General features: G+C 41.6%; 4 protein-coding genes and 1 non-coding gene across 5 annotated transcripts; 3 read left to right on the plus strand and 2 right to left on the minus strand.

The window, feature by feature from the left end:
• Nucleotides 1–1,865: 1,865 nt before the first annotated feature.
• Nucleotides 1,866–9,623, plus strand: LOC128487006 (alcohol dehydrogenase class-3). Its single transcript, XM_053461569.1, has 9 exons — nt 1,866–1,991; nt 3,001–3,102; nt 5,536–5,677; nt 6,745–6,832; nt 7,310–7,529; nt 7,807–8,067; nt 8,244–8,379; nt 8,714–8,852; nt 9,413–9,623. The coding sequence occupies exons 1-9, from the start codon at nt 1,974–1,976 to the stop codon at nt 9,435–9,437; spliced, it is 1,131 nt and encodes a 376-aa protein (XP_053317544.1). The 5' UTR covers nt 1,866–1,973; the 3' UTR covers nt 9,438–9,623.
• Nucleotides 9,624–10,780: 1,157 nt separating this feature from the next.
• On the minus strand, nt 10,781–83,733 carry LOC128487022 (complement C3-like). Its single transcript, XM_053461570.1, has 41 exons — nt 83,632–83,733; nt 83,043–83,235; nt 73,434–73,596; nt 70,887–70,957; nt 69,926–70,014; nt 69,573–69,655; nt 69,186–69,273; nt 67,880–67,979; nt 66,932–67,046; nt 64,861–64,976; nt 58,739–58,879; nt 57,970–58,173; nt 56,666–56,872; nt 55,192–55,347; nt 54,587–54,716; nt 49,306–49,380; nt 48,581–48,772; nt 46,392–46,503; nt 44,806–44,882; nt 42,886–43,025; nt 40,656–40,865; nt 40,033–40,087; nt 39,346–39,432; nt 38,975–39,178; nt 36,088–36,145; nt 35,133–35,289; nt 31,978–32,067; nt 31,574–31,727; nt 31,273–31,442; nt 30,167–30,325; nt 29,947–30,006; nt 27,156–27,231; nt 26,209–26,248; nt 24,848–24,935; nt 22,953–23,033; nt 22,770–22,875; nt 22,132–22,221; nt 20,891–20,977; nt 20,058–20,141; nt 12,084–12,222; nt 10,781–10,912 (listed from the first exon to the last, which is right to left on the minus strand). Exons 1-41 carry the CDS (start codon nt 83,703–83,705, stop codon nt 10,795–10,797), a joined length of 4,839 nt encoding a protein of 1,612 aa, XP_053317545.1. The 5' UTR covers nt 83,706–83,733; the 3' UTR covers nt 10,781–10,794.
• A 5,052-nt stretch (nt 83,734–88,785) lies between these two features.
• Nucleotides 88,786–101,422, minus strand: METAP1 (methionyl aminopeptidase 1). The gene is made up of 11 exons (XM_053461571.1): nt 101,275–101,422; nt 95,963–96,014; nt 95,324–95,436; nt 94,340–94,400; nt 94,170–94,261; nt 93,862–93,945; nt 92,787–92,925; nt 92,338–92,469; nt 91,777–91,920; nt 90,896–90,961; nt 88,786–89,272 (listed from the first exon to the last, which is right to left on the minus strand). Exons 1-11 carry the CDS (start codon nt 101,386–101,388, stop codon nt 89,112–89,114), a joined length of 1,158 nt encoding a protein of 385 aa, XP_053317546.1. The 5' UTR covers nt 101,389–101,422; the 3' UTR covers nt 88,786–89,111.
• Nucleotides 101,423–124,360: 22,938 nt separating this feature from the next.
• EIF4E (eukaryotic translation initiation factor 4E) lies at nt 124,361–135,585 on the plus strand. The gene is made up of 7 exons (XM_053461575.1): nt 124,361–124,469; nt 129,950–130,050; nt 130,576–130,671; nt 131,625–131,688; nt 131,767–131,880; nt 133,542–133,681; nt 133,893–135,585. Exons 1-7 carry the CDS (start codon nt 124,452–124,454, stop codon nt 134,005–134,007), a joined length of 648 nt encoding a protein of 215 aa, XP_053317550.1. The 5' UTR covers nt 124,361–124,451; the 3' UTR covers nt 134,008–135,585.
• LOC128468491 (small Cajal body-specific RNA 15) lies at nt 132,275–132,404 on the plus strand. Its single transcript, XR_008345847.1, has one exon. It is a non-coding gene; the product is annotated as a small Cajal body-specific RNA 15 (non-coding RNA).
• Nucleotides 135,586–144,179: the final 8,594 nt, after the last annotated feature.

Raw genomic sequence — 144,179 nt, forward strand, 5'->3', positions numbered from 1 at the left:
TTGAGAGTGTGCCTTGACGTGGCGGGTGAGCTTAATTATGCTTTGGCCAATTCATATAACCAAAACCTCTCATTTACATTATGTTTATATATTTGTTGCCAACTTTATTAGGGTAAGAAGCGCAGACAGTTTTTGTTTTTTGTATACATTGTACAGCCAATACACTGTTTCTTGCAGCATGCTTACACCTGTTTGGTAGGCCTCGTATTATACATTTGTATTATTTGAGCCTGTGACTAGCTTAGCGCACCGACATTTTTCTTTTCCCTGTTTGCACATATTTGAGGTTGTTGGCTCCTCATCAGTCTGGTTGCAGCTTGCTGTCCAGGGGTTAATAGGGAGGAGGTTTAATTGCACCTCCCCCACACATTAATAAGGTTTTGGTAGCAGTATAAACTGCTTTGTGTGCCCACTATGTAGGAAGTGAGAGTAGGTTCTCACCCTATTGAGAGTGTGCCTTGACGTGGCGGGTGAGCTTAATTATGCTTTGGCCAATTCATATAACCAAAACCTCTCATTTACATTATGTTTATATATTTGTTGCCAACTTTATTAGGGTAAGAAGCGCAGACAGTTTTTGTTTTTTGTATACATTGTACAGCCAATACACTGTTTCTTGCAGCATGCTTACACCTGTTTGGTAGGCCTCGTATTATACATTTGTATTATTTGAGCCTGTGACTAGCTTAGCGCACCGACATTTTTCTTTTCCCTGTTTGCACATATTTGAGGTTGTTGGCTCCTCATCAGTCTGGTTGCAGCTTGCTGTCCAGGGGTTAATAGGGAGGAGGTTTAATTGCACCTCCCCCACACATTAATAAGGTTTTGGTAGCAGTATAAACTGCTTTGTGTGCCCACTATGTAGGAAGTGAGAGTAGGTTCTCACCCTATTGAGAGTGTGCCTTGACGTGGCGGGTGAGCTTAATTATGCTTTGGCCAATTCATATAACCAAAACCTCTCATTTACATTATGTTTATATATTTGTTGCCAACTTTATTAGGGTAAGAAGCGCAGACAGTTTTTGTTTTTTGTATACATTGTACAGCCAATACACTGTTTCTTGCAGCATGCTTACACCTGTTTGGTAGGCCTCGTATTATACATTTGTATTATTTGAGCCTGTGACTAGCTTAGCGCACCGACATTTTTCTTTTCCCTGTTTGCACATATTTGAGGTTGTTGGCTCCTCATCAGTCTGGTTGCAGCTTGCTGTCCAGGGGTTAATAGGGAGGAGGTTTAATTGCACCTCCCCCACACATTAATAAGGTTTTGGTAGCAGTATAAACTGCTTTGTGTGCCCACTATGTAGGAAGTGAGAGTAGGTTCTCACCCTATTGAGAGTGTGCCTTGACGTGGCGGGTGAGCTTAATTATGCTTTGGCCAATTCATATAACCAAAACCTCTCATTTACATTATGTTTATATATTTGTTGCCAACTTTATTAGGGTAAGAAGCGCAGACAGTTTTTGTTTTTAGCATATAATAGAGTCAGCTCCAGGCTGTGTGACCCTGGGAATCTCCCCCTTCACCCTGAGACCCTGAAGTAGGAGAAAAACCCTGAGACCATGGGGCAAAGCTGGGTATGTTGAGTATAAAGTATAAGCTTTACGACGGTCTGTACAAAATGCTTTCCAAGAAAGAAATTATCACATTTTGCAAACCTACTGTCATTTTGTAAATGTAGTTTGCATATTTCCGTTAAGCTTATTTTAAAAGAAAAACAGTACTTTTCCCCATTGTTTAACGTTTGTGGGTTTATATTGTTATTATTGGGCTCTAAGAATAAAGCCCACTGGATCTCCTGGAGCTGCGGTTCCGAAGTGATAGCTGCTGATGGTCCTTCAGTCCACGAGGTGGCGCTCAAGCCTCCTCATGCCATTTCTGCAGCGTGCGGTGAAGGCGCCTTTTAGACAGCCGTGGGAGTGACATGCGTGGACGGTGTCTTTGCTGGTTGTAGTGGAAAGAGTGGATCATGGCCACGGAGGGGAAGGTGAGGGCCGGGGATAGCGCTGTTCTTTATGCGTGTCAGGCAGGGAAGTGCGTTGGCTGCAGGTGCTGTGTGAACTTGAGCTACTTTGCGCACTCAGCAGACAGTGGAGTTGACGCTGGATCGGCAGTAGTGCTTCTACTTTCAGGAAAGGGCACTCTGAAGTTTTTTTTTTTTTAAAATAACGTTTAAAGTTTATTATTGCGATATTGTATGGCTGTAACCTGCATGAATAAATGTCTTATTGTATTCTCTAGAATTAGTAATAATTCCTGAAAAAGGTTTTTGTATCTAAAATGGTGGTGGTGGTGAGGGAAGTGTTGTTATCGGTGTAGCAAATAATGAAATGGTCCAGTTTTCAAGAAGAGGACATTGTCTGCTCTGGTGATGATAATGCCTGGAAACCTTATATATGGCCCGGAGACTCTTAAGTCCCTATTTGAATAGCGTATCCTAGATTTTATGTAGTGACTAGTCAACTGTGTTAACCGAGTAGCTCTAATAGTCATTATTTAAAGTTACACTTAACTGAGTCACCTGCATGCAAGCAGGGATGTCAACCATGACATACACCAATTAGGATTCTTTTATACGATAACTGCCGTTGTGTGGCCTGACAATCTGCTTCACCTGCTTGAGCCGTCAGAGTTCCCAGGTATGGTGAGAAGAACACGTTTCAAACTTTGCACAAGAATCATTGAATTAGATACGTTATTAAGACTGAAATATCTAATAAACGCAGTGACTAAAATGACCAGCCGTCATACATACTTCGTATACCGCCACCTTCTATGTGGCGGTTTTGTTGCAGACAAGTGACAACTATTTGTATAGTTGATCTGTTGTTTTTTTTGGAGACGTCCTTGTCCTTAAGCCCTTTTTGCATCTAAGACACGTGTCTACTGTTAAAACCAGCATTTTATTTTAATAAAGTTAAAATTATGATTTTATTTTTTAAGTGGGTGTTATAGAGATGATGTCCTGATGAACACCACTATATTATTTTATATAGGTCATCAAATGCAAAGCAGCTGTAGCCTGGGAAGCAGGGAAACCTCTCTCCATTGAAGAGGTGGAGGTGGCACCTCCGAAAGCACATGAAGTCCGCATTAAGGTAGGTAACATGGTTTGCTGGGGGGGGGGGCTATTTGTGGAGCCTAGTTGTATTAACCCCTTAAGGACCGGGCTCATTTTTCGTTTTGTACCCTGTGGGACCGCAGCTGTTTTGACACTTTTGTGGTGCTTGTGTTCAGCTGTAATTTTCTCCTCACCCATTTAGTGTACCCACATAAGTTATATATTGTTTTTTTCAGGACAAGATGGGCTTTCTTCGGATACCATTATTTTGATCGTATCATCTTATTTACTATAAAAAAAATAAAAAAAACATGGTGAAAAATTGAAAAAAAACAAATTTTATGACTTTTATTTGAAAAATCTTTTACTCGCCTAAAAAAGCAAGTAAAAAAACTAGCTAAATAGAGTCTACTACTTGTCCTGAGTTTAGAAATACCCAATGTTTTTATGTTTTTTTGCTGTTTTTTGTAAGTTATAGGGCAATAAGTACAAGCAGCGTTTTATGATTTCCAAATCTTTTTTAACAAATCTGGTCATTCTGCCTCCATCTCCTCTTTGGAACATCTTTGAAGCCGGTTAACTCAATTTAACACCGTCAAACCATATATTTTTGAAAACTAGACACCCCAGGGTATTCCAAATGCTGTTATTTTAACCCTTTCCATGCACCAATTATAGAACTACACTTTGTCAAACTTTGTAATAGTCATTTTTTTTATTTTTTTTTCACACAAATTGTACTTTAGTTATAGATATACAGGTCCTGATATATGTCACTGTCAAACAACCCCCCAATATGTGTTCAGGAACATCTCCTGAGTACAGCGATACCCCACATGCATGGGTTTGTCAGATTGTTTGGCTGGTAAAAGGCTACTTTTGGGGCATGCGTAATCCAGGTGGTCATTTGGTCATTCTGCCTCCATCTCCTCTTTGGAATATCTTTGAAGCGGGTTAACTCTATTTAACCCATTCAAACCATATATTTTTGAAAACTAGACACCCCAGGGTATTCCAAATGCTGTTATTTTAACCCTTTCCATGCACCAATTATAGAACTACACTTTGTCAAACTTTGTAATAGTATTTTTTTTTTTATTTTTTTTTCACACAAATTGTACTTTAGTTATAGATATACAGGTTCTGGTATATGCCACTGTCAAACAACACCCCAATGTGTGTTCAGGAACATCTCCTGAGTGCAGCGATACCCCACATGCATGGGTTTGTCGGGTTGTTTGAGATTTAAAATGCCACATTTGGGAAGTGCGCTTTTTTTCTCCATTTTGGTCAGTCTGTACCTATGCCCTATCTTTGAGCTCGGCCACTCCAATTTACCCCATCAGCCATTTTTTTTATATATTAGACACCCCTTGGGTATTTGAAGTGCTTTTATTTTAACTCTTTGTTGAGATTTTTGAGAAATTTTAGCACTTGCTCAAAATAATAAACTTTATTTTTTTATTTTATTTTATTTTTTTAATACTTTTTTTAAATTTTTTTTTACACATTTTGCAATGTACTGGATGGTTCATCTAGTGACATCAGTGCATAATTATTTTTAAATGTTAGCACATTTTTTTTTTATTTTTTTTCCATTTTTTATTTTTTTTTATTTGTTTTTTGAATATTTTACTAATCACATAGTGATTAGAAAGCTGGGCTCCATTGACTTGCATGGTTGAATGCAGTACCTGTATTCAACCTGCAAGTGGAGCCAGAGTTCTCTAGAGGGTCTGGAGACCGTCTAGCTAACTCTATCATCTTTATTGTTTATTTTCCCGGGCCGCCGCCATCTTGCTTGATGGCGAAGATCACCGGCAGCTGCGGCTGTGACCGCTCTCCGGAGCGGTCACAGCCCATCCAAAGGTAAGTGTTTGGTGTCGCTGGATGCCTCCTGATCGAGGCATTCCAGCGACACCATTTAAGTTTAGGAGGCGATCGTCGATCGCCTCCTAAACGCTTTTAAAACGGGCGTCCGCCGCCATACAATGTATGGCGGCTGTTGACGCCCCGGGGAGGGGCCAGACATGGCCCCCGATGCCGATCTCGGCGTTACTGAATGCCTCGACATCGAGGCATTACAGTAACGCCATTTAAGCGAAGAAAGTGATCGTTGATCACTTTCTAAGCTTATTTTATTTTATGACGGTTCAGGACCGTCAAAGGTCATTTAGCGACCTTCATGTCATGACGGTCCTGAACCGGCAAAGGTCGCGAAGGGGTTAAAGTTGCTGTTCCACTTAGACGTAAATATTGTGCTATGTTTAGCAAATGTTCCTTGAGATATCGCTTGTTTTTTTTCTAGCAGTGGTTTTAGAAGAGGTGCTGGTACCCCACAGTTGGAAACACCACCTCTTGTAAAAAGCCCCAAATCAATTCAGGATAGTACTGAAGTTCTCTCCGATCTGGATGCCAGAATATTCTGTGATTGGTAATTACATGGATTGTTGTGTTTGAATGTTGGCAGATTGTGGCTACAGCTGTGTGTCATACGGATGCATACACTCTGAGTGGAGCAGACCCTGAAGGCTGCTTTCCTGTGATCCTGGGTCATGAAGGAGCTGGGATTGTGGAAAGTGTAGGAGAAGGTGTTACCAGAGTCAAAGCAGGTAAGGGTTAATAATTGTTTACATCTGTTCAGAGGTAAAGAGTCACTTTGGGATTAGTGGGTTTCATACTCTTGAGGACATCTTCACAGCAGCACCAAACCAATTAGCTGAAATATGTGATCTGTGTATTGGCTTCAATCTGCAAACATGAATGCTATGGCAGTGTTAATGCTTGCGGGTTTAAATATCCTTCATTTTTATGGCACCAACAAATTCCATGGTGCTGAAAATAAGGATAATATTATTGGTTTGTTTTGAGAGCCCATGAAAGCAGTTGTTGAGCTTTCTGGAACTTGTAGTTCCCTAGGAAGACGGTCCCTGCTGTCTTCCAGCATCTTGGCATAGCTGTGAATTGTGAGGTTGTTTTTAAGGGATGACACCTCACCACAACCTGTGACCTATTACATACAAGTGTATGTGACTGGACCGATCCTTTAAACCAGGTCTGTGTGTGGGTGTGTGTGGTATGTTGGCTTTTTATATTACAGCAGTAGTAAAAGATAGAATACAAGTTAAATCTGGAGCTCATATTGTTGAAAGAAAGCGGCACCTTTATTAGTACCGAGTGGATATCTTGCTAGTTTCTCTGTGTTGCTAATAACCATTTTTAAGAGCTGAGGAGGTTTGTGGAGATGTTTTATGATTCGGATTGTTCGTTTTTCTAAGTCAAGGATATCAAGTGCGTATTTAATTTCCGTTTGGGGTCTCTTGTTAGGATTTGTATATGGCCACATGTAACAGCTTGTGATCTATCACCTTCTTGAGTGCTTGCCATATTGGCTCTGTGCTTCTAACTGGGAGGGGGATGAGTCAAGGTTTCAAGTTCATATAAAAAAATACATTTGGCTATGACTGTTTAACAGTCGTACAGTCATATCAATGTCTTTACAGTCTGAGGATCTCATGCTAAACCAGTTTAGGGTGGTAGGGGGGAGTTGCAGTGGGTTGTGCAGATATATATTAAACAGGAGCAGTTCTGGTATAATTGACCTATTCTGTAGACAAATTAATTCAGTCACTTGTTTACTGACGGTAAAAAGCATGACACTGTGCTCTTTGTTTTCTAGGAGACAAAGTTATTCCTTTGTATATCCCACAATGTGGAGAATGCAAGTTTTGCGTGAATCCCAAAACTAACCTCTGCCAGAAGATAAGGTGAACCAATGCTGTTTGTGTATCTGCTGTGACTACAACATATACAAATTAAAAGATGCTGTTCCAATGCCTCTTAAAATAGGTTCCCCTAATCTGTCGCTAAAATGTTTGTATGTTTGCATAGAGCTTTACCGGTTACATTACAGAACCGGAGAGAGATGGCAAGTGCTTGTACAGTTATAACATTGGATGTTCCTTATGTATACAGTGTGAAGGAAGTAAAATAAAGACCAACTGTATTATCTGTGCTCATGAATGTTAGATGTTCACGAAGCATGTAGATAAGCATGGTTACCAGTAGATATTTTCTTAAACACACTGTGTTAATAGGATTCATCTCATCTTACTGTATCTGCACCTGTAATGGTCTCAGATGGCGCTTAGGAAACGGTTATTTAAATCATGCAAACAGTTTTCAAAGTCCATGTACAATCTGTTAATATTTGATCTTATTTTTTTCTGTTTTTGTCTCTTAAGAGTTACTCAAGGCCAGGGACTGATGCCTGATGGTACCAGTAGGTTTACCTGTAAAGGAAAGCCAGTTTTCCACTTCATGGGCACAAGTACCTTCTCCGAATACACTGTTGTAGCTGAAATCTCTGTCGCTAAAATAGAAGACTCGGCTCCGCTGGACAAAGTCTGTCTGCTTGGCTGTGGTGTCTCCACTGGATACGGGGCAGCTATCAACACCGCCAAGGTTCTGTACTTTTGTAGCAAATTCATGTTGCCAAAATATTTTTTTAAGAGATTCCCACTCCCCCACATCATTAAATGTTTTGAATTGGTCATTTTTCAAATAGCAGTCATGTTTAATTTTCTTTTTATTTGTTAAAATATTGAGCTTTTTGCTAAGCCCCTGACCTGACCCCAGTGTTCTAAATAGTTTAACAGGTTGCTATGTTGATGATACAGCCTATACTTTGGTTGCAGGTTGAATAGACTTATTATGCAGCCTTGTGTTGTCCTACATGTAGGTTGAGTCCGGCTCCACGTGTGCGGTGTTTGGCTTGGGAGGAGTTGGCCTTGCGGTCATCATGGGCTGTAAAGTCGCTGGAGCCACTCGAGTCATTGGGGTTGACCTCAATAAAGACAAGTTTGGGAAGGCAATAGAGTTTGGGGCAACTGAGTGTATTAACCCTCAGGACTACAACAAGCCCATTCAGGAAGTTCTGATTGAAATGACAGACGGTGGCGTGGACTATTCCTTTGAGTGCATCGGCAATGTTGGCGTTATGGTAATCTGTTTACGCGTGATATATTATATGATAAATTGATACTGTAAATATAAAATGTTGCTGAAATAGCCTTCGTTAAAGTACATCCAAATGACCTTACTGTTGTCTTTGGTAAAATATATTTAAGGCTTTATATTGCATTACAAAATGATATTTACTTGCTTTTGTATGATCAGAGAGCTGCTTTGGAAGCATGTCACAAAGGCTGGGGGACAAGTGTTGTGGTCGGAGTAGCTGCATCTGGCCAGGAAATCTCAACTCGTCCATTTCAACTTGTTACTGGGCGGACTTGGAAAGGAACAGCATTTGGAGGTGAAACGTCATTATTTTTATGTTTATAATTTTGAATTTTATATACAAGAAACACTGGCGCACTGGCATGTAGCTTGGGGGAGGGGAGACTAAACTGCGAGCATTGCACCTTGTTCAGGAAAAGGTTCTATAAATTAAATAATGATGCCTGAATTGTCTATAACAAATATTTGTAAAAAATATGAAGTGCAGTGACTCTGTTTACACTTCAAATATGTTTGGGGTAGATTTTGAGGTGTAGTGTGCAACCTGTTGCTTGTGTGCATGAGTCTGTTTTTATGTTAATTGTGTTGCCAGTAGTCTGCCAATAATAATGTACTTTTGTTTGGTATAGGTTGGAAAAGCGTGGAAAGCGTGCCAAAACTGGTCTCTGAATACATTGCTAAAAAAATAAAGGTTGATGAATTCATTACTCACGTCCTACCCTTCAGCTCTATTAATGAAGCCTTTGAGCTAATGCATACTGGCAAGAGGTAAGCCTCGCACGTCAAGGGCGCAGAACCTGACACACCGCTATAGATTATACCTGTATTGCTTATAATGCCATAAGTACGCGGGACCGTTATATACTAGATACTAAATACTGGAGCAACTTATTGCTCTCAAATAATCAGAGTACTTTAGAATACTTGTGAATATCCAGGCTGATAACTAAAATACTTAATAACTTCGCCAACTCTTGGATCTTGGCAAAATTAACATCTGCAATTTTTTGAGTGCCATTTTTGAAAAGTAAAATGGATATAGCCGTATTGTTCCCAGGGAAGATAGTGTTGAGTTTTAAAGTGAAGTAGCCCTCAGTAGAGTCCAATAACGTAAAGGATTAGTGAAGCAACCCTATTTGTCGTCCATTGATGCTTCAGAATAAATATAAACTAGACTGCCTGACCCTTTAATATCTTTAATGAAAAGAAAAACTTTGGTTAAGTAGATAAGAATTGTAACAAACACAACATTTAGACCTTTATTTGTTGGTGGTTTATTTTAATATATTAAGTAGACGGCACATAACTTTTTTTCTTTTCTTTCACAGTATTCGAACAGTTTTAAACTATTAAAAACGTTTGTGCAAGAGCCTTGTTCTCGGTAGACAGCGGTATGCACTCTCCAAGACATCTGCACCGGTGTACACACATTGAATACGACCTGCGTAAAATCTTTAAGCCCGGGAAAACTCAACTGAAGTAATTTCTGTATTTCCACCAGTTTAGTAGGTTCATTTCTAATTAAACAAATCAAACACATTGCTTGCTTTGTCCTGGTTATTGATTACAGAATAAGACTAGTTCCTCATCCTGAGATCCAAACCTTTCCTGTAGAGTAGTAAGTTGACAGCAAGACTGCCAGTTCAGTTTGTTAGAAACTAGATTGTAAACTCATTAGAGTAGGGCCCCCTCTCCTTCTGTGCCGGTCTGTTATTGCGCGTGACTTTATATTATAATATTTATTGTAAAAGTGCTACATACGGTAAGGAAATGTAACGTATGTAACTCCACCCCAACATAAACCCCTAACCAAGATCGCCGATTCAGATGTTTCTCTGTTGAATCCTGAGGTTGTATAGAGTAAAGGTAAGTTGGTGCTAGTGTTCTGATCAATTGAGTAGGTAGTTTAAATGTGTTTTTAAAAAGAATAAAAGGAAAAGAGGCAAAAGAAAAATGTGTGATTGAGCCATATACAGTGTTGTAACCAAATCTTCTACTATCCGACATCTGTGTCAAAAAGAAACTAACCAAAAGGTGAATAATCACACAATTTAAAAGTGGCATAGGCAGTGTTCAAAACTCTGATCATAGCTTTCCTGTGCTTTTTTGGAACATACAAGTGCAGAGGGGTCCAGGGGCAATTGCCTCTCCGCCCCCCTTTGTAAGCCCTCCCAGGAAACTTGCCTAAGGACGGGGCAGTCAGGAGGAGGAAAACTTAGGGTTTTTTTTTTTTAAGAATTTCTTTAGCTATTGAAGTAAGAAATCAAGACGTCTCATTGAACTCCTCTCCTGGCTGCTACTACTATGCGCATGAAGCATACCTCTTGTACATGCTCAGTTGTCTCATTGAAGTAAAAACATAAGTGTTCATCCGTGATGGGCTACTGCCACCCCCAATTACCGGAAGTGCTATGGCGCATGTTTCCTGCTTTAAGGAAAGGCAGCCTGGGGAAGAGTTAAATGATACAGAAGTTTATTTTTCTAAACTTAGCACCAAAAAATGCATGATTTAGTTTGCATACAATTTTACAAACAATAATTTGGGAGACGTAAACGGTTCCTTCACACTTCAACATCTGCTCTGTTTCCAGGTGTAATTGTGATTTCAAGTAGTGTGCAGTAATACTTTTTTACCTTGTTGCCTATGTAGGAATGGTTAAAAACAACTCATGGAACAGAAGTGTTTACAGAATAAGAAGTGTTTGACATTTTATGTTTTGCATCCTGCAGTCTTCATGTCATCTGAAAAACTGTTCAAGATTTGAGTGAAAGCGCCGTCTTCTGGCCAGAGAACGAAGAAGGTTTGGTTGCTAAACAAATAAACTCTCCTGTTAGGGAAAAAGATATTCTAGTTAGCATTTAAACATGTGCAAGCGCTCACTAGGTTTCCTCTCGCCATCTCTAAACTTGACATTAACCAGCAAAGCATGCAACAATTGGCTTTGTGCAGGGTAGATTATCTGCCAGGCACAAAAGGTAATTAGTTATGCTTTAGGGGGTGAAAAGATGTGAAACTCAACAATAGTCCCAAGCAATTTACATCTCCATATATCTCCCATTTTATGCTGCTCCTACAAAACCACCAATTGGACCAGTGGTCTTTGTGTTGAGTGTAAATCAAGAATGGCATTGTTGTATTAACATGTTTTAGCACACGGTGTGGCAGTTTTTGAAATATAAGTGAAACTCCCTATGCTTCCTGTGTTCCAACTTCCTACTACTGCACAGTTTAAAACATAATTTAAATTACTAACATTTAAACACACGTTAATATGGTATGTGTACAAGGCAGGTCATTATGTCCTTCACTATGCTGGTGCAGTCTGGTTGATAACTAATATACTAATATTAATATCTGCCAAAACCTAAAGACAACTATACATGAGGGACCTCCTCAGCAAAATTGCAAAACGTGTTATATATTTTTGTATTTTTTTAAGGGGTAGAATAACTTCTTTGAAAAATATATAACTTGTGTGTGTATACTAAACAGGTACAGATGAATGGGCCAAAAACAATTTGGATACATTTTTCAGTTTGTCCTTGGCCCATTTGATTTTGGGTGAAAATTTGGGGGCATTTTTATTTCGAGAACAAAATGAATTGCTTAGTGCCTACATTCACTAAATGTTTCACCGCATCTATAATGTCCGTCAACGTTTTTGCCCAGAATTCAAGTTAGGGCAAAACGATGGGGCTTTCAGTGACCTTCTCTCTTTCCAAATGGAGTATCGTGACAGGACGTCACTGGAAGCACCGCCATTTTGGCAGACGTTCCCGTGGACGATAGATGATAAAGTAGTAGCAGTGTAAGCAGAGAAGGTAGGGAAATGTTTAGAGAGTGTGAGGAAATTTGGGCGCACGTATTCTGGACACGAATTCTGAGCTTTTTGCTTTGTTTTCGTCCGATTTGTGGGGGGTCTGGCCTTGTGGTTTTTTTTATGACGAATCCAAATGCGCAAATCTAGTATGTACGCTAAATGAGAAACAAACACTTACTCTGATTCCCACAGATCAGAATAGTAATTCACGATAAGATACTGAGTGTTGGTCTTAATATGAAGTGAATCGGTACATGCCATGTGAGAAATGAATTGCCTTTTGTTATTTTGAGATCTGGGATCCAGTGCATCAGATCCTGCAAAGGAAGAACATGGATGACACCCTAAACAATTTACCGTATTTGCTCGATTATAAGACGACCCCCCCCAAATCTGAATATTAATTTATGAAAAAAGAAAGCCTGAATATAAGACGACCCTATAGGAAAAAAGTTTTACCAGTAAATGTTAATTCATGTAAACCATGTGAACAATTTTTTTTTTAATAAAAGCAACGATTGAGAAATATATATATTTTTTTTTAAACCTGCCCCCCAGTTATGCACATCTGCCCCCTGGCTTGCCACTCTGCCCCAGAAATGCCTTATACCTCCTATATGCCACTGTGCCCCATTATATGCCTTTTGACCCCCTATGTGCCACTCTGCCTCCAGAATTGCCTTATACCCCTATATGCCACTCTGTCATTTAGGGGGTTAAAAGGCATATTATGGGGCAGAGTGGCATATAGGGAGGAATAAGGCATTTCAGGAGGCAGAGTGGCGTATAGAGGGTTAAAAGGCATTTCACAGAGCACTCTGCCTCCAGAAATGCCTTATGCCCCCCATTTAACACTCCCTCCCCGTCCCTCCTCCAAACTTACCGGTGCTTCTGAGTCCGCGGTGCATAGTCCGGGCAGCGTGTAGAGCTCTACGCGATACGCGTAGACAACTTCCGCTGCAGCCGGGAGGAGGTGCGGTTAGCAGCGGGGGTTGTCTGTGTCCAATGCGCAGACCTTCAACGACTGTCAGAGATCACGGGGAACTCTGATCTCTGACAGCCAGGGAAGGTCTTGCCGATGGAAGCAGACAACCCCCGCTGCTAACCGCACCTCCTCCCGGCTGCAGCGGAAGTTGTCTACGCGAATCGCCAGCCTTCGCTACCCCCACACACACACACACACATGCATCAATGAGCCTTGACCGCCCATCACCCCTTTTCGTTCTTTGGACCACTTTTGATAGGTACTGACCACTGCAGACTGGGAACACCCCACAAGAGCTGCAGTTTGGAGATGCTCTGACTCGTCTAGCCATCACAACTTGGCCCTTGTCAACCGTGCTCAGATCCTCAACTTTGACGACGAAATGTTCACTTGCTGCCTAATATATCCCACCCACTTACAGGTGCCATAGAAACAAGATTAACAGTGTTATTCACCTCACCTGTCAGTTGTCATAGTGATATGGCTGATCTGTGAAAACCCCAAGAAGCATCTTGCCCAAGAGATGAGTTTTCCATTCAAAGCAAGTATCTTGGACCTGGGGGCGGAGCTAGCCGCGGGACAAGATGGTCGTGTAGTCTCCCTGCTCTCCCAACTAGCCCAACCTAAGCGACTGTTTAAGCGACACCATCTGCCTGTCTTCACCCCATCTCTCGGTCCAGTGCCGCAGTATGCCCGGGGGCACCCGCAATTCGGCTAAAAAGTCATCGGTGCCGGTCATTTTCCAGAGGAAACCAACCTCGTCTGCTCTTCCCGCTCTCTCGCCATCTGCGCATTCGGGCCTACTTGACGACATGGCTGCGGAGGCGGCGTGCTCCAAGCAGGATATTGCGGATATTAAAAACCTGGTTCTGACTGTAAAGCAGGACATTATCGATCAAATTCGGAGCGAACTTAAAGACCTGAGGAGGGACATTTCTGACATTGGTCATCGTACGGATACGCTTGAACGCACGCACACGTCCATTTTGCAGGAGCAACACACAATGAAGTCAGACATTACCTCCCTACAACAAGAGCTTCAACTCTTACACGACGCCCAGGAGGATCTCGAAAACAGATCGAGACGAGACAACATTCGGATCCGAGGTGTCCCGGAAACTTACCTGGACGTGGATGAGGTGCTGTCCATCCTCTTCAAGCAGCTTCTACCTGCCACACCGCTAGACCAGATCGTCGTTGAGCGTGCTCACAGAGCCCTACGCGCTAAACCCGCTTCTCAAGGTAAACCGAGGGACATTATTGTCAAATTCCGCGACTATCCCATCAAAGAGGCGCTCATGAAAGAGGCCCGTTCCACCACTCCGAACCTCGGTAATCTGGAGGTGCAGTTTTTTTCGGACTTATCTCCCAAGACCCTGCTTCGCCGTAGGGAATTCAAGCCTATCACCGACCACCTCAGAGCTCAGGGCGTACCGTACAGATGGCGGTTCCCTTTTGCCCTCCAGGCTACGTATCGTGACAGGAGCGTCACTATCAGATCGTTCTCTGCTGCTGCCACGCTGCTTCGTGAGCTGGACTTACCTCCTTTACCTGCCGACCGACGGAGACACCGTCTAGTGGAGACCCTTGCTGCTCCGGGAGCTTGGTCAGAGGTACCTGCTTCGCGCGCCGCTCGAGACGCCCCGAGCGTTGTTGCTGAGCCTGCGGACAACATGCCGTGACTTGCCTCGTCGATTCGGTTCCGGACCACTTCCCGTGCCAAGGTGCCCTGCGGTCTGACTTTTTGCGGCTCCGGCTGATTTGACCACCTATCCGGGGTGGACCACACCGCGGACTTCTCGGTGAGCCCTCACCTGCCGCCGTTGATGACCGTGGCTTGGGACAGCTAAGTTTCCTGCCGCACTATCCGCATCGGTTTCTTTTTTTGTTGCAGTCTGTTTTGCTTATTATTTCGTTGCGTTTCGCGTCGTTAGTGGGTTTACCCCGAGATTGTAGCCCAACAATGTTTCCCTTAACCGCCGTAGGGCACTTGTTCCCTGGTTGTGCTGCCCATTATTAGCTGGGGTAGACTGTGGTTCTCCCTTATCACTTGGGCTGTTGGGGGACCGTTGACTTCCCGTGACTGGTTAATTCCCCCTGTTGACCTGTGGGGTCGTTCTATTGCCTGACGGTTACTGTTCCCGACACTGTGTTGGAGATCAGTGACATTCGTTGTCAGGTGGTAGCCTCAATATACAAATGTTGTTTATTTTGTACCTCTTGTTTCTCTATTCTTTATTCTCTATTCTGGCTTTTTCTTTCTCTGCTATACCCTTTTCCTTTCCTTATGTTTTCTACTGGGAGATGATGCTCACACCCCCTGAGGTCGTGCTATTTGATTATTTGGCCCTTTTACCGGTGGCGTCCCTATATCTTCCTGATGCCTAGACAGATCAAGATTATCTCGCATAATGTCAGAGGTCTCAACACTCCACATAAGAGGAGGTTGGCGTTCCGATACTACCAGCACCATCATTGTGATATAGTTATGCTGCAGGAAACGCATCTCCGTAAATCCTTTATTCCGTCATATTGGCATAGGTCCTTCGGGTCACATTACCACGCTACACACCCAAGGCAAAAAAAGAATGGAGTTAGTATCTTCTTGCGCAGTTCTCTGGAATTTCAGCTCACCGAGACTCTCTCGGATAAGTGGGGCCGTTTTCTCTTATTGATCGGGACCCTCCATAATCACCCCACGGCGCTTTTGAATGTTTACGCACCCTCCACGAGTGATGCTGCATTTTATAACCGTCTATCTGACATCCTATTGCCCTATCGCTCCCACCGAATCATAGTGGGGGGCGATTTCAACTCCATATGGGACCCATTCCTGGATAGAAAGGGGACTCGTACCACGCAGACATCATCCCCTAACACAAAACATCTTAGAGACTTTGCTCGGACTTCGGCACTGGTTGATATTTGGAGACTGTTACACCCTCACACGCTGGACTTTTCCTTTTTCTCCAGTCCCCACAATTCATACTCTCGTATAGATTTTGTTTTCCTGAGTCAGAATGTGGTCACCACTGGCATATCGTCCTCGATACATCCCATTACGTGGTCTGACCACGGCGCGGTGGAATGTTCGATTGTACTTACCGACGCGGTTTCTTCTCGGGGCTCGTGGAGGTTGGATGAGTTTTTGTTGTCCGATCCATCGGTGGTGGAGGAGATTCAACGAGACCTTCGGGAATATTTTCGTTTTAATGAATCGCCTGAGGTGGACCCTACTCTGGTTTGGTCGGCCCATAAAGCTTTCATCCGCGGTTCTTTTCTCAAGATAGCGGCGCGCCGTAGACGTTTGAGACAACTCGAGATGAAGTCGCTCACAGACAGACTGTCCCACCTGGAAGCACAACATAAACGGACCCTGAGTGACTCGACGTTGCGAGACATCATACAGACACGAGGTGAACTGAATCTGTTACATAGTAGAGCAACGCTTCATTCCCTCAACCTCACTAAACAGAACTTTTTTGAGCATGCTAACAAACCGAGCAAGATGTTGGCGCGCCGCTTGCGGTCCCAGAGGAAATCCCAGAACATATCCAAAATTGTTGACAGACATCAGAAATCTTGGGTGAATCCAGTTGACATTGCGGAACAATTTGCAGCCTACTACAAGTCCTTATATGACGGTAACAAAGCTCCCATCAATGCGATTGATAACTCTCATATTGCTAACTTTCTTGATTCGATTCCGCTCCCACGTCTGGCCACGGATCATGCCTCTCTTCTAAGCAGCACTATCACGGAAGATGAGCTCAACCGCGCACTTTCTTCCACCAAAGCCTCTAAAGCTCCGGGTCCCGATGGTCTGCCAGGCATGTACTATAAGAAGTTTTCGGGGGAACTGAACCCCAGGCTGCTCACCCTTTTTAATGGCTTTCTGGACGGTCGGCCGATCCCACAGGAGATGCTCACTGCTAGGATCATAGTAATTCATAAGGAAGGGAAAGATCCAGCTAACTGTGGGAGTTATCGCCCCATCTCCCTCATCAACGCAGACACGAAACTGTTTGCGAAAATATTGGCGACGAGACTGAGCTCTATTATCTCGACCTTAATCCATCCAGACCAGGTCGGCTTTATTCCCCAAAGGGAGGCTCCAGATAACATCAGGAGAACACTGGATTTGATCGAGGTGGCGCTTTCGACTAACCAACCGACGATGCTCCTTGCGTTGGATGCCGAAAAGGCGTTCGATCGCATTGATTGGCATTATATGTGGGAGGTGCTGCAGTCGTTTGGATTTGGGGGTCGCTTTCTTAGGGGGATCCAGGCATTGTACAACTCTCCAATGGCAACGATTGCCCTCATGGGATGCGAGTCGCTACCGTTCCAGGTTCTTAATGGCACTAGACAGGGCTGTCCACTCTCGCCCCTTTTGTTTGCCATCTGCCTCGAGCCCCTGGCTATTGCAATACGGTCTAACCCTGATGTGCACGGTGTGGAGTTACATGGCCAGCAATACAAATTGAGCCTGTTCGCGGATGATATCCTCCTCACAGTGTCTGATCCGCTCGTTTCGTTACCTAATTTGTATTCTACATTACGCAAGTTCTCGGCGATCTCAGGCTACAAGATCAATGATGCTAAATGTGAGGCCTTAAATATCAACCTGGGGGACCGCGTCTTACACTCCATCACTGCTAACTTCAAGTTCACGTGGAGACCCACGTCGCTCACATACTTAGGGATCAAGCTCACCAGTTCCCCTGCGACGCTATACCAAGCAAATTACCCGCCTTTATTGACCTCGTTACGCACGGAGATTTCACAGTGGTCTGCATATCCAATCTCCTGGCTTGGGAAGATCTGTGCCATCAAAATGACCGTCTTGCCCAAGCTGCTCTATTTATTTCGCACCTTACCTATCCCCATCCGCAAATCTGAGTTGGACTCTTTCCAATCCTTCGTATTTCGGTTCATATGGAACTCTAAAAGGGCCAGGATTAATCGCCGTACGTTGTTTATGCCCAAGCGTAAGGGGGGACTTGGTGTACCCAATTTTTATCTTTATTATCTAGCGGCCAGGGTTTCACAACTGGAATCCTGGTCTCTTCCGGAAGGCACTCTCCCTTGGGTAGACATTGAACGGAGTTTTGTTCCGCATCGTCAACTTCAGCACATTCTGTGGATGGATGTCTCGGATCTCCCTACCGTTTCCTCGTTATCAGCGATGCGGTCTTCTCTCATTGTCTGGGGGAAGTGTCGCTCTGCCCTGCGCCTCTCGGATGCAGCATCCCCTTTGACTCCCTTATTTTACAATCCAGCTTTCCCGGCAGGACTGGATCCGCGGTCCTTCCAGTGGTGGACAGACAGGGGCATAGTGAGATTGGGCCAACTGGTTCATCAGCAGAAGGTCAAGTCGTTTGCGATGCTGCGCGAATCGCTGCAGATCCCGTCCTCCGAGATGTTTCGCTATCTCCAGATTAGACATTTCCTGCTTACATGTCTGTCCAAACGTCGTCTGGTAGCAGCTACTAAGTTTGAGAAACGCTTCCTCGAGGGCAAGCGTTTACGTCAAGCTGTTTCTACACACTACGAACACTTTCTCATGGCAACACACTGTGATCCACCTTCATACAGACACCGTTGGCACCTGGCCCTGAACAAGGACTACTCACCTGAAACATGGGACGCGGCGGCCTCCACTATCCATAAACTTACGGCTTGCACACTAATCAAGGAGAGACTTTTCAAGGTTATAGCGTATTGGTATCTTTCTCCGCTGCGCCTGTCCCATATCTTCCAGTCCGCTGACAACACCTGCTTTCGGGGATGTGGTGTCCCAGGTACATACTTACATGCGTGGTGGGAGTGTGCATCGATTTCTTCACTGTGGCTGACCTCTTTCCACCAACTCTCTCGAGCCCTAGATCTTACGCTTACCGGTACACCGGAGGTCGCCTTATTGGTGATGGACGCCGCGGAACCGGGACTATCGGTCCACAACCACAACCTTATCCATCGCATCTGCGCCACAGTGAAGCTTGCAATAGCGCGGAAATGGAAGGGGCCTCCACCGACTGCAGCTGACGTACAATCCGCTATATGGGATCTCATTGTTATGGAGCAACTTACGGCCAAATTGAGGAACGAGGTGCCCAAATTTAACGCTGTGTGGGGCCCGTGGCTCGCTGTACATACGGATATTACTACCCAGTCGTCCTTACTCCACCTCTAACTGACCACGTATCCTGCTGGAGTTGTCATCCCCTTCTCTCTGTCTCTCCTACCTCCCTTTTCTTGTCTCCCGCCTTTGGGTTCTTCTTCCCCTTTTCCTGTGATTTCCTCTTTTTCTCTTCTTTTCCTTTATATTATACAAAATGGAAAACCTCTGTTTGGCTTGATACTAGGTCTTCCAAGTTTGGGCTATTGTACACATGGATGCTTTGTTATTGTGTGACATTCATGATCCAGTAACATTGTAAAGGAATGCTATGCTCTTGTTCACATTTTTAAGACCGTTACTGTGACGCTTCTTTGTTGTATGGTTTTATGCCTTTATTTGTACTGCCCTTTTAACAGAGGCTAATAAAAACTGATTTAAAAAAAAAAAAAAAAAAAAAAGTATCTTGGACCTAATGTTCAACTCTCCTGCAGACTCAGGGGTTAGTGAAAACCTCCCCTTATTGAGCAGACATGTGTTCTCTTTTTATAACATGGACAACATTTTGACATCCAAATGGTTCCCAGCTACTGATTCAAACATTGAGATTCCACATGGTCTTCTCCCTCATAATTTGGGAGCCAAGACCCATCTGAAACATCAGGAGCAGACATTTTGTATTCATTAAAACACCCCAATATGTAGAATGGATGTTGAACTAGAACTGCTGGAGGCATCTCTGCAATAACGCTCATTTGTTTCATATCTTCCTGAGGTCATCGACATGGTCATATTTATAATTGCATAATTTAAAAAAAAAGATTTTGACTGCAGACTTGTTCTTTTTCAAAAATGCCACCAAATTGGCAGACTAGAACTTTGTTCTGTTGAAAATCAAAAATTAAAATGGACATAAAAATACAATACAATATGCAGCACCGATTTCACATTTTTCACTACAAAGCAAACAAATAAATGATCATATTCTAAAAAACAAAGGTTCACAACTGGAATAACAGAACTGAATGTGTTAATCGTGGGCCTACCTTCTTTGATGACGTCCAAGATGGTAGCATTATGGTAATCGTAACTGGCTTTCCTCTCTGAAGATGTGATAAGCACCTTAAAGACTAAAGGACAACAATAGGTCATTTTGCTGCTTGATTTTTTTTTTTAAGTAGAGTAAATCAGATTATATACTTATTGAACAGTACCAGTGACTTCTAGATGCAAAAACCATAATAAATAGTATATATATTAGTATGCATAAATGATAGCAATCACCACTTATTTATTCTAAATATCTATCATTAAGGAATACATCATTAGCTATAGTATTTCTCACTGAGTTTAATTGTCTCATTAAAGCAAAGGGCAGAGGAATGTTCAACACGGAAACATTCTTTAGTGTTTGTAAAATATTTGACATTACTCTTTCGTGTATGTAGGGTCCTATAACTTAAAGCATGTCTTTTGTAGTATAAAAATATTTCATAATTTAGTCCACCTCATTCAATTACCCTTCACTCTGCATGTATTGAAGAACGTAGATGGATCATCATTTAGACCGGAGCTAGTTAAAAAACAAGCTTTTTAATGTGGTGGGCATTTCCACTTTAAGGCTATTCCAAATTGTCTCTAAAACATAAGGTGCCAGAAGGTTTAATATTTTATCATAAGGAGTCATATGCAAGCTAAAACAAGAAAAGTTTGTGGACAATGGCCTTAAATACATTTGTCTTTAACTGTTATACTTTCTGGAGTTTACAAATCACAGGCACAATGTATCACACGTGTGGCATTATCCAATTTGCTTTCCTATTGTAAATCTAAAAAAATATCACTTAAGGTAAACATTAATAAAAAATAAGACGCATACCACTGTCCACTCCAATAGCACATGCATTCTCACTTAAACGATCAGTGGTAATATCACTGGTGATTTTTGTCAGGGCTCCACAATTCCCTAAGAGCAAAAGAGAAAGAGGACATGCTACAGTATATAGTAAATTTTAACAATGGATTGTTAGCTCTTCAAAGTGATCTGTTTCCCTTATATTAAGTGTATGGTAATATTTTGCCATTCTGTATTATTCTAGTTATAACTGCCATGATGTTTCTCTAAATACATTTTATCTGGCATTCAGGGGTTGCTCTATTAAGATAGATAAGAATAAAGCAGGTCAGAGACACTCAATTAACAATAGTCAATAATATTCATGAAGAAGAACAATTTAGACTTTGTAAAGTTGACTACTGGCCTTTTTCTAAAAGCAAAGAAACCCTATCTAGATAATCCTCACATCACCAAGTACAATGTCAGGCATCGAATCGAGTGGTGTAAAGCATGTCGCTACTTGAATTTTGAGCAGTGGAAATGTGTTCTGTGGAGTAATGAATCACACTTTTCTCTTTGGCAGTCTGATGAGCGAGTCTGAGTTGGGTGGATGCCAAGAGAACGTTACCTGCCTGATTGTGCTTTTGCCAACTGTAAAGCTTAGTGGAGGAATGATAATGGCTCGCTAAGCCCTTACTTCCAGTGAAGGGAAATCTTAATGCTTCAGCAAACCATTTTGGACAATGCTATGCTTCCAGCTTTGTGGGACAGTTTGGGAAATTAACTTTTCCATCCCAGCATGACTGTGCCCCAGTGCACTGCACAAAGCAAGGTCCATAAAGACATGGTTGGATGAGTTTGGTGTGGAAGAACTTGAATGTGGCTGTCACAGGAAGTGCCGTTATTTTGGTGACAGTTATGGCACCAGGTTATGTCTGCAGAGATACGGACACAGATAGAAGAAGATAAAACAGAGAATATAAAAGATGATGAACAAGAAGATGTGGAAGTGGTCAGCAGAGAAGGTGGGAAACGTTTAGAGAGAGTAAGAGAGTGTGAGAGAGAGAGCCTCGTTTTTGTGGTTAAATTTGCCGGAATTCTGTAAATCTGCAATTTGTACAAATCTGAATGCACAAGTCTAAGGTCTATTTATTTAGAATGGGATGTCATAAAAGTCCTTGTTGGTCTAATGGTCAGGTGTCCCATTACCTTTGCCCATATATTGTATATTACACTAATGTATACAAAGCTGCCTTTGCAATAGTTTTATACCTTATACTTACCTACGGCACATTTACATGCAGATCCTTTGCACAATTTCCTTAGCTGATCACTCTCATCAGGTATATTGTAGAAAGTGCTGCATCTTCTGGCTGTTCAAGAAAATTACATTGATTAGATTAGTTGAATGCGTATGGACAGAATAGAGCCCCAGGGAAACCTGCACCTCAGTGACACCTGGCAGGAGGTTGGTGACATAAACAGAATATACAGATATATATATCTTTAGGTAACCTAGATGCATGCAGTGGTGGGATATGATGGGCCTTTTAAAAAATAATAACTTCACAAATGTTTCATTTTAGCCTCAGATGTTATTTCTAAAAGTACAAGTACCTCTAATGTAATGCAAGCTTAAATTACAAGGTGTCCCACACACATTAGCTGTAAGACCATGAGTATGAGTGAGCTAATTTACTATCTGAAGTTCCCTTGTAATGGCCTAGGTTTAGTTTGAATGCACCCCAATGGTTCCCAAGTTATCCAATAGTAAGAAAACTCATAGAATCTGCAAACTGATTTCTATATGTCCCTATGTGACACCAAGGAAAAATGTTAAGAAATGCTGAAAAAAGGGTGTTCTAATCAATAAAATATGATTTATGTGAGATTTAATGCAAGAAACATAAGTATACATTACCAAGTTCATAATACTCATATATGGTGATGTCGGCCGGTTGAAGAAGACCAACGTTAAGTTCTTGCTGTATTAAAAACCCAATGACCACATCCTCTGTGTTGGAAACCTGTAAAATAAAAAAGTCTCAGATATGACATCAATGCGCTATTGCCATGCATCGTTTGAGAGTGAATGAGACCATACCTCCTTTAAGTAGATTATGATTGATCCATTGATTGTATTTGCCTGAAAGTCCATTATATAATTTTCAATGCTGCCTTTTAGCTGAAAAAAATATACAAAAATCAAAAAGGATGTCAATAAAATTAGAAAACCTGTCTATTCTAAATGTTTACCATTAGACAGCATGGGCCACCTCATTACTCCCTATTATCCATGATCATCATAAGGCTAGGTTTCCACTTGGTTTTTTTTTGCTAAAAACGCCCATAAAAACGCCAATAGCGCCACCTGGCGTTTTTTTTAGTGAAAAAACGCTGCAGCCAGATGTTAGTTGTTCTTCAATAGGAAATCGCAAAATGCCATTTCTACTTGGCGTTTTTCTGTTTGGCGTTTTTTCAGTCCTCTTTGGCGTTTTTCTGCTTTTTTGGGCTCTGTGGCAGTTTTTCAAAATCGCAGCATGTTGACACTCTGGCGTTTTTTGCAAGGAAATCTTGGCGTTTTTCTCCAATAGAAGTCTATGGGAGAGAAAAAACGCCATGAAAAAGCCATGTGGGTTTATTGCCTTGGCGTTTTTTATGGCGTTTTTTCCACAGTTACAATGCAGAGGATGGACCCAGTATCTGTGTGTCCTACGAGAAATAGGCTGAAAACAAACAGTTTCACACAAAACAAAGTCCTGGACTGGTTCATATTGAATTTTACACCATTTGGAACAAACATGCCATTACAAACAAACATACCCGACGCATCAACTGGATCCTGCGTGCCAAAAGCAACAGCAAACAATTTGCACCATCATTTGGGGCCAATCTTCCCAGAGGAGCAGACATTTGAAATAAAGCATGCCTTACAAACCACAGAAAAGAGACAAAAGGGTCTACCAAGTAAATGACATCAGGAGAGGGCAGATACTTGCCATTTATCCTAATCCCTTTTAGCTGGGTGAAACTTCTAACTTGTAAAGGCTGGAAAAACTGCCTGAGGTCAAAAAAAGCAATTTCCACAGAAAGGCTAAAACGCCAGAAAAAACTCCAGAAAAAACGCCAAAACGCAGGTAAATGCAGTGGCAGTTTTCTTGGCGTTTTTCCTGGCGTTTATCATCAAGAAAAAAACGCAGGACAAAAACCCAAGTGGAAACCTAGCCTAACACATATAATCAGTTTAACTCAAAGCCTTAAGGTCTAGGTAATCCTTTAGTTTTTTTGCGCACACTTTTTATGTTAAACATACCGATTTTAAAAAATGTCCTCGATTTTACACTTTGTGTATCCTTTTTAATTATCTTGGAGACCAAGGACCACAATATGAGCATACCCACTATAAATGACTCAAAGAACCAATCAATAATACATATATTCAGTTAGCATACAGTGTGTAAAAAATTCTGTAAACTACACGCATGCCAATATGGATATGTTCAAAAACAATCCAGTTCTGAGTCCAAAACTTGCACCGCAGTTTAAGACTTCTATGTAGACACATGCTGAGAAAGATATGGTTTGTCACCTTATCATTTCTTGCCCTCTGTAATATGCCCTTGTTTGCTTTTGTCTGGACTGAGCATACATAGAAAATAGGATCCCAGCGTACCAGGCATCTCACCCGCCAATACTCCCAGCAGAACAGGACCGGAGAGCCGAGTTCCCCTCCATCATATATTGAAGCAAATGTAAATTGAGCAGATAAGCAGTGCATTCACTTAAGTGCCATTTTAGAAATGAGTCCAAAAAATTGAAATTGAAAAAATCTTTATGCACCTTTATAGACACATAAGGAGCAGTGTCTCATGCCTTTCGTCCAAAACAATCCTGCATTAAATCCAAAACTTGTCCCACCAGTGCCCCACCATTAATTTGCTTAATACATATACCTATATATATATGAATATTAGAACTATTAAAAATATATACAAATACCTTATTTAAATCATCGATGTTTGCTTTAAAACCTGTCAGCATAGTTACTTCAATGATTGACATGGTAGCAGGCACAGAGCCAGTATACCTAAGATGAAAAAAATATGCCAAAATCAAGTTATTAGATGTCAATAAAGTGACATTTTCAGAAATATCAGTTCTATACCTGGAATCTTGTACTGGTTCCACAGCGCATTGCAATTTTGTCAATCTCCAGACAGGTGAGCCTAATCTTTGCCCAAGTTCCAGCCAAATGTCATAGTGTCATTATGGGGCCCCAAAATGTCATTTTCCCTTAATAAATATTCAAATATACAGGAATTTAAATGTCCATACAAGCAACTCTATTGGTCGCCGGCAGGGGCCTCCTCTGCCATCAACCAATGAAGTGCACCAAACAGTGGATGCCAGAGGAGGCCCCTGCAGGCGACCAAGTAAGTCGTTCGCGCGGCCCTGACGAACCTGCGGATTTCCGCTTCCTACAACTCCTGTGATGCTGCATAGATAAGGTAGGCTAGATGGGGAAGGGACCAGGGAGATTAGCAGACGAAGAGGAACACGAAGATTCTTCGTAAACATTTTGCTGCCGCCATGTTCGTATGTTCGTTATTCGGGCTGAACAACAAAAGCGCACCCTTTGCGTTCGTTTTCATGTTCACCCGAATATGAATGCACAAGTCTAATATATATATACACACACATAGTTTTAGGTAGATGTAAAAAAAAGCTGTGAAGTAAGAATGCTTTAAAAAATGTTGATAGTTTAGTTTTATCATTTAGTGTAATGTAAGAGAGAGCAGAAGAACTGCATCCATTCTTCTAGGTACACTTGCACACAGTCAGCAATTTTGCAGGCTTACACTTAGATCGTAACTTTATAATTAAACAATGTGAAGTTGCTGTAGACAGTTTAATAGCAAAAGTCATAGACCATGTTAAGACTGAGCACAGCAACAAAACACAAGGTTGTTATACTGCATCAGCAAGGTCTCTCCCAGGCTGAAATTTCAAGGCAGACAGATGTTCCAGATGTTCTGCCCAAGCTCTTTTAAAGAAGCACAATGCAGTAGTCGGCCAAGGAAACTTAGGGCAGCGGGTGAAAGACACGCTTAGTTCTCTTCACAATCGGAAGATGTGCAGCACTGCCATTTGCTCAGCATTGGCAGAAACCAGTGGGACCCTGGTATACCCATCTACTATCCAGAGAAGTTTGGTCAAAACTAGTATACATGGTATACAAAAAGCCATACCTCCAACATTTATTCTGCAGCATGACAGCGACTCAAAACATACAGCTAATGGTTTTAAAAACTATCTTCTGAATAAAGAAGAACAAGGTTAAAAGTGAAGGGCTACATTACCTTGCTCGTATAATAAGTCTATAGGTCCCCTCCTTTATTTCTATGGAAAAAAAGATAAAAATATATATAGGTAATCAGTTACTTTGGTTTATTGAAATGCATTATGTTGGTATACATATATATAGAACTTAAAATTCACCTTGAGTATAGGTTTCTGGTAAAATGTAATATGAATATGCACCAGTGTAAGCATACCTCCCAAGTGTCCTAGTTTCTATGAAACCCCAAGTAATGCAAGTAGTGGCAACCATGGGCCGGTTGGAAAGATCCTCTGAGATCTCATAAGAAGAGTCTTACCTCACCAGACTTTGCAGCTTAACGCCAGAAGGTGGGTCATTTGCGTATAGTGGGCAAGCGGTTTCTAATCACACTCCCCAACATGAGTCTCCCTATTAGGACATCTGAAATGTGGGGTATGCTTAAGTCAGTAGAGTGAAATTGGTGAGTTTACCATGCAGTATAATGACCCAGGGAAGTTTGCAAGGAAGTTTAGATCAGATTTGCCAGGATATCAGATGACAAGGGGTCCTAGTGTAGTTTGTCTCAGGTCTACCACATCTGGAATCTCCAAGTGAGTTAAACATGGTGTTGTATGCTAATGAGTATGATCAACTGTACCTGCCCCCAGGGCCAGAAAGTGCAAGCTCTTGCCTGTATAACACTATTTACTAATGACCTTTATCTGTAGAAAGCCTTCAGCTTGCCCTGCATAATGCATTTTAAATGTATGGAGACTTCATGAGAGTCAACGCAAACATTTTCTATACAGAATCAGCTTGCGAGAAAATGAATAGCTAATATAGTCAGATGATCACTGAGCTTGCCCCCATAATAAATTGTGCACAAAGGGACTTGAGAGTAAATAAACTTTGTTGGGTTCATCTGAAAGTGTTAACATTGGACTAAAGATAGTCCAGATTACCAGGATGAATATTCTCCTTGCTCACCTTCCACCTGTGCATGGAGATTAAAGCCATTGCATTGCTCTTCATCACTCAGAAAGGAATAATAAACAGTCATTACCTACAATACATGAGTTGTATATAATCAGGTACATAACAGCAATGTGCGGTAACAGACATAGAACACAATTTCATTTACAGATTTGGCATGCCAACTGGCAAACTTTTATTGGCTTTAAGGTTTATGACAAATCCACCTCGCTAAAATGTTTATTGCTAAACAGAAGAAAAGAAACTCTTTGATAGTATTAATGTTCAATTCGAAGAGTTAAAGATTGACTACTTACGTCTTTTTATATACCAACTGATGTGCCAGTTTTAGAATGACATTAAGAGCCCAAGCGAGATATCTACCGCTGTGCTGATAACTGCTCTGTGTCTCTGAGGCTGCGTCGTCAACTTTACAGACATATTATATTACCCCTTTTTAATTTAATGAAAGTGTAATGAAAAACAATTTGACCAATGTGTTGTCTATACACACAGTGGCCATTGTGTTTATTAACACCGCTGCATGATAGCCAAACTGTGAATCATACCATGTAGACGTGGGTCAGAAGCTTTAGTTCTTGTTTGGCCTAACCTTAGAGTGGGGAAGGTGTGTGATCAAATCGAATCTTTGGCAGTGTTATTACTGTTAGTGTTGATTCCAACTTATGAGCAGGTGATTTGCCACATAATAAGTTCTCTAGAGTAGAGAACTGTGCAATAAATAAAAACATCCAAAACTCACAGCAGATGGGCTACGGGAGTAGAAGATCACAGTCTGTAGGAGAAGGATTAACTCTCACCCTCCTGCTCCCGCCCCCTCAGTTTTGGACTCTCTACCTTTCCATCATCAGATGTCATAATGAATAACATCAGTCAAGCAGAACAACCACAATACTTAGACTGCATCTGATAAAGGGGCCAATGAATGTAGGTGTTAAAATTAGGATTGAGGATTATCTATAAAGTTTCACTTTAAAAGCAGGATGAGATGTGCCTCAATACTTCCATAAATAAACACCCATCAGCCATAACACTATGACCACCTGCCTGATATCGTGTATGTCACCCTTTTGCCACCAAAACCGCGTTGACCTGTCTGAAGGTGTCTTGTGGTATCTGGCATCAATATGTTAGCTTTGATCCACTAGGGGGCGCTCGTGTTTTTGGTCGTTTTTTTCAATTTGAAAAATAAACAGAGAAATAACTATGATAGTATAGTATGTCAAGCTTGGTCTTTAAATAAAAAATGGTGTATATGCACTCACAATCTGAATGAGATGATCAGGCCTTGTATATAAACCCACCACGATCCGTATGTGGAGTATATATGGAGAAAAACGACAACATAAAGAACACAATGGTGTGGTAACTCAAAAAAGTTCTGGCTCCCCAGAACAGATGTACACTTACAGTTATAACTGATGTGTCTGGCGCATAGAAGTTGGGTTTCCTCAGTCCTTCCCGGCCACGTGCTTGTAAGTGAAGGTTTGTATATGAACTGATCCACCAATGAACATATATAAATAAGTAAAATAGAAATTTATTCTGGGCACATGCCCAGCTCGGTAAGATACACTACGTATCAATCAAATGAAATATAATATATAAAAAATATAAAAAAAAGTCCAAAGTATGAGGACGGGAGCTCTATCCATCCTTCGCAACGCGTTTCGCCAAGATTCGGCTTCCTCAGGAGTCTTTTTCATTTAAAGACCAAGCTTGACATACTATACTATCATAGTTATTTCTCTGTTTATTTTTGAAATTGAAAAAAACGACCAAAAACACGAGCGCCCCCTAGTGGATCAAAATTACCTTTGTAACACCAGGAGAGTGTTATTACGGGTTTGCAGCTGTGTATCCAGTTTAAAAGAGAAAGGAAAGTATCTTTTTATTGTTTCTTCTTGTATACACTTTTTGACACTGGTTTTTTACATTCTTTAGTTCTTACACTTATCAATATGTTAGCAGCAGATCATTTAATTCCTGTAAATTGTGTGGTGGGGCTTCCATGGCTGCATCCTGGTGCCATGTGTTCTCCAGGTAAACAGCCCACACGCACACCTGGCCATCCACGTGATGTAAAAGAAAATGTGATTCTTTACACCAGGCCACCTTCTTCCATAACTCCATGGTCCACTTCCTATGCTCACATGCTTATTGTGGGCACTTTTGGTGGTGGACAGGGGTCAGCATGGGCACCATGACTGGTCTGCGGCTACACAGCCCCATACAGAACAAACTAGGGTGCACTGTGTGTTCTGACACCTTTCTATCAGAACCAGTATTAACTTTTTCAGCAATTTGAGCTACAGTAGCTCGCTGTTGGATTTGACCACATGAGCCAACCTTCACCCCCCCACACACGTGCATCAATGAGCCTTGACCACCCATGATCCTGTCATGGGTTCACTGCTTTTACTTCCTTGGACCACTTTTGATACTGACCACTGCAGACGGGGAACACCCCACAAGAGCTGCAGTTTTGGAGATTCTCTGACCCAGTCGTCTAGCCATCACAATTTGGCCCTTGTCAGAGTTGCTCAGATCCTTACACTTCCCCATTTCCCTGCTTTTAACACATCAACTTTGAGGATGAAATGTTCCCTTGCTGCCGAATATATCCCACCCATATATATATATCAGTGCCATGATAACAAGATTATCAGTGTTATTCACTTCACCTCTCAGTGGTCATAATGTTATGGCTGATCAGTATACATCTTTCGGGTATGTTGCCTTTAGACTGGTGTTTTATTTATTGTATAGACGAGTATTATCTTACTGTTATGGTTCCTTTGCCAGTTCCTGTTGAATTTATTTTCAGTTCTTTATTTGCTGATGCCTAAAATTAAATATTAGTATTAGTATGCTTCATTTTAACACCCATGTGACAAAAAACAATTCCATTTGGGGTATGTGTTTAAACATACAGAGGAAAGCATGTCTCATCATAATCAAAGTTATTCGTTTTATGTAAAGTTTCTATAGTACTTCCAACTCACCTTGACTGTCCTTTCCAAATACGCATTTTCGTTTGTAATAGTAAATGACACAGGATTTGACCTTCCCTCTATGAAAAGCTTAACATTTAAGTTGACATTTTCTTCGGTTTTGATATCAATTTTGTATTGTGCCAGTGCCTGCATGGCAACAACCGTGGCCTTGAACACAAAAGATAAAAAATGTAAGAGACTAAGGCTTTACAACTATTCTGCTAGTGTCACGTAAAAACCACAGAGTTAAAGCATTCTCAGAATAAACACACTATTGTATACAGCATTAGTAGAACTGATCGCCTCTCTCCTCAAAAACAATAATTCTGAAAACCTCACAGAATATGCTAAAAATTCAATTAGATGAGTGAACAGCTATGCCATATCACACAACATCTGAAATGGCCAAAGAGGGACACTTCTGTTTTAGGAGTTACGGTAAGAGATGTGGCTAAGGGCTGGGTTTTGTTACTTTGTGACCAAAAGGCATTTAGAAGAAAAAGAATCCATTTTATTTACACAGTGTAATTTATAAACCCATTATCTGCTATTTCTATACACATTATTGTGATGTATACGCTACACTGTGATGCATTCAGATACACTGCACATATTCTAAGCTTTTTTAAAAGATCGGTGGGAATTCATAGGGGTTTGGTGCCAAAAGAGGGTCTGTCCGTTCTAATGAGGGACACTTGACAGGGGCCATACATTCATTCATATATACATATATCCACTATGCACTAAAATTAATTCGAATTAATTAGAATTAATCCATAAAGTTAAAAAATGTTACCCATTATATTCAAAATCAATATGACATGATTTTTTATCTTGCTGGTCAACTAATACTAAAAAACTACTTCCCAAACTGTGTGCCAAAATCATTGATGAAGTCAACATTTCATATTGTTTCTAGCTTCCTCTGTGTCCTAACTAATGGTAGTGGACATTATTTTATTGGTCTTTCTCAGTGACTGGGGTGATCACGTTCTGTTGATTCCTATATAATAGGTACAATTTATGCCCAGATTACTCATTACATTAAAGAAAATTTATAGTTATCGAGTAACTTACATAAGTCACATTTATATTAGACAGTCACTGTCTATTACCTGGGTAGATTGATATCCTCCTCCAAAATGTCTTTGCTCCACTAGCCACTTAGCGATTTGATGACTTTCCTCATACTTCTTGAGTTTCAGCTTCTGAAGAAGAGCATAGCCAGTGGCTTCCACCGTATACAAAGAGGCAGGATCATTGTTAACTGGCCAAAAAGTTTTGTCTTAAATATAAAGAATCAAGTATTATAGGCATACGGGTGGTAGAATATCTATGTGACTATGACACACACCATTTGAGCATATCCATTTAAAAGAGAAAAATACAAAGGTGTACTTTTCGTTTAAAAACTACCTTTATCTGCAAACTGGTCAATCTTGTTGGAATCTTTTGTATTGCTGACTAAAGCAAGTGCATATGAAGATATGACAACACTGTATGTGTCTTTCAGGTTTGGTAACTGAACTTCCAAATATCTCTCAGCCTTTTTAATTGCTTTCATAATATCCTGGAAAATAAAGAAGATACATGTCCTTACGTAACACATGGCTAACACTGAAGATCTTGTTTTCATGCAGGCTCTTACAAGTAACTCAAGATGTTGTGATTGCACAAACATGCTTAAAGGGGGTATCAATGTGTTCTGTATTTGTTATGACAATTGTCCTAATGATCATAACTAGTTTTTGGCACCAAGAGGCCATTTTGGAGGTTAATTCAAGAAAAAAGTGAAAAAAGTGCGTACGTCTCTTACTTACCGAATTATTACATTTGCTTTCAACTTCAGAAAGGGCAATAAGAACAAATGCTGCGAGGGAGCTAGAAGCATCTGACTCAAAATAACCACCCTGAGGAGAAGAAAGGATCTTGAATAAAATGCTTTAATCTAGTATAACTTATTATCTCAGTAGCCAGTAATACAATCATATGAACAATATAAAGCAACTGCAAATAGGAGAAGCTCTAGGTTATGGTAAATTTGGTTGCAAAGCTGATTCAGGATAAAGAGAGGAAAATATACAAATCTATTAACCTCTTGGCATGATAATAATATGATATCGCAGAAGAAGGAATTACAAGTACATACAGTCACTGGCCACTGTATTAGGTACACCTTGCTAGTAACTGGTTGGACCCCCTTTTGCCTTCAGAACTGCCTTCATTCTTTGTGGCATGCTTTCTACAAGGTGCTGGAAACATTCCTCAGAGATTTTGGTCTATATGGACATGATGGCATCACGCAGTTGCTGCAGATTTTTCACCTGCACATCCATGATGTGAATTCATTGCCATGTTCAAGAAACCAGTTTGAGATTATATGAGCTTTGTGACATGGTGCATTATCCTGCTGGAAGTAGCCATCAGAAAATGGGTACACTTGCGCCATAATGGGATGGACATGGTCTACAACAATACTCAGGTAGGCTGTCATGTTCAAATGATGGTGTGCTTAAATAGAGTGTGAGAACCAGTACGGGGGAGAAGGATACGTAAGAAGAATATAATAATGAATTGGGACTTTCCTTTTATATGTGGAAGATACAGCTGCAGCCCTTAAAGAACACTCTCCAGGTGTTGAGGTATTTCAGTCAAGGTACACTAAGGGGCGCTCGTGTGTTCCATATGATGAAAATCCAGAGTTATATTGGGAAGAAGAAAAAAATATATAGTGTAGATGTATAATTAGGTATTGTCAGCCCTGCGTGTTGCAGATTTGCACTCACAGTGTTCCTTTGTGGTTCAATGCGTAGCAGGGGTCACATGAAGGTCTGCACAGAGAATATATATCCAAAGGAAGAAACACAAAAAGGATCCAATAGTGTGTTACTATATTTAAGTGTAGAAGACGCAAAGCGTGGAAATGTACTTACACTCAGGAGGATATAAATGAGCCTGTGGTTCCTGGTCACCAACTGGTCCAGTCTGTGTGATCCTCAATTCAGTGGGACTGATGCTTAAATGATCATGAGTGCACAGTATGTCAATACAGTGACTGTCCACAATATGGGTCTAATAAAAGATCTATTTATTGCTGAATGCTAATATAAAAAATGATATAAGATAAAAGAAATATTGTAATGAGATAAGATATCCTTATACTACTACATATATAGTATATATATATATATATATAGTAGTTTAAGGATATCTTTTCTCATTACAATATTTATTTTCTCCTCTCCAGTCACAGTCTAGTCCTTTGACCACTAGGACCACTTAAGCCTTCATTCTCCACATCTTCTCTAGTTCTTCTTTCAGGCCCTGGTACTTCTCCGGCCTCTGGTGTTGTTTCCGGTGCCCTTCTGAGCTGTGCTCATCTACTGGCCCGTATGATCCTGTAACATGGTGGCTATCATGCCTGATTTTACTTTGTTGTGGGGAGGTAGGTTATTGGCTGGTAGTTAGAGGGTGTTTAACCCTTACGAGGATCTTTCATGATCAGCACTGTCCTTCCTTGTGTTAGCCAGTCTGCGTGGGAGCCTGTTGCTAGCAGGTGGTTCATATGTGCTGCCAGGTGTTGATGTACTGCTGTCAGTTTCTTCAGTCAGTAGGTATGGCTCATGTCTGGACCAAGTGTTTTGGGAGATTGCTGTAGTCTGCTCTCAGGTCCTGCAGCCACTTTGCGTTGGTATTATGTGTTTTTTTCTTTCTCTCATATGTCCTTCCAGTACCACTCAGTTTCTGCTGGTGGTGGCTCTGATGTTACTGTGTTGTTGCACTGCAATTGGGAGTACACCTTGGATGGTTCTTTGGAAAACAGAGTGTTTATCTTTTTGGCCTCTGTTTCTCTAATGCATGGAGTAAGGCCCTTGTATTTTTCCCAGTAAGCGAGTCTTAATCTTCACACTCTACCAGCTGCTAACTAACTCTCCGGGTTGCCTTGATCTTGGCTTCATTTTCCATGGAGGGTATGTTATCTTGTCCTTCCTGATTGTGAAACCAAGCATTTCTATGATTAAAGCAGCTGTAGCATATATCAGTTAATTGGTCTGAGTTATGGTTGTAGTAGGGATGGTTGTGAGGCATCTATTGGCATATTTGTCGGTGGTGCTTCTCCAATTAGCTTGCTTATTCCTTTTGAGCGTTGACTGTAGCTAGTTTATCCATAATCTTATGTCTCATCTCAGGTGCCATGTTGAAGTGTTGGGTAACTAGCCTTTTCTCACTAATTGTGGATATAGGTCTTCTATCAATCTGCAGTTCTCTCATATGCTTCATATATACCCTCTTATATACCCTCTCATTAGATCTGCTGCCGCACTAGCAACACAGACCTTGTTAATTTGGGCGACGTCCAAGCTGGCATGACTCTCTTATTTCATGCTGTCATATTATTGAGGTAGGCATTATGCATTAAGGAGACTTGCTCAATGGCCCCTACTGGAAGTGTAAGGCAATGGATTCAAACCCCAGTCACCCACATCAGCTTTTATAGAAGTGGTCACACTTGCTAATGACCAATGAATCAAGGGCATTTGATTAGCAGCACCTGTCTGCTACTTAGCATCTTAATTGCTAAGGAAGGGTGTACTTAGTTTTTTACACATGGCTTCTCAATTTTGGCTTTATTTTTGTTGAATGACACTGTGTAATATGTCATGTGTTGTCCATCTAAGCTTGTACTTACCTGATTTTTAGACTTGCTAAGGAACAAATGATTGTTATTATGTCATGATATGTAAAACCATAAAATTCAAAGAGGGTGTACTTTCTTTTTCATACAACTGTATATTTATAGTAAATTATTTTGTTGTATATGGTTCCTACCCCTCATTGCTTATGGATGGAGTATGCAGTAATTACAGAAGTTGCATCATCTATAATGTGTTTTTGAAAATAATTTAGTCTAAAATCACACCACATATGAGAAAATTTTCAGTTCAGCCTTCTGTCCTGCAGGCCAACTTATTACCTGCAGTCTCCGTGAGAAAAGACTTTCCTTCTCTGGAAAGTCTCCATTTTTAGTTTGTTTGTCAATCAACCATTTAGCACTGTTACATATCAACATGTTGTTAATTGGTACTACATTGGAGGCCATTGCGAAAATTTTCATTACATACGCAGTCAACCTGTAGGAAAAACAAAATACTATGAAAGTATTGGACAATGTTTACCAGACTGCTTCAAGACAGAAAACCCATAACATACTGAAACTACATTTGTTTTGGAACAAGTATTTGTGCTGTAGTCGAAGTGTGTGTGTTTGGAAAATGAGGGAGGAAAATTCTGATGATGGCAATACAAAGATATCATGCTGTTAAGCAACTTTGTCTTAATTATATACAGTAACAATGATTAAAAATGATTAGATACCAATCAGTGTGCCTATAAAGAGTAGCAAAATGGATATCATCCCAAACTCCAAAATCACATGGGTAGGGACCATATCTGGAGTCTTTCTAAATGAGCTGATCCTGACACTCTTGAAATATTAACCCTTTAACAGCCCATTGTGAATATTCTATGTAGTGACTCTCCAAATATGTTAACCAAATGCCCCTTTAGAGGTCCTCATGGAAACCTTGACTTGCCATTATTTAAAGATACCACTAACTCATTTACCTGTATTTAAGCAGGGATGTCAATCATAACATACTGGGAGTTTAAGAAACAATAACAGTAGGGAAGGATTAGGAAGAAGTCAGTTCCAGACTATGTGACCCTGAGAAGCCTGCCCCTTCACCTTGAGACGCTGAGATTGGGGCAAAAACCCTGAGAATTCCCAGGCATAGTAATGCACTGAAAAATGTTTAATAAATAAAGTTTAATAAATGACAAGAGAACTTGTAACACAGTATTTTAGGAGCATTTAAAAATGTATAAGTCAAAAAGGTAGTAAGGGAGTAAGAAGTGCAACATAACCTTACCATGTATTTCCCAGGAAAGAACCATCAGGATTAAGGTACGTAATCTGTGTATTATACCCTGTTGCAAAAATAAAGTATGCATCAAATAATTATGAATGACATTGCTCATTTTGATGACTGAATTGAACATATATTAAAATTCTCAAAGTTTTATGGCAATATGGCACTGATGCCCAGGGAGTTTGCTGAGCCAGCGCTGGAGCTGACTGGCTGTAAGTATATCAAGGGCCCAGGAGATGCACCGAACACATCTCAGGCACAGCAAATAACTGTGGGGGGTAGGAAAAGGGGCAAATACATTTAGGGGATTCTACAAAATCCCTCCATGTATTCACACATTAAAATTGTCATGGCTGGTGTGACCCTTTAAGAATGGTTAGAACACATGATGCTTGCTTGGTATAGCCTTATGTTATTTAGAAATGTGATAGTTATTACAGATGTAGTATGTGTGGCTTAATCAGTCTTTGGTCCTAGATTCAGGATATCCATATGCCAATCCCATTATATTATATCATTCTATTTGCCTCTACCGTATCTCTCGGTAAAAAAAACGTAACATCAAAACCTCTCATCCACCAGTTTTAGATTATGGCCTCTTTCTCATCTTTAAGTATTTAAATGTTTCTATCTCAAATCCCTCTCTCTGCTCTCCCCCATACTACATATATATATAAAGATCCCTTGGTCTTCCCTAATCATTTTTTATTCTTCAAACAAATTACCAGTTTTGCACCCTCCTTTGAACGCTATACAATATTTCAATATCCTTCTGGAGAACTCACGCTCTCTCCTTCTAATGAGTCTAGACAGTGACCTATGCTGGCTTAGGCCAACTAGGAACAGAGGGACAAATCACCCTCCTTGTTCCCTGTTGTTCAATGGGTCAGTTACAGGAGAGATTGTTGATTTATGGACTTTTGACGCTATGGAACCAATGCCGGCTCAGCACAGCCTTCATTAAAAGATTGAAGGTCATATCTCACTGCCCCAGTCGCGCAGGGCCTTTTATTGTACCTTGGATGCGAAAACAGGAACAGGTGACTAGGTCGGACCTAGGGCGCCAAAGGTAAATACATCACTGCCTCTAGCTATAAAACCCAGAATCCTGCTTGCACTTCCCGATGCTTTTATTGCACTGCCTGCTTAACTTTAAGTCCTCAGAAATAATTATTCCCATGGATTTAGTTAAGCTTATGTTTAACTCAGCCTGAAACTGTAATGTGATCATCTAATTGCTATGTCTTTGCTGCTACTGTTTACACACAAAGAGATGATGAACATACCTAGGGACCGTTTCCGTGAGCTGACTTCAAGATTCTATATAGTGATTCATAAATTGCAGCAACCAAATAATAACCTAATAATGATCCTTACAACTTACATAGGATTCAAAGGATACAACACTTCTCCAGGGGCCCGCTGCCCTGGAGAGTACTATTCTTTAAAAAAAACTTAGAGGTAGCTCTACGGAGCTCATGAAAAGGGTGCAAAGCATTCTCGAATTATAGGGGGCTGAAGGAAGAGCCCTGACTGGCAGAGGCATCATGGGAAACTAGATGAAGTCTGCGCACTGGTACTCAATCCTCCTGACTTGAGCAGATGTGAACAGACATAAGCGTGGCAGCAAGGTGGTGTAAAAAGCTGCAGATAAGGTATAGTGCATTTTGAAAACTAATTTTTATAATTTGTGCCATCTTTGTCCCCAGATAGCTTGTATGTGTCATCTTTGTCCCTAAATAGCATCTGTGACATTTTTCTCCCCAGTTTGTCAGTACCTCCAAAGAGCTTGCCTGTGCCATATGTTTGCCCAAACCGCTTGCTTGTGACATCTTTGTCCCCAAACACTATGCATGTTGCCTGTGCCATTGTTGTCCCCAAACAGCATGCACTTGCCATCTTTGTCACCAAACAGCATGCCTGTGCCATCGTTGTCCCCAAACAGCTTGCCTGTGACATCTTTGTACTCAGTGTGTCAGTGCTCAAAAGAGCTTGCCTGCCATCTTTGCTCCCACACGTATGCTGTGTTGTCTATGCCTCCATATAGCTTGTGCTGTGTTGTCTATGCCACCATTGCCTCCAAACAGCTTGCCTGTGCCACATTTGCCTTCAAAACAGTGTATTGTGACATCTATGCCCCCAAACAGCTCAATGCCCCAAAGAGCTTACCAGTTAGTGCCCCCAAACAGCTTGTCAGTGCTACCAAACAGCTTTCCTGTGCTATAGCTGTGCCATCTTTGTCTGCACATAGCTTGTTCTGTGTTGTCTATGCCCCCAAACAGCTTGCCTGTGCCATATTTGCCCCAAACAGCTTGTGCTATGCCATCATTGCCTCCAAGCACCTTGCCTGTGCCACCGTTGCCCTTGAACAGTCTGTCGGAGCCAAAATGATGAATAGAAGAGAAAATCTGTGTATGTGGCAGTCATCTTGGGAGGGGCCCTGACCATTTGTTTTATAAGGGCCCTAAAATTCTGATTTAAGTCACTTGTTTCAAACAGGTGTTTAAACAATGATATACCAATAAGAAATGCACCAACTGGGATGCTCATTAAATCAAAGTAGAATATAAAGATCCGCTCCAGATTATACGAAACTACCCATTCATGAAAAAATCCAGACAACGTGGCAATTTATTCCCTATTTATGACAGACTTTACATTCTTTTAAGAATACATATAATTTTAATAATGCGTTCCCTTTTTTGAATTCACTGAAACATAAAGGATTAATTTCACCTAAAGCATTTCCATTATTTTAATAGGATTGTCCTCATTTTTAGTGGAGGGTGTTGCGACCCAAACATTTAATTTTAAATGAAAACTCTACCTCATACAAATAAGCAGTTATACGTAGCCAATATGAATGTTTTAAGGTGTATTGTCCTACCTTCAGTAATATGTCTAATAGCTTGCTTTCTTTTCTCCGCACCAACAGTCTCCCATTTCCCAAGAGTATCCAAGTATTGGGTCAGTATGACATTGGGAGATGTTCTAAACATATTCTGTTCTGGACAACCACTTGGAACGTAAATTAGTTTTCCCAGAAAAGTATCGTCTAAAGTGCCCAAAAAAGTCTCTGCCATGATGTCTCCTTAAAAGAACAAGATATTATAAAATATGAGCAGTTAAGAAATCTTTACACATACCAGAATAGTACATCATAAGGCCAAATTGAAAAGTTTAGTGTGACCATAATTTCACATATGACAGCACAATAATGAACATCATCTTATTATGCAAATGGACCCACTAACTAACCTTGTATGCTTATAAAGTTGCTGGCTTCACTGTCAGGCACCATTCTAGTTAACGGTGTCTTAGGAATATATATCAGCTTGCTGCCTCCTAAACAATAAAAGTACAGATATACAAACTTGTTATACAATGCAGAAATACAAGTAGTAATCAGTGTCATTAGTAATATATTTACCTTGAGTGCTTTCCTAGGCCGGACCCAGGAAAATGCACGCAGCAGCCCCCTCCAAGGCCATGAACATTGTGGGGCATCGGGACATAACATCATATGGCAGCATTCCATGACTTAAACACACACACAGCGCCTTTTAAAGTAGTCTACTGGGGCTGTGACGGCTTGCCACAACCTCCACAGTGTTAATGGGTTGCCAAACATGTGACTGCACAAGAGGGCGATCTCCCCCTGGTTTTGTGTCAGGACGACTGCTGTCCCCCAAGACCTAGTCAACATAGGTCCAAATACGTCACTGCAGTCACTTTTATGCAGTCACTTTTATCAATTTTAATAAAAAAAGATTTACATTGGATTTTATGTTTCCCCCTAAAAGATAGTTTATTCCCCCCCCCAAAAAAACTATTATGACCTTTTTACACCCATTCATTTATTGCTGCTTACATTTTCACGTATATATCCATATATGAGGGTTTTTACAGTGCTGTGTTGGGAATATGTTTGCACAAGAAACCCACCTTCAGGATTCAGTATTTCGCTGTGTCGTTTTATTCTGTTAATCTTCCCTTCAGGCTAAAAAGTTATGTATATATGGATTAGATTTGGATAATAATATTAGCTTGATGAGTACAAATGAATAATGAGTGCACATAATGGTTGGACACATTACAATGCTTAAACCTGCTCAAATCAACCTACTGTCCAAAGCTATAATAAATAGAAGTGATCTCTCCAACCATGCTACTTGAAGGGATAGGTGAGCCTCAGGTCTATTATTAATATATCTAAATCGTGGAATATATTTATGTACATGGAGAAGGAATGGTTAACTTGAACTGCAACATTCAGAGACCTTGAAATAGCTTGAGACAGAACTCCAACTTAAGGAGAAGTTCCAGCTCCAGAGCAGCAATACACTACCAACTCCCCCTCTGCCCTCCCACTGTCTTAATCAATCTAGGCTGCTTGAAGCAACTAATTATGGGCCAAAATTAAAATCAATTGGAGCATTTGATACACATGGGACTAGGGGTGGAAAACAGTTCAGAATCCAAATATCATATAGTTCTTAACCTCCGAGAAATGTTGGGGCTTAAATACTAACAACGATAAAGAATTCAAACCATGACTTGTTACGTACCTGCACTCTGAGTGTTTTCCTCACTCTGTCAGATATACCCCTGCTACGTTCTTGAACAATGACTTCAATATTTACGGTCTCTTTTAAAGGGATTACAACATATTTCACTGCTCTGGAAGATTTTGCAGGTATCATCACCGTTTCCTGATATGCAGAGGTTTTAGTGGCCAGACTACATGTATTCTCAACATAGGGAAATCTAACCCTCACCTGGAAAAAATAGACATAATTGTAAGAAGATTCTCACAAAGTTCCAGAAAGGTAAAAAGAAAACTTTTTTGTCAACTCCACCCTTTTTTGTTAGTCAATCAGCACAATTGTTTCAAAACAATTAAAAATGTTACATCATTGAACCTAGGGCCTGTGAATTTCCTCTCCTGGGGTTATCTCACTACTTCTCTTCCAGCCTTATAAAGGCTGCCTAAACCAATCAACATCAATAAGCATGTCTACAACAGTAGAGAGATAATGCAAATGAGAGGGAATTTACCAGTGGAATACTCATACTGTAAAGGGGTTTTGTAATACATCTATATCTCTAACTTTAATCTGTAAACACACCAATACAGAGATGTATGAAGAACTCAGAATTGCAGTATTGTTGAAAAGTGACAAATCCACTTTAAACAAGAAAACTATAATTTTTGATAAATTGACATCTGAGATCCTGGGAATTTTAACATTATTCTAGTTCAGTGTATATGTACTACATACAGGGGAGGGCCAGTTAACATGAGCCAGGTCCAAGTTGGACCGCCAGTTTGTAAAGAATTTTGTACTAGCCGGGGAAGACAGGAACATAGCTGGGTCATGTATCCTCACAAATGTTTCAAAATTGTTTACAAAGGACCAATCCGAACTGGACTAAGACAGTCCAGGTCAAGCTGGACCAACTCGCCAGAAAGAAAACTACAAGAGAGGTAAGGGATGACGGCAGGATTTAATATTTATGAATTAATGTATGTTATTCAGTTAGAGTGTATGTAAAAGTGTGTTTGTGTGTTATTATGTGTAATGGTTTGTGCGTAAGCATGTGTGTACAAGGGTTTGTGTGTGAGCATGAATGTGTAAGTGTGTATGTGAGCATGAATATACATATATGTGTGTGAGCATGAATGTGCATGTGTGTTTGCGTGTAAGCATGTGTACGTAAGCATTTGTGTGTGTGAACATGCATGTGCTTGTGTGTCTGTGTGTGAGCATGTGTATGTAAGCATTTGTGTGTGTGTGTAAGCATGAGTGCGTTAGTGTGCGTTTAACTTTGTAAGTGTCTATGCCAAGGGTGTCCAACCTGCGGCCCTCCAGCTGCTGCAGGACTACATCTCCCATACTCCTCTGCCAGCCACTTTGCTGAAAGAGCATTACGGGAGATGTAGTCCTGCAGCATATGTGGGAGGGGGGGACAAGGGGCCAAAGGGCTTGACTTGCCTCTCGGGCCAGAAGATCGCAGCCCTCTATGTACAACTGGTATAAGGCCTTCCAAGGAGCTTCACTGCCCCTACCCCTCTTTGTGTAGAGCCATGTTGGCAGCAGGAAGCATGAGGTAATGCTGGAGACATCACACTCATTACCTTGCACTTCTTGCTGCTGAGCCGTGGGAGTGGTGATGGGGATACAGAGGTATTGGCCCAGAGGGTATGAGCATAGGGTGGATTTGGCAGTGAGGGATGGACACTAAGTGGCAAATATGCATGGGCCATGGGGGAGTCAGAGGTGTACAGAGAGAGGAAAAATGCAGAGAGGTATGGGTACTGGTGGAGAGAGTGGCAAAGGCGGTGGGGACACAGGGAGGAGAGGCAGGGATACTGAGGGGACAAGAAGATGCAAATAGGGGTCTGGGAAAGATATGTGGTTTCCGAGAACACGGGGAGGGGTAGCAACACTGATGGGGGCCAGACAAATACTCTAATTCTTAATGGTGGCCCTGTTTATGTTGACAAACTTTCATGTGAAAATAAGGGTATGACAATGAATGGGGTGTTATATTCACAATTCTTCTTTAATTGCTGTTTAGTAACGACTACTAGTGTTATGCTACATACTAGGGGGCCAATGTAGAAAAGTAGAAAAATGTTAAACATAAATTATTGGAATGCTTTTTTTTATTCTGACTATATCAAGCAGTTAGCATCATATTTGAATGATTTGTACATGATAATTAAATCCTGCATTAAGTAAACACACAATGTGATAAGGACAAACAAAAACAAAATCTAGTACAAATACATACTGTGAGTGTCCTTTGCTCATAGTTGTAGACAACTGCCCGAATCTGAACTTGCTCATTTCTTACTGCACTGTAGGGCAACTTCAGGTCAACAAAGAAGCTCTTATATACAACAATCTCGTACGGTTTTGATACACAGATGCCTAGAGTTAGAAATAAATAAATAGAAAAAAGTTTCACGTTTTTTTGGTAAACAATGTGTTTTCAGTTTATTTATAAAGTTGCTTGATTCTCCACATTTTCCTGCAAATACCATGTGTAGAAATGGAATAACTAAATTAGCAAAACAAATTTGAAAAGTTCTGAAACTTTATATATATTCTGTAAGTAAAGTAGAAGAGAAAATCTGTATGTTTAATTGAGAAGATGACAGAATGAACTACAGAGGCACCCTGGTTTACAATCTTCTCAGCCTGTACCAAAATATCAAGACATTAACCTGGCCATCCACTTGCGTGTGTGTAATAATGTATATTTGCTAGGTGCTAAATTAATATTGTCAAATCGGACAACAACTTCTACCTTCTCCCTCAGATCAGCTGATAATCTTTGTCTTTGCTCTGCCTTAATTTCCATCTCTAATGCACACATACATGATTTCTCAAGGACTGCTCATCCTCTTGAATGCCCTTCCCCACCTTGTCCGACTTGACTCTTGTTTTCAGTCCTTCAAAAAATCTCTCAAGACCCATTTCTTCAGGGATTTCCTTCTCCATTCTTCTTTGCAAAAGCGATCCAAATCTGTCAGATTGCGAGGACATCTCCTGTCCACATCCCTCTTCAGATAACCCCACAGATGTCCAATTGGATTCAGGTCTGGGCTCTGGCTGGGCCATTCCAAAACGTTAATCTTCTTCTGTTGAAGCCACGCTTTTGTGGATTTGGATGTGTGCTTTTGGTCGTTGTCGTGCTGAAAGGTGAACTTCATCTTCAGCTTCCTGAAGCTGAAGACAGAAGCCTGAAGGTTTTGTGCCAAAATTGCCTGGTACTTGGAACTGTTCATAATTCCCTCCACCCTGAGTAAGGCCCCGGTTCCAGCTGAAGAAAGAAAGCCCCAAAGCATGATGCTGCCACCACCATGCTTCACTGTGGGTATGGTGTTCTTTGGCTGATGTACGGTGTTGTGTTTGCGCCAAACATACCTTTTGGAATTATGGCCAAACAGTTCAACCTTGGTTTCATCAGACCATAACACATTTTCCCACATGCTTTTGGGGGACTTGGATGTTTTTCTTTGTAAGAAAAGGGCTCCGTCTTGCCACCCTACCCCATAGCCCATTCATATGAAGAATACAGGAGATTGGTCTCACATGTAGCACACAGCCAGTAGTTGCCAAAAATTCCTGCAGTTCCTTTAATGTTGCAGTAGGCCTCCCTGACCAGTTTTCTTCTCGTCTTTTCATCAATTTTGGAGGGACGTCCAGTTCTTGGTAATGTCTCTGTTGTGCCATATTTTCTCCACTTGATGATGACTGTGTTCTATGGTGTATCTAATGCTTTGGATATTCTGTTGTACCCTTCTCCTGACTGATATATTTCAACAATGAGATTGCTCTTATGCTTTGAAAGCTCTCTGCGGACGATGGCTTTTGCTCTGAGATGCAACTAAACAAATATCATGTAAAACCTACTAGAACAGCTGAACTTTATTTGTGATTAGAGTCACTTTAAATGATGGCAGGTGTGTAATACTTCTACTTAACATGAGTTTGAATGTGATTGGTTAATTCTGATAATCGCTAAGGTGGGATTTGGAAGGGGAATTTGCAGGAAAGTCGCAGTTGGGGAAGAGATATTTCAAAATCCGCACTGATTTAGCTATAGATTACACAGGGCCGCAAAAACTCAATGGAGTTTGACCATTATGCTGTATAATGAATTTAAGGAATTAAAACCACAACTCTCATGTAAGCTCTAACTCACCTTTGTTTTTGCTGATGCTAACTCCTTGTAATACCCAGCTGGTGATGGAGTCTGGTATTCCTAGGGAGAAAGTTGTACTAGAAGAACGAGAATGAAAATGCTATTAATGGACTATACAAAAAATGCAAGGAGGATACTAAAAACTGTGTAGTTCATCCTTAATTTTATTTTCTTGTAAGTAGCATATCACAGCATACGGTGTTGCAGTCAAAGCTATGATATGTATATAGTGTCAAATAATCAGATTCAGCAACCACTAAAAATGCTACAATTAAATGTTACAGTCAAGTTTTCTAAATGATCAAAAAAGAAGGTATATAAACTTGTACCCAAGTCTTCACCCAACACACCCTTAAAAGCTAAAACTAGCACACATCGCATGCACAGTACCGGTATCATTGACAGATTAACCCTTCCATTGCCAAATGAAATGTAATAGGCAGCACTGTTGTGCAATATGGAAAAAAAAAAGTCTTAAAAAGAATCATTCCAATGCTGTCAGCTTTTTACTTTTTAAAAAATAAATTCAATACTGGCAATTATTAATGTATTATTATTGATGTTATTGTTATCGGTGATTGCTAAAATAGATATACATTTCTAGTCATGTATGTACGAAAAACAGTTGTAAAGCACATATGATGATAATGTTATTGTAGAGTTTTTTTTAAATATATAAATATATGTGAAGGCTGTATTTCAGTTCAAGATCATAGGAAGGAGGTCTGGACATTTTATGGCTAGTTTGGCACCATTTGAGGAAATTCAAAGTTGCATTTGCTATAAGTGCAATGTGCCCTAGGAGTTGAATCACTGACTAGTGAGTAAAACTTGGATGGGTAATTGTTCCCAAAAATACTAGTCCTCGAAAGGAAACCAGAGACATATTGACATATAGCATCATATTCACCTGGGACTCAAACCTCAGTTTGATTGGATTCAGACACTGCATGATATACCTTTCTTTTATTATCTTGCCAATTAAGAGACTATTTAAACTCTTGACACTTGCACTTCAATGTTCGTTCTTGCAGTAAAACCAAGCCGACAACAGTGCAGGTGCTTGCTCCTGACTTCTGCTAATGACCTCTGGCTTAGTATGACCTTGAAAGATATCTAGATCCGTTGAACTATACCTTTCAAATGTCTTGGTGCTGACTATGTCTTTGTCTTACTACTATTTTTCCTATACTGACTGGCACCATTATGTCTCCCTGTGGCTGACTCCTGGCCTGTGTGACTTTGTATTTCCTCACCAGCCATCTTCAACCCCTTCACCCATCTCCAGAGTCAAGGGTTACATCTGAGCATTATCAAGGATATTTATCCTCTTAACGCTAGCTATCTACAGTATTCTTGTGGCCATCCCTATTGCTCAAGTGTGTCCTGTCTGTGGTTGCTTGATTTACTGCTGAGTCCTGGTTCTCCTTCCCACTTTTGTTTACAGAAGCCAAGGCCATCTCCACAGGGTAATGACCATTCCTTGAAAATGTTTCCTACCAGTTTCTGTCTACTCTCAGATATGTTCCAGATATCTGTAAAATTTTGTATTACTGTTAAAGGCAATAAAAGTTCCTCCGACCTACCTTTCATCTGAGGATTTGAGTTTCACCGTTTCAAAGTAAAAACTTTCAGGGAAAAAACTCCTCAGTTCAACATCATCATCAGGTATGCAGTCCTCACATTCTGAATCATCGACTGTAATAAATAATACACCATTATATAACAACCAGATAGCTTAATTCCAACCATCAAACTCACCCTATACATAAAGGTACTGTGTCAGGCATTTTATAATGTGATGCAATGTCAGAATTTATTCTAAGTAAGCCCATCTGAGGGTAAATAGAAAGCTTCTAAGATATAGATTTTTAGTGTAAAGGGTATTTGTCAATACAACAAAGCAGGCAGCCAGCATGTATATCTAGAACTATTTATTGTTAGATACAGTTGTGTGAAAAATACATTCCCCTGTTCTTCTGCATTGTTGCATATTTTTGGTACTGAAAGTTTTTAGAATCTTTGACCTAACTGCATTGTGTTGGTCTTGTATTTATTAAAGAAATATATGCAGCATTTAATGCCCTGTTGTGATTTAGTAACCTTCCTTTAGTTATGGATCAGTCTCTTTTGTCCCATTTCTTCATGCAGAACTACTTTAACGCTAAGACAATTTTGAGATTTCAAACGCAAACAGACATCTCAGTGGGCTTTAGGTTTGGACTTTGATTAGGGCACTCCAAAGCTTGTACTTTCTTGCTCTTCACCCATTTTGATGTAAAATCGCTTGTTTCTGTGAGCAACTTAGCTGTGCACCTGGTCAGCAGGTGGCAGCAAATGGACATGTCTACTATAATTTTTGATATCTTGCGTTGGTATCCCTGGTTCTTAGAAAAAGTTTCTGTTCCTTTTTGCAGCCATTTTTGCCTGCACAATCTTATACTTAATGTTTCAATATGCTAAAGCTGTGGGACCCAGTTGTTTTTTTTATCTGCCGCTCACATATGGAATAACATGTTCAACACGTTTTCCAGAGTTATTCAGGAATGTCTTTCGAATCTTGTCGGCTAACATCTACAAGCCGGAACTGGCCCTTACATGGGTCTCGGTGGGTCCATGGGACCCAAGCGGCACTTTGGCAAACTGCCGTCCCAAGGCATGTTTTTTCAAGATAGATTTTTTGAGAAAGAGAAGCATTTCTTCACCTCTCTTTCTCTGTGAGAAAAGTATTCTCGATTATTCTGGCCTCTCTCTTCTGTTTTCATATTTTGCTCGCTGTTCCCCATGTCTTATTTCTTTGCCTGCTCCTACGTGAACTTCTGTGAGTTCACTGGAAAGGGGGATCCATTGTTCTCCATAGATCTGGGGGAAACTGGTGCTCTGCTCTATAAATATTTGCTCCCAACATGTTTGTTAGCTCTCTTCCCCAGCTTTAAATGCTAAGGAAAAACCCACCTCTTCAGAAAAGCTTACAATCTATCCTATCTATATCTTAAAAGAAACTACAGCACCTTCTGTGCCAGTTGTCTTATGTTTATTCATGCTATTGGTAATTTTGTTTATTTTCATTTTAACTTTGTATCCTTCCATCATTGTAATAACACTACATAATATGCTGCTGCTCTATAAATAAAATGTAAAAATAATAGCCTTTAAGAAGTGTTGAAAGCATAGACATGTGCTGCTGAAAAAGTGGTCTTGTCTGCATTATGGAAAATCCAGCCCTGAGCATATCTGTGGCCATCTCAGCATTCAGAATAGCTAAATTCATTAATTAAAACTATGTATAGGTTGGGAATATATTTATATATCTCAACAGCAATTACACCGATGACCAATTTAAACCTTAACCCCGTAGAAGCCAAGATGTGTCTCACCCAGCGTTTACTTTTCACCCTGCCCTACACCGGACTTAGCGCGCCCAGCTACCGCTTCCTCAGTTGGTGTCAGCACCACGTTAAAAAGACACAGAGCAACCAACAAACCCAACAAGCTTAATGCTAGCTTCATAGTGCCATTCAAAATGTTTAATAGGCCTTTGGGGTCGGCTTTATTCTTGAACAGGGGAAGGAGGCTAGTTCAACCTAATTAAACCCATTTATGGATAACCTTTAGCATAGCTAGTCATTCTGCTTATGTCCTGGGTTCTATTTTAACCCTTAGCCTTTTTGATCTTGTGTCCCTATATTTTTTTCCTTAATAGCTTCTTTAATAGTGTCTGTCTTAAAATCAAACGGTACAGTATGGATAAAGTAGCTAATATAACATTGCTTACATCTTGCTGATTCTAAGTCTTCACTATGTTGAGCTCTCAGTTCTTCGGCATGTTGGCAGCACTCAAAAAACAAATCTACACACTCCTTCTCCATGCGAACATGGTCTTTTCTCTTTATACAGGACAGGGCCATAGGGCTATCTTGCATCCCAGCCAAACAGCATGGTCTCAGATGAGCAGGGGATTCATTAGCTAGAAAACAGGCCACAATTTGTAGATCAAATGAGAAACACATAGAAACATAAGATCAACTGAATAACACAAGCAAACCCTGCATTGTGGGTATACTGGTATCTCAGTCCAGCCCAGTTGCCCGGGCAAGTTCCTGCAGGCCGGATAAAAACTTGTGGCACGACGGATGTGGCCGTAGTGTGGAGAACCCTGACCTAGAGGGTAAGATCACAGAAGGTGGACGTTTTTCTGGAAAGTGTTATATAGGCATGCATTTGGGAGACTTCAATTTCTGAAAAAAATGATCTAACTTCCTTTATTAGTGTTAAAATCAGTAAAGCTAACATGAAAGTGTTAGTTCATAAAAATACTTTGCAGCAGAAACAAATGTGTAAGAAGGGTTCGGTGGGTACATGACTATTTCATTATTATTAAATTACTTCAATATTACGATTTAGTTCGAAACGGGAAAGGGAAAATTCATTTCATTATGAAAATACTGGTCTAGAATCATCAAGATAAAGGTGTTAGGAAATTATAAAAACCATCAATACCTTTTTTTCGCTTTGCTTCAAATATCATTATTGACCTACGACTTCTGCCAAGTTGTTCTAAAGAACAATTAAAATCTGCAAAACAAAATTCACACAAGCAGACTTGGTATTATAACCAGCCCTGGAACCTTAAAGTATAAATGACCTATGTGTGCCACCCTTATGCTTTCTTACACAAGGATGGGATCTGCTACACAAGTGGCAATATAGGTCCATGGGAGATTTCACCTGGCATTGGCCTGGCTTGCCTTTCAACAGATCTTTAATAGGAATGTATCAAGTCCATCATCAGGAAAGTTTTGGTGGAGCTTTTGATTTACGTAACATTTAAGTATGTTGTATGAAAAGCATGTGCGCAAAGAAATTAACCCCTTAAGGACAATGGGCGGTCCCAAAACCCAGTGAAATCAATGCATTAAATTAAGGGGTTAAAATCAAAAAACAAGATTGTCTCTTGGAATCATTTATCACGTTTGCTTTATGAAGAACATGTTCGTTTTACAAGTTTTAAATGCAGTGTTTTTGGTGAATGTGTGTTTGACACAAGGAAAAAACAACCAGCTGCAGAAAGGCCCATGGCACCTGGTTTTGGTCTCCTCAAAACATTTCAGTAGTCCTTTTTTAGGGTCGGCACACCATCTTATATTGTAGGGCCACATCATAAAGCAAAGGAGGAATCACTAGTGAAGAGGTTTGTGCTGGCTCCATCTAAATGCACCACCAGGAATTAAAGGGGATTTGAGGCAGGTACAACCAGGCTGGGGGCCCACTGAAAGTATACATTTGGGCCTTTTGTTGACTAAATATGTTTTATGTAAATCAAAGTTTTTTTATTGTTTTATGACACAAAGTGTAAGGGAAAAACCAAAACACAATGGGGAAAAAGGGGGATAGGACAAAAAGGCAAAAATGGACAGCCCATGGTTATAGAAATACATCGCGAGTCCCTGACGCAGCAGGGTAAATTACCGTATTTGCTCGATTATAAGATGACCCTGATTATAAGACGACCCCCCAAAATCTGAATATTAATTTATGAAAAAAAGAAAAAGCCTGAATATAAAACAACCCTGTAGGAAAAAAGTTTTACCAGTAAATGTTAGTTCATGTCAACTATGTGAACAATTGTTTGTTAATAAAAGCTATGATTGTAAAAATATTTTGTTTTTTTTTCAACCTGCCCCCCTCAGTTATGCACATCTGCCCCCAAGCTTGCCACTCTGCCCCAGAAATGCCTTATATCCCATATATACCACTGTGCCCCATGATATGCCTTTTAACCCTCTAAATGCCACTGTGCCCCATGATACGCCTTTTAACCCTCTATATGCCACTGTGCCCCATGATATGCCTTTTGACCCCCTATGTGCCACTCTGCCTCCAGAAATGCCTTATACCCCTATATGCCACTCTGGCATTTAGTGGGTTAAAAGGCATATTATGGGGCAGAGTGGCATATAGGGAGGTAAAAGGCATTTCAGGAGGCAGAGTGGCATTAAAGTGGTTAAAAGGCATTTCACAGAGCACTCTGCCTCCAGAAATGCCTTACACCCCCCATGTAACACTCCCCCTCCCTCCTCCAAACTTACCGGTGCTTCTGAGTTGGGGGGGGCGCATAACACAGGAGGATCCAGGTCCCCTGCATCTGAGCCCCCGGTGCTTAGTCCGGGCAGCATGTAGACCTATTTGAGGTCTAATTATAAGACGACCCTGATTATAAGACGAGGGGTATTTTTCAGAGCTGGAAAAACCTCGTCTTATAATCGAGCAAATACGGTACATTGTCGCATCCACAAGCAGTAGAACAGCATTAGAAAAGAGAGAACCCAGCACTAGAATCTAATTCCCCCAGATCAATTAGAGCAACAGCAATCGGGTAGAGGGGTCCATTAAGTATTGGGACCAGTAGAACCAGGTCCGTCTATGTCGCTCACCCTGCCGATCAGATCGGGCCACCAACTCCTCCAGACAGGGCCGGACTGGGACTGAAAAGCAGCCCTGGAAAAATTTGGAGAGCAGCCCCATATAGTTTATCTCACGGTGAAGCTCTTATACCCACACGCACCCCTTATACACACCCGAGTCACACTATGTGCCATTCTTTTTATCTCATTATTTGTATTAAAATGCCAGAAAGCAAAAGTGTTAAAAGGCCCTAATAAATGAAATACATTACACATAATGGGATCAAAACATTTACTACTGCGAACATTTTTAGATGAAAGAGTTCCATTTTATTCAGTGGAACAAAACACTGATCACATTATTCTTCACGATATTCTGGTAAGAAACTTTTATTTCTTTATTAATTCATGTAGACTATTTTTTCCATATTTAATAAAAGCTATGATTGAGACATGTTTGGTTTTTACTTCCTTTCATTTTACAACCTACCCCCGAGTTATGCACATCTGCCCCCAGGCTTGCCACTCTGCCCCCTGATATGCCTTCTAACCCCCTATATGCCACTCTGCATCCAGAAATGCCTTATACCCCCTATATGCCACTCTGTCCCATGATATGCCTTCTAACCCCCTATACGCCACTCTGCCATATAGGGGATTAAAAGGCATATCATGGGACAGAGTGGCATATAGTGGGTATAAGGCATTCCTGGAGGCAGAGTGGCATGAAGGTGGTTAAAAGGCATATCATGGGGCACTCTGCCCCCAGAAAAGCCTTATGCCCCCCTATATGCCACTCTGCCTCCCTGATATGCTTTATACCCTCCTATATGCCACTCTGCCCCATAATATGCCTTTTAATCCCATATATGCCACTCTGCCTCCAGAAATGCCTTTTACTCCCTATGTCACTCTGCCTCCAGAAATGCCTTATACCCCCCATATGCCACTCTGCCTCCCTGATATGCCCCAACCCTCCTATATGCCCCTCTGCCCCGTGATATGCCTTTTAACCCCCTTTTTGCCACTCCACCTCCAGATATGCCTTTTGACCCCCTATATGTCACTCTGCATCCAGAAATGCCTTATACCCCTATATGCCACTCTGTCCCATGATATGCCTTCTAACCCCCTATATGCCACTCTGCCATATAGGGGGTTAAAAGGCATATCATGGGACAGAGTGGCATATAGGGGGTTAAAAGGCATATCATGGGACAGAGTGGCATATAGGGGGTATAAGGCATTTCTGGAGGCAGAGTGGCATGAAGGGGGTTAAAAGGCATATCATGGGGCACTCTGCCTCCAGAAAAGCCTTATGCCCCCTATATGCCACTCTGCCTCCCCGATATGCTTTATACCCTCCTTTATGCTCCTCTGCCCCATGATATACCTTTTAACCCCCTTTATGCCACTCTGCCTCCAGATATACCTTTTGACCCCCTATATGTCACTCTGCATCCAGAAATGCCTTTTACCCCTATATGCAACTCTGGCATATAGGGGTTAAAAGGCATATCATGGGACAGAGTGGCATATAGGGGGATATAAGGCATTTCTGGAGGCAGAGTGGCATAGAGGGGGACACACTTACATACACACACATGCCGATTTTTTTTGTTTTTAACAAATACAAAAAACATTATACGGTACAAAAAATACATTATTTTACTCACCTTCTACTTCTCTTGACTTCCTGGTAGCTGCACACTGTTCTCCTCTATGCTGACAGGATGCCACTGACCTGACATCCGGTGCTGCAGCAGTGCGAGGGGGCGGAGCTTCCACCTCACGCGGCTCCCATCACTATGCAGCCATCAGACTGCCGAGAATGTAATCTAAACGGCCGATGCGTGCTGATGCCGCCGGCCGGAGCTACTTTAACACTTTTTTTTTTTTATTTATATGGTAAGCTGGATCGGCTTGCCATATAAAGTAAAAAAAAAGTATTAAAGCAGAGCTGGCCGGCGGCATCAGCACGCATCGGCCGTTCAGATTACATTCCCAGCAATCTGATGGCCGCATAGTGATGGGAGCAGCGTGAGGGGTGAAAGGTCAGTGCGAGGGGGCGGAGCTTTCACCCCTCACACTGCTCCCATCACTAGACAGCCATCGCACACGGCTGCTGGGTGCTGATGCCGGCCGGGCGGCCGGCCGCATCAGCACCCAGCGGCTGCTTTGATTAGATTTCGGGCAGCCTGGGGGGCAGCTCAGCGGCTGTCTTCATGGCCGCCCAGCCCACGGACCTTCCGGCCCACCGGGAAATTTCCCGGTATCCCGGTGGGCCAGTCCGGCCCTGCCTCCAGAGCCTGCACCTTCTCCACCCTTAGTACACATTCCTTAAACGAGGGTGGGGTGACAGTACCCCAATGCAAGGGAATCAAGGCTTTAGCCTCATCCAGCAAATGTCTGAGCACTGACTTTTTATACACAGAAATAGACAGGGGGGTATGATGTAGCAAGTAACTGGCAGGGTCAAAAGGAGGCGGGTGAAATTCGGAAGGATGCCTTGGATAGCTCTCCAAAAAGGAACAATAAGGGGACATTCCCACCAAATATGTAGAACTGTCCCCACCGACAATCCACACCTCCAACATGATCAGGGAACATGGTATGTACGCGAGAGGGCGTGCGGTACAAGCGCGTGAGCATTTTATAAGATAGCTCCTGTGACCTGGTACTAAGGGAGCAACCATGCGTCAAAGTGAGGATTTTCCCCCATTGCGCCACAGTGAATGACATACCGAGGTCCGATTCCCACCTACCCACGTAGGCCGGCAAACTACCATCACCCACATTCAAGAGCAATTCATACAGCAGGGAAATCCTATGAGGGGCTAAAGCATCTTTCAAATATAACAACTTAAAAGGAGTGGGGTCCCTGACAAGGTTGGGGTTTTGAGGAATAGAGGCAACGTAAGCTCTCAGTTGCAAATAATGAAGAGTCTGAAGCGCAGTCGGGGCAGCGTCACAAACAAGGGTCGACAGAGGCCGGAGTCGAGGACCCTGCATATAGGACCGCAACGTCGGCCTGTCTCCCAGAGCCAACACCAGAAAAGACCCACCAGTCATACCCGGGGGAAAGTCAGGGTTGTGCCGCAACGGCGTCTGCGGCGAAGGATAGGTCAAGATCCTGTATTTACGAGAAGCAGAATGGAGAACCGCCAAAGTTGCTAAAAGAAAAGGATGCCCCCGCCTTCCTCCGAGCCACAGACAGCTCAAGCCAGGGAAGCACCTGTATCGGCACAGATGCGGCATCCTCCTCCAGGGTCACCCACAACTTATGGACAGGGCGGCAGTTCCAAAAATATGTTTTGGTATGTTATTGACGTGACTTTCCTTCCAGGCTAAAAGTTGCCAGGTTTCCTTGTCGTTACCTTTTCTAGCAGGTGTCTCGATTCCAGTGGTGGTTGTGAAATCCAGTCCTGCATCCTGAAAGACACTTAAAGCATTTGCTCCACTGCCAGCAGTGCATCCAATATCTTTCGATTCCACAGCATCCCATATCTAAATGTAAAATACAGTAGATACTTTTTAAAATGCTGGAGCTTTTTTGTTATGCAAATGTAATATTTACAAGGACAGCATTGTCCATGACATGGATGTTGTAATTCTTTGGTGCATTAACTAAAATGTGTGTCGACAAAGCCTTTTGATGCCTTCCCATGGTTATTAGGTGTGTGCTACCAATGTAGTCTAATGGGAATTCAACTCATCACACATATAAACAAGCTAAATAAGTAACAGGCTCTGTTCATGCTTTTTATTAAAATAAAACGTGTGGATGATTTTGTTTTTATAGTTTTTTTTATTCTTATAAAAATATTTCAGGCTTTTTTGCTCATTGTTCTTTTATTTTCCACTCATTGGAATAAACAATATAATGGTTGACATGGGGATGACAGTTCTTTCACTCACAAATGGCAAATTCACCAATCAGAACAAATTCTGTTAATGAGGTTTCGTATTTTGTTATTCTTACCTTGTCCTGGGTGAACTTATACTTGTTATTTAAGGTAAACACAGCCTTGTCCACGACAGCCAAACCGATTGTCGCCCCTGGGTCACCTGTCAAAGAAAAGGATGCCGTGTCTTTGGGACTGTATGTGGGACTGTTCTCCTTAGATATAATGTTTAGCTGTGAATAAAAGAAGTCTTTGAGTATCCAGCAAGCATTCACCACAGTAATTGCTTTAAAGTTTTACCACACATACAGTGTAATGTATTTTCATTAATGAGCAAGCAAAATTGCTAAAAATGTTATTTCAGAAATGTTTTATCTGTACAGTACTATATAACACAAAACAGGTATAGCCACCATATACCTCTTTTACTTATTCACTAAGTTTGGGGATGCAGTTGGGTTTGACATTTCAACTGTACCAATTTGCACCATCTGCATATAGATGATACGGGAAGCCAAATGTGTTTATTTATTTATTAGTTTTCCAAGAAATTAAGTGTAAAGAGAGAAGAGGAGAGAGCCAGGGACTGACCCTTAAGCGGCATCAACAGAAAGGGGAAGAAGTGACAATGAATTGCCAGAGAAGCTGAAAGAGAAGGAGTGGTTAGACAGATATGAGGAGATCCAGGAGAGAAACCAGACTGTAGAGGGTCAAGGAGGGACTTAAAGTATATATTATATAATATACACAGAGACAAGCCCACACTTTACCCCCCATACCTTGATGAGTCCCTTCTCCCACTTTCAGTACAAGCTGCCTCTCTACTCAGTGGCATAACAAAAAATACCAGGGCCCTCTGCAAGATGTAAGGTTGGGACCCCGAAGCTCCTTCTACACACATAGTAACATACTTATACATACGCTATTATACTTACACACAATAACATACTTACACGCACAGTAACATACTTACACGCACAGCAACATACTTGAACACACTAACATACCTATTTACACTTAAACACTCACAACCTACCTACCTGCCCCCTCAAGCTCTTCGCACACTATGTCTGGGCGCTAAAAAAAAGATGTTATACACTGGCATGGAGACTCAGCGTGTTGGGCCTGAGAAAGCGCGGCTCGTAGCACCAGATTAGGGTTTTGTCCGAGGGGTTGTGGAGCTGCTCTTGGGGACTCCTTTAAACCAGTGTATGTACTACTGCGGGGTCATTCATTCAGGGTGCTTCAGTTACTGGGCGCCTGGAAGCCATGCATGGCGCCAGAACCGCGCCAGGCTCAATGCAAGCCTACAGCCAAGCAGGTACACCAAGGTGAGAGAGCAGGGTGGCCTGTTTGGGCCTGGCATTCTAGTAAAATTCTTGACATTTTTCTTATAACAATCCATGATTCAGGACCTTAGATACAGCTAACCTAGCTTAGTTACTAAAATAACTAGCTGCAACAAAACATTTCAATATTAAGGTGGGATTCTGGTTTGGGACATTGTCTTAATATTGATGAAAATACCAGTTTGTCCTAAACTGTACTTACAGTTCCTTTACATGATCTCCTCATACGCATCTGTATGGAATCGGAGACTATTTCAATATAATTCGGTTGGTTATAGGATAGGTAGTAGTACGCCACAATTCTGAAGGATGGCAGCATGTCAGGAGATACATTAATTCTTACAGCAGTGACCGTTTGGTCAGTCTTGTTCTCAATCTTTGTCTGCAGAATTTTTCCCCTGCTCATAACCTACCAAAGAAGTGTAGAGATTAATAAAATCATTGATCAACTAATATATAATCGGGCACACAGATTCCCGCGTGCACGGATGCTCAAAAAGCTAGTTTGGGAGATTATTTCAGCTACACAATAGATGTCTGTGGCTAGTTGCAAGTGATTTGGAGTCAAATTTTATAGTTAATCTTACCAATTTAAGTATGAATTATGAAGGATTTATGCTTATATTGTGAAATGGTCTGCATTACACCTAGTTATATTAGTCAGATCAAATATTTCCTCTAACATCGACTTTAATGCAGCCCATCATTAAGTGAATAAATGTCAAAATGTTATTAGAGCAACTGATGATAACAGGAAAATATTAGATGATTTAGATCAGTGGTCTACAAACTGTGGCCCTCCAGGTGTTTCAGGACTACAACTCCCATACGCCTCTGCCAGCCTCTTAGCTGGAGGAGCATTATGGGAGATGTAGTCCTGCAGCAGCTGGAGGGCCACAGTTTGAAGACCCCTGATTTAGATGAACAAAGAGTATTGTATTCAGAACAGAAGTGATCATTTTAAGAGAATCGTTAGAATGGAACGCAGTAATGGAAGTATTATAGGCTGGTTCAAGTATGGAACCTCACAGCAGTGATGCTTTTGGAATACAAAATTATTTTTAATTGTAGGTAAACAGAAGAGGGCATTTGGGATTATTTATTTAAATGGTAAATCATTTTATGTCTCATAAGAAGATGGAAAATAGCTCCTACACATTAGACAAAACATCAATTAAGGGTTCTAGCATGTGAAACCTTATCACATCTGTTATTGTATCCTCATCTGTTGATTTTTTCAGTCTCTATGGCAATAGAATTATGACTACACACTAATAAAAAAAAAACATATTGTGTGAAATGGAGTTCTAGAGGTGGTCATGTATTGCATCTTAAAAAATCTCTTTTAAACTAAATAAATATATATTAAGTTCTACAATAGTATACAAAGTAATTGTTTATGATAGCAAGTCTTTTTTTTTATTCCTAGTGATTCTGCTGTAAACATAAGTAAAATATCTCCTATTTTTAATATTTTTGCATTAATACAAAAGAGTTGAACCTTACCAGGATAGTGACATATTTAATTTCCTTCCTTATCTCATCGCTGGTACTTTTTATATGTAGATTGACATCAAGATCTGTACCGACATCTATTGTTCTAACATCAATATGGAGGAAGTTGTGGAATGGTTTTGCCGGCTCGTATGCTTTAGCTATCATTCTTGCCTTGGCTTGCTCACCATGTAGTCCATCCACTGCTGTAGAGACCTACAAAGCAACTCAATAATGATCAGTTAATCCAGTCAAAGTTGAGGCTCAAGTTGTTACATACTTCCAAGTATTCTACTTTAGGGGGGACTGTTTTGGGACCCAAACCCTCTGTCCTTCTTTCACTGGGTCTCCCTTCTCTTGAGCACCAGCATGTTTGAGTGTTCTACAGCCCTGAAAGCCACAATTATGTGCACAAAAAGTGCAGAACATGGGATGGATTCAGCCTGGCTGGAGTAATTCAATAGCAATCTTTGCATAAATCACAGTGGACAGAACTGTACAAATCAACTTGTAAACTCATCTGTGATAGGTAGTGAAAATAAGTGGATGAACAAGGCCAGGGCTTAGTGTAGCCAGTATTGTATGTTGCCCGTTAGTATTATGAATGTCTGCTTTATCTTTTATGCTTACCACTTGGGTTCCAGATACTCTCTGCCCACCCAACCTTCTCACTGTACACTTCCTGACCCCTTAAAGTCTACATGCACAGCTCCATCCTATGTTAAACAGACCTCAAAGTCTGAAAGATTGCCCAGAAGGTTTTGCGTTAACAAATGCTTACATCAACAACAAGTTCTTTACTGTTGCCCTCTGTGTTGATCGATAACATTGCCAGTCCATCTTCAGATGTAGTCCCTTTCCCGTCTTTACAAGACACAGTAATTTTATTTGCTGGTGTCATGTCAGGATTAGTAACAGAAACCTAAACAAGATAATATGCTGCTAAGTAAAAATAAATAATAGAATTCTTATTCAGGACAAGGTCAAACTGGTACTTTATTAAACAGAGCTACTTAACACCCATTAATAAAACAGTTAATGTATGCATGTATTGGATTAAAATAACAATATGCATTTTATAAGGTAATAATGTGATTATGGATAGAGCCAAATATTTTCCCAGATTTACCAAAATCAGATTATTTAGGAGTATACCCTGACAAAACTGCACCCTAAAGATTAGCCATTCATTGGGAAATTGGTACCTAGCACAAAGCATAAAATGTTGACTTATCTCAAACGTTTGTTTTTTTTTCTGTTCCTTTTAAGTGTGAATATGAATAATATTTGTTATATATGGCTCATGTGGTCTGCCTAGTGCAAAGACCTGGTGGGGGGAGCTAAAATCATGTTCTGCCCCATGTTAGAAACCAAATGCAATTGGGACCGGGGTGCAAGAAAACCTGGTTCACATAGTAGGTGTGGTAAAGTGTATGGGAGCGTGGTTGATGGTATATATATCTCACCTGGTTACCTCTGCCAGGCATGGTAGCAAACCCAGGTGCTCTCAGGTGAGGCTTCCTAAGCCTGTTACTGGGGAGGAAGCCTTAAAAGAGAGGGCTGTTAAGTTTGCAGAGGAAGGGAGAAACTGAATGAAGGAGCAGCTACAGCAAGCGCTGCAGCTCACCAGGTATGAAGCTTTACCCCATACAAAACTGGTTACTTTGCTTTGCGTCAGACCTTAGGCTGCTAGAGAGGTATCCTGCTGTTTAGTTAGAGCCGGACAGGCTTATAGTTTGTTTTGTTTACAAGGTGCTCTGTGACTACAACATCTAAATAAACGCGCTTTTACGTTGGAAACCTGTGTGAAACTGTCATTGCCGCCCCATGCGTGAGCTGTCCCCTACAATTGGTGGAGAACGCGGGCAGAGTGGTGCTAGGAGCAACGGCAGGACAAAACACAGCATCTGAATTTTGTGGACATTTAAAGGGCCGGAAGCATATGTCCTGAGTGAAGGCTGCAGCACTGTAAGGCCCATCCGGCACAATGGAGGAAGTGATAAAGCAGCTGATACAGGCTAACCTGAGACATGAGCAGGCCTTGGAACAGCAACGGAAGTTTCATGCAGAGGCTTTTCACGCCCAGCAACATGCGCAACAGCAGACTATGGCCCAACAACAGGAAACGAATCGCCTGTTAATGGAGCAGATTGCTGCGCTCAGAGAGACTGTTGTGGCTCAGTCCCAACAAGTGGAGGCAAGCCCCCTTGAGACTGTTAACGTGAGGAGGGCCGTTCAGCGGGGCTTACAAAAAATGACACCCGACGACGACGTTGAGGCATACCTCACCGTATTTGAGAGAGTGGCGGAGAGAGAGAGATTGCCAGTTGCAGAGTGGGCAGAAGTGATTGCACCCTTCCTGACTGGTGAACCGCAAAAGGCCTACTATGACCTCGGGGAGCAGGATGTCCGGGACTTTACAAAACTAAAAATGGAGATCCTTGCTCGCCTGGGTGTTACGCCCGCTGTTCGGGCCAAGAGAGTCCACTGTTGGAAATACACCATGGACAAGCCTGCCAGGTCCCAGATGTATGATCTGATTCATCTTGTACGCAAGTGGCTGGAACCAGAATCCACTACACCAGCCCAGATTGTGGAAAAGGTGGTAGTGGACCACTGCCTCCGCGCCCTCCCGGCGGAGCTACAACGGTGGGTTGGGCATGGAGACCCCAGAACTGCTGAGCAGCTTGTCAACATGGTGGAAAGGTTCATAGCAACCGAGGACTTCCTCCGTGAGGTCCCTGCGGCACCAACACCTTCCAAGACTGTCAGACCCGCGACATCTTTGGGTAAGAGAGTTCCAGCTGGAGGTGTATGGAAAAATGTGAGAGAGAGCAGGGCTCTAGAGTTTGGGCAAGGGCAAAAGACTGATCCTGAACCCCTGGGACCCCACAATCCTAGAAAGGGCTCCCTACTAAGGAGGCCAGGGACCCCCCAGTGCTGGAGGTGCCATGAGTGGGGACACATAGCCGCCTATTGCCCTCTTAACTCAGAGCCCATGGTGTGTGACGCTAGTCGGCGTCAGTCCCTGTTTGCAGAACCTGTTTGTGCAGCCATTCCAGAATTAGAGACTGAGCCGCATTTTTGTATGGTGAAGATAGGTGACTGCTCCGTGAAGGCACTTTTGGACTCGGGTAGCCTGGTGACTTTGGTTCGGGCTGGCCTTGTGACTATGGACTACGTGCCGAACAAGCACATAAGAGTGCTATGCATCCACGGGGATATTGTAGCTTACCCTGTGGCCCCCATTAAGTTGGTGACCCCATCTGGAACTGTGACCTACGAAGTCGGAGTTGTAAAAAGGTTATTTTAGGCCGCGATTTCCCCTTGTTCTGGGAGTTGTGGAGAAGGGGGAACGTTTCTGCAGCTGGGGAACAAACTCCGGCAGAGTCTGTAACCCTCCCTGTAAATAATGGGTCAGGTGAGACGGCCATTGGGAACAATGATACCAGTAAGGGGCATGATGAAAAGGATCTAGGCCCACCTGAAATGTATAGTGAAGATTCTTTCCCCTTGCAGGTGTTAGCTGGGGAGGAAGAAGAAGAAACTTCCCTACCCGGCCAACAGGTCTTAGATTTAGAAATGTCTCGGGGTAACTTCGGGACCGAGCAAGTGAGAGACCCCACTCTGGGAACTGCACGGGCAAATGTCACGGTAGTAAATGGGGTACCACAGGAACCCGAAGCTGACCAGAAATTTCCGCATTTTGCCATGAATGGGGATCTAGTGTACCGGGTCACCAAAGTTAACAAGGAAATTGTGGAACAGCTTCTGGTGCCAAAACCATACCGACACCTGGTGCTGGACATAGCCCATAACCATGTGTTTGGGGGGCACTTGGGGACTAATAAAACACAAGAGAGGGTCCTCCAAAGGTTTTATTGGCCTGGGGTATATGAAGAAGTAAAAAGGTATTGTGAGTCATGCCCCACATGCCAGAAGAGTGCCCCAACACCACACTTCCGTAGCCCCTTGGTGCCACTTCCCATCATTGAAGTACCATTTGAGAGAGTTGCCATGGATTTGGTAGGGCCCATTGTCAAATCTGCTAGGGGACACCAATACATTTTGGTTGTCTTGGATTATGCTACCCGGTACCCAGAGGCGGTACCCTTAAGAAACATGGCCTCCAAAAATATTGCTAGGGAGTTGTTTTACATGTTCTCTCGCACGGGGATCCCTAAAGAAATTCTTACTGACCAGGGTACGCCCTTTATGTCACGGGTCATGAAAGACCTGTGTAAGTTGTTTAAAATCACTCACCTCCGTACCTCAGTGTACCACCCTCAAACAGACGGGTTAGTGGAGAGGTTTAACAAAACCCTAAAGCATATGCTAAAAAAGGTGGTAGAAAGGGATGGTCGGGATTGGGACTGTCTATTACCCTACCTCATGTTCTCTATCCGGGAGGTGCCCCAAGCGTCTACAGGGTTTTCCCCCTTTGAGTTAGTGTATGGCCGACATCCACGGGGTTTGTTAGATATTGCCAAAGAAACTTGGGAGACCGAGGCCACCCCATATAAGAGTGTTATTGAACATGTGGCTCAGATGCAGGAGCGAATAGCGACGGTGATGCCTATAGTTAAAACGCATCTGCAAAGAGCGCAGGAGGCCCAGAGCAGAACTTATAACAGATCTGCCAGGTTGAGGGCCTTTAATCCTGGGGACAGGGTCCTGGTTTTAGTGCCCACCGTTGAAAGTAAGTTTTTAGCCAAGTGGCAGGGTCCCTATGAGGTTGTAGAGAAGATGAGTGAGGTGAACTACAAGGTCCATCAACCGGGCAGGAGAAAACCCTTCCAGGTTTACCACGTAAACCTGATCAAGCCGTGGAAAGAGCGGGAGTCTTTGGGGGCGACCCAGGCAGGGGTCAAAGAAGTGGGGCAACCAGTTCCCCCAGTAACCATAGGAGAGGCACTGTCAGTGCCCCAGAAGCAGGAGGTGAGGGAGTTCCTGCAGGAAAACAGACGAAAGTTTTCGGACCTACCTGGCCGTACCCACCTCATAAAACACCATATTAAAACTGAGCCTCACAGTAAAGTGAACCTGAAGCCATACAGGATACCAGAAGCCCGTAGAGAGGCGGTATCCACGGAGGTCAGGCGCATGCTTGAATTAGGTGTTATTGAGGAATCTACTAGTGAGTGGTCAAGCCCCATAGTGCTAATCCCAAAGCCCAACGGGACGTGGAGGTTCTGTAATGACTTCAGGAGATTAAATGAGGTCTCAAAGTTTGATGCGTACCCCATGCCCCGAGTGGATGAACTGGTTGAGAGGCTTGGGAAGGCAAGGTACATTACAACACTTGACCTTACAAAGGGCTATTGGCAGATACCGTTAACTGAGGAGGCTAAAGAGAAGACTGCCTTTTCCACTCCAGAGGGCCTGTTCCAGTATGTTGTGATGCCATTTGGGTTACATGGGGCCCCTGCTACCTTTCAGAGGCTGATGGATCTGATTTTGAGACCACATCGTGATTATGCCGCTGCTTACCTGGACGATGTGGTAATTTTTTCGTCTGACTGGAAAAGTCACCTCGGTAAGGTACAGGGCGTGTTAGACTCCATTAGTGATGCAGGCCTAACCATAAACCCTGAAAAATGTGCAGTGGGTCTGGAGGAAGCAAGATACCTGGGTTATATCATTGGTAGGGGGCTGGTTAAACCCCAGATCAATAAGATTGAGGCGATACAGAACTGGCCTAGGCCAGTAACAAAGAAACAAGTGAGGGCTTTCCTTGGCATAACCGGGTACTACCGTCGGTTCGTGCCCAATTTTGCCTCCATGGCCACACCATTGACAGACTTAACAAAGGGTGGTAAGTCAGTGATGGTAAAGTGGAACCCCGAGGCAGAAAGGGCTTTTCAGAGTCTGAAGTCTGTCCTGTGTGACCAGCCAGTGCTCGTTTCCCCTGATTTTAGGAAACCATTTCTGGTTCAGACAGACGCGTCTGCTAGAGGTTTGGGGGCAGTTTTGTCACAAGTGGTTAATGGGGAAGAACACCCAGTGCTGTACTTGAGTAGGAAACTGACCCCAGCCGAGGAAAATTATGCCATAGTGGAAAGGGAGTGTCTCGCCATCAAGTGGGCGTTGGAGTCCCTGAGATATTATCTCCTGGGCAGGGAATTCGTGTTGGTGACTGACCATGCTCCTCTGGCATGGATGAAACAGAATAAGGAGAGGAATGCAAGAGTGACCAGATGGTTTCTCTCCTTGCAAAATTTTAGATTTACGGTGGAGCATAGACCAGGGAAGTTACATGGGAATGCGGATGCGTTGTCCAGGGTGTACTGTATGGTTGCTGACGCTGTCCAGACCTCTGGTCTGGAGTCGACGGGGGGGGATATGTGGTAAAGTGTATGGGAGCGTGGTTGATGGTATATATATCTCACCTGGTTACCTCTGCCAGGCATGGTAGCAAACCCAAGTGCTCTCAGGTGAGGCTTCCTAAGCTCGTTACTGGGGAGGAAGCCTTAAAAGAGAGGGCTGTTAAGTTTGCAGAGGAAGGGAGAAACTGAATGAAGGAGCAGCTACAGCCAGCGCTGCAGCTCACCAGGTATGAAGCTTTACCCCATACAAAACTGGTTACTTTGCTTTGCGTCAGACCTTAGGCTGCTAGAGAGGTATCCTGCTGTTTAGTTAGAGCCGGACAGGCTTATAGTTTGTTTTGTTTACAAGGTGCTCTGTGACTACAACATCTAAATAAACGCGCTTTTACGTTGGAAACCTGTGTGAAACTGTCATTGCCGCCCCATGCGTGAGCTGTCCCCTACATAGGCTACAAACCATAAGGCCAGTAAACCAACTGGTACTCATTTACTTATACACAATGTTGTTTAGGTTTTTTTATATATAATACATTAGTATTTATATGAAACACAAACCAGAAGAGGACAATATGCTTACTGTAAATCTGAAAGGCATGCCAGGTTTAAAGTAGCGAGATGTTTTGGTAAATGCAATACTATATGGTGAAGAGACAATTTTGATGCCTGTTTTGTGTGTCTGGACATAATCCCCACCTGAAATGGAAAAGGGAAAATGAATCACTATTGTAGGAACATAAAGGAAAGACATTCAGCAAGCACATTATTGCACTTTGTAAATGGTTTATGCAACAGTGAAACCTTCTATTCTAAGCACTAATAAAAATATCCATTGCACCCATGAAGCATTTAACATGAATTACATTTTTATTCCCTTGCAAAAAATTACTGCAGGTTTTCTGAAGTAATACTGCAGTTTTTTGGACATGAAAAAACTGCAATACTGTACTTTTACTGCAGTATTACTGCATATTTACTGCACTTTTACTGCATTTGTACTTCACTGTACTGCAGTTTTACTGCAGTTATTTATGTACGGAAGTACAAATGCAATAAAGCTGCAGTACATTGAAGCACAACTGTAGGTTTGCAATATAAAAAAAAGTGCAGTAAATGTGCAATAATACTGCAGTACAGTGAAGTACAAATGCAGTAAATGTGCAGTAATACTGCACTAAAAGTGCAGTATTGCAGTTTTTTCATGTCCAAAAAACTGCAGTATTACTTCAGAAAAACTGCAGTATTTTTTGTAAGGGTTTTCTCTGGTGGGTACAAGGGGCGGACTGAGACGATCTAGGGCACCGGACAACAAAAAGTCACGGGCTCCCCATGGTGATTTCCCTCCATTAGCCATGCCCTAGTATGGCACACCTCTTCCTGGTTAAGAAGAAACAGAAGATGGTGCAGGGTCACTATATACTAATCCAGACACAGACAGTAGTAAAGTGTAATTCCCATCACTATACACTGAGCCAGGCACTGATTATGGTACACCATAACACCCATCACTATATACCGAGCCAGACATTGACAATGCTATAGCATAACTCCCATCACTATACACTGAGCCTGACATTGACAGTGGTACCGTATAACTCTCATCAATATATACTGAGCTAGACATTGTCAGTGGAACAACATAACTGCCATCACTTTCTACTAAGCCAGACATTGGCGGTGGTATAGCATAACTGCCATCACTATATACTGAGAAAGACATTGACAGTGGTATAGCATAACTGCCATCACTATTTACTGAGCCAGACACTGACAGTGGTACCACAATCTGCACTATGCATCCTAACACCCATCACTTTATGCTGAGCCAGACACTGATGGTGGTACACAATAACTCCCATCTTTGAAGAGAGTTATTGTGTCCCGCCATCAGAGGGCCATCACAAACATCCTTCATGCTTTCTAACACCCTCACAATGTTTCCTTGCCTTTCCTGTGTCTCTGTCTCCTGTCCCACAGCTCCTCTTTCTCTTCCTCCATATTTTATTCTGTGTTAAGTCTGTTTTGCCTTCTCCTCCTTTTCTTTTTCTTATTTTTCTATCTTCTTTAAGAAATGGCCTTCTGGTCTGGCAGTGGATGTGACTTTGATGCTTAGCACTGGGATATGACACCAAATCCTGGCGCTGAGCATAGGAAACCAGTGCTCACCACTCCCTTGATTTTTGACTGGTTAGTGGGAGATCCATGATCTCCCTAACCAGCCCTGCTCCTGCAGAATCCCCCCAAAACCCGCAGGCCCAAGTGCCCGATGGGTCAGTCCTCCCCTGGTGTAGGTGCTTTCTTTTAAATTCTATAACATTGATTCCATAAGTATTTTCTCTGGGGGTACCCTATTACACACACAACATACATATTGGAGAAAGGAGTTTGTGCGTATGTACTATGATACCTATTCACCTATATACCAATTCGTAAAAAAAATATTATACTATGGAAGCAGTTTCTTCTTGGTTTTACTTAGTAATTGTTTGGACAATTTATTTCTATATTTATTCATTGGGAGAGTGTATACCTTTCTAAATTTGTGTATTTTATGATTATCTTCAGCTGGAAGGAAAAAATTGGGTAGTGTCTTTGAGTATTTAACTAATCAGATTCTTTACGTAAATTATACGGAACCATAGAGCACTCACCAGATGAGAAGACTGTTACATTCACATAGATGAAGGAACCCAGATGCTCATTCATGCTGCCTATACTTTCCAAAATACTTTTCTTGAGAATGACCTTCCCTTTACCATCTTCAATCTAGAAGATAAAAAAGACGGGTAAGATTGCCTCAGTTATTTCAACAAACCTGTTCAACCGGAGCAGGTTGGCCCAGGTGCCTTTGGGGGCAATTGCCCCTAGAGCCAGTCCAAAATTCTTCAAAAACGGCTAATTCAACTTGAACCAGTCCACTTGCAGAGGTAGGAATGTGGCGGGGTCATGTAGCACTAAGTTAAGTGACCATGCAGTAAAAGCGATGCTGCTTGCACAGTGTGTGCGAGTACCTAAAAAGAAGACTTCAGGCAAGATAAGTAAGAGGGTTAGAGGGTAAAGGGTGATAAAGAGAAAGTGAGTAAATGTATATGTATATATGTATGTATATGCATTAGAGTGATTGTGAATGTTTGTGTTAGAGGGAGTGTGTGTTAGCATGAATGTTTATGTGTGAGTGTGTTAATGTGAATAAGTTTGTTAGTGTGAGTGTATGTGTTAGAGTAAATATGTGAACAAGTGTGAACAACCAGGGGGCAAGAGGCTGATGACGCCACTTAGCTTTATCTGCCCCAGTGACAGAAGGTGCTTTTGACATAAATGTCCCTTTCAGGAACATTCGTGGTGATTTCTCAAACAAAACATACATTGTACTTTCTAGTATTCTACTGTATTCTTTTCTCTTATGGTTTAATCACATAAAAAATTTAAATATTTACTTCTGGAAAGGTGTTGGACACTCAAAAGTGCTAGGGAAGCATGTTTCTAATACTCTGGTTATTTAAAAATGAACTTCACTAGGACAGGCAACCACTAGGCTTTAAAGTGAAGACACTCAAATATACATTTGACAAGTATGCAAGAACTGAAAATACATATACCTGTACAATCTGCAGGGATTTTTGCAGAACTGTCATAAAATCCTTATACAAGCCAAATAGTGCTACTGCATATCCATTTACGTTTTCCCCATATAGATAACTGGAATGAGAAATATATACCGTACATAGATTATAACAGACATTTATTATTTTGGACATAATAGGTATGCACGCTGACAAATTGTGTTAGCAACCATAGGGTCCATAGGAACAAGAAAAATATAAAAATCAAAATACATTAGAATTTGAGATGTGTGACAAGTGGTTATATATCTATATCTATATCTATATCTAGAGAGAGAGAGAGAGAGAGAGAGAGAGAGAGAGAGAGAGAGAGAGAGAGAGAGAGAGATACCGTATTGGCTCGAATATAGGCCGCACTTTTTCCCCCCACTTTACGTCTTTAAAGTGGGGGTGCGGCCTATATTCCGGGTCTAGCGCCCGACGCCCGCGACATGCAGTCCCGGGCGCCAGGCAGGCAGCAGGTTTAGGATACAGATCCCCCGCAGCGGTGCAGGGGACCTGCATCCTACTCTCTGAAACGGTCAGACAGCCTGCCAGCACTTTCCACGGGGGGGGGTGCCGGCACGGGAGGTTGTCTAAGCGCATTGTGCGGACGGTCACCGGCTGCGGCGATGCGGGTAAACAGCCTTGTTTACCCGCATCGTCGCAGCCGGTGACCGTCCGCACGATGCGTTTTACCTCTGCCCCCAAGACTTACCAGAGCAGACTCCCGGGTCTCTTGCGGGGTTGGCGGGGGACATCTACGCAATACGCGTATACAACTGCCGGTGCCGGCACATCCGCTGAGTGCCGGCACCAGAATTTGTATACGCGTATTGCGTAGATGTCCCCCGCCGGCCCCGAAAGACACCCAGGAGTCTGCTCTGGTAAGTCTTGGGGGCAGAGGTAAAACGCATCGTGCGGACGGTCACCGGCTGCGACGATGCGGGTAAACAAGGCTGTGTGGGGGTAATGATGGCACAGACCAGTTGTTGAAGTTGGGGGGGTGCAGGGCAATTTTTTGCACCAGGGCCCGATGGTTTCTAGTTATAAAATCTTATTTTTGGAGAAATCAATAAAAATATTACATTGGCTTCACATGAGTGTTTCCATTAATTGTTTAAAATGGAACTCCTTGTTCTGATAAATGATAGCAGGTTTTGCTGGAACTGTACTCTATGAACCGTGTGTTTGTGCCTGGAGTGTATGCCAGATTCAAGAATTATTACCAACAATATTCACAGAGCCCTACAACCCTCAGCATCTAGGGAAATAAATGTAAAAAAAATGAAAATCTACTCACCTAGCTTTAATGTTGACAACCAGCTCTTCATTTTTATAATAAAAGAAACTTGTGTCTGTTTGGAGTTCAACACTGAAGTCTGGCAGCACTGGAAGAAGATATACCTTGCTCTCAGCATCCTTGCTAAAGGCATTATATTAACAATAATGAGTAAAAAGAAATTATTACCAGTAATATGAGAATGGGGACACCTAGTGGTCACATGCTGATTCTACCATATTTGAAACACTGGAGGTTGTGTGTAATTTTTAAAACTTAAACTCTACATTTTGCGCGAGAATTCATTATTTGCCACTATGACATAAAGTCAGTTAAGTCACATCCATCTGTCCATGTGGTATAAACCAGGATACATGCAAACTAAAACAATTTTTTTTTAACGCTTACCGTATTCTCTCACTTCAAATTGGGCTGTATACTCCTCTTTGGGTGCATCCTGGAATGCTGCCACAATTTTCCAGATACCAACTCTTCAGATAGAAGAGAAAGAAAAAAGAAAACAACTCCATATTTTACAAAGCCTGATACATCTACCGGAGTTACCGGAAATCTGCTCCTAAAGCCTCTAGCTATATAATATATTTATTATTTTCTAAATAATATACTTATTATTATTTTAAGGCTCCTTTATACTTTTGTCAAAGTGATATTGCACTTCCACCTTTTTGGTTTGTTTGTTTTTTTTTTTTTTAAAAAAAGGGAAATACTGCTCAAAAAAAAATAAGAAAACAAACTCTTACGTTACTAATTCGGGGATCTTGAACGAAAATCTCTCAAAACCGTCATTAATATGTCTTTTGCTTTCGAAAACAGTGATGCCTTCAGGATTCTGAAAGAAATGCAATTACTATTATTATGTTTCCACAATTAGTGATAATTCACTTTTATTAATTTTGTTTTAAATACTTATTGATGAGCAGTTAGTGCTTTGTGTGTAGCAGAGATTATAGGAGACAAGTGGAGTTTGAATGATACCTTTATTGGCCAACAGAGTAAAGATTATAAACATACAAACTACAGATCTAAACAAGTGCTAAACAAAAGTAGTTTTCCTGCATTAACTATACGAAGTTAATCAGTTGGATTGCATAGTGGGTGTATGTTCCAATCTCTTCACAGATGGGATATGCAAGGCCATTTGACCAAGTTCTCTATTATATATAAACTATGACAATTTTAATATGTAGACTATCATTTTTTATTGGGTTTTAGAACTACTTCCAAAGTACGGTATGTTCTTCTGTTCATAAACTTTGCATTTTGTTAAATGATAAAAATAAATTATGAATATATCTATTTTTTTAAAGCATTCTTACTTCTTCAGCAGCTTTTCACACCTGCCATAAAACATTTGCACTGTATCTATCTATCTATCTATCTATCTATCTATATATCTATCTATCTATCATCTATCTATCTATCTATCATCTATCTATCTATCATCTATCTATCATCTATCTATCTATCATCTATCTATCTATCTATCTATATATCTATCTATCTATCTATCTATCATCTATCTATCTATCTATCATCTATCTATCTATCATCTATCTATCTATCTATCATCTATCTATCATCTATCTATCTATCATCTATCTATCTATCTATCTATCTATCTATCTATCTATCTATCTATCTATCATCTATCTAATTAAATATATATATATTCTGTAATGAACAGAAAAATAACATTCATACCTGTATTGAAACTATGACAAATCTTTGTGTAGGTTCCAAGTGTGTATCAGTGGAGAAAATTCTGTAGTTAACTAGAAGAGACCAACAAACAAATCTAAGAGCTTTGATTTCAAGACATACACAAATATTCCAAGCATTCACAAATAAAAATAAAACTCAACAGCAACATCAGTGTCACTTCTTTTTTCCCAACCTCCTCTAGCCAAGGATTATGGCACTGGTGATTTGCAGTTGTACCTAACTTTGTAGGACATCCCTATATCAGACCTTAGAGAGCAAGGTACATAAATGGACAAGCAGGGAACATAACTCTATACAATGCTAAAAGCCGACCCAAACTTGGGCAATCTAATATTGTATACCAACAGGAAATAAAGCAGAATTCACAAATAATATAAAATATGGCCATAATTATGAAGTTTATAGGCCTATGACCACATTTTTCAGGGGTATGGCTTTTCGTGGTACACAATACAACACTGTACTTTATTTCTATGAATCTTGTAAACAGGGTGAAATATCTGTCCACACATCTATATGTGCGAATTCTAAAGGTCTGATCCAATGTACTAGCAATTTAATTACCAACTCTCCCTATCATTGTCGTGAAAGAATCTGCATTGAACTGAATAACACTCCTGCAATCTTCCTGCATTTAAGTGAGGCAAGCCACTGCTATTTGTGGTAACTCCTGAGATCTTTACTCTTTTTTTGATGTAAAGAAGTTGTACTTGGTGTGGCTAAGTGGAACAGCCTCCCAGCAGAAGCTGTAGAGGCTAATACAGTGAAGGATATTTAAACATGCATGGGGTAGGCATATGGCTCCTGAAGACGAGACCATTGACTGATTAATGTTTTATGTTTCTTTACAAAAAAAGACAAAGGAAACATTGCCACCAGGTAGGCACATATTTTCATAATACTGGGTACTGGAGCTAAACATACACTTTTCATGGGCAGGGGAACAAATGTTATCAACTAATACATCTTATAAAAAATGGAGCAGAATATGAAAATGACAATTAATCATTTCAGTGCATTAATTTACCTCTAGACACACGCAAGGATTATATAATAATTCAGGGTAGCTTCTGCACTCCCTTCTCTTGCTGTCCCTCCCTCTGTTAGTGTGTTCTCTGCAGCTTCACAGAGATCAGAGGAGACTAGACAGTGGCTGGGGAAGGGGAGTGAGTGGGGGGTGGGGCATTAATTTACCTATAGAAACAAGCAAATATTATATTATAATTTAGGGCAGCTTCTATTGAATGTACTGGGCTTTCTTTTCTGAAGTTGCACACTCTGACTGCCTCCCTTATTTTTTTTCAGTGTGTTCTCTGGAAAGACACAAGGCAGTGGGAGACAGCAAGGTCACAGACAGGGCAAGGAAGCCTAAAAAGGCTGTGGGAAATGAGTAGGGAGAAGACTAGGGGGATAGGAGCAGGGGCATAAGGAGACCTATAGGAGACAGCATGGGCATGGAAAGGGCATGAAACAAAATAAAAAAAAAACTAAACAAAAAAATGTCTGAAATGATTTTGTGCCTTGCACACAACTATACAAGTGTATTCCAGCCTGATCTTCTAAAAAATGGTCAAGCTGATCAAATAACAGCCACCTGTTAACCCTGGGTTGGTCTCCCCTCTGATGGCTGGGGCCAAAATGTGTGGCCCCGAGCTGTCAGATGGAATGTGACAGCGCTCTAACTGAGCGCCATTGCCTTACACTTACACATGCACGCTTTAATGCCATACAGTGACACATACTATACTACCATACAATAACACACATTCACTCACACATAACACCATACACAAGAACTCACTCACTCTAACACTACATACATACACATACAAACACACTTTCTTCACTACAGCTCGTACTCTCTTTGTGAGCTGCCACCATATAAATGTGTGTGCTGCGCACAACTACTGCAAATTGGAAAACAATACCCAGATCAGGGAAAGTAAATGAATATATCTTATATTCATTTACTTTCCCTGATTTGGAAACCACCCCATAGGTCCAGGATTTTTATCTAATTTATTGGTTTTACAGGACAAATACAGTATTACAACGTTTTTATCATTTTGTTTTCAAATTAGGTATGCTGGGACTTCTTCAGCTTGTTACCTGTATAAAAGACACCTGGGAGCCAAACATCTTGCTGATTGATAGGGGATCAAAGACTTATTTCAGGATTATTCAGGATTTTTTGTTGTTATTCTGTATCTCACTGTTCAAATAAACCTACCATTAAAATTATAGACTGATCATGTCTTTGTCAGTGGGCAGACGTACAAAATCAGCAGGGGATCAAATCATTTTTTCCTTCACTGTAGCTCTTGTGCTAGAAATACCAATTACAAAAACCTTAAGGAAAGTGGCATGCAAGTAATGCAATCCATAAAACTAATAGAATGTTACCGTTGACTGCTCCATTTTTTTAACTTTGCTCCAGAATATTGTACACTCCTGAGCAAACCATTCAAATTATGCGTAATCTTGGCATATTTAAGTAATTTTATTTCCCATAGGATTTAGTTTTACCATTCTGATTTGGGGTGTATATGGTCTTGTCCGTCTGTATGAAGAGATATCCAGAGTGGGGAGACACAAGGATGGCCTTTTCTAGTTCCATCACAGACTGAGATTGGACTTGAACGTACACGTATTGCTTGTCACTTTGTTTAGAGATGTAGCTAGAAGGAACCTGAAGAAAAACATCCGATCAATATACATTTCTAACCATGTTGCTTTAATGAGATATCTATATACTAATTGAGATATAAATGAATTCACTAATAGAAACACTCTCCCTGCCTGGTACTGTTGAATGCCCAAGCACTTTCCTGAAATAATGCTTTTATTTTATTTATAGAAACGGAAAAAGTTTATTAAATGTTTATGCACAATGTTATGGATTAAATCTTTGGATTAAACAATAAAATGGCAGATCTTCTAATGTTTATTTCTTTAATAAAATAGAGAGTTAATTAATGTTTTGTCTAAGTGGAACTTCTACTTGGTTACACCTATACAGCTCTATGGGTTTTGCATCAATATTGCCTCTATTTTTTTAGCCTTAGTGTCACGACACAGCGTACAGAGGAGACTCCGTAGTCAGGTAGGACTGCAGGGATGGTCCAGAGAGCCGAGGTCAGGATACCGGAGAGCAGGATAAACGAGGAGCAAGCCGAGGTCAGGATACCGGAGAGCAGGATAAACGAGGAGCAAGCCGAGGTCAGGATACCAGAGATCAGAATAGTCAAAAACAAGCCGAGGTCAAATACAGGAATCAAGCAGGGAAACGCTATCTGGGTGCTAGCACAGGGCATAGACGACCATCAGAAGGCAAGGTCTTAGTGTTCTGAAGTCTCTTAAGTAGGCACAGGAAGTTAGGCACTAATTGGAGATCTCCCGCCAAAATTTCAAAGTGCCGTTACGTCACTTCCTGCGCGGCCATCTTGTGGTTGGCGATTGCGTAATCGTCCTATATAAGTAGATGCAGTTTCCTCGGGCGCCACTAGGTGGCGTGAAGAAGAACGCGTCCGGACACCAGAGCTGGACCTGTGAAGCTGCTGGGAACGCGACGTGGAAGAGGTAAGTTCCCCTTCCATCTGCAGCGGCTGTCTCCGCTGTGCAGAAGCGGGGGGTCTCCCCCTTCTCCGCGGCGGCTGCGCCTGCCCTGCAGAAGCGGGGGGTCTCCCCCTTCTCCGCGGCGGCCGCGTCTGCTGTGCAGAAGTGGGGGGTCTCCCCCTTCTGCGCGGGGACCGAGGTTGCCGTGCGGGAGCAGGGGGTCTTCCCCTACCTCGCGGCGGCTGCTGCTGCCGTTCAGAAGCGGGGGGTCTCCCTCTTCTTCGCGGCAGCTGCGGCTGCCGGACCGAAGCGGGGGGTCTCCCCCTGCCTCGCGGCGGTTGCTGTTGCCGGCCGGGGGACCCAGCGGATCTCCCTGCCGGTAGCGTGACAGTACCCCTCCTTAAAGGGGCGACCTCAGGGCGACCCCTGCCCGAACCACGCTGCCTCTTAGCATGGAATGCACGCACGAGATGAGGGGCGTGGAAGCGAGCTTCAGGAACCCAGGAACGATCCTCTGGGCCATGTCCTCTCCAATGAACAAGATACTGAAGACTCCCTTGTTGTCTGCGACAGTCCAGGATGGCTTGAGGAATACGCCCTGAAGTCCCCGCGACAGGGGGTCTAGTAGAAAAACGGTTGCAGACCAGTGGCTTCAATAGGGAGACATGAAAGACTCGAGGGATACGGAGTGTCCTAGGCAGAGAAAGTTCGTAGGCAACAGGATTCACCCGACGGACGATCGAAAAGGGACCGATGAAACGCGGTGCCAGCTTCATGCTGGGCACGCGGAGTCGCAGGTATCTCGTAGACAACCAAACGCGGTCCCCCGGAGAATACGCAGGAGTACCGGAACGTCTCTTGTTGGCTTGGAGTTCCTGTCGTCTACCAGCCAGTTCCAGAGTTCTCTGCACCGAAGCCCAGGTGGACTGTATATTAGTCAGTCGTTCCTCCAAAGCAGGATCAGTAGAATTCGGAAAGGCTCCAGGGAAGGGTTGCGGATGAAGACCGTAGACACAATAGAAGGCGGACTCTCCCGTAGACTCTTGTACCGCATTGTTCCGAGCAAACTCCGCCAAAGGAAGCAGGTCAACCCAATCATCCTGATGTTGGTTGATGAAAATGCGCAGATATTGTTCAAGGTGCTGGTTAGCCCTCTCTGCAGCGCCGTTAGACTGTGGGTGATAGGCCGAAGAAAACGCTAGTGTAACACCCAATGCCCTCGTGAACTCACGCCAAAAATGTGCAATAAATTGGGTACCGCGGTCGGAGACGATCTCGGTGGGTACTCCATGAAGACGGACTATCTCCCGCAAGAATATGTCCGCCAATACTGATGCCGTGGGAAGTTTCCTCAAAGGTATCATGTGCGCCATCTTTGAAAAACGATCAATGATCATCAGAATCACGGTATGCCCCTTAGAGTTGGGCAAGTCCACTATAAAGTCCATGGCAAGGTGAGTCCAAGGCCTTGAAGGACGGGGCAATGGGTGAAGCAACCCGGCAGGGTGTCTCCTGGAGGACTTATTGGCGGCGCACTTGAGACAGGAGCGGACAAACAGGGCAGTATCCTTAGTCCATTCTGGCCACCAAAATGTCCTCGAAACAAGGTCCTTGGTACGTGCTAGCCCAGGGTGGCCGGCAGTTCTGGACCCATGGGACAGGCGAAGCACGCGGGTACGGAGGTGCGCGGGAACAAACAGTCTCCCAGCTGGCAAGGAGGCTGGAGCTCGGGCTTGAAAACCAGCGATCCGGTCAAGCAAGGGAGTTCGGCAACAAGTATGTAGAGCAGCCAGGACCTTGGTAGCAGGTATGATGGGTTCGGGCGCACGACCCTCCTCCTCGGGGGACACATGCATACGGGAGAGAGCGTCCGCCTTGACGTTCTTGGAGCCTGGACGATAGGTCAGGACAAACGAGAAGCGGGAAAGAAACAAGGCCCATCTGGCCTGCCGGGGATTCAGGCACTTGGCAGTCTCTATATACTGAAGATTCTTATGATCTGTCAGAATCAGCGTGGGAATAGGAACACCCTCCAGAAGATGACGCCACTCCTCCAGCGCGAGGATGACAGCCAGAAGTTCCTTGTTTCCCACATCATAGTTCCTCTCCGCCGGGGAGAATCTCCTGGAGAAGTACCCGCAAGGATGGAGAGGACCACTATAGGAAGCCCTCTGTGAAAGCACAGCCCCGACTCCAGACTCAGATGCATCGACCTCCAAAACAAACGGTAACCGAGGATCAGGATGACGTAACACAGGAGCGGTGGTAAACTTGGTCTTGAGTCGGGAAAAAGCGGAAATGGCTTCGGGAGACCACTCCAGGGTATTGGCCCCTTTCTTAGTAAGGGCCGTCAGGGGAGCAGCGACCTTGGAGTAGTCACGGATGAAACGTCTATAATAATTAGCAAACCCCAAAAAACGCTGTAGGGGTTTGAGGCCCAGTGGTTGAGGCCAGTCTCTGATGGCCTGCACCTTGGATGGGTCCATCTCAAAGCCTGAGGGCGTAATAACGTATCCAAGAAATATCACCCTCTGGATCTCAAATTCACACTTCTCGAGTTTAGCGTATAGTCCATGGAGCCGTAGTCGGGACAAAACGCGCTTAACATGGGTGCGGTGTGACTGCAAATCGGAAGAGTATATCAGAATGTCATCGAGGTACACCACCACAAACTGTTGAAGAAAGTCTCGAAGGCAGTCATTAATGAACTCCTGGAAGACCGCCGGGGCGTTGCATAGCCCAAATGGCATAACGGTATATTCATAGTGTCCTGAACGAGTATTGAAGGCGGTCTTCCATTCATCGTCAGCACGGATTCGGACAAGATTGTACGCTCCCCGGAGATCCAGCTTGGTGTAGATAGTAGCCCCACGTAGCCTGTCGAAAAGTTCGGAAATCAGTGGAATAGGGTAAGTGTTACGCCTGGTAATCTTGTTCAGGCCCCGATAATCGATGCATGGACGAAGTTCCCCATTCTTCTTCTTCACGAAGAAGAACCCTGCGCCAGCGGGTGATACAGACCGGCGGATAAATCCTCGGCGAAGATTTTCCTCTATGTACGATTCCATAGCTTGGGTCTCCGGAATGGAGAGTGGGTAAACCCGCCCCCGGGGTGGCATGGTCCCAGGAAGCAAGTCAATCGGGCAATCGTACGGTCTGTGTGGTGGTAGTTTCTCAGCCTCTTTCTTATCAAATACGTCCGCGAAGTCCTGGTACTGTTTCGGCAGGGAAGAGGCCTCCCTCGAAGAGGCTGTAACCGTGGCAAGCTTTAGAGGAGTGAGGCAATGCGCCTTACAGGACGCACTCCAGGACGTGATCTGAGTCGTAGTCCAATCAATAACAGGATTATGTACCTGTAGCCACGGAAATCCCAATATAATGGGAATGGAGGGCGAGCGGATGACGAGTAGTTGTAAACGTTCCTTGTGTACAATCCCGACGGCAAGGTTGAGTGGAGCTGTAGAACGAGAAATCTGATCAGGACGAAGCGGTCTACCATCAATAGCTTCAATAGCTAACGGTACGGGCAGGGATAGGGTGGGAATGCGTTGCTGCTCACAAAACACAGAATCAATAAAGTTGCCGGCAGCGCCGGAATCCAGGAAAGCCTCAGTGTCAACGAATCCAGAATCCCAGACTAGACGAACCGGAACAGTCATTCGGGTAGTGAACAGGTTAGGGGAATAGTTCACCACACCTATGGTAGGTTCCCCTGGCCTACCTAGGTGCGGGCGTTTCCCGGCCTGCTAGGACAGTGTCCGATAAAGTGACCCGAGAGTCCACAGTAAAAGCATAATCCCTCCCGTCTCCGTCTGTTCCTCTCTCGATCAGAGAGTCGAGCGGCTCCCAACTGCATGGGTTCCTCAGATGGTTCGTTCGAGGGATCGGCAGAAGAAAACTGTGGTAAGAAGCGTGTAGTAGATCTCTCACCCTTGTCACGTAACTTCAAACTCTCCCGTTGTGCTTGCCTTTGGCGGAGACGCAGATCAATTTGGGAAATATACGAAATCACGGAGTCTAGTTCTGTGGGCAAATCTCTGGCAGCAGTCTCGTCTTTGAGGGTCTCAGAAAGTCCATTCAGAAAGGCAGCCACTAATGCCTCATTAGTCCAGTTCACCTCTCCCATCAGGGTCCGGAACTCTATAGCGTATTCCAGAAGCGGACGGGAACCCTGACGGATGGTAAAGAGCGAATTGGAAGCAGTGGCCCTTCTACCCGGAGTATCAAATGCGGCACGTAGACTGGAAACAAATTCAGCATAGGAGCGCACTGTAGAGACGTTCCTCTCCCAAAGCGGTGAAGCCCATGCCAAGGCTTTATCCGTAAGGAGTGAAATGACGTATCCCACCTTGGCACGTTCAGTGGGGAAGGCATAAGGAGACAGTTCAAAGTGTATCTCACACTGGTTCAAAAAACCTCGACAGGTTGCTGGATCCCCATTGTAGCGTTGGGGTGGAGGCAGGTGAGCAGGAACCGTGGCCACTGGTAACGGCGGTGGAGTAGGAGCCGCCACAGGTTGAGGTGCTTGCTGCGAAGGATCAGTACGCTGAAGCAAGGTCTGAAGAGCTTGAGCAAATTGATCCAGACGATGATCCATCTCGTCAAGTCGAGCCTCAGTGGACCCTTGTCCTACCGAAGCGGGTCTCATGATGGCCTTCTGATTCTGTCACGACACAGCGTACAGAGGAGACTCCGTAGTCAGGTAGGACTGCAGGGATGGTCCAGAGAGCCGAGGTCAGGATACCGGAGAGCAGGATAAACGAGGAGCAAGCCGAGGTCAGGATACCGGAGAGCAGGATAAACGAGGAGCAAGCCGAGGTCAGGATACCAGAGATCAGAATAGTCAAAAACAAGCCGAGGTCAAATACAGGAATCAAGCAGGGAAACGCTATCTGGGTGCTAGCACAGGGCATAGACGACCATCAGAAGGCAAGGTCTTAGTGTTCTGAAGTCTCTTAAGTAGGCACAGGAAGTTAGGCACTAATTGGAGATCTCCCGCCAAAATTTCAAAGTGCCGTTACGTCACTTCCTGCGCGGCCATCTTGTGGTTGGCGATTGCGTAATCGTCCTATATAAGTAGATGCAGTTTCCTCGGGCGCCACTAGGTGGCGTGAAGAAGAACGCGTCCGGACACCAGAGCTGGACCTGTGAAGCTGCTGGGAACGCAACGTGGAAGAGGTAAGTTCCCCTTCCATCTGCAGCGGCTGTCTCCGCTGTGCAGAAGCGGGGGGTCTCCCCCTTCTCCGCGGCGGCTGCGCCTGCCCTGCAGAAGCGGGGGGTCTCCCCCTTCTCCGCGGCGGCTGCGCCTGCCCTGCAGAAGCGGGGGGTCTCCCCCTTCTCCGCGGCGGCCGCGTCTGCTGTGCAGAAGTGGGGGGTCTCCCCCTTCTGCGCGGGGACCGAGGTTGCCGTGCGGGAGCAGGGGGTCTTCCCCTACCTCGCGGCGGCTGCTGCTGCCGTTCAGAAGCGGGGGGTCTCCCTCTTCTTCGCGGCAGCTGCGGCTGCCGGACCGAAGCGGGGGGTCTCCCCCTGCCTCGCGGCGGTTGCTGTTGCCGGCCGGGGGACCCAGCGGATCTCCCTGCCGGTAGCGTGACACTTAGCCTTAATTCTGTGTATAGAACTATGTCTGTAGAACTGTGTCTATTGACACAATTGGATTTTTTTTTTATTTGGGAAGGGCACTGGTAGGATACATAGGTCTTATTCAACCTTATGAACTAAGTCCATCAATTTCAACCCTTTTACCTAACCTTCCTATTCTTGATCCAAAAGAAGGCAAAAACCCCCAAATTAAGCTACTTTGAATTCTGCCATCAGGGGAAAAAAATCCTTCTTGACTCCAAGAGGCGATCGGATTTCTCCTTGGATCAAGAAGCTCTAAGATATTAATGTTATTCTATTTATATCCCTGTATGTCATGCCTTTCTAAGAAAATACCGAGGCCCCTTTTGAAGGTATCTAATATATTGGATAATACCACCTTCCTTGGAATTGAATTCCATACCTTTATTGTCCTCACTGTAAAGAATCCCTTCCTTTGTCGTCTATGAAACCTGTGCTCTTCCAGTCTCAGAGGGTGACCTCATGTTCTTTGTATATTTCTTTTAATGAACAGGTCACTGAAGAGCTCTTTATATTGGCCCTGCGTATATTTATATAATGTTATCATATCCCCTCTGAGACACCGTTTTTCTAGCTTATATAATTTTAACTTTTTTAGTCTCTCTTCATAACTAGTATCTCCCAATCCCCTTATTATGATCAGTAAAGACACAGTTAGCCTCCTACTTGATATCCTGATATGTTAAAGGAACAGTATGTAAAAAAGTTCTTTCATTTGCATTCATCTAATTAAAAAAATATTAAATAATACTCACCTTAGGGAGAAGCTGCAGTGCTGCGGCTCCCTGCCCCAGATTTCACACCACTAATTGGCTGCTTGTAGCGACAAACCACATGTATTCATACAAAGGTATGCCCGCATAAATTTGTAAACACTTGCAAATAAATTAACTGCCATAAACACAGATGTAAGCTTTTACCTCCTGAGCACTGGTGTAACTACCCAGCCCCTTGTTCCTGCCTCCTCATACCGATTCCGACCTAGACCACACGCTCAGGCTGGTGTAATTGTGTGTGTGTGTGTGTGAGCACTGATGTCTGTGTTTATGAGTGTCCAATTGTGTGTTTGTGAGCATGCATTGTGTTTGTGTGTGAGCATGGATGAGTAATTGTGTGTGTGAGCATGGATGTTTAAATGTGTATTTTTATTTTTTATCAGCACTTTATTGTGCTAAGAATGCAAATCACTATGTCCCTGCATTTATCTATACTGTGCACAAAAAAGGTGTACTTTGGGACTAGAGAGACCTAATTGTACATTTTATTAACACCATTTAGGCACTTTTATACATAACATAAAGGCTCAGAGGCAAAAATAAATTGACTTTGAAATAGTGCCATTTTATATATAACAGTAGTGTATCTATAGGGGAGGGGGCAAGTACAGAGGCCACTTCCCCTGGGCTGGTCTTCAGCGGACTGCCGAGGCAGCTGCACGATTGTGGGCTGCTCATCGGGCACCCCCGCGGGCTGTGCGCATCCAGGCACCATAAGCGCTGGTCTGGGGAGGAGGTGTCCGATGAGCAGGGCTGGTTGGGGAGATCACAATCACAAATGATACAGAGCGCCAGGATATGACTATATCAATAGCCGGCGCATAGTGATGAGGGAGCACTAAAGCAGGGGCCTGGAGTGACAGTCCTCACGCTCCCACCACAGGATGGAAGACTGAAGATGATGGAAGATGAGAAAAGGGGTCTAAGGGCTGTGTATATGTGTGTGTTTGTAAGCTGTGTGTGTCTAAGGGCAGTGTGTGTGTATGGGCAGTGTGTGTGTATGGGCAGTGTAGGTATTTGTGTGTTTGTAAGCTGGTGTGTGTGTATGTGTGTGTGTAAAGGCAGGGGAGCGTGAGGGCAGTGTATGTGTATACACTTGTGTATGGACAGGCTTGTGTCTGGGCAGAGTATGTGTATATGTGTGTTTATGGGCACGTGTGTGAAGGCAGTGTGTAAGGGCAGTCGTGTGTAAGGGCAGTGTATGTGTATATACTTGTGTGTTTGTAAGCTGGTGAGTGTATGGGCAGTGTGTGTGTAAGGGCAGTGTAGGTATTTGTATGTTGGTAAGCTGGTGTGTGTGTATTTGTGTGTAAAGCCAGGGTTGCGTAAGGGCAGTGTATGTGTATATGCGTGTAAATGGGCAGGTGTGTGTAGGGGCAGTGTGTATGGGGAGGTGTGTGTAAGGGCAGTGTATGTGTATATGCATGTTAATGGGCAGGTGTGTGTAAAGGCAGTGTGTAAGGGCAGTCGTGTGTAAGGGCAGTGTGTGTTAGTAAGCTGGTGTGTGTATGGGCAGTGTCTGTGTAAGGGCAGTGTAGGTATTCGTATGTTTGTAAGCTGGTGTATGTGTATTTGTGCGTAAAGGCAGGGTTGTGTAAGGGCAGTGTATGTATATATGCGTGTTAACAGGCAGGTGTGTATGTGTGTTTATGGACAGGTGTGTGTAAATGCAGTATGTAAGGGCAGTGTAAATAAAATAACCTCTGTAAAAAAAAATAGCTGGGGGGCTCAATTTTCCATTCTTGCCTCGGGCTAGCTACGGCTCTGATACCATTAAGTTTAATAAATTAAACTTGATACACTAAAAGGCTTAAAACAACATACCAAATTATTTGTTCCCAGGGTTGGAAGCCATGGAGCAATGATGTTTGCTAAACAGCAGTACTATGTGTTATAGTCTCTGTGTCTCTATAGCTGTCTGTGAGTTTGGTCTTGTACATTATGTAATTTCTACATAATATCTTGTCTGCTAAAACATAGTTGGAATGAAAATAAAAATTGGATATTATTGGAATTTATAATAAAAAAGTGATTCTAGTACAAAAATTGGCCTTAAACATACAGTTCTGTGGCAAAGTTCATAATGTGGCAGTCAAGCCAAAATATATATATATATATATATATATATATATATATATATATATTAACAAACACATTCTGAGTTCCCTCAATACAGATTACGTACTTTGATATGTGCTGTTGCCAAATAGTTGTTGGACTCATTAAGATGGGTGGTTGTTTTAAAGAGTTGTATGTCTTTCCTGGGAAAGGATTGCACAGTGACTTGAAGAGGAATATGCTTTTTATATCCATGCGCCTGTATGACAATTGTCTCCTCATTGCCAACTCTTAGGATGTTTGGAGCCATCATGCTGAAGCTAAGAAGCAGAACGTTTAAGTAGGCATTAGATCAGTAGACATATGCTTGCAAATAGATAAATGATTCCAAAGATTGAATTTCCAATTATCTATTGTTAAATTAGTGAAATTTCTTTAGAATTTAATTACACTTTGAAATATACATTTACAGGGTTAGCTCAGCCCTTCATGCTGGAGAAACATGTTAGCGGTGGCTCTTCATAATGAAGTTAAAACCATAAATCTCCTGCCACCCATCCTCTTGATGAATAAACCCCATTGAGCTAATTACAGCAGTGCTAGTGTTATGGGGTAGCTTTGGACAAGCTATGCTGTAACATGTTAGAAACAATTAATGTCCCTTTGAATATGCAATCATATGACCAATATAGAGATAGATAAAAAAAGATACGTACAACTCAGCACCCAATGATATGTGGATCCATAGCAATATGTAGAGCAAAGGTATTGAGATACCTAGTAGATGCATAGTCTTGCAATGAATCTTGCAAACTGAAATACTTTTTCCAAAACACGTATTTTATAAAAGGTAGTGCCAGAGCATGGATGTGGGCAGAGGTCATGTTTTTTTAGTCAATGTTTGTATTCTGTTAAAAAAAAAATCTAGATTCCCGTAAAAAAAGGTATAACCTTTATTCAAGGTCCTACTACATTTATTGAGTAATACATGCAGTAATAAGCATTCACCAAAGAGCAGTATTGAGTGACATACTGAATAATGCCCCTCCTTGAAGCCGACCCTTATTGTCAATTTTGAAATAGAATAAGTCATATATATTCATTCATGTCCCATGTTTTTCATGGTGCAAATACAGTGATGACTCTTGCTAATCAATGAATTAATGAATGTTAAAAGGAATAACTTGTAGCTATTAGAAATAGTACACAATGTTTATTTGCACCATGACCTTGGTTTGTCTAATAAGTTTCTCAGAGCCAACATGCCGTTCTTTTCGATCTAGACACCTTGTGGTCGGTAATGCAAAATCATGCCAGCAAAATTCTGTGTTCAGCAGTGCCTTTAAAAGCGAGCACTCGCTAGGCACCTGTCTGCCAATACATCTGCATACAGCATCCTTGTCCACCCATCTCTCCAGCTTCTTTCCTGCAAGATCAGATCTTCATCTGCATAGAAAAGCAACTGGTAGTTTACCCCTCCATTCTAGGAGGTAGAAGCCATTGTTAATGCACACATGCAATAAAGCAGCCCAATTAGTACATTCATTTGCACCACTGCCAGCCCACTCCATTGGCGACACACTCTGGGATGCAGCCTGGCCAGATAATCTTTTGTGTGTTTTGCACTGCTTCATAAACAAAAAGGCCCACTAGGGAGAAGATATACAACACCCCAAACCTTTACCCACCTTGCCACACCTTTAGCTCAGCACAGCTGATGTGGTGGACCACATCGAAATGGAGATGACGTGTTGGGGCTCTACACTGTAGATGCTTGATTCAACCATTTGCCTTGGAGCTGCACCACCAATGCAACAGAAAGGAAGTACTGTCACATCAACATGCGTTCAGGTGTGAGAGGGCTGGCAAATGGGGGCAGATCACGGGTAAAGACAGCAATATTTGTGTTTCAATTGGCACTTCATAACGCATTGTTAAGTTGATGACATGACCCTCTTGATATCTCTCATTCCTAATTATATGTTACGGAGGGCCAGCAAAGCTCTTTGTGTATGTCTTTCTGAGATACCCATGCTTGACGTACAGTGGATATAAAAATGCCAGGGTTTTGCAGTTGAATTGTTCATGTTATAGATCACATTACAGGTGGAAAAAGTTCTGACATGATTTATCTTTGTCTCATTCTTTAACATCACAAGAACCTGGCATTTTAACAGGGGTGTGTAGACTTTTTATATCCACTGTAGTGTTTTCTAATGCTGTATTCCTGCTGATGTACACTTCACAATACACTGCCGTTCAAAAAAATAGAACAGTACACAATTTCATTATTTTAAACAGAAGGCATAGGCTGATCAATATCTGAGTCTTTACAGCAGGAAAAACAGGCAGACCAGATGCTGTCAAACTCTATATTTATATGTACAGTTTCTTAACTATATTTTAGTTACTTTTGCTTTCTGAGCCCCCTTCATTTTTTCCTTCTTTTGTCCCCATATTTCCCCTAATTCTCACATTTATTTCTGTCCAGGCCTAGCATCATGTAAGACTATACTGGCTAACGTCATGGTGACCTTACACAATTTGCACATCATTCCAGGTTTTAAAATTAGACAAAGTACTTTTTAAGCACAAAAAAAAAAATATTTGTGCTGCATGTACATTAAGGTAATTGCTTATTACTGTTTCTGAGAAAGCTCTTGTTTTGACACCAGTCTTCTTTATTTCCTACTACGAATGTAGAAAGGGACTGTACTTTATTTGTAGGGCTGCAACTAACGATTATTTTAATAATCGATTAGTTGGCCGATTATTTTTCCGATTAATCGATTAATCGGATAAAAAAAAACAATATGCAAATTTTTCGTTTATTTAAAAGAATTTAATGAACTGGATGTTAAAAAACAACTTAAAATTTACATTAACATTCTTATTTTGTTATGATGTAATAAAAAACAATATTTTCAAAGTACAAGAACCCAAACACAATATTTATGAAACAAAATAACCCCAAACATTCTGAAAAGAGGTGGACTATTACTGTTCAAGAAACTTTGCCCCAGCACTTTGCACTTTGCACCCAGCACTTTGCACCCAGCACTTTGCACCCAGCCCTGGCACTTTGCACCCAGCACTTTGCACCCAGCACTTTGCCCCAGCCCTGGCACTTTGCATCCAGCACTTTGCACCCAGCATTCAGCACTTTGCACCAGCACTTTGCACTTTGCACCCAGCCCTGGCACTTTGCACCCAGCACTTTGCACCCAGCCCTGGCACTTTGCACCCAGCACTGGCACTTTGCACCCAGCACTTTGCACTGTGCCCCTGCACCCAGTCTCTAACTCTGCCCTGCACCCAGCCCTGCCCCCACATTCTGCCCTGCCCCCACACTCACACTCTGCCCTGCACCCACTCTGCCCTGCACCCACACTCACACCCTGCCCTGCATCCCCACCCCCACTCTGCCCTGCACCCAGTCTCCCACTCTGCTCTGCACCCACACTCACACCCTGCATCCCCACCCCCACTCTGCCCTGCACCCAGTCTCCTGCCCTGCACCCCCCACCCCCACTCTGCCCTGCACCCCCACCCCCACTCTGCCCTGCACCCCCACCCCCACTCTGCCCTGCACCCACACTCACGAACCGCTCTGTGCGAATGGAGCCACTCGCACAGAGCGAACCGCTCTGTGCGAATGGAGCCACTCGCACAGAGCGAACCGCTCTGTGCGAGTGGCTCTGTGCGATCCGTGCACATAGACATGAAGAATACTTACCTCCGGAACGCGTCACATCCGTCACGTAGCTAAAAGAAGGCGGAGACTGCAGAGCGTGTAGCAGAAGCGGGGAACGCTCGCGGAGGTAAGTAAAAGGAGCCGAGTGCTCCAACAACGAATTGATCACTCGATTAATCGATAACGGAAATCGTTATCGATGATTTCCGTTATCGATTATTATCGATTTTATCGATTCGTTGTTTCAGCTCTATTTATTTGTGTTGTGCCCTTTTGTAAATACGGAATTTAAATGAACACCATTTTGTATTAAATATCCATGTTGTTGTAGACGCTTTTGCCAACGTAGACAAGTCTTGTTAATGATTTCTTTCTCATCCTTAAGTAACGAGGTAACATATGTTTACCTGTCTGTATGCTAGGAAGATATTTACTCTTGTGTAAATTAGAACTTTTACCTTAGTCTATGTTTGATGTGGATTAGTTGTACCCACTATATGCCGAGTGTTACATTTTTCTTTGTGAAGGTTTTGTAGCAGTCTTCCTGAAATAGGTTTTAAACCCGCTCGCAACAATGAATACATTGAGAAGTGACTGAGAACGAACACCTTGTGTGTGTCTGAATTATTTACTTCTCCCAGATATCTGCGCTTGCCACTCTGAAGGTTCTGCAGATTTACTCAAGAGCTCCTGGGAGGCTTTCGGCTCAAGAGAGGTGTCCCCCATAAGAGGAGGGGCGAAACATTTTCACCTTTTCCATAAAACCTAACCAAGAGTGTTTTTATTCCAGGTTTCTATGTTCAACAGTTACTGATGAAAGCATGTTTCCCATAACCTCCATAATATGGAGATTCCGGGCCTGCGGAAGGCCGCTCAGTTTCCATGAGGTGAACTTCCTGTAAATCACTTATACCGCTTGGTAAACAAAAAGCACACGCTATAGGCACTTTCTGTAAATTAAGTTACTTATGTTACAACCTGCCATAGGGGACTGCGCACTGAAAAGGAAACTTATTAGAAACAGGGGGAAAATGGTCATGACGCATTCATACATTAAAGCCAAACAGCGAAATTCATACACATCTACATACATTCACAGATTTGAAAAATGGCAAAAAAAAGTAACTAAGATGACTGTTTAAGTCACATTGCTTTTAATATTAAACATACATATTATTTTGTTTAAAAGCCTAATGGTAAAGCTTTCATCAACCTATATTTCAATGTATTAAGATCTGCCTATGACAAACACAACGGCTCTGTATCCTCTTTCAGGTCACTTTAATGAATTGTCAAAAGTAATTATATGGCATAGAAAGGGCCACCATAACAGCAATATACATCTGAGGCACTCCGGAAAAAAATATGTTCCTTGCAAGTCCAGAGGCACCCACGATACAGTGTGAAAAGATAAAGCCGCAGAAAGAGGACAACCTAATCCAATGGTGTATGTGATCCACCCCAAAAAAAGAAAATCCCAATTGAAATTTTGCTTAGGTGAAAAATAAGTGATTCCTCTTAACTCCCCCCCCCAAAAAAAAAAAACCAGTACAAGCTCATCATTTACTTCGTCATGCACATCAAGTGTTGGTCTAATCAAAATTTAGAAGGCAATAACCTATCTATGCTCCATAGCTTCTTAAAAGTTATTGCCGGTATACAATAGGATACATGGACCAAATCCTTGTGTTCAAAAGCTTGGGTGTAACAGGTGTATTTGTGCATGTATGGGTTACTTGGGATAATTGGGAGTGAAGAATAAAATACAGAGCCAACAAAGCCACTTCCAATTCTGAAGATGTTGGTGGCCTAAAAAATATTGATATCTCAACTCAAAACAGCTCTTCAGTATTTTAAAGTTAAAGGCACCAAGATAACACAGAAGAGATGAGCCAATCAACAGAAAATTGAGAAAAAAACTTTTCTTTTTTTTTTTTTTTTTTTGAACATGTTACATAACTCATGGGTGTTTCTCTGGTACCAAACATGACACACTTAAGGTGTAACAGATGAGAACTATGCATTTAGGCAAGTTTTCTTCACAACACTGAATGCACTTCAGTGGTTATCAATAATGACTAATCTGCAGTGCCAGAAAGTATAAGAAACACCAAAAAAAACAAACATGTCCTATATTAAAATATTTGCTGTGGAGGCAACTGGTGTATTTGGCTTCATGAGAAAAAAAAGCAAATGACACGTGATGAAGGACACTACATAGAAAGGACAACTACAGAAAGTACAAACAAAAAGAAAAATGCGAATGTGGCAAAGCAGAGAACTGCATTTTAACGGATAAAGGCCTGGTTTTTCTATCTCACAACTCCTGTAGGTTCTTCAATATGCAATTAAATTAGCCTAAATGTTGTTTCCCTCTTTCGTCATTGAGAGCAGTGTATGATATGCGATAAAATCCCACTTCCATTCAAGGAATTTTTCTTGTGAAAAAGCCTGATGCGTCGTATGAAGCAGGAGAGACCACCATTCAGATGCGCTCACAGGCTACATAAAAAAATGGGGGCGCCCATTTTCTTCCAGTCTCCGTGTAAGAATCTCACAGCCTGTCTCCGTCACTAAAAGGGTGTGTTCAAACTGTGCTGAACGCTTCCCATCTCTCGTCACCGCAGTCCACCCATCGGGCCATGTCTCATCTTGCCATCCTCCTGTAGAATGACAAAGTACAATCATTTTAATACAGGTATGATTCATTCATAAAGATAAATTTGGAAATCTCGGAAATACTAACATTCTTGTTATACAGTATAAGTATGCTATAAATAAAAGACTACTGTACACGGAGTTCTGTATTGAGCACTAGTTAGTTCACAGAAGTCCAGAAAACCCTGCTAAGGCTAATGGATAAAAAAAAAAATATCTCAGGAGGCAGAGAGAGTGGTTCACAAAAATGTCTTATTAATTATGCTCATGTAAAGGTTGTGAAAGCAACACACTTAATTCTTAAACTATGTCTCCCAACTCTTCCCAAAGGAAAGTATATTTACAGAAACGTTGTTAAAAAATTATTCAAACATTCCACTCATGTACACTGGGAGAAAAAGTGCCAGGACAAAATTAAAGTATAGCGATGACGAATGTTTTTTTTTTTTTGTCTGTCGTTTCCTGGTCTCAAGAAGATGATTCCTCTGTCTACCTAGGTTAGGCAGAAAACGTGCTTCTTACCGCCAGTGGGAATCACGCATCAAAAAAGAAAACGTGTGAGGGCAGGTATCGTGCACTATAAATGACAAATTATAAGGTAAGAACTCATTGTTTCCATGTCATTCCCAGTAGCAAGAAGAAGAAATATACCAAAGCACACGGATGGGGGGTCATTGCTTGAAAAACTCTCCAGCCAAACTCTTGCTCGGCAGAGGCTATGTTGAACTGATAGAAGCATGTAAGGTCTCCTACACCGTCTGCATTGGTTTAGTGCGAGTGCCCCTCCTGAGGTCAGGCTCTGGATCTGTCCTAGCTTCCGACTGCCAACTGCATCTGTTATTTTGATGGAGTGCAGTTCGGTGATACACTCTATATATCGATATTATCGATATTTTCTCTTCATGAAAAATGAGTGCGGACCACACACACACACACACACACACATTTCTGATAAAGTGGCCATTGCAGAAAAAAACCTGGACAGCTCTGTTCTAGAACTCGCTACCCTTTCTTTATAGAATCACCATTACTCCAGAGGGAGTGCTTCAAGGGCTTCCTACCCTGGAGATGTTCTCTGTTTCCTTAAGGACCCTTGGGATAAGCAATCAGGTTTCATCTTTTGCCTAGCCTTTGCTCATCTCTACAACAGCCCTAACACCTCCAGTGAGGTTATTTACTTTAATGAAGAAGGAAAAAAATATCTTTGAGGAGAACATACCTGCGTCCCACCCAGAATGGGGTTGTAAAAACAATGGGGATAAGAGGGGGGTTCTGAGAATTTTATAGCGTTCCTGATCTACCTGGAGAGGCACAACTATTTTCTTGTCTTTTTGCTCCCAGAAATGTCATGGAAACTAGACAGTTGAAGGCTTAGGTGCAATGAAAAAAAACTTTAAAGTAGTATTTAAACCGAAATCAGACAGGCATAAGACTGTCCATAAGAATGAAACAAAACTACAAACAGACTAAGGCAGGCTAGGTAGACCAAGTAGTAAATGAAGTAACTGCTGTTAGATAGCAACCAGTGATTCAGTAATCAGTAATCACTGAATACTAACTGCTGTAAAATCTCCACAAAATGAACATTTGCATAGCAAGCAAAGAAATATTAGGGTTGTCTTACATACCTTCACAGATCATTGGCTCAATTGTAAACACATGGCCAGGTTTCATCACACCGACAGCCTTGTTTTCTTTAAATAAGACAAAAAGTATGTATAAATGAGGAAATTCATAATTTAGAACTATTCAAAAATTACTAAAAACATTAAATAGCAAAGCCATTGAAGCTCCTTTCTCTGCAGCATGCCAACATTGTAAATCATTCTGCAACTAAAAAAATGGCAATGAAAATACCATTATTAGCTACCTGCCCAAGTTGTTTTTTTGTTTTTGCTCATATTTACAAAAAGGTATATGTAGACAGTCACAGCAAGATACAGAGGTTATGAATTAAGATGATAACGCAGTGATGTCAGAAAGAACTGTATTCCATGATTACATTATATTGATTCCACATGTAATGGAAAAAAATGAAGTCTAATTTATACAGGGTCAGCCATGCTCTTCCTGTAGCATAAACTCGCTGATGTTGGGTCTTCATAATGTGTAGCGAAGTCAAGTTGCTGAAACTCTTCTGCAGACTCTCCCTTTACTGAATAAACCCCAGAGTGTCTATGCTAGATGTAACATTTGGCAGAGTCTATTTTATGTACTAAATAAATATGTAAATGTATTAAACTATAAATCCGTGATCCGTTTGATGGATATAAATAACAAGTTCACCTTTTTAGTAAACCTTTTAAACATTTCTGTTTTTGCCTCCAAGTATTGTATCAAATCCTGACAATACCTCTTAATAAATTGCAGTCACTTAGACACAATTTGCCATGTTTACTTAGATGATAATTCATTTTCAAATAGAAAACGTCCAGTAGTAATGAAATGCAAGTCAGAAAACCAAAGGAAGAGAAAGCATAAGAACAGAGTAAATGTGGAGAAAACTTACTGGCGTAATGTGGTACATTTGGAGCAGTGTGGAAAAGTTTGTGAATACCGTGCCCACAATAGCTTCGAACAACAGAGAAACCATTTGCCTGCGCGTGCTTTTGGATTATGTTCCCCAGCTCTCTGTACCGGACACCAGGTTTTACTAGGGAAGAAATAGAGGGGGGGGGGGGTTGTACATTACAACAATGTTAATTTGTTAGGTTAACGAAAAGTGTGTATTGATCTGTCAAAAATTGCGAATATGTCCAAAGATTAAACTGGCCAGTTTGAATTTACTCCTTTTTCCCCTGCACTTTTTTCAGGCCAGAAAGAAAATAAAATGCTACCAATTAAAGCAACCTATATCATTCACAGACATTATTTAAGCCAACATCTGCCACACTGATGGGACAATGGGTAACACTGTCTTAAACCTTCTTTGGTGAGTAAAATATGGAATTATGATCTTAAAAAAAATTAAAAATAAAAAGATTTTAGCTGTCCGACATCTGACGCATTAACTGATTCTAGTATTCTATAGATTTTACCTCGCTGTGATGTGTCTAGCACTCTCACTCACCTTCATCGATCGCTTGCATTAGACATTCATAAGTCGTCTGAACAAGCTTTTTGGCTCCTTCCTCAACATCCCCAACATAAAAGGTTTCATTGAGGTCTCCGTGGTACCCATTGCGATATACCGTAATATCCACTGAAAGTCAAATAAAAGAAATCATTATTTTCTATTTATACAATGCCAACAATTTACACAGTGCTTCTTACAGTACATACATTCAAAGTGTATGACAAAACCAGACTAACACCAGACTAACACAAACAGATACATTTAGGTAAAGGTGTAAGTCATTGGCGTTGCAAACAACTTTGTATAAGAAAAGAAAAAATCCACTGAAAGCGTCTGATTTGTCAGCTTCACACAGTACCCCAAAACAGGGAGTCTAAAATGTAGTGAAGTAAAAAAATGGACACCAACATGTGTTAAGTGCCCTTTAATTCAAAGTACCGTACCATTCACAATATCACCATCTTGCAAAGGCCTCCTGTCTGGAATTCCATGGCAGATAACTTCATTCACAGATGTGCAGCAAGACTTTGGAAAGTTGTAATAGTTTAAAGGGGATGGGTAGAGGTTTCTTGAAATACATGCCTAGAAAATAAATGGCCAGACAACAATACGACATTTAGTCCTGGTCTTAATGAGTTTTTGTTCTGCAATTTCTTTCTGGGAAGCATTGGTACACAATTAGAAGGGATCAATGTATGTGTGGTCGTACAGCATTAAAGTGGTGTATAAATGAAAGGGAGGAAACCCAAACACACACACACTGTAGTGTGGGAATAAATCACTAACTTAACTTAGTTGGTTTCAATAATGCTTCCCTGACCTCCTGACCCATACCTACAAAGCCCTATAACACAAGAACAAGAAATCTCCTTCTTTGCTCAATGTGCAAGAAAAGTTATAGGGCCGGAATTCATGCTTCTATTATGTGGAATGCCCCCCCCCCCGCCAGAAATGTAATATCTCTTTATGAATAAATTCCGGTGCTGTAAACAATACTAGGTCCGCATTGACAAACGCTTGGTTTCTCTCATTTTGTTCCAATAAATTCTTTTATCGGTAGACCTGGAGGCTGCCATTGTCGTCAGTCATGTGATATTTTCACTGACTTTCCCTGCTCAAACACCACACTTAGATGATTCTTTATGGCAGTTGTTTAAAATGAGAAAGAAAAAAAAAAAGGAAAACATTTTTTAAACTATATTTTTAATTGGATACTAGTAATACAAAAATGGCGGGAATTGTCCTTTAAATGCACACTCTCACATGTAGGGTAAATCACTACTCTTACCTAAAAAAAACCAATTATAAATGTAACATGCTTTTCTACCACCGCACGGTAGTTTACATGAGAGAAGCACCCAAGAACGCAAATAGGACTTCTACTACAATCTGGCTGTGAAACGCGACCCGACATACAAATGTGAAACTACACAGTGCTAGGATTTTATAGTCCGTGCTTTTTTATATATTGAATGTGTGTAGTTTAAGACTAATACAAGTTATTAAGTTTGACCTTACCAAATGTACTGCATGGTCTATCTCTTCAGTAGTAACACCAGGTCTAATCATCATTGCAGCCACTTCCAAGACCTCTCTAGCAAGCTGAAAGGAAACATAGGAGACAGCTTAAATACACTGACCGAGTAACTGTACAACGGGTGCTTCCTCCTAATCCACCCCATTATGATCAGAGAAAACACACAAGACAGATAAAAAATCGAAATACGATTTATACAAATGTCTGTTGCTGCAAAATTCTGTAACATCGTTAAGACAGCTTAATGTCCTGGCAATAAAATCCATTTGAAATCAATTTGCAGTCTTACCCTGCACACAACTCGCATCCCTTCTATGTCTTCTGGGCAGAGGACTTTTATTTGCGAGGTACCTTTCAAGGCTTGCTCAGACTCAGATGTTCCTGGTGAGCAACAAAGAAAGTTAGACATTGAAGCATATAATAACCAAAATAAGCGATTTTAATTCTGCAATTTGTTACCTAAAGGATGATCAGCATAATCTGGTCTCTGGATATAGCTTGGAACTGGCCTCATTGGCATCTGTACAGAAGACAATAGGTGAATACGTTTAAGACACTGTTAAATGCCAATTCAAGTTCTATTCACAGAACTCTAGAAATCACATGTTTTATTTTTAGCCCAATAACTTTTCCCAATGGCTATACTTTAGTACTAAAAATACATAAGCTTGCCATTAATCCTAAATGGCAACAAAGAGGGGCAGCTTTACTTTTGGTCACATCAGAAATGTCCGATGTGAATGCTGAGCAGAACATTGGCGAGGATGCTTCAGTGACATAACTCTTAAATATTGAAGCCAGAATTGGAGAATATTTAACACTAAAAAAGGGAATTGTGTATTTATTAGAAACAAACCTTTTGTATGTTTTTTACCTGCCCTGTTGCAAATCAAAGTTTTACAATTGCACACACCCTCATGGTATTCAGACATCACATTTAATTTCCTATTTCATTTGGATAGCCACTTGACATGTCCAGACCTCATTAGACTCAATTGATGTCTACAAAACGTTTCTGGATCAAAGTTTCAAAAGTGGTTTTATCAGCATAGCAAAAAAAGGATTGTATGGCTGATCGGAGCATTTCATTGGTTATTATGGTAATAAGATGACCCGGATCAGTTTTCATACATAAAGCCCTTATTACTAATACTAAATAATGTTACTTGTGTAACATTAGTGTTATCATTCATGACATGTATTTCTGTATTTCTTCTTAATAACGTATTAAGTATTATTCATGATTTTGGTGAGGTCATGACATGTTGCGATGAGAGTCTATCTTTATTCAACAAAGGAAAACATTAAATGAGATAATGTCTCAAATTCTTTTGAAATTATATATATAATAAATAAAAGGAAGAGTGAACATGAAATGGTGTCATCCTATCCAAGGGAGATACCCATAACCCTGATTGATTAGTTTCCTGCTGCTGTACCTACCAATGGATAATGTGGTCTCAGTTTTCCAGTATACCGGTAACCTGGCCAAGGATCTGTGTTTATTTCTTCCTCCGCTGTCCATGGTGAAACTTCACGTTTGCCCTTGTCATCTTCTATATTACAATATAACAAAACAGAAGAAATATACAATTAATAAGTGTTGGCTCATGTGGGATTCTTGTTAACTGTCGGTAACTCATTAGGCCAACATTAAGATTCATATCACATGAATAGATGTCATGAATCAAGAAGACATATAAATCATAATAAAACTACTCCCATAAAGGGCTGCCACGGCGAGCTCGGGTTTCTCAGCTGTTGTAGTCCTTTGCACTTAACACAGCCACATAGTGAGTTCAACTATGTTATCTGCTACACATCAGCCCATGCAGCACATTTCAGCTGACACAGCACAGATCTTGTGTCACACGAGACACTTGCCTAAAACATTTCAGACTGAACTTTTAAAATGTCAGTCGCTGGCAGCTGTAAAGGAAGCAGCCAAAACAGTCTGTGGCTAAAAAACAGGTACTACTCTGCCAAGACAAAAAAAATACCCAATCACAAGAGGAGATCCATTTGAAGGCACAGAATAACAAGAAAGATGGAAACTATGCAATGGATAGGAGGGTCTCTTACTTGCTTTCTTGTGGAGCAGCTTGTGGGTTGCCCAACTTCCCTTGAAACATTCCTACAAAACAGACAACATATGTATGTCAAATTGTGCTTGTACAGTTCCTTTAACCTGCTCCTGCATGAAAGACAAACACAAGATTAACAGTTATAGTGAGCAAAACTGAATCTACGGGCATACCCAGCGTTAAGGACATTCACTTTAAGGATGCTCGCGAGTAAGGACGTTGTTGTAGCACAACCATTCCCGTTTACGTACGCTGCCTTAGTGAGAAGGGATTCATAACAGCATGGCGTCTTTTGAGTATTTTGTGGTGGAAATGACTTGGCTATTGCAGGGCAGGACATCCATTGATAAGAAGAACTACTACTTTTCTCACTTAATTACATTTTCATGCTCTCGGCCACATTGTGTATGTTAATGTGGGGTATGCCTATATCCATTTACTAGCTAGCCACACCCCAAGAACAAGGGGCCACAGCTGCTAAAAAAAAAAATAATAAAAAAAAAAAACAACTTTTTTAATCACACATTTCCCCATCATATAAACTAGTATCTTCAATCTTCCATTAATTATAAGATTAGAAACCAGCAACTGCAGGGCCCGCTACTCGATAAAGTATGCCTTTACATGCGTTAGTGTCATTGGCATCTCGTTTTTATTGAGTATTAAACATAACAGCTTACATGTTGGATATATCCATACATAACAGGGAGTTTACTTATACATTTAGTAAATGTAGAAATATACTGTACAGAACTGGGGAGAGAAAAAAAAAGGGTAGTTATTTTTGAGCCCTGCTTCATTTCTGAGTTGAAGTGGCGGAGTATGTTCTTGCCAAGGTTCCCACATTTGATTGTGTCTAGCCTTATTGAGATTCGTTGTCGCTGTTATGGGTTTCATTTTGTGTGCAAGTTGTAGAGTGCCGATTGCTTATTTGAAGATATTTAGCAATAATCTAGCTTGTTCATAGGTGACATTGTCTGGAACCAGTATTGGCAATACTTGTTCAGAGGCGATGGATTTTCGTGCAGGAAAGATCCTGCAGATGCCCTTAGACGTTAGTAACCACAGTGGCTGAAAAAGTGGGCACCTGTGTTTCCACAACCTCCTCCAGCACGTCTAAAGCTCCAGAGAATATCTTTGCCTGCCTCTTCAGTACCACCTGGGTGCCATCTTATTTAACTCAACGTGATTTGCGCAGGAGGAAGATTGCAAGAGTAGTCTAAATGCTTTGGTCCATTGTCCCACAGAAAATCCCTCCTCCAAGTCTCTTTTCCATTGAATCATATGCGGTAGTTTCTCTGGCTTTGTCTAACCTAGTAAGAAATTGTAACACAATGATATGTGTTTGGGTTTGGCCACGGGCTTGATGGAAAGGTTTACTATGATGTGGTATGGTTCAAGGAGAGCTCTTTCCTTCTGTTTAGTAGGATTCTCAGTTGTAGATATTTGCGTCACAACAATTAATTTACAATAACATTAAAAGTGAGTAATTGTGCTAAGGACCAAGCCCAGCTTTTAACGTATCTTCTGAGGGTTTTAATTCCTACGTTAAAAGGAATTGAACACGTGATCTGGATGTTTTGGCAACAGAATAAACTCATGTGTTAGCCATCAAATACTGTTTTTTAAATAAAAAAGGTATAAAAACATATCCCATTTAGGCTAGATTTCCACTTGTTTTTTTTTTTGCTAAAAACGCCCATAAAAACGCCAATAGCGCCACCTGGCGTTTTTTTAGTGAAAAACGGCTGCAGCCAGATGTTAGCTGTTCTTCAATAGGAAATCGCAAAATGCCATTTCCACTTGGCGTTTTTCTGTTTGGCGTTTTTTCAGTCCTCTTTGGCGTTTTTCTGCTTTTTTGGGCTCTGTGGCAGTTTTTAAAAATCGCAGCATGTTGACACTGGCGTTTTTTGCAAGAAATCTTGGCGTTTCTCCAATGGAAGTCTATGGGAGAGAAAAAACGCCATAAAAAAGCCATGTGGGTTTATTGCCTCGGCGTTTTTTATGGCGTTTTTTCCACAGTTACAATGCAGAGGATGGACCCAGTATCTGTGTGTCCTACGAGAAATAGGCTGAAAACAAACAGTTTCACACAAAACAAAGTCCTGGACTGGTTCATATTGAATTTTACACCATTTGGAACAAACATGCCATTACAAACAAACATACCCAACGCATCAACTGGATCCTGCGTGCCAAAAGCAACAGCAAACAATTTGCACCATCATTTGGGGCCAATCTTCCCAGAGGAGCAGACATTCGGAATAAAGCATGCCTTACAAACCACAGAAAAGAGACAAAAGGGTCTACCAAGTAAATGACATCAGGAGAGGGCAGATACTTGCCATTTATCCTAATCCCTTTTAGCTGGGTGAAACTTCTAACTTGTAAAGGCTGGAAAAACTGCCTAAGGTCAAAAAAAGCAATTTCCACAGAAAGGCTAAAACTCCAGAAAAAACTCCAGAAAAAACGCCAAAACGCAGGTAAATGCGGTGGCAGTTTTCTTGGCAGTTTTCCTGGCGTTTTTCATCAAGAAAAAAACGCCGGACAAAAACCCAAGTGGAAACCTAGCCTTAGTGAACTGTAGCTTCTGAAAGGAGGTGTGGATGCATGACCATCTTCTTTATACCTAAATAGGAAAGTAGGGCTTAATTTCCTTAATGGCATAAAAAAAAAGTTCTGTCTTTTGTGCTATCGTTCTGTTTAAAAAAAAAAAACGACATGGGAGTAATGTAATAGATCATATCGTACACCAGCAATATAAAACTGCTCAGCTTTCATCTATCACCCTTTGTAAAGGTTAGGCATTCAGAGCAGGGTGAACCAATGCGGGGTTGTAGCCAAGTGCCACCTATGCCAGGCTCATTAGGACAGACCATCACCTTTGGCTTGTTAAGGTGTGCAGACATAAGCTAATAAGGCCCTGTATAACTGGAGGGTGTATTGGGCATCATATATCCATATACAAGACAAGTTGTTCTAAAATTTTTGATGCAATAACAAGAGATCCTACCACCCGCTCGTTACAGGTTTAGCATAGCTTTCATTTCATCATTGCCCTCAGTTAATGTTTTACCAGCCTATACCAAATAAACAAGAATTGTTCTTTTTATTCAGGATAGGGGTAATACAAAAAGTGACGTCCAGAAAGGATCAACATCAAATCGGAAGACGACTTTATAGATTTACAAACGTGTTTTGCTGTGAAAAAGCAGTTAACATTTAATGGTCTCATTTAGTTGTTAATCACCATGATTTCATTGATGTAGCTAAGCTAATAAAGAACAAAGAACTGGTAAAGTAGAGACCAGCAATTCTCCCAAGTATTGTCTGACTCAGATTAACTTTGCATTCAACAAAGGAGGAACGTTATGCAAAAGACAGGGTGCGGTAAAAGGAATTAGTTCTGATAAATCACATTTTCTATTAAACCAGCATTAAAAACCAACAGACAAGTGATATTTATGGATTTCCCCAACCGCTGAGACAATATCCCTTAATGGGATTCTCCAGCCATCATATGCACCTTAATGCATAGGACAGCTGTGAGGTCCCTATAAATTTTAGTATAGTAGGTTAAAAAAGACTTCAGTCCATCAAGTTCAACCTTTCACACATACCTAGTTCTAAAGTTGATCCAAAAGAAAATTTTAGTGATGTCTCCCTTACAAATGCATGAAGAGATTCTTTATAATATATTTACTCTTCCGCCACTACCTAGTTATTTGACATGCAGGAGATGTGTTTCCTGACACGCAAGATATTTCATGCCGGTCAGATCCAGCTCTGAGGTAACAAGACATCCATATTGACTGTCAGTCAGCTCTAGTACTGGGGTAACAAGACCCCTATTCATATGCGCTGAAAGAGCTGCCATAGCTTTCATGGAAGCGTTTTCCTGCCACTAATTGGCCGCTTCAAGCAGCCTATCGGTGGCAAAGAATGTCTGGATACGGAGGGGACTAGAAGCTGCTGCTTCTCCCTATGGAAAGAACTTGTTGTAACACTATAGTGTCCCTTTAGGAGTCCCGCGCTGCTTCCAGAACCTCGGTTGGTGTGCCAATATTGCAGTATTTCACAAGAACCGTGCAGTATTCAGAGGCTCTTACATTAGCAATGCTTTCTTCATTTGGATCCAACGCTCGAATATACAGCAGCACTGACACATATCCTTCTGACTCCTGGTCATAACATATTACTCAACAGATGTGCTTCGATGTAGACATTTCATGTTTTATTGTAAAGTCGATATGCTAAGATTTATTAATCGGCAAAAGGAGATTAGCCTTCTTAACACATCCCACTCGTTGTAGACGTATGAAGAAAAAACATGCTATGAGACCAAAATTGAATGGATGGGTACCGTGATACTCTATTATACTGAAGCACCTTGTATCAGGTGCACCAGAACGATTAACTGATAACAGAAAAGCAAAAAGATTCTCTATTTCGAACGGTCCAATTCGAAAGGCAGCGGCAACAGTGAGACTTACTCATTTTCATCCGCATAATAGTTATATGATATATTACAATGAATCAAAGTCTCCCAACAAAAAATAAATAAAGGTTATTGCGAAAACAATCTCATAACATAAAAATCAACACAACCACCGGTTTATCCGTACAGATATTGCATTCACAGAACAGAGACTACTTTAGGATGCTTAACCGGGACCTGCAGAGAAGAAATTATCTTCTGTACCATATCCAGGAGCAAGTGAACATAACACACGCACATATGACTTCATAAAAAGCCATGCTCTGCTCAGCGAGGAATGAATGATGTCATAGTCTGGCGGTATAGCATCTACGCTATTTCGGTCACCCGGGAATAGCAACTTTTCTGCTGTATACCCTAATGTTCTCTGTGCAGTGTTGCCATAGGTAGGCAGACCATTACCTAGTGCTCTTGTCATCCCTTCCAGGACACAATGAGTTAATTTTGGTCGACCATCTTCCCTGTAGTTTCCATAACTATCACATAAAATGGATGTGGGCGACGGATGATGTCAAGAGCCATAGACGTCTGTCCCTCAGCGGGCTATATTTATAATGGACAGCGGTGGGGTAAAGTTCTAAATGTGGAGCGATCACTATGGAAACCATAGAAACGTTCCTTCCGGTTACATATTACCCCAGTACCGCTATGGGGTAGTTATTTTGGTCCGATGTCCATGAGTGTCACCTGTTAATCGGTGCGGTGTGACGGGGCTGGGGTTGCACATGTACGGTGAGCAGCATGAGGCACACGTTATGAACATGCCATAGCGGGAGATTACCGGGTAGGGGCCTTCACTCTATGGGGTGTACCTGGGAGCAGAAGTAGGAGCCCTGGATGCCCAGCTTGATGCATGTTGGGCACTGCAGCTTGGCCTCGCTGGCGCAGTCCTCGGTCTCACACACTCTGCTCTCCACCGCCGCCATGCTTCGCCCGGCTGCACCCACAGGACGGCGGGGAGGAGACAGGGGGCCGGTCCTATGCCTGTGGAGGTAGGGCTAGCGAGCATAGGGTGGCCTTACGACGACATGACAGGAACATGCGGGTGTTGCTCTGTTCAGCGGCTGTGTGTGCGCGCACTAGGAGAGCCCGCTCAACCCTTCAGTGACACGGCCAGGCCGGGATACAGGGGTCGGCACAGGCGCAATAAGGGAGTCCCTAAATTCAAGCAGAGCTGTGCAGAGCGGCTGTCGTTATATTAGTCCCACTGTAGGAGCGGTCATATGCGTGACAGGATTGTTATCTGTATCAGAAAATAGAAGTGCAAATACTTATTTTTATTATTATATAAAATATTGTATTTTTTTTTATTCACTTATCGGTGATTATAATTATAAGGGGAGGGGGACTGCTTGTGCCGATAGATGGGCGTGGTTATGTATTTTTCAACGGAAAGCAGTGATCGCATATTTATGAATGGGGTGGGAAATTCTGTAGGTTTGCGTAAAGGTGGGCGTGGTTTTAAAGCCGGTTGATCTCAGCGGAAGTAGAAAGTAATGACAGTTCGACCCTTTGCCCGGCAAGCCGGCGGAAGGAGCATGAGCAGAGTGAAGCCTGTGCATTGGTTACATACAAGGGGGCGGGGCTGGAATGTCAAAGAAGAACACATGTTTGAGCAGTGGTTCATTCATTGTCCTGCGTGCTAGTCCGGGAGCAGGATGGCTTTCTTCTTTGTGAAATACGTTTGGTTTGCTTTGGTAATTCTGATCTTATTATTTTTAATATAGTGCCAGCAATTTACACAGCACTTCCTACAATACAAATATTCAATGGGTAGAAGGGGGAAGGGAGTGGGCAACGTGGGATGGACAGTAAAATGACTGGACTGTCCATGAGAGGCACCAATAGGCCTCGAGCAATTGGTCCCCCATACTTCTCCGATCTGCATCTCCAGCACAGTCTATGACCATAAAAGCGTAGTGTGCAGCTGCACCTATCCCTCTATCCTCCATACCTACGTCATCAGGTGGCCACCGGCCTTAAAGTACCAGATCAGCTTTGTGATCGCCAGTCCAGCCCTGTGAAGTAACATTACGTTAATTGAAAGGATGTTGATGTTACTAAAGCAACCTTGTATCTAGCTACAGAAACATCTGCAATGGGCAGATGTTTTAAAATGACAGTCTATTGCCCCATACAGCCCCACCAATGCATATTAAAGTTTCTTGTAATCACTTTACTATGCATTCTTCATTCATTAACTTTTCCAGCAATACCTGTATCATAAAACATCCTTTTAATTGTAGACTTCTTTTAGCTATGTCATCACTAAAGTAAATCACCTGGTTGATTATTTGTGTAATGCTTAATGGCATCTTAATATGACATATAGTTTCATCAGATGCTCATCCAAATTTTTAAACCATTGGTAACAATTGTTGTGTATACAAGCAAAACTAACAATCACTTCATTGGGGAAAAGGTGGTAGTAATCTTGTGCTATTGTTTGCATGTTGTCTACTGCTGCAGTCATAGCCGTAGTTGGCTCCTTTTGTGCCTGAGGCAAGAAAGGAAAATTGTGCCCCCCAGCTATTTTTTTACAGAGGTTATTTTATTTGCACTGCCCTTACACACTGCCTTTACATACACCTGCCCATAAACACACATATACACATACATTGCCCAGGGGTATAACTAGAAACTATGGGGCCCTGACATGATTGCCCCCACAAAACTGGTCTGTGCCTTCTCTGTCCCTCACTCCTCCTTCCAACTTATGTAAACACTCTTACACTTACTCATACTCACTAACACACACTTCATCTCACCTCACTTACACAATTACATATCCATGCTCATACACACACAAATACACACATAAATATATCCCACCACCCGCCCCCGCTTACCTCTCACCGCTCTTGCAGCTTTCCCTCTGGTTTTTCACCGCAGGGGTCACGTGACCCGATACGCTCCTGTCTCCCTGTGCGGGTTCAAAATAATTTAGAAAGGGCCCTTCCGACCTGGATCCGTGTGGTCCGGGTTGGAAGGGTCCTTTCTAAACGAATTTAAGAAGGAGTTGCACCGGGTCCGCTAGAGGCGCTGTGACCCCTGTAGTTACGCCAGTGGCACTGCCATTACACATGACCGCCTGTACACGCTGCCTTTACACATACCTGCCCATAAACACACATATACACATTAACTGCCCTTCACATCTCTTTTCTTTCTCATCTTCCATCCTCCATCCTGTCGTGGGAGCGCAAGGTTATTTAAGACCTCTGCTTTAGTGCTCCCTAAGCACTATGCGCCAGCTATTGATTCAGAGCGCCAGGGGTACGACATCATATCCCAGAGCTTGGTATAATTTGCCTGCGCATGGTAAATAGGGAGCACGGAAGCCGAAGTCTGAAGTGACAGACCTCGCGCTCCCTAATGTTGGGCCGGCTAGAGGGTCTCCCCAACCAGTCCTGCAGGCTGCGGCTGTTGATCGGGCAGCTGTGCGCCCCCTCGCAGCTGCACCCAAGGCGAGAACCTCTATCGCCTCACCCTTCCTACTGCCCTGGCTGCGGTGCCAGCATTAAAAAGCTGTTCTGTTACCATGCAGTCTTTTGGGTGTTACAGGTTATGGTTGATTTGGGGGTTAGTGATATTACTGCATGGTCTTTGTTGACTTAGTATCCCATTCCAAACTCATGGGTATTAATGTGGAATTCACTCCCGCTTTGCTGCTGTAACAACCTCCACTCTTCTGGGAAGGTTTTTCACAAGATGATAGAGCATGTCTATGAGAATTTTAACCCATTCAGCCTAAAGAGCATTTGTGAGGTCAGGCACTGATGTTGGATGAGAAGGCCTGGCTTGCAATTGACCTTCCAATTCATTCCCAAGGTGTTCAGTGGGGTTAAGGTCAGGCCTCTGTGCAGGTCACTTGAATTATTCCACACCAATCTCTTTAAACCATGTGTTTATGGAACTTACTTGTGTACGGGGGCACAGTCATGCTGGAAAAGGTAAGAATCTTTCTTGAACTGGTGCCATAATGTCGGAAGCATACAATTGTCTCAAATGTCTTTGTATGCTGTAGCATTAACATTAAGCTTCATGGGAACTTAGGGTCCCAAACCATTAAAAACAGCCCCAGACCTTTATCCCTCCTTCACCAAATTTAATAGCAGGCACTATGAATCCCAAAAGTTAGCATCCACCAAACCCAGATTTGTCAAACAGGCTTCCAGAAATTAGATTCACCACTCCAGAGAACAGGTTTCCACTGCTCAAGAGTCCGGTGGCGGTATGCTATGTACGACACCACCCGATGCCTGGCATTGCTCATATTGATGTTTGGCTTGGCCATGGAAACCCATTTCATGAAGCTCCCGACGCACGGTGCATGTGCTGATGTTGCTTCCAGAGGCAGGTTGGAACTCTGTAGTGATGTGATGCTACAGACGACAGACGATTTTTAGGCACTACATGCTTAAGCACTCGGCAGCCCCGCTCTGTGAGTGTGTGTGATCTACCACTTCATGGCTGTTGTTATTCCTAGACATTTTCACTTGATAATAATAGCATTTACAGTGGACCGGGCCAGATCAAGCATGGCAGAAATCTCATGAACAAGTTTGTTGGAAAGGTGACATCCTATAACAGTGCCATGTTTAAAGTCACTGAGCTCTTCAGTATGACCCCTTGATGGCTGCCTATGTGCCCCCTCGTCATATAATCGGGGTCATCTTATAATCAGACCTCAAATAGGTCTGACTATGAGACGACTAAGATCCGCCCCACTTACCGGTACTTCTGAGTCCCCGGTGTGTAGCTGGGGCAGCGTGTAGATGTCTACGCAATTCGCGTAGACAACTTCCGCTGCAGCAGGAAGGAGGCGTGGCTAGCAGCGGGGGTTGTCTACGTCCATCGCTCAGACCTTCCCCAGCTGTGAGAGATCAGAGTTCCCCGCACCGGTGAGCTGATCTGGTACTTTAAGGCTGGTGGCCACCTGATGACGTAGGTATGGAGGATAGAGGTGCAGGGAACTCTGATCTCTGACAGCCGGGCAAGGTCTGCGCGATGGACGCAGACAACCACCGCCGGCTGCAGCGTAAGTGCGTGGGATCTACACACTGCCCCGGCTACAAGACAGGGAAGTCAGAAGCACCTGTAAGTTGGGGGGTGTTAAATAGGGGGCCTAAGGCATTTCTGGAGGCAGAGTGGCACATAGGGGGTCAAAAGGCATATCATGGGGCACAATGGCATATAGGGTTAAAAGGCATATCATGGGGCACAGTGGCATTTAGAGGGTTAAAAGGCATATCATGGGGCACAGTGGCATATAGGGGGTATAAGGCATTTCTGGGGCAGATGTGCATAACTGGGGGGCAGGTTGGAAAATAGAAGGAAATAAAACCAAAATATTTTTCTCAATGATCGCTTTTATTAAAAAAAATAGTTTAGATGAATTAACATTTACTGGTAAAACCTTTTTCCTATAGGGTCGTCTTTTATTCAGGCTTTTTCTTTTTTTCCTAAATTAATATTCAGATTTGTGGGTTCGTCTTATAATCAGGGTCGTCTTATAATCGAGCAAATACGGTAATTTGTCAGTTTGTGTATTGAAGCTGGTTAAGCATTTTGTTTGCTTTATGTATAAGGGGTGTAATATGTTGTGTAATTGTGAAACGTGTGCTTACCTATAGTGTGAGTTTGCGGGGGGGGGGCTTTGTGGCAGAGAAGCATCAGTCTGTGTTAAAAATAATAAAAGAAACAAAACATTGGGAAGGCATTATTTGTGGTGTGATGTAAGTGGATGCGTTTCCTTGTCCCAGAAGTAGCTTCTTATTTCTCATGTCAATGGAGAGGAGATTTGGTTGGTGAGGAGTTTGTGTGAATAAGAAAGAGAGAAAGAAAGCAACACATTTTCATTTCTGAATGTGAAGGACCCAAAAACAAAACGTTGTTTTTGGTCCTCATGCACATGTCTAATATCAGCCACTGTTTTTTAGGTAATGCTGGCAGCAACAAAGTTACCCAACACATGGTGCTAAACAGGACTTTTAGAGATCTCCCTAGTAACCAGCCCAATTTGGAGGCAGAAAGTCCTCCTAGGCTACAATGTGCTGGGGAACATTTATAATATCTATAATGACTTTTTTTTTTTTTTTATAAATGGAGGCTTCCTGCTCTACAATAGTGGAAATAGCATCCATATTATTTGCATTTACATTTTATTTACAGTTGTAAGACTTTATTTAACAAATTCTATATTATTTGCATTGTTGCTGATTTGACACAAAATGCTTTTAGATTTTAAACCAAAACCAAATGATGAAATATAACCTGAGTTGATATATTTTGTTAAATATTTTTTTACCCCTTAGAGTCAAAACCTGTTATATAAGGGTCATTATTAGCAATAACCACAATAAAATGCTTGCTGTGGTTATTGATCAGCTTCTCACAGCTTTGTGGAGAAATTTTGGCCCACTCAGTCCTGTAGATCTGCTTTAACTCATTTGTGGGTTTTGCCACGACATATCAATGCAGTTTACAGAAGGTTTGGACTTTGACTAGGCCATTCAAAAACTTTTCAAAATGTTCTTGTACATCTATCATTTCCAAACTATGACACTGCCATCACCATGCTTGACCATTGGGTTCTTAATACAGAATGCATGATTGCCTTTTCCACAAATATAACAAGCCCATTTCAGACAAAATGCTCCACTTTTCAATTATCTGTCCACATAATATTGTTCCAGAACTCCTGAAGATAATATTTCTGATTTTTGGCAAATTCTAGACAAGCAGTGACCTTTTCCTTTGTATGCTGCCATCATGTAAATCATGTAAATCGATCTTACCTAACAAGACAGAGGCCTGCAGATTGTTGGATGTTGATCTAGGGTCCATTATCAGTTATCAGGATAATTGTACGCATTGTTCTTTGAGAGATTTTGCCAAGAAGGCCAAATGAAACAGCACGGAATGTTGGTGTCGTTTACTCATAACCCCTCTATTTCTTACTACAGCCCACAATTTGGTGCAAATCAAAACAATATGATAAATACAACGCTATAAAATAAATGACATCTTCAGTATCATCACTGTGGCTTACATAATTGGCATGATTCCATATGGGAAATAGGTGGGCAATGCAGTAAAGCGTTCTCCTATGGGAAATAAGCAGGCAATGCAATAAAATGTCAGAAAAAGTAAGCCGGGTTCTGGGTTTTCATAGCTAGATTTACTAGTAGCTGGAAATTATCCCAATTTACAGATCTCTGGTCAGACCTCCCTTAGGGTCTCCAGAACTGTACACAATACTCTATCTCCACAAGGATATTTATGTTTTGGGGAGCGTTCAGAGGAGGGCTATTAAAATGTGGAATGGTTTGCTGGATAAGAATTATCAGAGGAAAGTTTATTTCAAAGGAGGAGAAATTTTAGAACAAGGTTGTAATCTAAAACCACAGGATCAGAGGTTTAGATGCAAGATGCAAGTTATACTGAGAGGGTGGTAGAAAATGGGCAGACTAGAAGGGCCAAATGGTTCTTATCTACTGTCAAAACTTGTGTTTCCATGTTTGTTGAAAATGGACAATGAAAATTGACTTCTAGTTTAACGTGATGCATCATAAAAAATAAAAGGGAATTGTTCACAAAGGCATGTGTCAGGACAAACACCCAGTATAACACCAGTGTTGCATTCTGTAATGTGAAGGTCCAGCAGAAGGGTACCGGCAAGACTGCATTAGACACCATCACACACACACCAAGAATGAATGGTACTACAGAATATTGGCATCAACCGGATGCCAGATATTTTTATAAAGTGTTGTCTTTTTATGTGTCCTGCGAAATCCCGACTTCTGTATATAGGCATTCAATGTTACCTTTCTTGCCCATATCTAGTTTGCCTTGGTAAAACAAAATGACCCTGGATATCATCAGTAAACCATTATTTCAATACATTATGATATAAAAATTCTGTATAGCTGTTTCCTTTAACCCCTTCGTGACAATGGCTGATTTTACTTTTTGTACCCTTCGTGACAATGGCCGTTTTAACATTTCTGCGCTGCTCGTGTTTAGCTGTAATTTTCTTCTTTCTCGTTTACTGAACCCACACAAGTTATATATTGGTTTTTTTTTCAGGACAAAAAGGGATTTCTTTAGATGTCTTGATTTGATTGTATCATATTACTTACTATTAAAAAAGTATAAAATATGGTGAAACATTTAGAAAAAAATGACTTTTTCTAACTTTTACTTTAAAAATATTTTACTCATCTATAAAAGCTAATGAAAAAAACCCTAATTAGATTCTTCTATTTGTCTTGAGTTTAGAAATACCCAATGTTTTTATGTTTTTTTGCTTTTTTCTGCATGTTATGGGGCAATAAGTGCAGGTAGCCTTTTGCTATTTCAAAACCATTTTCTCCAAATCTGGTAATTCTTCCCCCCATGTGTTATTTCGGGTATCTTTGAAGCCGGCCAATGAAATTTACCCCATCAAACCATATATTTTTGAAAACTAGACACCCCAGGGTATTTCAAATGCTAGTATTGTAACTCTTTCCATGCACTAATTCTACCACCAGTCTTTGTCAAACTTTGTGGTAGTCATTTGTTTGCGTTTTTTTTTTCCACAAAACATTTTAGTTCAGGTATGAATTTACCACTCCTGGTATATGTCACTGCCAAACAACACCCCTATATGTGTTCTGCAACATCTCCTGAGTACAGCGATACCTCACATGAATGATTTTGCCTGGCTGTTTGGGGGCAAAAGGGCCACATTTTCGGCATGCACATTTTTCAATGTTGAACTTTGGCATTTGGGGATCCACTGCCCATGCCGTATTTGGTACATCTTTGAGCCTGGCCATTTCAGTGTGCCCAATAAAACCATATATTTTTGAAAACTAGACACCCAGGGTATTTCAAATGCTGGTATTTTAACTCTTTGCATGCACACATTTTACCACCAGCATTTTTTCAAAGTTTGCAGTAGTATTTTTCCCCACACACGTACTTTAGGTATGAAATTACAGCTCCTCGTATATGTCGCTGTCAAACAACACCCCAATATGTGTTCAGCAACATCTCCTGAGTGGGTTTGTTGGGTTTTTGGGGGGCTAAAAGGCCACATTTGGGACGTGTGCATTTTTCTAATTGGAAATTAGACGTGTGGTCATCCTTAGTTTTTTAGAAACTATAGTCTACACTAGTCTTCTCAACTGTTCCTTTTGGGAGTATAATCTGGGCCGCAATTCATTTAGGAGGGAAAATGTGTTCAGTTTATTATTATTATACCTTATAGGACAGACGCTTGAATGTGCAGGTGCACGGCAAATGTTTTTTTTTATTACATCAGAAGCTACACCCAAAGTACAGTTATTAAAATGTCTATCACTGTAAAAATTTGTTTAGATGTTCAATAATTCACACTTCCCTCTTGAGAACTGTATATTTCATGCTGGGAAGTGCTGAACTATAAGCACATAAACTTTTACAGCAATTATTGGTAGATTTGAACAATAGACTCAATTATTTTGCCCCATGTCTGAAATTGTCATGCTTTTTTTTTTACTATTATTATTAATGGTGCCAGATAAAAAAAATTACTCCTACACAGCAAAATGTTCATTTTTACTTTTTATTCTACATAAAGTGCTTGCATGCTGCTAAAATGACACATACATTTTAAAATTATGTAAATTTCTTTAAACTCTTAAAAAAGACTTATTGCCATATATAAATCAGATACAATTAAAGCAGACCTATTACATTTCATTAATGAACACCTCATTAGCAATTTTCCTATTTTCAAAGCTTTTTGGAATGCCAAAGCACTTGATCCTGCACTGATTGCATGAAGTGTATAGAATTACAATCCTGCTCACCCTCCATGTCTACTTAATGGGATGGCTCAATGCTCTCTTCTACTTTTAAGTTTTTCATGGGTTCAAGTAGACTTTGTAGGGGTGGGTAAGGTGACAAGAGAGAAATCGCAAAATGCACAAGCTTTAACCATTTTAAAATGTATAAATACAATTATGTCCAAGTTCTCCTTAAATTAAGCAATGTCTCCATATGTGTACACTAGACACGTGCAAATGGACCAAAAACAATTCTGACACATTTTTCAGTTCATTTTTGGCCCATTTGTTTTCAGTCGCTTCTCGGCCTTCTTGGCTAAGATCAAGTGTAGTACCCTATGGGGAAGGGGGAAAAACTTGATCCTCTGGCCTTGAGGCCGAGGTAGCATGGAGCCCGAGGTGTCCACTTGAGCCCCAGAGAAATTCTGGCGTCACATTTACAACCTTGCACTATTGTTGTGAAATGTGTAAGCACGAGGAGCACTGAAGGCCAAATGCTACAGATGAAGCACTCTTCACTCCAAGACCCATACGGGCATGTGTGTGTGAACAATTTTTTATTTTCGGCCTCACGGGAAATGGCTGGACACTTATTTATTTACCCACTATTTGCACTTTCCGTTGGTGCACTTGTGCCTATTAATTAGGATGGATCACGGATTTTTTTGATCACGGCCTGCATATGTTTTTCCTTTGGACGCGTTTTTAGTTTGACGTTTTCCCCACTGCACCGCAGTGAGGACTGGTTCTCAGTCTTCTGTTGCGAGAGGTGGGAGAAGTCTTTTGGCTACCCACCTTTTTCCCTATAGTGGTTCTCCTCTTCGGAGGGAACCATGAAGATCCGACCCTCCTGCAGGCCTTTTGGCCGGGGAGGAAAAGGCTCTGGCATATTCCATGGGGGATTGCCGAGCAATAGTTTATCGACGGACTTGAGCTTCACTCCGTCTTTCACAAGATTCACGGAGCACACCCAAGAGAAGCACGACACCTCGGGCTTCCAAAAAATAAATACATTTGTTTTCAGTCAACAAATTATGTTCCCTGCCCATTCAGTTTGCATTAAAATCGGGGGCATTTTTAATTCCAGAACAAAATTTTTGCCCAGTACCACATTTACTCTCACGCTCTCTGAATGTTTTCCTGCCTTCTGTCCTGACCACCTCTGCATCTTCTTGTTCTTCATCTTCTTTCTTCTCTCATTCATCTTCTATACGGCGGCGCTTCCAGTGACATTCTCTTGATCCTCCAATCGGGTGGGAGGATGTCATGGAAGTCCACCTTAGGGCAAAATTGCGGTGCTTTCGATGACCTCTTTTCACCTGATTGGAACTTCTGCCAAAAACGTGGACTTTGGAGGATTGGGTGACAAGACTTCACCGGACGCACCGCCATTTTGGGGGAAGTCCGCACCAGGTTATGTCTGCAGAGATGCGGGTCAAGGTAGAAGATGAAGAACAAGAAGATGTGTCTGGCCTCGTTTTTGTGGCTTCATACGAATTGCCAAATTTGCCAAAATTCTGTGGCAATTCTCAATTTGCAATTCGTGCAGAAGTCTAGTATACACGATACACTGTATCACCCCAAGCACATACAGTCAGCACACCATCTAGGTGAGACAACTTTTAGATCTCTCAAGGGTTTTTAGCGGAAATTGTGTGTACAAGTTGAGCTACCTTGAATTTCAATGAATGATCAGCTCCCTTTGAGTTCAATAGAAGCACTACAAAGCATGTGTGGAAACAATAGAAACAGAATGCCTACAAAATATCCATGAGCTAACTATAAAATATTTTTACAGAAATAAACTGGATGGATTCATCACAGCCCGTAAAATTTGTTTTGTGACTTTGTAAAAGACAACACCCGCCAATAAAAACACCTGTCCACTGCTTCATAGCTATAGATTATTAATCAGGATTTATCAAGTAACGTAGTACAGTTTTCTTGCCTGTGCCAATTAGCGTACAATTCTGTTCTCTTGGTCGCTGAATCATTTCCATTTTATGATAATATCCATTTAACGTACTCTGCAGACTCTACACTTGCTTTGGGAAGCTGTAAATATCCATGAAAGTACCAATGAGATCAAAATTAACAACAGAAAAGTGCTATTTTCCTGAGATCTGTCTTATGTTACTATAACAGTGACCTCACTTTGTGCTCCAGTGAAGTTATCTACTTGACTTAAAGATCAATTATCAATCTGCACTTCAGCAGATCACAATTCAGAAAACATACCGTTTATGGAGGTTAACAATGCTATGCATGTAAAATCTAGTCTTATTTATAATTAAGTCATATGTCACAAAAGTAGACATTTATTTTTGGTGCCATAGAAACTGGGAACGCTTCTTAAAGGTTCCATGTTTCTATGTGGTTAAACCCAGTAATAAAAAATCTGCTATGGCTTATTTGTGTAGCTTTATAGAGGGTGCCATAAATGTTTTCTCTCACAGTTGTTAAAGAATTGGTGCCACCTGGCCTAGACTAGCCATCGGACAAACTGGTACCCAATTGTGCCACCCACATGATTTTATTTGCCTTGTGCTTTGGCTTGATTATTCCATTGTCAACTTGTTCTAGTTGTGTAATCTTTTTCCTGTGTTTAATTGAGTGGCAATTCATCTTTATTAAATATGAAATAGCAACTTCCAAGATATATCAACAAAGGACCATTTTTCTGCATTGCATATTGTGTCTTTCTTCCGATATTCATAATTTCATTTTGTTGATTAAGATCCTAAACATAATTTAATATATCATTGTTATATGAGAGCCTGTGGAGAAAATAGGGCGAGATTTGGGGGAATGGTGGATTGAAGTAAAAATAAGTGTATAGATGGACTGGGGTTGGAATGTTTAAATAAAAGTAGTAGAGAGGAGGGAGTGTAAATGTTGGAATAAAGGGATATCTAATGCTTACTTGGCATTACCATTTTGTTAGGCTGGGTCTACTGATAAGCCCAGTACAGATGGGTGGTCATTCACAAAGCCCTTGATAAGAATGTGTTGTTAAAACAAGGCTATTTCTAGAGAATATACCGTATTGGCTCGGATATAGGCCGCCCCCGTATATAGGCCGCACCCTAAAAGTTTGGTGCTTTTTTAAAGAAAAAGTTTTTTTTCTTTAAAAAAGCACCAAAAAAAACATGCTGCCACTCTGCCCCCCCCCGAGATATGCTACCACTGTCCTCCCTCCCCGAGATACGCTGCCACTGTCCTCCCTCCCCGAGATACGCTGCCGCTGTCCTCCCTCCCCGCGATAGGCTGCCAATGTCCTCCCTCCCCGCGATACGCTGCCGCTGTCCTCCCTCCCCGCGATACGCTGCCGCTGTCCTCCCTCCCCGCGATACGCTGCCGCTGTCCTCCCTCCCCGCGATACGCTGCCGCTGTCCTCCTCTGCCCCCCCTCCTCGACTTACCGGAGCAGACTCCCGGGTGTCTTGCGGGGCCGGCGAGGGACATCTACGCAATACGCGTATGCAACTTCCGGTACCGGAAGTTGCATGCGCGTATTGCGTAGATGTCTCCCGCCGGCCCCGCAAGACACCCGGGAGTCTGCTCCGGTAAGTCGGGGGTGGGCAGAGGTTAAACGCTTAGATAACCTCCCGTGCCGGCACCCCCCCCCCCGTGGGAAGTGCTGGCAGGGGAGGCTGTCTGAGCGCATCGGGGAGAAGGATGCAGGTCCCCTGCACCGCTGCGGGGGATCTGTATCTTAACCCCGCTGCCTGCCCGGCGCCCGGGACTGCATGTCCCGGGCGTCGGGCGCTAGACCCCGAATATAGGCCGCACCCCCACTTTAAAAACTTAAAGTGGGGGAAAAAAGTGCGGCCTATATTCGAGCCAATACGGTACATCTATATAACATGGTGCTAAATAAAATAATTGTTCATCATGGTTTTGGGGGTAAAAAAAATGTTAGCATATTTTAATTAGAACTCTTCTGAAAAGTGCAGATGAAAACATTTCCTTTTTTAGTGTAACCCCTTAACCCCTTCGCGACCTTTGCCGGTTCAGGACCGTCATAACAAGAAGGTCACTAAATGACCTTTGACGGTCCTGAACCGTCAAAAAATTAAATAAGCTTAGAAAGTGATCAAGGATCACTTTCTTCGCTTAAACGGCCTTGCTGCAATGCCTCGATGTCGAGGCATTCAGCAAGGCCGAGATCGGCATCGGGGGCCATGTCTGGCCCCTCCCCGGGGCGTCAACAGCCGCCATACATTGTATGGCGGCGGACGCCCGTTTTAAAAGCGTTTAGGAGGCGATCAACGATCGCCTCCTAAACTTAAATGGTGTCGCTGGAATGCCTCGATCGGGAGGCATCCAGCGACACCAAACACTTACCTCTGGGTGGGCTGTGACCGCTCCGGAGAGCGGTCACAGCCGCCGCTGCCGGTGATCTTCGCCATCAAGTAAGATGGCGGCGGCCCGGGAACTACAACAATAAAGACGAAAAAGTTTGCTAGAGGGTCTCCAGACCCTCTAGAGAACTGGCTCCACTTGCTGGTTGAATACAGGTACTGCATTCAACCATGCAAGTCAATGGAGCCCAGCTTTCTAATCACTATGTGATTAGTAAAATATTCAAAAAAAAAATAAAAAAAAATAAAAAATGGAAAAAAAAATAAAAAAAATGTGCTAACATTTAAAAATAATTATGCAGTGATGTCACTAGATGAACCATCCAGTACCAGCAAAATGTGTAAAAAAAAAAATATAAAAAAAAAATATAAAAAGTATTAAAAAAATAAAATTAAATTAAAAAATAAAGTTTATTATTTTGAGCAAGTGCTAAAATTTCTCAAAAATCTCAACAAAGACTTAAAATAAAAGCACTTCAAATACCCAAGGGGTGTCTAATATATAAAAAAAATGGCTGATGGGGTAAATTGGAGTGGCCTAGCTCAAAGATAAGGCATAGTGTACATATCCAAAATGACTGACCAAAATGGAGAAAAAAAGCGCACTTCCCAAATGTGGCATTTTAAATCTGAAACAACCCAACAAACCCATGCATGTGGGGTATCACTGTACTCAGGAGATGTTGCTGAACACATATTGGGGGGTTGTTTGACAGTGACATATACCAGAACCTGTATATCTATAACTAAAGTACAATTTGTGTGAAAAAAAAAAAAAAAATTACTATGACAAAGTTTGACAAAGTGTAGTTCTATAATTGGTGCATGGAAAGGGTTAAAATAACAGCATTTGGAATACCCTGGGGTGTCTAGTTTTCAAAAATATATGGTTTGAATGGGTTAAATTGAGTTAACCGGCTTCAAAGATATTCCAAAGAGGAGAGGGAGGCACAATGACCAAATGACCACCTGAATTACGCATGCCCCAAAAGTAGCCTTTTACCAGCCAAACAATCTGACAAACCCATGCATGTGGGGTATCGCTGTACTCAGGAGATGCTGCTGAACACATATTGGGGTGTTGTTTGATAGTGACATATACCAGAACCTGTATATCTATAACTAAAGTACAATTTGTGTGGAAACAAAAATAAAAAAAATTACTATTACAAAGTTTGACAAAGTGTAGTTGTATAATTGGTGCATGGAAAGGGTTAAAATAACAGCATTTGGAATACCCTGGGGTGTCTAGTTTTCAAAAATATATGGTTTGACGGGGTTAAATTGAGTTAACCGGCTTCAAAGATGTTCCAAAGAGGAGATGGAGGCAGACTGACCAGATTTGTTAAAAAAGATTTGGAAATCATAAAACGCTGCTTGTACTTATTGCCCTATAACTTACAAAAAACAGCAAAAAAACATAAAAACATTGGGTATTTCTAAACTCAGGACAAGTAGTAGAATCTATTTAGCTAGTTTTTTTACTTGCTTTTTTAGGTGAGTAAAATATTTTTCAAATAAAAGTCATAAAATGTGTTTTTTTTTCAATTTTTCACCATGTTTTTTTTATTTTTTTTATAGTAAATAAGATGATACGTATCTGAAGAATCTGGTATCTGAAGAAAGCCCATCTTGTCCTGAAAAAAACAATATATAACTTATGTGGGTACACTAAATGGGTGAGGAGAAAATTACAGCTGAACACAAGCACCACAAAAGTGTCAAAACAGCCTCGGTCCCACAGGGTAGAAAACGAAAAATGAGCCCGGTCCTTAAGGGGTTAAAGTTGAATGCTTTTTTTGTTTTGTTTTTTTAAAAGGATGCAATGCATCATCCAAACAGTGGAAGCCTCTGGTGGATGGTTGTTTTGGTCTGGCAGTTTCCAAGATCTTGTTTTCTCTGCATACTTCAGCAGTAGATGTATGATATACAAACTATAAAACTGTTACATGGGGTCTTATCACATAAAGCCCCATCCTTTTAAGCCCCATTTTATAGGAGACTTTTATCTGATAAACAAAACACCTCACTGTAACCTAGTTTGTGTGACGGAAGCAGTCACAGCAAAAATAACTGGTTTTCATTTAATTCTGTTTCCCTGCCAGGCAGCTGCAGGTATCTGTATTGAAGCCTATGTAGTACCCTTCACTAGCGCCAGTATAATAACGAAGCCAATGACAGAAAGTATCAAACAAAAAAATTTGTAGGGACTAAATAGATCCACAAGGAAAAAAATTCCCAGGTAAGCAGTTTTCGTTTCCTTATGAACTTCATGAGCAGTGACCATGAGATCTCTACAAGATAATAATAGTAGGAATACACAGAATCAAGATCCGAGCAATCCAGTACAAGTAAATTAGCAAACACCTTCTGACATTCTGAGAGTGAAGGTTAGTTGCTTTGTCAATCCTAGGTTACAAGGCAGAACAACGTAATGGCTGACATAGAAATATGAAAATGCCTTTGGCAAATAATTCTGAAAGTAGACATAGCACCCCGCTGTCGTCCTTAAACTTCAATAAGGGAGGTCAAGATGACAGTGCTTGTAATACTACTATTGGACAATACTACATTCATGGTGAAAAAATAGGAGGGAAAGGTAGTGAGGACAGGTTCAAAGGGAGGCAGGTTGATATGTTTTAGCACAAGATTCAAGTCACAGGTAGTTACATAAGCCAAGGGTCAAGGTCACCATCTTGATAGAGCCAAAATAAAAAGTATATAGGTCCTATAGGTAAGAAGCTAGTTTATAGAAAAGAAAGTGTTGCAATTTGAATGTTAATGGTCCCTGTACACAAGCCTTTGAAGAAACAACCAAGATCAAGAAGGCATGATCTTAAAGATCTTCCAAACAGTAGTACCGTATTTGCTCGATTATAAGACGACCCCGATTATAAGACGACCCCCCAAAATCAAAATATTAATTTAGGAAAAAAACAAAAAGCCTGAATATAAGACGACCCTATAGGAAAAAAAGTTTTACCAGTAAATATTAATTCATGTAAATATATTTTTTAAATTTCCTTTTATTTGCCAACCTGCCCCCCCAGTTATGCCACTCTGCCCCCAGAAATGCTTTATACCCCCCCTATTTGCCACTCTGCCCCATGATATGCCTTATACCCCTATATGCCACTCTGGCATATAGGGGGTTAAAAGGCATATCATGGGGCTGAGTGGCATATAGGGGGTTAAAATGCATTTCTGGAGGTATATATGCATATCATGGGGCTGAGTGGCATATAGGGGGTTAAAATGCATTTCTGGAGGTCCAGAAATGCATTTTAACCCCCTATATGCCACTCAGCCCCATGATATGCCTTTTAACCCAGCATGTACTGGCTGCCTTGGCTTGATAGGAGTGTGATTGCTGCTAACAGCAATCACACTCCTATCAAGCCAAGGCAGCCAGTACATGCTGGAACCTGGGGATGATAGTAGTGGGATTACAGCCTCCCTATGCCATGCTACAACCCCCACCCCCCTTACACATCCATGCTATCACACACAAACACACATTCACAAACATTTAAATACTCATTCATTCCATTAATCACACATACTTCACACATTAATCACACATACTTACCCAAAAACCCTCCCCCACCCCCTTACCTGAACTGCAGATCTCTCACTCGAAGACTTCTGCAGGGGACCGGCTGTACCAGCAACTTCTCTGGCCCCGCCCCCAGAGGAGGGAGGGGGAGATAGAGTTCTGTGAGGAAGCTACAAGCTTCCTGTCCTCCTGCTTCTAACGGAAGAGACGCTGCTCGCGACCGGTAAGCAGCATGGCCCCAGCCATTTTTTTGGGGTCTGATTAGAAGACGACCCCGATTATAAGACGAGGGGTATTTTTCAGAGCATTTGCTCTGGAAAAAACCTCGTCTTATAATCGAGCAAATACGGTATATCTCTTGCTGGTATCTAGTTTCCTGCTGCTCAATAGGAAATCTGCCATTCCTCGAGTAAGTCAAAATGAAGCTCAATGGGAAAAGCATGGAGGACAGGTCCCAGTGACAACTGAAAGGTGAGAAGATGGTCTGCATACAATCGTCCTGGCCAATTTGGGGCAACTAGAATGATCTCTAGATTGTAAGCTTGCAAGCGGGGCTCATTTTACCTTATATATCATATTGTCTTAGTCTGTTAATACTAGTTTTGAATGTACGTACCATAAGATATTTTGGCGCTATATAAATAAAAGATAATAAAATTGTCTGCTCCAACTCTTTCCTATGACCTGAGCTAAAACAATAAAAGGAGGGAAGAAGTAAGCGGCTGAGAGACCGATTAAGGGAGAGAGCATCCAAATACCAAGAAAAGTCAGACGGGAGCTGAATATAGAAACCAATGCAGCAAGGAAACACTTGCTGGCATCACCCACCCAACAAAAACATTAGTGACAAAGTGAGTTTATCACTTTGAGAGAATAGTTTGATCTTTTATTCATACTTGGAGAGACTGTATGTTAGCACCTTTTTCTTTGCTCACACATTTTTATGTTAGAGAACATCCAAAGCCACTTTCTTCTAGAAAGAGAGGAAAATGCTTTCTTGTTTGTAGCTGACCTCATCACATCTATGACTTGACAGCCAAAAACAGAAGATGACTTCTCAAAAGCCCTCTGCATGTAAATTTAATTCACCTCCTTCATAGTAGGGTTACTCATGCTTCTCATTTGCCTCAGCTGAGCCAACGCCTTGTTGTCTGTAGCAGGACTTCCTTCATGTATATATCAAGGTGTTAAGTCCATAATGCTGTGTGGACAGCCAGCGAAACAATAACACATCACATGCTAGACTATTGGCCAGAAATTACTAGGAATAACCTAGGAAAGGAGGTTTGTTGCCTATTACAGTGACACCCCTCTTTGGTCGAGCTGTGAATACCAGGACTTACCCACTTCTCGCAAGCCAACAGTACCTAGGGGCATAACTGAAGTAAAAGTTAGGGTGGGCAGCCAAAATGTTAAAATAAACAACAGAAAGACAAAGAACCCCACCCAAAGTCATCAACAAGACTCTCTAGATGTGCAAGAATGAGCATCTTGGATAAAAAGGCGCGGTCCCTGATCATCAGGTCATGTCAATCTGAGCCTCAGGCGAAGCAATAGGATTCCATAAGAGACAATAAAAAGCAAAATGCACAACTGTAAACAATTGGTGAAATCAGGGTATTATCAAATGAATGTTAAAGCATGGGACAGTACTCAGTGATGCCATCTCATAGAAGGCATTACGAGGTGGGATTACGAGGTGGGATCCGTCCTTGGACAATCAAGAGTTCACAATAATTGATATGATGGCTCGCTTCTTAAGGTGACCAAATTCCCTGAAATAAGTGACAGTTCACTGAGGAACTTGCCTGAAGGTGTTCACCACCACTGCAGAGATCTCACATGAGATATATACAGGTATATGACGAGTCTATATGATTCTGATGCTTTGGGAACCAGAAGAAAAACAGAATTCATCCCCACAAACTCATGTACTGGTGACACTGGAATTAGAACTTTCTTGGCTCTGAGATTTTCGAGAGAACTTCTATTGTTAGTAATCACACTTGGGGCAGTGCCTGCAGACCTCAACAATGTCAGACACTCCTATTTAGGCCTACTTAATAAGGCTTCCCTGATTCACCTGGGCTCTTGTATGGTGTTAACTTGCCAGTACACCTTAAGCTTGTGTTCCTTTTCAAATATTTTTTATTAAACATTGTTCAAAAATACACAAAACATACAAATATTACAATTATTGCTTTTGAATTGAGCCTGTGTTCCTGTGGATACTCCATGGATACTCTGCACCTGTGGATACTCAGCTTGTGTGCGTTCTTGCTGCTTGAAACATGTGTCTGCTATGTCCATTTGCTTTGCTGAGCTGTATAAAAGTGATGTGCCTTGCCCTGCGCCTCAATTTGCACCATTACTGCTACTACAAGAATGGTTGTCTCCTGTGTATCCTAGCAGTTACATACTTGATCCTGCCATCTGTTCTCGAATAACCCTACACTGAATTCTGAAGTTCCAGCATTTACCTTCTAAACTGTACAACTTGTCTAAAACATTTATTCATTAACTACCTCAGACCATAATCATCTTAGTCTGCTGGCCAACTTTTGGATACCACAGTATATCAGAAATGTCTTCATATTGCCTGTTTATGTTTGTTTAATCTTTACTTGCTTTTTTATTAAGCCTTCTGCAGTGTGTCAGTCACCAACACAACCCTAACATCTATAATGTAACCCTGACAGACGACATGAAGAACCTGGTTTTCGGAGGTGACAGATTCCCAAAAATCGGACTGTACAAGTGAACCACCCTCCCCCTGGAAACCTGGCAACATGACTCTTTGCAAAACATCTCATATGACTGTGAGATCTGGAGAATCTGTGTGATTTATGCTTCTTAGTGGAAAACAGCCTAACTTGTGAGTTGCTTATATTGACCTGACCAAAACAAGGAGTCTGCTATCTCCTTGAGCAGGCCCTCCAGGCTATGAAGGCCACTGCAAAACCCATCCATGCTTAACTAATTTGCCTTCCAAGTCCCTTGTCTTTTTTGTTTATTATGGTCAGGAATGCTAGCTTCTTGTGGATTGTAGATTTTCTTGTAGTTTTGGCTACAGCAGCATCAACCCCAGGAACTTACTTTGCACAGTGAACGGAAGACTTCCATGGAAGTGTGGGGTCCCACTGCTATGGAGACAACTGCCAACCAATGAGACAATGGTAAGGTGTGAAGTCACTCAATGGATCTGTGTTTTACGATTTGTGCCCCCACACCACCAACGCAAAGGAAACCAAAACCATTGTCAATGAGAGAAGAAAAAGTTTCTCCAGGCTGCACAAATCATGCCTTCCTGAGATGAGTGCAGTTCACCCAAGAGATACCACATCCATAAAAAAGGGACATAGGAACATGCCTATAGGTTCACATGTACCCTCCAGCAGACTAAACAGGTAACCTGCAGCAGAATCTGCCCAAGAATAAAGCAGGCTACTGGGTGACACCCCCTCCCCCAATTTGCTGAAAAAAAGGGACAAAAATAAAAACAGTGAGGGGCAGTTAGGAGGTATACGTTTTGTAAGATTATTCCTGCCATTGCGGATAGAAGAACTACATCTCATTAGTACTGTCAAGTACTATACAAAAATGTTTTCCATATTCCGTATTTTGTCAAGTGACACAAAAGCAAGGACTGATATGTTGTTCCATTAGAAACTAGAAAAAAGCTTGTTAAAAGTGTATGTATTTATTTTTATGTCATTAAACCTTTAGAGAAAGAAATAGAAGGCCTACTAAGGCTGAATTGCTTAACATGCGCATTTTTATACAAAACAAACAGCACCTTTCATGTGGATTTGTCCCTTTTTCAAAACCTACGGTTTACAGTTTTATACACTTAATAAACCTACGTAACTGTGTTTACAAATGAAAATAAACCATACTACCGAATAAGATGGAGCTAAATAAAACAATAAATAATAATATTAATACACCTATTCAACATCCCACTTTGCATGTATACCATCGGAGAAGCCATCTTAACTTCTTTTTCTCAAGACCCGAGTATTCTCCCTGATTATGTTATATCTCACCTACAGTTAAGTTGTAGAATAGTTGAGGCAGCATTTTAAAGAGTGCGTGAGGAGAAGGAAGAGAACTTCAGAAACATAAATAGATAAGAGAATGCTGGCTTGCCATTCTTGCGACACAGACCTCAGCTTCTACAAGTTTAACTTTGAAGCTAAATAGCCCCAAAGCAATTGCACTCATTATAAAACAAAGCGCAAGCTCGAAGTAGATTTAATTATTCAATATATTAATGCTAAAAGCTGTGCCAGCTGTGCCTCCATGCCACCCTTAAGGTGCTATCAACATATAAGTGGTTGGCAATGTGGGTTTAGAAAGTGCGTGTTCCCCTATGTAAAGACCAAGCTGCCTGTAGCAAAACTATTGGCTTGGCTATAAATGTATGGAACTCCTAGCAATGCGATTGAGTTATAACTGGGAAGAAGTAACATATAAATATCTGAAAGGTGGCAGGAGGAGAAAATGTAACAATTGCAATGGGGAATGACAATATGGATGTGTATTATACATCAAAAATATGAACTATATCCCAGAGAATTATTGTTTTGGGTGTTATACGCATGTATAAATGTTTACTTAGTTACAGTTACCTGAGTGGTCCCTTTAAATTTCTGTGTAGTACCAGTTTCTAATGTATACGAGGATTCTGGAGAGTCCCCCTATAGGCAGAGAGTGCTGCAGTTGATTTCATTGGGAGCGCTTTCAGGATAATGACTGGGTGCTTCAAGCTGAAGAAATGCAACTCTGGAGCTGCAGCTTATCTTAACGGTAAGCAATTTTTGTAACATTTTGAAAAACACACATTAAAGTACTGTAAAATTTAGTATTTTAATATTTATTTCTTGTAGGTGAGGTCACTTGGAACATTAGATTGTTCCTTTATAACTATAGGCAAAAAGGTTTAATGGAAAGAGAAATAGCTGCCCCCACCCTCATTCCCACCAGTCTTGGTTGCTTGAAATCAATGGGGGTGCTTCTCTCCAAAGACTGACTGGAACTCTTGCTTGTGCCAAGAGTGCTTGGGGTAGTCATAATGAGGCAAATGTATGAATTATTTGTGCCACAATGGGCATGATGCCCTTGTCTTCCTTATACACATGGAATCTTAACTAGCAGAAACTTTGCTTCCTTTTTAGTTCATTTACATGACATTAGGAAATGTATGCCAGAGAGTACAGTTAGAATTAAGCAACAAACTTTACACATACTGCACATTAGCCCCTTCATAATCAATGATGTACCAGGTACATCATAAAAAGATGTCCCTAGAGGACCAACAACCTGCCTGGTACGTCATTGGTTAAGCGTGGTCCAACATCACTGCAATGCCAGGGTCACTACGGTTCCCTGCACTCCTTTGCATGCGATCTCCTGTACAGCCAATCACACGCACCGATGCCTTTGTCTCCATGCTCTGCTGTGAGAGCTAGAGAAACACAGAGAGCAGTAAAAAAACTGTTTTATTATTATGTATTTAAAAAAAAAGTAATATCAATATAGAATCCCTAGATTATCTATCTATCTATATATAGTATATAAATGGATGGGTTCACTAAGCGATAAACAGAGACGTAATAGTTGAAGAAAGACTGGTAGTTCCCTATATTTCAGTATTAATCTATTTAACATGTTAGACATCTCAGTCACATTAAGTTAGCACTGGGGGTGTATCTTAATCTGTAGAAACAAAATCCGAACAGAACTCCAAGGAAAAGCCTCACAAGACAATGAGACGCATAACTTTTGTCCTGGACCCTCCATCTGACTGAACCTCTACTACAGGACAGGACCCCTCCCTAGCGCCCTTCAACACCGGCCAAAACCCCGCCCGCAAGATTTGCGTCACCATAACCTACCGCTTCCATCTAAGGCAAAGTTTTAAACACAAGAGACGTGGCCTTCTTTACTACTGTATTTAAATACGTGGACATCATCCCTTAACCCTCTGTGTCATTCCATGTTCGGCATCAGACACTACGTAGAAATAGTAAGCAGGCTATCTCTGGCGTTTTGAGCTCTCCATCTGAAGTTGAACTACAACTCCCGGCGCGCACGGCGAGTAGGCTGGACCGTGCAAATCCAGGGCCAACCAGACGTCACGTGACACGCCGCAAACCAACCGCGTTTGAATCTTCTTTTTTTTCCCCTCACTTCGTCTCCTCCTCCTCTTGCCTGCCAGCGGCTGCTGTGCAGTCACATCTATCTAAAATGGCGACCGTGGAACCGGTGAGTGGATGCGTGATCCAGGGTAGAACAAAAACAGGCAAATTGACGACTGACGATAGTCTTTGCTCGTATAATCTCGACAGCTGCGTGCGGGCTTAGAAACCCGGCGCATCCGACTTTTAGCCTTAAAGCCCCACGTTGAAGGGAGGAGCTCCGAGAGCAGCATGTCTCTTGTGAAGCAGACGGCAGCACTTCGAGTCTCTCCGGCTCCGCTCCCACTAGAGCTGCGCCTGCCACGCCAGTTTAGGCCTTAACTTTCTTATTGCCTTTTTCTTTTGTTCGGTTGGATCTCGAGCCTGTTCCCCCGACACCCGCGCGCGCGCACCTCGTGTCTTTCATTATTCTATATATGTATGCGGGTGTGCGCGTGCGCTTGTCACGCGGTGCTGGGAGAGGGCCGCGTGGCGGGCGCCTGGGAAGGGGGAACCGGCGTAAAGGGCTGTGAAGTCCCTCGCACCGACACGTGCCCGCTTTTCTTCATACCGGGTTTCGTTATCGGTACTGTGTGTATTGTTTCACAATAGGCTGGCCGGGCTCCCCGCCCCTAAAGCAGTGTGATTCATAAGTTTGAGGCCGTTGTGGACGCCGCAGGTTTCCTACCTCTCACGAGCGGTCTCGCTCATTCAAAAAAGCGCCATGTGTGTTCGTGCACTTCCTCGTCTGTGGATATCATATGCTTCTGGTTTCCCTGACCTTGGGCTCAGTTATCGTTATTCTCTTACGGCTAGTAACACGCTGCTTCTCCGTGGCCCACTTTAGGCCCGTCCTAGAATTTTTTTTGTTGTTGTACTGAAGACATCTTGTAACCAGCGCATCTTGGTCATCACACACTCTAAAGTTGTATGTTTAATTGCCCTGAGCTGGCATCACATTCCCTCATTAAAATTAGGCGGTTTACTCGTAGGGTATTATTAGTGACTAAAAGCACCTGTTCTGTGAGAGTCGGTTGGTATGCCGAGCAGCAGGTTTGCTGTCTCTTTAAATGCTGCATTATTGCTTTGGTGACACATTTAACAGATCCCTTTCGTATGACAATGTCATCTGTAGCCAGTGATTCACATCAGTTGAGTGTCCTCCCCGGCAGAAGCCGAGTTTAGAAGTCTCTAGAAGTTTTTCTATTGGGACTTCAGTCGGATCCTCTAGGTTGTAAGCTGGCTGGAGCAGGATGCTTTGCGCTTGCTGCTTTGTCATCTTATGTTACATCCTAACAATGTCCTGTCTGCCCTTTGTACGGCGCTGCGGAATCTGATGGCACTATAAGGAACAATAAATAGCCATAACTTCTTTGGCACAACAGTTAGACATCTTTGTGGTACATGGTAGTTCCTGTTGGTCACTAAGCAGTCCCAAAAAGGACAGATTATGTTTTATATCAGATGTCGTCAGTCTTCCCCCACATATTGAATTATACATTATGCAGTGCCACTTCAGTCTGTCTCGAGAAAATTGCTAGTGCTCAGTGTACCCATCATAAAGAATATTGAAAGATGGTGTTAAAACTGCAGCTCCGTTGCTGGTTATTAAAGCTCTATGTCCTGGGCAGCTGTTTCTTCTCACTGCTTCAGCATTTGAATTATTTTAGTCCCCCCCCCCTGGAGTTATTAAAATATTGCTGGCAAATCCATAGGTACAGGTCTGTCTGGTCAGGTGTTGGTAGAAACCTTAGATGTATTTATCTTGCATTTAACTGAGTAGGTTGGGAGCTTGCAGGAATGGGGGCCCTCTTCTAAATTTTTTCTATGTAATCACCTCAATTTAAAATGATTCCCCCCCCATGAAATTTGCCGCGCGAAGGATGTGATCCCATTGCGCTGCTGTAGTAATCTGTCACTGAATGTGACGATGCATCGGTGGTGGGATGATGTGCTAGCAAGGCAATAAATATCAAAATGTACATTTGGTATTAAAGCCACACTTCAGTGTCTGACTGCCTCTCAAACAAAGTATCGCTATTAAGGTGCTTTCATATGTGTTCTTTAAATCAGAAAAAAACATCACTTAGGGAGAAGCTGCAGCAGTGTGCCTCCTATGTGTTCCAAATGTCTATGCTTTCCGAGTATCCAGGGGGGTCTTGTTAGATCCACGATGGCAACGCCTGCCAAGCCATGGCTGGTACTGACTCTAAGGATGGATCCCACATCGCAAACACATCTCTGACATTGGAAATGGAGGACACAGAAAGAGGCAATTGTATGTAATTGTCCCTTTAACTTAGTTTTGTTGAGTAGGTGTGGTATCACGCTTTTCTTTCGGCCTAACGGCTTTATACCTATTGTTGTCTACATATTTTGAGGTATTTTAGATCGAGAAAATACATCAGTGATTTGTATTGCCAGTGTAAGCCAGGCATGGCTGAACCCATAGAAGGTAGACTTCTCCCAGTGCTGCTAGAAGACATTTTATCACGCTTTGTTACAAAACTTACTTTATTGCAACATTCAACCTGCGCGGATTAAAATGACATGGACAGCGTCAAAAGTTTAATTTCATCCGTTTGCTTTTGCCTTTTTCTGTAGGTATTTCCTTTTGGGGTATATCGGGAGAGTTGAACATTAACTTCCTGATACCGCTGTGAGCTTCTGCAAGGCTGTCTGAGATGGCCATTAAAATATGCAAAGGCAATGTGGAGGGTTTCTTAAAATTCTCCTTAATGATGGTTTTGCATTATACCCGGCCAATTTAGCCCTTCTGGCAAGAGAAGCTCTCCATAGTTTGCCTTTGGTAATTTATACATAGGATTTGATGGCCGATAAGAACTATTTGGCTTATCTGGTCCCATTTTTTTCCCCCGATGAAAGGGATTCCTAACCCCCTATATCAGTCCTTGGTCCCATCGTGAGGATAGCTTTAGGTTTATCCCACGCGTGTTTTAATTCCCCCACTGCTTCTGCTCTTGGAAGACTTGTATTTATCTACTACTCCCTGAGTAAAGTAGAACTTACATTACGTCCGAGCACCTGACCATCTAGTTTTAGACTAACCTCTTGTTCTTACATTGCTCATCCTTTCAAATAAGCTTGCCTCCTCTGCTTTGTTAATTCCCTTTAAGTGTTTCAATGTTTGTCTCCGCTCTCCCTTCTTTCCTCCAAGCTATACATATTGAGTTTCCTGAAAATGATTGTCCTGTGAACTACTTCCCATCTTTGTAGCTCTCATTTGAACTGTCTAGTGTGTCCATACCTTTCTTGAGATGGGGTCTCCAGACCTGTACACAATACTGTAGATGAGGCCTGACCAGAGACCTTCCAGGACTTTATTGCATTGTCTCCTTACCTTTTTACAACCCAATGCATTGTTTTACATTTATCAACATTAAACTACAGTCATCTGCCTTGTTGCAGACCTTTGTATCATTGGCAAAAAGGCATACCATACCATTAACTACAACCTTCTGTGTTCTACTCAACCATCGGCTTATCCATTCAATTAACTTTACATCCAAGGACTGCAGTTTTTTTCTAACAGGATCTGCCTGCACTAAACCTGTCCTGTTACTAAAAATGCCACCCAGGTACTTCAAGATATTTGAGAAAAATATCCTTAAGCATGGTTTCCATTAATATATCAACTGCTGACATAAGGCTTACTGGTCTGCAGTTGGCTGAGTCTTCCCTGCTATGTTTTTATATCCGTCGGGAATTGGTATGTTAAACACCCTCCTTAGTGAGTAGACTCTCTTACGTTGTATGACATTGTACATGATTTTAACTCTTTATAAGAGGCAATCTGTGGGTTATCTCTATCGATAACAATAAAATACACAGGTTTATTAACAAGTTGTAAAATGCCCAACAGAAAGCAGCGTATTGCTGTAGTTTGGAACTTGTGCGGTATTTTTAGACTATAGAACACGTGTGGCCCTTCTGAGCCTTTCTTAGTGAACTCAGCCCTAGTCTGCGGAATAAAGTTCAGCTGCATTAAATGATTACTGGTGTCGGATTACAAAAGCGCAACTTTTAAAGCATACATCGAATACACCGAAAGAACAGGCAGCAAGCGTAGGTTACCTGCTCCTTGAGGTTCTCATGGCTCTGTTCTTGCTCTTGACGATAATGTTCCTTACTTTATATTTCCGTGATCTGCGAGAGACAAATTTTGTCCATTAAAAAAATAATAATGTTGTAAGTGACTATTGTAGCTGGAAACAGCTGATTAATAGAATATCTTCATACGAGTACAGAGGCCCTTTATCACTCCCCTCACTCCTGTTCCAATGGCACGTTTTGTTCGCTAATCCAAGTTTAAAAGGCTAATTGATCATTAGGAAACCCTTTTGCAAGTATGTTACAGCTAGAAATTCCCTTGTTTTCCATGAAAACAGCTACGTGACCCCAAACTTTTGAATGGCGGTATATATAATCTCATCTTGATAAAGGCTGCGAGGGTTAGAAGAACTCATTTCTGGTCAGGAATTGTTGCTGAATAAAAGAACGTGGAAAGTTGCAGTGCTGCTGATTGTAAAAGACCATTCTGGAGCGTTTCGAATGTGCTGAAGGTGAAAAGCTTTGTGTAGCGCCAGTAAAGTCCACATTATTAGGGGCTTGTTGAGCAGTTCTGTATGTTAAGTTTCTACAGCAAGCCTATCACCAAAGCTGTGAACTGGATCATATTATCTTTACACTATTCTCCCGTTCATACGGTAGTGTATTTTTTGTTTGTTTTTATACTTTAACATGCCTGATATTCAGAGGAGTAGACCGTTACCAACACTTTTTGGTCAACCAGTTTTGTATTTTAATTTTGCCTGCACATGGAGTTTTCGTTCACCTCTGATCTCTTGGTCAAGCCAACAGAAGTTAAAATGTCTTATACACGTTCATGTGCTATATCTTGATGTTTCTGTAGGATCGGGAAAGGACAGACCCCAATGGCCGCAGTTACTGTAACATTTTTTGTGCTGCTGTTCATGGATCTATTCATCTGATTTTTTTTTTTTTTTTTTTATTTTTTTTTTTTTTTTTTTTTTTTTTTCTTCCCCTGGTTCCTTAAATCTTTTCCTTATGGCTCCTAAGTTCAGAAAAGATTTGCCCGTCCGTACGTAGGATCGTGACATTTCCTCTGCAGCGTCTCACATAAGTTCGCCTGTTGTCTTGGGGCATTTGCAGTTCCGCCTGCTTTGTGAAGCTGATTGCTTCTGTGGATAAATTAACATTGTTTCCAGTACTATTTAGTGAAAACTGAAATAATCATAAATACATTGCCTCATTTATGCATAATGCTAGTAATGCTGACTTGTCATGTGACATAAACATTAGGGGGGTGACTAAAGCATCAGATGAAACAATAAAATGACAGATCTGGTAAGCTTTTAATTTTGCACCATTACTTTAAGGAAGAGGGGACGCTGTAATGATCCCAAGCTAGAGCTGCTACATGAAATACTGCTCGTTTCATAAAATATTGTGCTGCGGCTGTCTGCCCTATGGTCTTTCGTTTGTAGACTTGAGTATTGATTTTGTGCTTTAATCCCCTTCTCCCAGGAAACCACATCTAATACTGAAGCTACGGAAGAGGAAAAGGCATTGATTAGTCAGGAAATTGCAAACCCTGAGCACTACATAAAGCATCCACTACAAAACAGGTAAGAAAATTGACTGCATTCATCATATCACAATCCATCAAGTGTCCCATACAGCCCCACCAGCACACTGGAGCTCCTGTGCGAGTCAGTGCTAGTGATCAGTGGTGTGCACTTGCTATGGCAGGCAGGAGCCTTGCTCAACACTCCATGTGCCAGCCTAAAGGGTGAGGGCAAGGAAAGAGGGGACTCTGCAGAATCCTTCCATGCACTTGCATGAAAAGGATCATTTGAAGGATACATTCTGGCATCAAAGTGAATATCGTGGCTGGAATGTCCCTTTAATGTTGTTAATCCCAGGATGTCATTTGTTAGCCACCAGACTGGTTGCTGGGCTTTTTTTTTTTCTTTTTTTTTTTTCATTTTGAAATTAAATTGAAACATGGATTATAGTGGATATTTTAGAGGGGTCGGTACCCAAATGTGTGTCAGGTTGGTGACCAACAAGACAATAATAGTCATCCATTGCCTGGCGTGTCACTAGTGGTATGATACTCTAGTATTGATCACGGTTTATTATTTTCACAGATGGGCCCTTTGGTTCTTTAAAAATGACAAAAGCAAAACCTGGCAAGCTAACCTTCGTCTTATTTCAAAGTTCGACACTGTTGAAGATTTTTGGGCGTAAGTATTCCAATAAGAGTATTGCGCAATTTCCTTCAAGACTGGTAGTAAAGTCCAAAATTGACCAACATGCTGCAAGTTTGATCGAGATGAAACTGGGATATCCGGACTTGCCAGAAATGTTCTTTTCCAGAAAGAATTATGGGTTTTGTAATGTCGCCTAAAGACAAGGAAGGAGTATATAAATCTGTCAATCACTGACATCTTAACTATCTGAAGCTATCATGACTGCTTGTCTCGTATGATTAAGCTTTCATATGCATAGAGATCTGCGTAAGTTAGTCACTTTGGAAATTATCATTCAAGTAGTGAAATGCACCATGTTTGGACCTTGACTATATACTCTGCGTATTGTGACTGAACATTTAAACCATTAGTTTAGTGTAACAGTCACATTATTGCAGCCTAGCTGATGTGATGGCCTTTGCTAAGCGCACAAGTAGTACAGCCACCTCCGGTCCTGAAGTTTGTGAAGGAAGTGGGGGAGATGTCAAAGGTTTTTTTGTTTTTTTTTTCTTTTTATGTTAAAAAAAAAATGTTGCAGTTTGAAACTTGTATATGTGGCGCCTCTAGAACAGTGTATCCACTCATCTGCCATTTATACATAGAAAGTTTTCAGTGTGTTGCTATTTCAAATTGTCTCGCTCTCCTCCGGCTGCATGCTTTCAAAACATAAACAAAAATCCCAAAGCTGTTAAGTTACTCTTACGAGATTTTAGTCAGTGAACACCTGCATAGCCGCTGTGTGTTTCATTAAAGAGGAGCGAGATCTCCGGTTCTCCGCATGAGCTGAGCCAGACATTGGGCTCAAGCCTACTCTGGTACCCGTATCTATCGGTTGTTTGGTTTGTATGTGTTAAAGCAATTCTACACACAGTGGTGTCACGGAGCTACTGGGTTTTGTCAGTGTTTAAATTGGAATACAAGGTTTAATTTCTTTTTGTCTTCTCCAGGTTATATAATCATATCCAGTTGTCTAGTAACTTAATGTCTGGATGTGACTACTCTCTCTTTAAGGTAAGTTGCAGCAACTTTATAAGGGAAACTAGAAAAGCTTTATTTTGTTCTCATACATCATTTTTCTTCATTCAATAGGATGGTATTGAACCCATGTGGGAAGATGAAAAGAATAAACGTGGAGGAAGATGGCTAATTACTCTTAACAAGCAACAAAGGAGAAACGACTTAGATCGCTTTTGGTTAGAAACGGTAGGTTTATTATTTCAAACTGCATGGTAGATGTTAACATGGAGTGGATTAAGTGGATAGAGATCACTCCGGAGTCCTCGAATCCAGTCACTGGGCTCCCTATAAAATTTTGCTTTTCCGTTTTGTTTGGGTTTCTCTTCCAAGGGACATCTTGTCACCTTTTTGTAGACACACCAGTACGTCTGTTGGGACATAAAATGTAAAATGCAAGGCTATGTTGAACTGTCCTACAGAGGTCATGTTGGGTCTCATGCCTGGAGTACTGCTGTACAAATTTTTTTTTTTCTTATATAAATGTGATTAGGAATTTTACGTATACTTTAAAGCTAAAAACCCAACAATGGTTTTTATATATGTATATAAACATGACCTACCTTTAGATATCTTAACACCAACGGAGGACTAAGAAAGTAGTTCCTAGCAAGTTACTTGGATGCTACTGATACTATCCTCCAACAGAAAGTGGTAGACGAACAGGCCTGGTTGCAAGCAATACTCAGGACCTACTCAGTTTACCCACACTTATGCTTTCTAGGAATCTGATCTTGACTTTGTGATTAATTGTTTGTGTTTATATTCATGTTTTGTATTCCTCAGTTATTGTATAGATACTTGATTTTCACGCCAAGGAGTATTGGATAGGTTATACAGAATAGAAACAGGTGTTCATTATAGCACAAAGTCCGCTAATCAACTTCTGCCACTGCACGGTTAAAGCAGTTCTGTCTGAAATCAGCTACGCAAGTTGCCTTGCTGCTAAATTTAGTTACTTTATATGTTATTTATCAAACGCTAGCATATTCTGTAGCGCTCTTACAATAAAGGAGGCTGGAAATTGACAATATTCAAATTGATAAGACTTGCTAAAACATTGGTATAGAAAGAACCTGCCTTGCACGTCTTCATTCCATTAAAAATTTGAGGAAGAATGAGACAGATGGTGAGGAACTGCTTGGGCGAGGATGATTTGATCAAGGGTCATACGCAGAAAGTGGTTTATGCTTCTCTGAATAGGTGGGCTTTTAATGATAATTTGAGATTGGAATAAGTAGGGCAGAGTCTGCAAGAACAAGGTAGGGGATTCCAGATAATTGAAATGGTTAAAATCCAGACTAAAATTGGTGTTAAAGCAGGAAACGAGGGGTGTTAATACAAATCAATATTATAAACATCAAACATAAGATGGCTGGCAAGGAAATCCATGATATAAATTAAATACAGCCTCCATAAATTGTACACACAAACCCTGCAGGGGATATATGTTGTCCTCTGTTGACCTTCTTGTTGACGTCTGTGAAGCCTCCTGGAAGGGAATGGGGAATACCCAGTCAAAGCTCACTTCTGCTGACGGGTAGTCCAGACTGCAAGAAAGTCAGGACGTACATGTACGTCCTAGAGGGCTTTGAGTGCTTTTGAAAAATTTGTTAAATTATTTTTGACGTACGTGCATGCCCATAGAGGACTGAAGGGGTTGGCATGCATTTATAATTGAGGCTTTTTAGGACAGTAGGCTGCTCCTTTAATTACTGTGGCTCTTGTTTTTGACTCTTTAGGCAGAAATGTAGCATGGTGCTAGAAAAACTATTGCTGTTGAGCCAGCAAAGAAGAAAAGTGCAAACAATTTGCAAATTGTTCTTAAAGGTTTTGTTTTCATTAAACAGCTCATGTGCCTTATCGGGGAATCGTTTGATGAACACAGCGAGGATGTATGTGGAGCTGTTGTAAATGTTAGAGCAAAAGGAGATAAAATAGCAATCTGGACTACTGAATGTGAAAACAGGGACGCTGTTACACATATAGGGTGAGTCATTCTTTATAGACCTTGATACATCTCATAATGTGTATCAATTCTATTGAGCCCACTCATACTTTATTGGAGGGTTGTGTGTGATTTCCACTCCTGTTAAAATATTTTATGTTGTGGGATTTTTACTATATTGCATTGCTGGGGAAATGACTATAATGCTTTGGTGCAGTCCAGTACCTCCTCACTTTATTTTTCTGTTTTACAGGAAGGTGTACAAGGAAAGGTTAGGACTTCCTCCGAAAGCAGTCCTTGGTTATCAGTCCCATGCAGACACGGCTACTAAGAGCGGCTCCACCACTAAGAATCGATTTGTTGTTTAAGAAGACGCCTTCTGAGTATTCTTTCATAGCAGACTGCGTCAAGCAATCGCGACTTGGGAGCTGTACCAAAGCCTCTACAAAAGCAGAGTGGACTGCATCTAAATTTGATATCCACCTAAATATTGCTAAGATTTGTGAAAAGTCATTTGCCTTTCTGTCTTGTGCTATGTTCAAAAATCCCTTGCCCATTTTTTTTTTTTGTACGATTAAGTTATCCAATCAAAACATTTCAATAAGAAAATGTCTGCCCCCCCCACCAAGGATCCTAAATTGCTGCCCAAGGTATTTGTAATAGCTTTTTCTTTTTTAAATAACTATTAAAGAAATATTTATCCAGAACGTGCACTTGCATCATCCGTAGGGAAAGGAATCAATATATTTGCATTGTATGCAGTTACAATAGTTTTCTGATTTGCAAGGCGGAGGATTAAAATGCATTCAAACTTCTCTAGTGATTCATGGTTTTGTTTTTTTTTTTTGCTTTTTTTTTGCTTTTTTTTCTCCATTATTTTAACAGCATTGTTCTGGCTGTATTTTGTGCTGATGGCTGCTAGGTTTAATTTATTTGTTTCCCTCCTTGGTAACATTTAGTGATATTCTGATTTAAAAAATTTTTTTTTAGCTCATGTAACATTGGTGGTGGATCTGGGGAAAAGCAAATGGGTTAAATAAAAGTGTTATTTTGTGCGTATAGAAACATTCTTCTTTTATATATCATTTTTTTGTATTAAAATTACAAAGCTTTGTTGCAAGTTTATGCATTTCAGTAGAAGCAGTTACCTATTTCTGTGATTTCTTAAACATAATTGTAGGGGTTTTTTTATGTACACCATAACATTCCTTACTAGACAATTTTTTTGCAATATTTTAACACTTTGTATTAGACGATAATTATGGTTAAATTAGCTCAAGTAACAGCAGTCACCATTCATATTAAGACAGTGTATAAAACTGTAAATAAAATGTGTACAGTCAATTGTCTTTTAGACAACTAGATTTGTCCTTTTTTTTTTCTCATTCCCTATAAGGGGAGTTTTCTGCTCCCTCCAATATAATGCTACGAGGGCACATCTTTAAAATGTTGTAATAAGACATTGTATACAAAAAAAAACACCTGTTTATGCTGTCTGGTACAAGAATACCTTCTGAAAGTATTACACACTTGTTGTTAATGTTGACCATGTTGTATAATTCATCAGCCATTTAAGTTAACTATGGTTCTTAAAGGTTTGTTACTGGCATGGTGGTAGGACCCCCTAGATTTAGTTCACTATTTGTGACCGCAAGGTTCAAGTGGAACGGACCAGAAGATTGTTAGGATGCTTTCTATAACAAGCATTCTCCTTTTATTTTACTGTCTACTTTCCGGAATAATCCAGCCTATTGCATAGGTGTGCTAGCATATTAACCCCGTGTATGCTCTACTTCAAAATATTGAATTTGGGCAATATAGAAAAGTTAATGCAATTTTATTTTTTAAAACTAAATGTATTCATATGGGTGACAGTGTAAATGTGCATTTTATGTCACTGTTTTTAGGTGCATGTATAAACAATAACACCGCATCTGCAAACTTCATTGTGGCTAGAATGTTCTTTAATGATTTCTGTATTATGTTTTTTGTTAAGGTTATACTTCTATAACTTCTCTCCATTTTGGCTAAAGTGCACAGTACCTACAACAAATGTTTTTGAGCTCCCAAGCCTACAAAATGTTCTTAGACCCTAGCATTACAAAGATTCAGAACAATTTTCAGAGCTTTCAAGTGCTTAGATATTACAGGAAAAAAGCCCGTTCCAGTATATTATTGCTTTGATATACAATACTTTAAAAATGTCTTGACATTTAAAAATGTTAGAAAAACTACTATAGCAGATCTGTACCAAGGAGGATGTTGGCTGGAAGAAAATACATCTTACAAATTTGTACTCTTGGCAATTGCCTACTTTTAAACAAATTTTAACAGGAACATGTGTTCTGGTCTCTTAGTACTTAAGGAGTGTGTGTAATGAAGTCCAGTGGTGGTGTTTCTGCTTTTTTACTATGCATAAAGAGTGGCCTAGTTGTCCCGGGTCCCACCTAATTACACAAAGCAGTCTCGCAGAACCAACTCTTGCATATTGCATGAGAGTATTAACAGGATTATCCCTTATGAATGTGTTGTCACCTTTGCAGCTTTTCTCATAGTTAAATTAACTTATTAAAACAGTTTGTGTGCATTTATTTTTTTGAAATATCTTAAAATTCAAGGAAACCTCCAGCCATCATAAGCACTTTAATGTGTCGCTATTAATGTTTTTTCACCCCACAGCCCAAACGTATGAAGGGAGTCATCAGACTTCTCTGCGTTTGCACTGTGGCCCAAACCCCCAGTTATACTCGTCTCATACTTGGCATGCTATATTCACTGCAAGCCAGCTCCGATGCTGACCTGCATGAGGGTTCAAAGAAGTCTAACAAGATACACCACTGCACACGTGTGTAGAAAGCACTGTTTTCAATTGGATTGCTTTCCTGTTAGTGATTGGTTGCTGGAGTCAACCAAAATTGGTGTGAATTTACAGAGCGTCAATGGGATGGTGTGCTGAAGCTCTGCGGTTGCTGCTTCTGAAGGTGAGTGGCTTTTTTTTTTTTTTTTTTTTTACTTATCTACTTACATGTAGAGAATGCAAATTAACGTACTTCCGAAATACTTTAAACCCCTTAAGGTCTAAGGATTTTTTTTCACTTTAGGTCCAAAGGGTTTTTTAGCAAATGCAATGTCATGCAAAGGAAGAGGTCGACTCAGTGATGCACAATGCAGCAGATGCTTTTTCACAATAAAGAGTTCCACAAAGTTCCATAAAGACAGTTGTGTAAACAAGAGTTCCATGTAGTGTTGCACCTCAGAGCTCCACATAGGGCTGTGCAATATAGAACTCCATACAGAAAGTTGTGCGAGTGAAAGCTCAGTGCACACAGTGGTGTTGAATCCAGAGCTCTTCCCAGTAAGTGTGCAAATGGGAGGTCTGCACAATGTTGCACAACTGAGCTCTTCATGTACGTGGTGTACAGTTCTACAAGCAAGAGCTGCACACAGGAAGTAGTTTGTAATTGAGGGCTTAATAGAATATGTGTTGCAGAATTCATAGTTCCACAGGGGGAGCATTGCATTGCGAAAACAAAGTCTTCAAATCCTGCTGCGCAATCCAGTGTTCCACACAGCTAGCCTTCCACATTTAAAAACACCAAGCTCGAAGTATTGCATGATCAATAACTCAATGCAGTCAGTCTTGTGCAATCACAACATCCACACACAGTTGCAGAATGAAGTGTTCTACTCAGTGGAGCACCATCAAGGTCTCCACATAGAGTATAACCACACAAATGAGAGCTCCAGACGAGTTGTGCGCTCTGGTGATTTGGTCAACAGAGAGCTACACAAAGGCTGTGCAAATTAGACCTCCAGAAAGTGTTTGTATGGAGTTCTCAGTTGCAGCTGCCATTTGTACAACGGTATTGCACAACACTGTGTGGAGCATTAATTGTGAAAATCTACACTGCTGCAGCTCTCAATAGTGAATTACTGTGTCAACCTCACCTTTACACAATATTGTGTAAGGCTCTACATTGCACAGGGCTGTCTGGGTGGATCTCTTGAACACCATGCATAGAGCCCTCATAATCTTTTTGGAGGTCTAATTTGCACAGCCTGCGTACAGTGCTGCAAAATCGAACGCTTCCTACAGGCACCGTTTCACAATTGGGAGCTGCATGCATGCAGTGTTGTGCAGTAAAGAGCTATACAATCCATTTGCGTGTTGTTCAAATGAGACGGCGCATTCAATTTATTATTTGGTTCAAATTTGGTTCAAATAATTTTGTTTGAATGGTTTGAAATAGAATAAAAGCCTTTGCTTTTCGCTTCCAGTAACATCTACAGTTGAAATCAAAATTATTCAACCCCCATTGCAAATCAGATTTATTGTCAAAGTTTACAGACTGTTGTTTGCAATGAACAAATCAAACAAAAGCAATTGAAATATCTCCACATAACAAATGATTCAGGTGGTTTCCCCCAAATCAACTGGAAATTATTATTATTATTATCTTTTATTTATATAGCGCCAACAATTTACGCAGTACTTAATACAATATATATATTCAAGGGGTATGACAAGATGAGTATTGACAGACTAAGACAAACTGATACATTAGGTGGAGAGAGCCCTGCTCGCAAGCTTACAATCTAGAGGGAAATGGGGTGACAAACATAAGGCACAGAGAAAGGGTGAGAGGTAGTATGGTTGTTGTATCAATGACAGGGAAGTTCTAGGAGCTAAGATGGTGCAGCTTCTCTGAAGAAGTGGGTTTTGAGATGTTTGTTGAATTTTGGGAGGGAGAGTGAATGCTGAAGGTTCAGTAGAACTAGATTCCAGAAATATGGGCCAGCTCGAGTGAAATCTTGTATATGGGAAAAGGAAGAGGTGATAAGTGAGGAGAGCCTTTGTTAGGGCACAGTTAAAGACGTGAGGGAGTTTATGGTTGGAGATGATAGGAATTAGATTGGTTAGGTTGAGCATGTTGGTTGAGTTTGGTGGTTGAGAGTGATAGGAATAGGGAAGAATATGTGGGGGACAGAAGTAGCACAGCAAACACAGGTAGGTTTCACATATAAAGGTTTAGTGTAGAGGTACTGGGATAGCTGTGATGGCAGACAGATGGAGAGGGATGGGATTTGGAATGGTATAATGGGGAGTAGTGAGTACTAAAGGGATCCATAGAGTTGATGCCCTCTACTGGCATGTTTAAATAGATCAGGTAATTAATTGTCTATATTAGGGCAGCACTGGGACGGATGGGCAGGCAAAAGGTCAGTTGTTGTGGGGAAGATGGAGGAGTGTATTGCAGACTTGAGGGCTGTAATAGAGAGTGTTAAATAGTGTTAAAGTGGACAGGGGCAGTGAGAGGGCAGATATAGGAGATTAGGGATAAGTGGAGCAGAAAGATAGAAAGTAAAATATAACACACTTAAGTAGTGACAGGCATCACATATATTTTATGAAATAAAAACTCAGTGAAAAAATGCTGCAACTCCCAGTCTGGGCATTCCTAGGCTATCAAGCACAGATAGACAGAAAAGAGTAATAGACAAGTCTGGCACAGAAACAGGAAAATGATAATAACAATACAGAAAACAATAACAGATAATTATGGAGATCTCTTGGTCCAGTCTGTATACCTTTTAGCAAAGTATGCAGGTTTGCTTAGGCTTCAGTTGTTGTGGGGAAGATGGAGGAGTGTATTGCAGGCTTTGAAATGCATCTTATAATGACTTTTCCAGTCTCAAAATTACTGAAACCCTTCATGGCAAGCATCTTTAGTATTTAGTAGAGCACCCTTTTGCTTTTATGACCTGCTGCAAACGAGATGCACAGTGTTCCTGGGGAATCTTAGCCCCTCCTCATGAGCAATGGCCTCCAGTTCAGTAATATTATTTGTTTGTGTGCTGCAACCGCCTTCTATAAATTCAAGAACGATGCCCAAGCTTCAGCTTCCTCACAGACGGCATGACGTTTTCTCCTAGGATTTCCCGATACTTAAATTAATCCACCTTGCCTTCAACACGATGCAGATTTCCAGTGCCAGAAGATGCAAAGCAGCCCCAGAGCATTACCGAGCCACCACCATGCTTTTCTGTAGGCAGATTGTTCTTTTCAGAGTATGCTTCATTCTTTTTCCTAAAGACATACCGCTGATCCATCGGCCAAAAATTTCCAGTTTTGTTTCGTCGCTCCACAGAACAGAATCCAAAAACTTTTGTCGGTTATTTATATAATTTTGAGTATATTAGAGACAACTTTTCTTGTGATTTGGGTCAGTAGTGGTGCATGTCTTTCCGGTATTGCATGGAAACCTTCTGAGTTTAGTCTGCTCCTTACTGTGCTCACTGAAACCTGTGCCTGTTGCCACCAAGTCTTGCTGCAGGTCTTCTGAAGTCACTTTCCCTGAGTGTCACAACGCCACTTAAAACTTAATCTAAAACTGAACTCATTATCTTTGTCTAATATTACAATTAGTTTGATGATCTAAATCCTTAAGTGTGACATATATGAAGAAGAAATCAGGAAGAGCAAATAATTTTCACAGCACTATATGTATGTATTATTTATGCAGAACTAGTTGTTATATCACAATATTAAACTGTAAACTTATTGATTTTAACTTTTTGGCAGCATTTTTTTTATTGATGTTGTGAATCGTCTAAATATTCTGCCCAATATATATGTAATATTTTCTCTTCAATGCCACAAGCCTCAACAACCAAAATTGAGATATTAAATGCACTCCATTTCTGCATGTCTTATATTTTAAAATTACAGTTACACATCTATTATTATTATTACCTTTTATTTATTAAGCATCAACAAATTACACAGGGCTGTACAATTTAAATAAATAGCCACTACAGATTTTTTTTTTGGGTTGGAGGGTGGGCGCCTCAGAAGAAGTTCTTCCATCTTCGTACCTTTGGCTCTCCCGCTATGCCGCTGCTCACCAGACGCTACAAAGAGGTCAGTGCAGTCAGCTAGCGGTTTGCCGCAGGTGTGACACAAACGCACCTCAGCAGGTCTATTTATAGGGCAAAATCCCGCCCTTAGCACAGCGCGAGCGCAGCGCGAGACACCCCTTACCTCAGATTAGCAAAAGCGCGGTTAAACTAAGTGGTTCGAGACACCCTCGAGCGCAAAAAGCATGGCAAACTAAGTGGCGCGAGCGCAGCTAACAGCTTCTACACTTTTTTGTTTTATGTAACCTCAACCTTAACCTGTTATATAACCTGACCTTTACATGACCCCTCCATCCCCACAACCACATGCCGCCCTGACTGCTAAATAGAGTCAGGGCTTTTCATTACTGTAGCTGCTTTAAAACACTAGATGGAAGCACGTTACTGCTTATCAACATTTGATTTTATAAGACTGGCAAAACATTCACAAGCAAGTGAAAGCCTATCCGCTTGTCAACAGTGCCTGCAAAAATATAAAAAGATTCTAGAACTCGTTGAACATTGAACTCGTTGAACATTAGCATGTCTAACAGGTTACTGGGCCAGTGAAATGGCAACGGTTAAAACTGGTTAAAACTAGCCTTTCAGTATTCACTACAGCTTACCTTCAAGTATACCATCACCTAAGAATGAATAAATAAGTATATACATGGAAATAATAATATGCGTTGTAAGAACACTTCCTAACAGGTAGCATGAAGCATGCAGATAATGCAACCAAAGTATTTTTGAGCTATTTTTGTGTCACAGAATACAATAGTTCATCCAATTATTTCTTGGGAATACATTAAAAATATATAGCCCCCCGAGCTGTAGATGTATGCAAGAGAAGCTCTAAATACAAGCGCTATGCATATGTATTTAGAGCCGAGGAAACAGGCTGTCTGTCATTGTTAAGATCTCTGTATCTCGTTTCTGACAGTAGTCATGGCAGCAAGAAATATGGCCATGATGTTAGCACTGGCTGTTTTATAGTTGCCAACTGGAACCAAAAATTGTGGGAAGTTATGGGCAAAGCACAAAAATCAAGAAATCAATAGAACCGTCATTCAAAATGAAGTACATTATTGTGTCTAGAGGCATGACCAAGGTTGTGGCATTGGTGGATCCAGGAGGGGGAGGAACAGGGCAATTGCTTCATATTTAATAATATGCATACCTGGGAACTCTGGGTAAAGCACTTTAAATGGGGGTGTTTCCCATGACATCAGAGGGAACGCCCATTAACATCAGTGGAAACGCCCGCTGACATCAGCGGGAACGCTCCCAACGTCAGCGGATCCACCCACTCGGCAGGTGGACTGTCCTGACCGCGTCCCGCAAGGGAAGGCTCCGGGTAGCCAGAGCTAGGAAGTTCCCAGGTATGATAATATGTGGTTGTCCCCTCCGTGATCCATCTCAGAGCAGATGTCCCACTACATTAAGTCCTGTTCTGGTGATGTTATCTGCTCATTAATTTTTATGACCCAGTGTGAGTGTTTGCCTGGGTATACATCAGGGGCGGGCTGGGCCGGGGGGCAGGGGCAATTGCCCCCCAGGCCGCCCGGAATCTAATCTAAACGGCCGCTGGGTGCTGATGCCGCCGGCCGGCGCTACTTTAATACTTTTTTAAAAAATTTAATATGGCAAGCCGGATCGGCTATTAAATGAAAAAAAAAATAGTATTAAAGCAGCGCCGGCCGGAGGCATCAGCACCCAGCGGCCGTATGCGATGGCTGCCAAGTGAAGTGATGGGAGCAGCGTGAGGGGTGAAAGCTCCGCCCCCTCGCACTCACCTTTCACCCATCACTATGCGGCCATCAGATTGTTGGAAATCGAATCTAAGCGGCCACTGGGTCCTGATGCTGCTGGCCGGCGCTACTTTAATACTTTATTTATTTTTAATATGGCAAGCCGATCCGGCATATTAAATAAATAAAAAAAGGATTAAAGTAGCTCCGGCTGGTGGCATCAGCACCCAGCGGCCGTTTAGATAAGTTTTCCAGCAGTCTGATGGCCGCATAGTGATGGGAGCAGCGTGAGGGGTGTAACAGACTTAACTCTGTCATTTATGTTATAATTTGTTGTATTCATATTCTCATAGTTTTTGCAAGTTTTAAATGTGGATAGGGTTTACACTGTCCATGTTGCAGGGGGAATGTGTTTGGGGTAGGACTGTTACTCAGAAGGAAATGGTCTTGGGATATACTGGTCATAACAGTCATACTGGTCATAACTGTAATACAAGAGAGCCAGCATATCAACAAGAGTTATCAGAGTCCATCCTCATATACAAGGTTGTTTAGCAAACCCCTGAAAAGGCATAAGGTCTGTATATTTTTTACTTTGTATTAGTAATATGCAAAAGATAGATAATTTAGGGATAAGTCATTAATGCATATTATTTGTATTTTGTTTAGCTCTTACGGTGAATTTTTGGAGTTAAAGGAAAGTTTACAATAAAGCTTTTAAAAATCATCAGTAAAGTTTTAGCCATCATTCAGACGGGGTCTGCTACAGTAAGAGCTTCACCTTCGTTGGTTCAAATACCTGCTGCACATGGTTGCTTAAGGTGGCAATATTTAAGGGACTGCAGCATATTGGAATCAGCATGGTGGTCTAAGGTGCTAGGACATTGTAAAAGAGTTCACTATGGAGATGGACACTGAATATCAAGAATATGAAAGCCTGTCTCATACAGAAATAGAAGGTAAAAGGGAAAATAATATGAAGGGAGCAGTGAAACTTAAAGATAAAAATATATCTGAACTACAGTGTTATGTACAAGAAAGGGAAGAACTACCTAGACGGTCAGAACGTCCACATATTATTACAGAAAAAATGCTTGCTTACCAGAAAGATGAATGTTGTAAGAAAGAAAAAAGGCTAAATACTTTGTATGAACAATGGAAAATAGATGTTCGTAAGGCGAGACATGAGTTAAAATCAAACATATCTGATAAGCAGCTCACTGAAATTGCTGATTCTCTGGAAAATAAAATGAACTGTATTATGAAAATCTTTAGTGAAATAAGGGAACATATAATACCTGTGTCTGATTTAAGACGTAAAGTTGATGCATGTGAAGCTGTGACCAATGACATTGTCAAAATTGTGTTAGAAAGATTAACCATGGCAGATGATGAGTTTGATGCAGAAAGGGAAAGGAGCCGTCTACGTGAACTTTCAGCTCATAGCTATGTTCGCTCTATATACGATTCTAATGCTTCACAAGCAAGTGTCAGCAGCTATTCTAAATCTTCTGGTGCAACAAGCAAACGAGCAGATGCTGTGGCAGAGCTTGCTGCAAAAGAGGCTGCATACAAGATGATGCATTCAGAAAGACAGCAAAGGGAGAAAATAAAAACTCTAGAAGAGCAACTCAAAAAAGAGCTAGAAATTCAAAGGTTTGAATTAGAACGGCTGCAGTTAGAAAAGGACTTAGAAGTTGCACGTGCCAGAGTAAAATCATATGATGAAGTAATAAAACAAGAAGCGAAAGGTCAATTGAACTTGATACAAAATGAACATGAAAGTGAGAGAAACGAAATCTCTTCTACAACACATCCACAATACAATGTTGTTCAGTCAACAAATCTCAGTGAAGTGGCTCTCCTTGCTCAAGCAGTTCAGGACAGCATTG

Source organism: Spea bombifrons, chromosome 1 (assembly GCF_027358695.1).
Source record: "Spea bombifrons isolate aSpeBom1 chromosome 1, aSpeBom1.2.pri, whole genome shotgun sequence".
NCBI classification, from domain to species: Eukaryota; Metazoa; Chordata; class Amphibia; order Anura; family Pelobatidae; genus Spea; species Spea bombifrons.

Coding starts and splice junctions, on each gene's coding strand:
- METAP1 (XM_053461571.1), bottom strand. CDS start 101,388: ATGGCGGCGGTGGAGAGCAGAGTGTGTGAGACCGAGGACTGCGCCAGC. Junction 96,015..101,274: donor GCTCCTACTTCTGCTCCCAG/GTACACCCCATA, acceptor TCTGTTTTGTAG/GAATGTTTCAAGGGAAGTTG. Junction 90,962..91,776: donor AAATGTACCACATTACGCCA/GTAAGTTTTCTC, acceptor TCTTATTTAAAG/AAAACAAGGCTGTCGGTGTG.
- LOC128487022 (XM_053461570.1), bottom strand. CDS start 83,705: ATGCATCTACTAGGTATCTCAATACCTTTGCTCTACATATTGCTATGG. Junction 39,433..40,032: donor CGAAATACTGAATCCTGAAG/GTGGGTTTCTTG, acceptor TTTATTGTTTAG/GAGGCAGCAAGCTGATATAT. Junction 36,146..38,974: donor TATTAGACATATTACTGAAG/GTAGGACAATAC, acceptor TTTTTGCAACAG/GGTATAATACACAGATTACG.
- LOC128487006 (XM_053461569.1), top strand. Junction 3,103..5,535: donor CACATGAAGTCCGCATTAAG/GTAGGTAACATG, acceptor GAATGTTGGCAG/ATTGTGGCTACAGCTGTGTG. Junction 7,530..7,806: donor CAGCTATCAACACCGCCAAG/GTTCTGTACTTT, acceptor TCCTACATGTAG/GTTGAGTCCGGCTCCACGTG.
- EIF4E (XM_053461575.1), top strand. Junction 130,051..130,575: donor AAGCATCCACTACAAAACAG/GTAAGAAAATTG, acceptor TTATTTTCACAG/ATGGGCCCTTTGGTTCTTTA. Junction 130,672..131,624: donor ACTGTTGAAGATTTTTGGGC/GTAAGTATTCCA, acceptor TGTCTTCTCCAG/GTTATATAATCATATCCAGT.